The sequence below is a fragment of the Muscardinus avellanarius genome (genome assembly GCF_963383645.1).
Source record: "Muscardinus avellanarius genome assembly, chromosome: 16".
Classification (NCBI taxonomy): domain Eukaryota; kingdom Metazoa; phylum Chordata; class Mammalia; order Rodentia; family Gliridae; genus Muscardinus; species Muscardinus avellanarius.
In genome coordinates, this window is record NC_137802.1 from 5705463 (window position 1) to 5845203 (window position 139741).

The 139741-nt window shown below is 53.5% G+C and overlaps 4 protein-coding genes across 6 annotated transcripts in view; all 4 read right to left on the reverse strand.

Moving 5' to 3' along the window:
* Positions 1-429: 429 nt before the first annotated feature.
* ALKBH5 (alkB homolog 5, RNA demethylase) lies at positions 430-29335 on the reverse strand (the record flags this gene model as incomplete). The annotated part of the gene is made up of 4 exons (XM_080712567.1): positions 430-607; positions 1372-1530; positions 14001-14081; positions 28566-29335. The coding sequence occupies 4 exons, from the start codon at positions 29333-29335 to the stop codon at positions 430-432; spliced, it is 1188 nt and encodes a 395-aa protein (XP_080568693.1).
* A 4752-nt stretch (positions 29336-34087) lies between these two features.
* MYO15A (myosin XVA) lies at positions 34088-106286 on the reverse strand (the record flags this gene model as incomplete). Of its 2 annotated transcripts, none has more annotated exons than XM_080713581.1 (64): positions 34088-34189; positions 37056-37196; positions 38904-39037; positions 39277-39410; positions 41501-41634; positions 42044-42204; positions 44054-44150; positions 45370-45447; positions 45660-45754; positions 46978-47108; positions 48565-48647; positions 48887-48960; positions 49804-49876; positions 50100-50172; positions 50378-50493; positions 51588-51766; positions 52703-52777; positions 52858-52969; positions 54592-54733; positions 56752-56870; positions 56951-57066; positions 57304-57379; positions 58791-58850; positions 59016-59137; positions 60483-60555; positions 60715-60820; positions 60950-61082; positions 61187-61367; positions 62253-62330; positions 62406-62473; positions 62667-62781; positions 65991-66088; positions 66207-66367; positions 67113-67304; positions 67408-67480; positions 67727-67908; positions 68912-69147; positions 70406-70501; positions 71044-71174; positions 71248-71329; positions 71430-71483; positions 72196-72280; positions 74797-74972; positions 75289-75406; positions 76909-77033; positions 77219-77264; positions 77370-77518; positions 78649-78726; positions 79293-79418; positions 79659-79790; positions 80106-80201; positions 82679-82802; positions 82888-82946; positions 84737-84850; positions 86962-87123; positions 88021-88134; positions 90267-90330; positions 90452-90555; positions 94679-94775; positions 95714-95788; positions 96081-96190; positions 98349-98412; positions 100323-100405; positions 102675-106286. In XM_080713581.1, 64 exons carry the CDS (start codon positions 106284-106286, stop codon positions 34088-34090), a joined length of 10599 nt encoding a protein of 3532 aa, XP_080569707.1. The 2 variants fall into 2 exon arrangements, with proteins under 2 accessions (XP_080569707.1, XP_080569706.1); XM_080713580.1 differs by having other exon boundaries at positions 62661-62781.
* Positions 106287-114883: 8597 nt separating this feature from the next.
* On the reverse strand, positions 114884-127759 carry DRG2 (developmentally regulated GTP binding protein 2; the record flags this gene model as incomplete). Of its 2 annotated transcripts, none has more annotated exons than XM_080712658.1 (13): positions 114884-114970; positions 115191-115244; positions 116895-116953; positions 117360-117448; positions 117847-117923; positions 118276-118371; positions 118932-119024; positions 119118-119190; positions 119498-119588; positions 120283-120343; positions 120814-120903; positions 123664-123824; positions 127696-127759. In XM_080712658.1, 13 exons carry the CDS (start codon positions 127757-127759, stop codon positions 114884-114886), a joined length of 1095 nt encoding a protein of 364 aa, XP_080568784.1. The 2 variants fall into 2 exon arrangements, with proteins under 2 accessions (XP_080568784.1, XP_080568785.1); XM_080712659.1 differs by having other exon boundaries at positions 114931-114970; positions 115207-115244.
* Positions 127760-134033: 6274 nt separating this feature from the next.
* Positions 134034-139741, reverse strand: part of GID4 (GID complex subunit 4 homolog) — a gene marked incomplete at both ends in the record, with an annotated part of 23446 nt that continues 17738 nt past the window's right edge. The window contains 2 exons of the mRNA XM_080712291.1: positions 134034-134097; positions 137224-137354. Of these exons, the coding sequence (XP_080568417.1) occupies positions 134034-134097; positions 137224-137354 (195 nt within the window). The remainder of the gene's footprint in view (positions 134098-137223; positions 137355-139741) is intronic.

Below are 139741 nucleotides of genomic sequence, written 5' to 3' on the forward strand. Positions count from 1 at the left end.
CCCCCAGCGGGAAGGCTCCAAGAGAACGCAACCAAGTGTGACGCCAGTGGAGGGAAAAGGTGGGTGGGAGACTGAACTGAACTTTGTTCAGAACACCGAAAGATTTACAATGAAAGCAAAAACAAGAATTTCTTAACCCAAACACTCTGCTGCTTTGAACAAACCCAGCCTAACAGCCCACCCGAAGTCGACTGCCCCTCACACCTCCACCGGCCACTGTAGCAAGAGCCGTCCCCACAGGCGCCAACCGCCCGCCATCCAGGAGGCAGGCCAAGGACACGAGAACCCAGGCCTCGCCAATTCTGCTTTTCAGCCTTAATGGGCAACAAACCAAGGAAAAAATATATAGGATCAAAAACAAAAACTCAAAACAAAAGGCGGGACAGCTACATGAAGATGAGCAGAGTCCCGGGAGGGCGGCGGCCGGTCTCAGTGCCGCCGCATCTTCACCTTCCGGCTGGGGCTGCTGGCCGCCTCTGAGCAGTCCTCTGAGGACTCGTAGGACTTGCGCCAGTAGTTCTCGGAGCTGAAGCTGCCCCTCCGCCGGTGGGCAGGAAGCAGCACTGAGCGCCGGTTCTCTTCCTTGTCCATCTCCAGGATTCGGGGCCTGCAGAGGAAGGGGAGGGCGGTCACCAGAGCTGTCAGGAGGCCTGGTCCGAGTCCTCATCCTTGGCACGGCTGCCCCGGCTCAGCGGTCCTCAGTGAAGCGCTAGAACTGGCAGCAGCACTGGCACCGGAGCACCGTCAGCGCCGCTCTGCATCTTCAGGACATCTCAGCCACCCCGCATTGTCTGCCGGCTGAGTCTAGCACCCAGGACCTCCCAGGCCTGCTGGGCGGAGGCGGCCTCGAGACCTCACGCAGTCCTGCTGCGGACCTCTACCTCCCGACACCCCTCCCAACCCTCCCCCTCTTCTTTCACCAACTCCATCAGCCCCTGAAAACACCAAGCTCCTCTCTGCTGCGCCACTGCCCTCCACCAGTCCTTCCTGCTCAGCTCCTCATCCTTCCAGGCTCAAAACCCTCCCTGACCCTTCTCAAACACGCCCCTGGTTTACCTCTAAGTGCCAGGATTCCCTAACACCCAAGCTTAGACCCACAGGAGCAGGTGTCCAGGTAAGGCTGAACAGAACAGGGAAGCCACGGGCAGACGGCGACACACGCCCATTCGTCTCAGACTCTACCTGGCCCCTTCCTTCTGGGGTAATGGGGAGCTGGCCAGGGTCAGGTAGAAACGCCACCACTGCCACAACCCAGTGGCCCCAGGTGGACGGCTCCAGGGGCAGCACCCCCAGCCTCCTAAGCAGCCTGCCCCTAGCTTCTCAAGGCTGCCCCACGCTCTGCTGGCCTGGCCGAGGCCCCAAGTCAAGTACCTGTGGGCGGCATCAGGGTCTGCCTTGCGATGGGACCGTTTGGGCTTCAGAGCAGGGTCCCTGTTGTTTCCCGACAGACGATCTGAAGCATAGCTGGGTGGCAACACAGAGCTGCCGCTCAGAGACTTTGTTTCCAACCGGGGTGCGTCCAGTCTCGTCCTGCAGAGGAAGCACACAGGGGTCACCAGTAGGCCTCTGAAAGCGGAGACCCACTGACACGGCGCGACTCCTCTTTTAGGGTTCTCATACAGGCGGATTCTGATGGATGGAATCCAAGGACTAGCAGAGGGTTTAGAAATATGAAATTTAGCCGGGCGTGGTGGTGCACGCTTGTAATCCCAGCATTCGGGAGGCTGAGACAGGAGGATTATGGTTTGCAGACAGCCTCAGCTACTTAGTGAGGCCCTCTGCAACTCAGTGAGACCTGGTTTTAAAATAAAGAATAAAAATAGGGCAGGGGGTGTAGCTCGGAGGTCAAATGCCCCTGGGTTCCACCCCCAGACCTGCCAAAAAAAAAAAAAGCTTATTTTATTTATGTATTATTTTTGTAGTACGGGGAATTGAACCCAGGGATATTCTACCTCCAAGCTACACCTCCAGACCTAATTTACTTTTTATTTTGAAACAGTCCCACTGTTTCAAAGTAAGGCAGAGGGCCTAAGTTGCTGAGGCTGGCCATGAACCTGGGATCCTTCTGTCTCAGCCTCCCAAGTACTGGGATTATAAGCATGCGCCACCACGCCTGACTTAAAGTTTATTCATTTATATTTTGCAGTACTGAGGATGAAACCCAGGTGCTAGATTCTACCTCCAAGCTACATCCCCAGCCCTATTTTTTATTTATTTATTTTTTTTTTTTTTTTGCGGGTTTGGGGATGGAACCCAGAGGTATTTGACCTCCTAGATACTCCCCCTGCCCTATTTTTTATTCTTTATTTTGAAACAGGGACTCATTGAGTTGCGGAGGGCCTCACTAAGTAGCTGAGGCTGTCCGCGAACTGCGATCCTCCGGTCTCAGCCTCCCAAATGCTGGGATTACAAGCATGCGCCACAATGCCCGGCTTATTCTTTATTTTTGAAATGGGGTCTGAGTTACAAGGGCTTCACTAACCTGAGGCTGGTGGTGAACTGTGATCCTCCTGTCTCAGCCTCTCAAATGCTGGGATTACAAGTGTGCGCCACCATGCCCGGCAGGTGGGAAATTTTAAAGCTTCATCCAAATTTTACAGCCCCCTACCCAACCCCGATTCCAAAGCTGTTCTCCACTGGCCTGCAGTGAGCAGGCAGAGAAAACGGTCAGACAGGCAGAAGCTGTGAGAGACGAGTTTAAGCCTCGGTGAGCCTGACAGGCAGGAGCCACTCTGAACCTGGCGATCTCTGCTCTGCTCTCTGCTCTGGTCTCAGAGGGGAAGCATGACCTAGCCGCAAGACCCCAGCCTGGCACTGCCCCTGGGGTCCTGGCTGGTTGGCAGCCTTCCTTAGATTTCAGTTTCCCCACCTGAGCAAAGAAGGGAGAGAAGTGACTGGCTTCAGGCTCAGTTCACTTCTCAGAGTCCAGTGATCAGACAAGTGGCCTCCCTCAAGGCTCCAGTTCCTTGGGCAGAGGAAGTACTGAGCAACACCCAGACACAACAATGTAGGATCACCTCAGCCCCAAGGCTCTTCCAGACCTCATGCCCTTGAGCTGAGAGGTGGCAGAGATCAGCCCAAAGGAGACATCAGCCATTCAGCCGGAGTCAGGGGACTCCAGGAGCCTATAGCCTTGTGGAAAAAGTTCCTCCTTGGGCACCCACAGGGTTAAGACCCCACAGGTGCCAGGTGTCAGGCCAGGAAGCCCCAGAGCCCCCGTGAAGCCTAATGGGGCACTCTGGAGTTGTTTCCTCAGGGCGAGGGGCAGATGGCAAGAGCCACCAAGACAAGCCCGTGCTTCGCTTAACCCACACAATTCTGGGGCACATCCTGCCACAAACTGAGGCCCGGCAAGCCCTGGCCCTCTGCGCTTACTTCTCGGGGCAACCTGTCTGGGGAGATAGAGGTGAAGTGCCAGAGAGGCTGGAGAGCAGGCGGGACAGCTGAGCCTGGACAGACAGGCCAGGGGCCGGCCAGCCCTCTGCTTCTCCGGCTGCCCAAATTAAGAGAAGGGTTTGGTTTCCCCCAGAACATGACAGCCTTCCTGCCATTAGGAAAGAGCTCTCAAAAAGAGATGATGAGAGGTGGCCCTACCAGAAACCCAGCCTTCTGTGTTCACTCTGGGGGCGAGGCGCTCGGGGCTCCGACACAAACCCTGGACTATCATGGATCTCTTACAGCTGAGGGTCCGCCCTCCTGACACTTCAGGAGACTCACCTGCTGCAAGAAGCCAGGCCAGAGCTGCAGCCCAAGCCCAGAGCCCACTGCAAAGTTAAGCAGATTAACTTAAAAACATGCCTCTAACAAAAGGCAATCAACTCCCACAAAGCAGGCTGGGTCCCTCATAGTCTAACAGCCCCTCACAACTTGGAGTTAGGAGGTACAGTTCTAGTAGTGAGGTCTGGACCAGACCTAAGGAAGACCTGCCTTGCAGATCTGGGCCAGATATGTGCGGGTCAGCCCATGGACCACACCCAGAGGGACCACCCAGGGTGTCAGCACCTAACGGGGGCTGGGTCTAGGTAAAGGTGAAACTAGAACAAAGATAATGTGCCAGGTGCTTGGTGCATGCCTGTAATCCCAATACTTGAGAGGCTGAGACAGGAGGATTGAAGGTTCAAGACCAGCCTCAGCAATTTAGCAAGACCCTGGTTTTTTGTTTTGTTTTGTTTTTGGTACCAGGGATTAAACCCAGGAGCATTCCACCTCTGAACCATACCCCCAGCCCTATTTTACTTTATTATGACTTTTTTTTTTGGTGGTGGTGGTACTGGGGATGGAATGCAGGGGCATTCTACCTCCAAGCTATACCTCCAGCCCTGTATTTTATTCTTTATTTTGAAACAGGGTCTCACTGAATTGGAAAGGGCCTTGCCAAGTAGCTGAGGCTGGCGGCGAACCCAGATCCTCCTGTCTCAGCCTCCCAAATGCGGAGATTACAAGTGTGTGCCATCACGCCCTGCTTAACATTCATAAATTTAGCCACAAACGGCCCAATTTACAGGTGAGAACACATGAGTAGAGAAGGAGGCATCTGGAGAGGCAGCAGCAGAGCCAGGCCAGGAGTCTATGCCCACCGCCGCCCTGGTGGCTCACTGCAGCCCATCCCTCGGGGCAGGGACGCAGACTGATCAGAAGAGCCCGAGCCAGGCATGGGGGTACATGAGTGAAACCCCAGGACCTGGGAGGCTGTGACAGGAGGACCGCAGGTTTGTGGCCAGCCTCAGCTAGTTAGTGAGGCCCTCTGCAACTCAGTGAGACCCTGTTTCAGATGCAGGATGAACTTCCCCACAGGGGAGGAGGAGGCAGGACAGGACCACGCCCCGGAGGTGGCAGGGGTCTCTGTGGTGGCAATGCCCGGTTGAGGGATGAAGCCCCCAGCTCCCCCTCCACGCCCGGCCTCTGCTCATCCACACCAGCCCTACAGGCCAGCTGCTCAGTTTGGGTGGGGATCCTCTATGGCTCTGGTCAGTAAGCCAGGAGCCCAGCCTCCTTCAGACAGTGTCACGTGTGAGCTGCTCACCCCGTACACACGCCTCAGTGGCTCCCCAGCACCTTCCCCATGTCTCCCCCAAGTGTTTCAAGCCTCTCACCCCTTCTCTATTTTACGGTCTGGCTTGAGGACACCCCCAGACTTCCTGGACTCCAAACCTCTGTAAAGAACATTTATTTTTTTTTGGTGCTAGGGATGGAAACCTGGCACATCTCATGGTGGGCAAGCGTTCTGCCGCTGGCTGGCCACACTTCCCACTTCCCAGGCCAAAGAGCATCTCCTCTTCTTTTTTTTTTTTTGGTGGTACTGGGGGGTGGAATCCAGAGGCTTTCTACCTCTGGGCTATACTCCCAGACCTTTTTTATATTTTATTTGGAAACAGGGTCTCCCTAGGTTGCTCAGAGCCTCACTAAGTAGCTGAGGCTGGCTTCGAACCCGTGCGAGCCTCCTGTCTCAGCCTCCCAAGCACAGGGATTACAAGCGTGCGCCACCACGCCCGGCTTCAAAGAGCATCTCTTCTGACAGAACTGCCTCTGCCCCTGAGCACCTTCTGTTTTGGGCTGAGGACCAAGCATCCTCAAGCACCCTCAGGAGTGTTCTCTGGAAAGCCTTCCTTGACCAGTCCCCAGGGAGTTGTTCAATGGCTGACTTCCCCAAAGGCCAAGCAGAAAGGCCCCGCATTAACCACACTCCTGGTGCTGGCACAAAGCCTAGAATACTGGCCAGGCGTGGTGGTGCACACTTGTAATCCCAGCATTCAGGAGGCTGAGACCGGCGGAGGGCGGTTCACGGACAGCCTCAGCTATGTAGTGAGACCCTGTTTCAAAATAAAGGGCAGGGGGTATAGCTTGGAGGTCAAATGCCCCTGGGTTCTATCTCTAGACCCACAAAAACAAACAAAAGACCGACCTCCATTACCATTGGGCAGGTAAATTTCTAGAGGCTTTTCCCAGCTCTAGAGCACTGAGCTGAGTCCCGCTTGACCAAAAGCAAAGAAGTGGGCTGTTCACATTGCCTTGAGAGATCTATCTGCTTAACTGGAGAGTGCTTACCTCAAGAATGAGCCTTTTTCTTTTGGCAGTACTGGGGACTGAATTCAGAAACATTCTATGTCTGTGCTGCAAGCCAGCACTTCTCTATTTTTTATTTTAAAACAGGGTCTAGGTTACTGAGGCTGGGCTCCAACTTGTGATCCCGTCTCAGCATCCCAAGCACTGGGACGACAGGCAGGCACCACTGCACCCATGATGCCTGGCTTCCCAGTCTTTTTTCTTTTTGCGGAACTGGGGATGGAACCCAGGGGCATCCTACATCCAAGCTACAACCCCAGCCCTATTTTTTATTCTTTATATTTTGAAACAGGGTCTCACTGAGTTGCAAAAGGCCTCATTACTTAGTACCTGAGGCTGTCTGCAAACCATGATCCTCCAGTCTCAGCCTCCCAAATGCTGGGATTCCAAGCATGCGCCACCACGCCCAGCCCCGGTCTTCTTTTTGTGTATGGTACTGGGGATGGAATCCAGGGGCGTTCTTCCTCTGAGTTACACTCCTGGCCCTATTTGGATTAAAACAGAGTCTCAGTTGCTGTGGGCCTTGCTAAACTGCTGAGGCTAAGTCCCTCTGTCTCAGCCTTCCAAATACTGGGATTACAGGCATGCCCTGCTTCCCTGTCCTTTTTATTTGTGGGTCTGGGGATGGAACCCAGGGGCATTCGATCTCCGAGCTACATCCCTTGCCCTATTTTTTATCCTTTATTTTGAAATAGGGTTTAAGTTACGGAGGGCCTAAGTAGCTGAGGCTGTCCACAAACCGAGATTCTCTGGTCTCAGCCTCCCCAATGCTGGGATTACAGGCATGCGCCACCACACCCCGCTTTCCCTGTCCTTTTTTTTTAAAAAATCATTTATTTGGAGGCAGGGTCCAAGTTGCCCAGACAGACTCTGTGTTGCAATCCTCCTGCTTTAGCCTCCTGTGTAGCTGGGATTGCAGGTGTGGGGTTGCCCAGAGAAATGTCTGACAGCAGGCACAATGCAGCCTTGGGGGCTTCTGGAGACCAGAAGTCATCCTCTGAGAATCAAATGCTGCTCAAAGACCCCCTTCCTGCTCCCCTTATTCTGCACTGTCCCCTGTTCTCCACTACCCTCTGGCCTTTGCGCTCTCCTTTTTGTCCAGCCCAAACTCAGGAACCCAGTCCATGAGGCCTGCCCTGGTCTCTTAAGGTGGATGTAAGTTTGGGGTTTTATTGGTGGACACTCTCTACTTTGATTTTATTTATTTATTTATTTATTTATTTATTTATTTATTTATTTATTTATTTATTTATTTGCAGTACTGAGGATTGAACCCAGGGGCTTTCTAACTCCAAGCTATATACCTCCAACTTTATTTTTTATTCTTTATTTTAAAACAGGGTCTCATTAAGTTGCAGAGGGCCTCATTAAGTAGCTGAGGCTGGCCTTGAACCTGCAACCCCCTAGCCTCAGCCTCCCAAGCACTGGGATTACAAGCATGTGCCACCATGCCCGGTTTGCTTTGTGTTATAATGGAATGCAAACACAGGAAGAACCAATGGAGCGCCAAGTTTCCACAGTGCATCTTGCCTTGCATACAGTACGTAGGAGATACAAGTCTGAATCCCTGCTCGAAGATCATCCGAAGCAGCTCACTTTCTGTCTGATGCCCTTTCCACACAGAGCTCGTGCCTCCTACTCTCAGGAGCAATGTGTGGACCTTGGTGCTAGCAAGTTTCACCAGGAGAGGACCAGGGAGTAATGCAAGCACTGGAGTGCCCGGGCCCGGGGGTTCTTCACCTTCTAAGTTGATCAGCCTCTTGGTTATCCGACCAGTACATTAAAACTTTAACCACACCTATTAAAAGGTGAGGTCCAGGCCCTCTTCTGGGGGCACCAATGATTATGAAGAAAAGACGGCCAGGCGTGGAGGTTACTTTTGTAAACTCAGGTTCAAGGATAATCTCAGCAATTTAGTGAGAATGTTAAAAAAATAAATAAAACAGGGCTGAGGTAGCTCAGACGTAGAATGTCCCTGGGTTCAATCACAACGATGGATGGATGGATGGATGGATGGATGGATGGATGGATGGATGGACGGATGCACGCACGCACACTGACAGCTTGTTCTGGGTGGGATGCTGAGAAGCCTGCAATTGCTGCCTCACCCGGCCCTCTAGAGTGGTCCTCTTGATACATCACACAGCAATTAGCTCTCTATATTCAGAGGCAATAAAGCCCCTTTACTGAGTTCCAGTTTCTTAATTCAAAGCTTCTACTCCAGTGACACACTGGGAGTAAGGGCAGGCCCGGGGAGCTCCACTGTGCACTAGGGAGCCCAGGTTAAAGGCCTCACTCAGCCGGTTAATGACTGTGACCACAAACACTGTTAACATCAAACTTCAGACTCAAGATTTCACTCCTGGGAAAGCTCTCAAAAGGTCACTTCCAAGCCGGGTGTGGGGCATACAAGTCATCCCAGCATTTGGGAGGCTGAAACCGGAGGAGGATCGTGGTTCAAGGACAGCCTCAGTTAATTAGTGAGGCCCTGTTTCAAAATAAAGAATAAAAAAATAGGGCAGGGGGTATAGTTTGGAGGTTGAATGCCCCTGGGTTCCATCCCCAGACCCGCAAAAAAAAAAGTCACTTCCAACGTTCCAGTGAGAAACAAGGGCACAATGTGCATGAAAACCCAGCATCATTCATGTTCAAAGAAGCTACATTTTGTCCAACCAGAAAGCACTTGGCAGTCATCCTTTTGGATGCCCTTAGAAAGATCTGCCAGTCTGCCTGACAGGAACTAACGTTTAGTCCTCAGATCCTCAGTCTGTGAAAACTTTTTGGGAGAGTAGGGGCAGTGCTGGAGATGGAACCCAGGGCCTCCCCACACGCTAAACATGCCCTCCACCCTGAGCAACATCCCCAGCCCAACTTGTGCCATCTTTGGCTTGGCTGCTTTTTGGTGCTGCGGGTTGAGCCCAGGGACATTCTACCTCCAAGATACACTCCCAGCCATGTTTTATTCTTTATTTTGAAATGGGGTCTCACTAAGTTGCAGAGAGTCTAAGTTGCTGAGGCTGGCCACAAACCTGTGACCCTCCTGTCAGCCTCCCAAGTTCTGGGATTACAAGCGGGTGCCATGCTGCAGATTATTTATTTAATGTATTTATTTGCAGTTCTGGGGATGGAACCCAGGGGCATTCTATCTTCGAGCTACACCCCCCAGCCCTATTTCTTATTCTTTATTTTGAAACAGGGTCTCACTAAGTTGCAAAGAACCTCACTTAGTAGCTGAGGCTGTCCGCGAACCACGTCACCGGCCCAAATGCTGGGATGACAAGCGTGGTCCACCAGGCCCTGCCTGCAGATACTTTAAAGTAGGTGAGGACTGGAAGATGAAGGGAAGAATCTCTCGGGAGACGAGGCTGGATTTATTTTGCAGGCAACAGAGATGCCTGAGCCTGTCTCTGCAGCTGGGCACGCCAGGGAAGCTGGGCTAGCCTCACACCAAAGCTCTGGTTTCTGCTCTCCGGTCCAGTCCCTGGAGAGTTCTTGAGCCCACTCAAGTCAGAAAGTCCAGGAGCCCCAGTTGCCCACAAAGCCACTCCCAAGGTCAGGTTACTGCAGGGCCAACTGGCAAGGAGTTCCTAAGGGAGTCAGTGAAGACGCTGAGGAGCATCTGACTCAGTGTGCCTGGACACCACTCAACAGGAAGGAAGCATCTAGAAGGCTGACTGGATGTTCCGGCTATGGGCAGCTCTAGCAAAGACTTCCCCAAGATAAACTACAGTGAGAGGCTGGAGCACCTGGGAAGTTACTGTTACCATTCTATGCCCAGCTGAGATAGCGACTGTCCAGGGCCGGGCCTGGCAAGCCACCTGCCCCTCCTGCAGCTGGCTGGAAGTAACAGGTACGGCCTGAGAAGAATGACAGGGAAGACAGGCCAACAGGAAGCTACTCTGGATTTTACTACTTTCAGGTTCTGGGTTTTGACTTGTGCTGGAAACCATAGGAAAAGAAAGTAGAAAGATGATAAACACTATTCCTTTGATCAGCTCTGGGAATATTTTTCATGTAGAGGAGAGAGCTTGCCAACCACCAGGATGACCAGCTTCTGGAGTTCGCACACGAGCGTGGATCACATCCACACCACCAAAGGACAAAGTAACAGAGCCCCGCCAAGGAGGCTCCACTACCACCGTATTCTGGAGTTGTGAGCCCTCAGACCCAGGGTGCCAAAGTTACTAACTGAAGTTAAAACGATGGCAAGGTAAGCCGGGCATGGTGGCGCACACCTGTAATCCCAATACACGTCCCAACACACGAGAGGCGGAGACAGGAGGATTTGCAGGGTTGAAGCCAGCCCCAGCAACTTAGACCTATTTACAAATAAATAAAAGCAAGCTGGGGGTGGAGGCTTGGAGGTAAAATGCCTCTAGGTTTAATTCCAGTATTATACACACACACAGGAAAAGATGGCAAGTTGGAAAAACAGACCCATAAACCAACAAACAATGGGGTGTGTGTGGTGTACTAGGGAGGCGAGACAGGATCATGAGTTCAAGGACAGCCTCAGCAAGCAGTGAGATGCTCAGCAATGAGACTTTGTTTCAAAACAAAACCAAAAAAGGGCCCGGAGTGTAGCTCAGAGGTAGACCGCCCCTTGGTCCAATCCTCAGTACCATGAAAATAAAAACTGAATAAACCAACAAACAGCTCGCAAAAGCCAAGGCTGGAACAAAGTGAACGTAGATACTCAAGGGCCCGTAATGATATAAATGAGTAAATAAACGGAGAGCCAAGTTGGCGGCCCACACTTGTAATCCCAGCGCTTGGGAGGCTGAGACCGGAGGATCACAGGTTCAAGGCCAGCCTCAGCTAACTGAGTGAGGCCCTCTGCAACTCAGTGAGACCCTGTTTCCAAATAAAGAATAAAAATTAGGCCGGGCGTGGGGCGGATGCTTGTCATCCCAGCATTCGGGAGGCTGAAACCGGAGGATCAAGGTTCGCGGACTGCCTCAGCTACTTAGTGAGGCCCTCTGCAACTTAGTGAGACCCTGCTTCAAAATAAAGAATAAAAATGGGGAGGGGGTGTGGCTCGGAGGTCAATGCCCTGGGTTCCATCCCCAGACCCGCAAAAAAAAAAAAAAAAAAAAAATTAGGGCTGGGGGTATAGCTTGGAGGGAGAATGCACCTGGGCTCAATCCCCCATACCACAAAAATAAATAAATGCAGGAAGAACAGTGAAACCGCCTATGTAGACGAGATCCTGAAGGAAGCGGAGCTCATTCCTCACTTTTTGGGGTTCCGGATTGTTTTGTCTGCGGTGCTGGAAAATGACCATCGGCACACGTGCTAAGCAGGTGCTCTCCCACTGAGCCACACCTAGCCTTTTTGTTTACAGAGACTGTTTTTTGGTACTGGGAATTGAACCTAGGGGAATTCTACCTCCCAGCTACACCCCCAGTTCTTTTTATTTATTTATTCTGAAACAAGGTCTTGCTAAGTTGCTATGGCTGGCCTTGAACCTGCAATTCTCCTGTCTCAGCCTTCAGGCAAGCGCCACTGTATCCAGCTGCTTGTTTTTTTTCTAAGAGGCAGGGTAGGGTTCAATCTCCAGTATCAAAAAATAAAGGGGGGTGTGTGTGAGAGAGTCTTGTTATGCTAAGCCCGGGCTGGCCTTGAATTCCTGAACTCAGCGATCCTATCTCAAACCAAAGTAGCTAGGAATACAGGTGCACAAGCAGCAATTGGCCTCACTCTGTGTGTGTGTGTGTGTGTGTGTGTGTGTGTGTGTGTGTGTGTGTGTTTTACTGGGAATGAACCCAGGGGTGTTGTACCACTGAGCTATGCCCCCAGCCCTTTTTATTTTCTATTTTAAAAGAGACTAAGTTATTGCACACTGACCTCAAGTCTGCAATTCTCCTGTCTCAGCCTCCCAAGTACTAGAATTGCAAGCATACTCAAGTCTGCAATTCTCCTGTCTCAGCCTCCCAAGTACTAGAATTGCAAGCATAAAGATAAAACCCAGGGCCTCATACATGCTAGGCAAGTGCTCTACTACCAAGCTACATTCCAACTTCCCAATCACTCTGCCTGCCTGTGTGTGTGTGTGTGTGTGTGGGGTCTACCTCTGAGTTATACCCCTAGTTCTATTTTATTTTTATTTATTTTTGCGGGTCTGGGGATGGAAGCCAGGAGCATCTGACCTCTGAGCTACACCCCCAGCCCTATTTTTAATTTTTAATTTTTTTTTTTTTTTTTTTTTTTTTTGCGGTACTGGGGATGAAACCCAGGGGCATTCTACTTCTGAGCTATACCCCCAGCTCTTTTTTTTTTTTTTTTTTTATTCTTTATTTTGAGGCAGTTTCTCACTGAGTTGCAAAGGGCCTCAACTAAGTAGCTGAGGCTGGGCACGAACCAAGATCCTTCAGTCTCAGCCTTCCAAATGCTGGGATTACAATGTGCACCACCATGCCCGGCTCTTTTATTCTTTATTTTGAAACAGGGCCTCACTAAGTAGCTGAGGCTGTCCGCAAACCGCGATCCTCAGGTCTCAGCCTCCTGAATGCTAGGATTACAAGTGTGTGCCACCATGCCCACATATATATATCCCTCTCCCTCTCCCTCTCCCTCTCTCTCTTTGGAAACAGGGTCTTACCAAGTTGCAGAGGGCCTCACTAAATTATAATTTTCATTGGGATTACAGGTCCATACTACCACACCTGGATCCTTTCTTTATGGTGCTAGGAATTGAACATAGGGATGTTCTACCTTTGAGCTACACCCCAACCATATTTTTTATTTTGAAACAGAGTCTGAGTTACGGAGGACCTAAGCTGCTGAGGCTAGTCTTGAACCTGTCTCAGCCTCCCAAGTACTGGGATTACAGGAATGGACCACCACTCATGGGTTTTTTTTTTTTTTTTTGGCACCAGGAATCGAACCCAGATGTATTCTACCTCTGAGCTATACCCAGCCCTATTTTTTATTCTTTATTTGGAAACAGGGTCTCAGTGAATTGCAAAGGGCCTCACTAAGTAGCTGAGGCTGTTCGCGAACCACGATCCTCCTGTCTCAGCCTCCCAATGCTGGGGTTACAAGCGTGCGCCACCACGCCTGGCTTGCTACTTTGATTTCTTCATTATAACAAACATACCATACCAATGTAAGATATTAATAATAGAGGAAATGGAATATTGGACACTCTGTATTATCATCACATTTTCTATATATTTGAACTGCTCCAAAATAAGTTTATTTAAATTTTAAAGAAGACGGCAAGCTTTACATATCCTGATCAAGCCTCAATCTACACCGACCTCCATGGAAACCTGGGCACCACCGCTCTCTGGCCCTTCCCTCCAAAAGGAAGGCTCGTCTTCCTTTGACTCAGTGTGTGGCCGACGCTGCTGACAGACCTGCTGCTCACCCCGTGAGGAGAACGCTGGCGAGCTCAGGTGTACAGATGTCAGTCCAGCCACAAACCCCCTCACCAAAGGGGAACAGCCACCTCTGAGCCAGCGAAACGCTGTGTCTGTGTCCTCACCTCCAGCCTGTGTCCTTCCTCACTCCCTGCTCCTCCCAGAAGTAAAACCCAGGCATTTTAAAGCAGGCTGCTAAGGCACTGTCTAAAAATAATCACTGAGCGCACATGTGACAAGCCAAAACTAAGGCGGCGAGGGATAGGTTGGGGCGGCAGGAAGAGGTTTGGAAAAGTCTCCCCAAATCTTGTCTCAAACTGCCCATAAATACTGGGAGCATGTGCTTTTGCTCAGTCCCGGAAACCTTCAACAGCCAACAAACTTCACTTCCTGTTGAAAAGACAACAGCCGTATGCTTGCCGAGGGTGTATGAAAAGCAGAACCCATGGCCTTCGGCTCTCCAGGCCTCACCCTTCCAGGGGACTGGGGCAAGAGAGTTCTAAAGGGACCCAAACCCCATCTCCAGACAGGCCCAGCAGCAGGACAGAAAAGGCCAGCGGCCAGGGCACTTACTTCCTGAGGATGATGACTGCGCGGCGCTCCTTGATGTCCTGAGGCCGTATGCAGTGAGTGATTTCATCAGCAGCATACCCACTGGAAAGAAACAGAAGGCGCCACCTTGAAGAGCAGAGTCCTGAGGCTCAGGGCTGCAGGGTTATTCACAAGATTTAAGGATCTACATAAAAGGGAAATACACTTGTAATCCTAGTACTTGGGAGGCTGAGGCAGGAGGATCACAGGTTTGTGGCCGGCCTCAGCTACTTGGTGAAGCCCTCTGCAACTTACTGAGACCCTGTTTCAAAATAAAGAATAAAAATAGGACCGGGGGCTCTAGCTCAGAGGTAGAATGTCCCCGGGGCCAGGCGTGGGGGCGCACGCTTGTCATCCCAGCGCTTGGGAGGCAGACACAGGGGGATCGCACAAGTTCGAAGCCAGCCTCAGCTACTTAGTGAAGCTCTCAGCAACTTAGAGAGACCCTGTTTCCAAATAAAATAAAAAATAGGGCTGGGAGGTAGAAAGCCCCTGGGTTCTACCTCCAGTACCAAAAAATAAAAACAGGGCTGGGAGTATAGCTCAGAGATACAATGTATTGGGGTAAAAAAAAAAGAAAAAAAAAAAAAAGAAAGAAAGAAAAAAGAAAAAGAAAGAAAGAAATACTTCTGGGAGCATAAAACCCAGCGACTTAGGAGGCTGAAGCAGGAAAATGGCAAGCTCCAGCCTGGGTAACTTGGCAGACCTTGTTTGAACATAAAAAAATAAAGGGCTGGGGGTGTAACCTGGTGGTAGAGTGCCCCTAGGTTCAATGCCCATTACCACAAAGAACAACAAAACAAAGAGAAATATCACATTAAGCACCAGGAAGATTCTGCCCAGAACCACTCAAGGAAAAAACCTGGCACAAGACAAGCAGAACCACTGGCCTCTTAAGGCAGAGGCCAAAACAGGACTCTCACAGCACAGGCCAGGAGCACTTCTTCTGGAGGGTTTGTGCGGTTCTGGGGACTAAACCCAGGGGGAATTAAACTTTGAGCTTTACTCCCATTCCCATTTTGTTTTATTTTGAAACCGGGTCTCACTGGGTTACTACGTGCTTGTCTCAAACTGAGATCCTCCTCTCTGAGATAACAATATGCAAGACCGTGCCCAACTTCAGAAACCCTTTCTTTCTTTGTGGTAGTGGGGGTTGAACACTTTTTATTTTTCATTCTGAAACAAGATCTCCCTCGGTCACTGAGACTGGCCTTGAACCCGTGACTGATCCTGTCTCAACCTCCCAAGCACTGTGATTATAGTTGTCATCATGCCCATATAGGGGCCCCTCCCCCCCTTTGGGTACTGGGGATTGAACTTAGGGGCATCCTACCTTGAATCTACAACTCCAGACCATATTTTTTATTTTGAAATAGGGTTTTGCTAGATTGTCAAGGCTGTCATCAAAGCTGCAATAGTCCTGTCTCAGCCTCCCAAGTACTGAGATTATAAGCCTGCACCACCATGCCTGGCTAGAACCCTTTTTTTCTTTTTTGTGGTACTGGGGATGGAACCCAGGGGCAGTCTACCTCCAAGCCACATCCCCCAGCCCTATTTTTTATTCTTTGTATTTTGAAACAGGGTCTAAGTTACAAATGGCCTAAGTAGTAGCTAAGGCTGACCTCAAACCATGATCCTCCTGTCTCAGCCTCCCAAATGTTGGGATTACAAGTGTGTGCCACCATGCCCGGCATTAGAACCCCGGCATTTTTTTTGGGTGGTACTAGGGTTCTTGGAAACCCTTCTATCTCCGGGCTACACCCCCAGACCTATTTTTATTTGGAAACAGGGTCTCTTAAGGCGGTGAGGCTGGCTTCAAACCCGCGCGATCCTCCTGTCTCTGCCTCCCAAGCACGGGGATGACAAGCATGTGCCACCACGCCTGACTAGAACCCTTCTTTTAAACAGCCTTTAAGAGAGCTGGGCATGGTGGCGCATGCCTGTAATCTCAGTACTTGAGAGGCTGAGACATGAGGATTGCAGACTCTTGGCCAGCCTCAGCAACTTAGTGAGGCTGCCACAACTTAGACAGTTTCAAAATTAAAAAAATGAAATCGGGCCGGGGATGTAGCTCAAAGGTAGAAAAGCTCTGGTTTCAATCCCCCGTATCACAAAAAAAAAAAAAAAAAAAAAGTGAGACCCTCAGCACTGCAATCTCTAGGCACTGCAAAAGTAAAAATAAAATGAAAAAACAGAGCCCTCGAAGGGGCAGACTTTAGAGGCCCTAGAGGCAGCTGGAGGGACTCAGGGAGACCCTGGTGAGGAGACGGCGATCCCCTCCTCATTCTCCCTCCCTTCCCCTCAGCCTTCGGCAAGCAAGGGAGTCAAGGCAGCTGCTCACAACACTGACTCACCAGGGGAACTAGGGCTGCCTCAGTCCAAGGAGAATTCATTTACTGAGAGGCCTGTGCTTTAAAAGCCGCCTCTGGGGGGCTCCAAAATTTTGAAGACAGCTGTGTTTGGGATATTTTAAGAATTTCCATCACACTCAAATTTCTATTTATTTTCAACAAGTTACATGGTTTTTAAAACTGCTCCCTGGCCAGTGAGTGTGGGTAATGATTGTCCTCTTCTCAGCTAGTGTCTTTCCCACTTGAAACGCGAGAGGCAACTCCATTCTTTTTTTTTTTTTTTTTTTTGTGGCACTGAGTTCCTGGAAGCCCTTCTACCTCAGGGCTACACTCCCAGACCTACTTTATACTTTTTTATTTTTGGAAACAGGGTCTCTTAAGCCAGCGGGGCTGGCTTCGAACCACCGCGATCCTCCTGTCTCCGCCTCCCAAGCGTAGGGATTACAAGCGTGTGCCACCACGCCTGGCGGCAACTCCATTCTTGAGCCCCCCGTGCTCTCAATGAGTGCCTGGCACCTGGCACCCAACAGACACCCCACCGGGCTGTGGCAGATCTGTACAGCCAGAACCTCGCCTGCTGCCAGCTTCGTGGGAAGAGCCGTGTCCTCAGCTTCTTCCATGCACAGGACTCCTGGCTAACTCTGGACCACAAACTTTTTGTCTTGATTGCTTATCAGTTCCATCTCAATAGTGGCTGTACAAAGCCAGGCGTGGTGGCCCACGCTTGTAATACCAGCATTCGGGAGGCCGAGACAAGAGGATCGCGGTTCGCAGACAGCCTCAGCTACTTAGTGAGGCCCTTTACAACTCAGTGAGACCCGGTTTCAAAATAAAACATAAAAAATAAAAAATAGGGCAGGGGGTGTAACTCGGAGGTTGAATGCCCCTGGGTTCCATCCCCAGACCAGGAAAAAAAAAAAAAAAAAAAAGAGTGGCTGTACAGACACATGCTTAACTGTCAGAAACACCACGGGCCTGGGAAGGACTCCTTGAAGTCCAACCAAACTGTGGGTGAGAACTAGATGCTAGAGCCAGTAAGAAATGAAAAGCCAGCCGAGCATGGCGGTGTACACCTGTAATCCCAGTCCTTGAGACTGAGGTAGGAAGATTACAGGTTCAAGGACAGCATCAGCAAGTAGTGAGACTATAATCAATCTAGTGAGACTGTTTCAAAATAAAAAGCCTGGGAGTGTAGCTCAGAGGTAGAATGCCTCTGGGTTCAATCCTCAGTATATAAAAGAAAGAAAGAAAGAAAGAAAGAAAGAAAGAAAGAAAGAAAGAAAGAAAGAAAGAAAGAAAGAAAGAAAAGGCAGGCTGCTTGAGGAGGCTCAGTCCCTACAGGAAGCACCGCTGACCTGGAAACCTGTTTGGAGGCTTCAATGGTGGAAGAACAGACCTTGACTTTATAGACTGCCCTATTCCAAGCGACTCCTAGATCAGGATTCTTCAAGGTTTTCTGTGAACACCAGCCCCACAAGAGACTATGGACAAATGTGCTGTCAAATTGACATGAAGAATATCGATCAGAGTTTCAAAAGCCCAGTATGTTAAAGGATCTGAGAATTACTAAGCAAAAGAACCTGTTGACTTTTTTTTAACTGAAACCAAAGAACCCTCTCTCAAATAACACCTATTAACATCTGTCAGATGGAGCCAGGCATGGTGGTGCACGCCTCTAATCCCAGTATTTGGGAGACTGAGACAGAAGGATCATAGGTTCAAGGCCAGTCTCAGCAACTTAGCAAGACCCTGTTTCAAAATAAAGGCAAACCAAGTATGGTGGTGCATGTTTATAATCCCAGAACTTGGGAAGCTAAAACAGAAGAATCGCAGGTTTGAAGACAACCTCAGCGAGTACTGAGACTCATCAACCTATCCAGAGACCCTGTTTCAAAAATAAGCCAGAGCCAGGAGTGGAGGCACACACTTGAATCCCAGCATTCGGAAGGCGGAGACCGGAGGATCGCGGTTCGCAGACAGCCTCAGCTACTAAGTGAGGCCCTCTTGCAACTCAGTGAGACCTGGTTTCAAAATAAAGAATAAAAAATAAGGCAGGGGCTATAGCTCAGAGGTTGAATGCACCTAGGTTCCATCCCCAGACCTGGAAAAAAAAAAAAAGGAATAAAAAATAGGACTGGGGGTGTAGCTGGGAGGTAGAATGCCCCTGGGCTCAATCTCCAGTACTGTAAAGATAAAAATAAAAAAGGCTGAGGGTGTAGCTCAGAGGGAGAATGTCCCTGGATCCAATCCTCAGTACCAAAAAAGAAAAGAGAAAAACCTGTCAACCCACAGTGAAAATGGCCACATGAAAGTTATGGAATGGAAGAGAGCTGGGTTCGCTCCGCCACCTACGAGCTTTGCGACCTTGTTTGGTCACATGCTGATCCTAAACCTCAGTTTCTTATCTGCAGTAACGAGAGCACTAAGTTTTTAGGTGTTCATTTGGTTATGCTTTATAACTTAAGATAGTCATTGTCATTCAAAGAACTCTAAGATTTCATTTATTCAGTAATGAACCCAGGAATACTTTACCACTGAACTACATCCCTAGCCCTTTTTGAAATTTTATTTTGAGACAAGGTGTCACTAAGTTGCCAAGGCTGGCCTCAAATTTGCAATCCTCCTGCCTGGCCTTCTGAGTCACTGGGATTATAGGTGTGTACCACCACTGTGCCAGGAAAGACTACCAGATTTAAAAAGGCAGACATCCCCTTCCAGACAGAGCTCTATGACTCACCCAGTCGACACCCCTGTAAAAGGCAAGGTAAGAAGCCCACCTACAGGGCATGTGTGAGATTAAGCTCGAGATGCTTCCCGCCATCTGTTAAGCACTTGACACAGCCAGAGGCCCAGAGGCCACCCGGGGCAAGCCAGAAACCTGGGTTCTGCACCTGTTGAGGAGTCATGATCTGGGATCACCCTGCAAAATGTGCCAACAGCAGAGGCTTCCAGGGCCCCATTCCCAGGGCTAGGAGCTCTAGGTCTCATCCCACACCGGCAAATGAAGTCTGGGTTGTCAGGTCGTCCCACATACTCTATACACACAGGCTTCCCAAAAGAGCCAAGTCTAAAGCACATTTCTGTCTGTATCCTCACTGCTAGCCACAGGCAATGCTCCCTGCTGTTAACAAGTGTTACCAACATGTCTGACTTGGCGCCAGGCTTGACCAAGGGCCTGGACTGCTCATCTCCAGCACGGAGCCACTTCTCTTAATGCAGTTCTGGAGCAAATCCAGATGCTCGTCAAAGCTTTCCTGCAACCGTGCTCCCTGCCTCCATCCTCCAAAGGGCTGGACAACAAAAAAGCCACACCAGGTTCCTGCCCTGAGCCTTGGCCTCAAAAGAACCAGTGTGGAGACAGTGTGTCCAGACCCACAGAAATGACCTCGGCACTGACCCTACCTGGAGGGCTCATTCACACTGGTCTTCAAGCACTTCCTGGCAGCTGTGAAACTCTACTGACCACTCCTCAGAGTACTAGGAGCTCCTGTGAACTCAAAGTTCCCACCAAGAGCCGGGGGTGGTGATGCACGCTTGTAATCCCAACATCGGGAGGCTGAGACAGGAAGATCACGGTTTGCAGCCAGCCCCAGCTACTTAGTGAGGCCCTTTGCAACTCAGTGAGACCCTGTTTCAAAATAAGGCTGGGGTGTAGCTCAGAGGCAGAATACCCCTGGGTTAAAAAAAAAAAAAAAAAAAAAAATTCTGACCAAGAGAAGCTCTCTCCTGGCCAAACTTCGGCAGAACGTGCCCAACAGAGACCCCAAAATGTTATTTACTGCTAAGGAACCTACTCACTACAAGAGAAACGGTATGAAAGCCCAGTCTGCCAGTTTGAAACTTAATATGTCCGAGTCCTGCCCTACCTTTGGCATGAAGAACAGTCCCAGTACCTCATGCTCTTTTGTTTTCACAGGGAACCGAGAGGAGGAAATACCTCACGCCGTCCTGCCATGCAGCCTGCCTGCTCCTTGCCTAGCCTGGGCCCCAACCCCCAGCAGCAATGATCAGTGCACCACAAGCCATCACGAGTGGCACAGCCTAGCTCTGTTATCCAACAGTCCTGTGTCTCAGAGACTCTTAAGAAAGCTGACACCTCTCTCCTCCTCTGAGCTCTCCCTGAATTCCCGTGAGCCGTTTCCTCCATGATGACCAACCACTCTCTCCTAGGACTCTACTACATTTGGCTTGTGGAAACTGCGTCTTCCCTACAGGACAAAGCTCTTCAAATCTTCAAAGGCCTTATTCAATTCTGCATACAGTGGACAAAAAAGAAATGTGTATTAAGCCAAACTACTCTACCACTCTGAAACCTCAGTTTGTGTGTGTGTGTGTGTGTGTGTGTGTGTGTGTGTGTGTGTTACCAGGGATTGAACCTAGGGGCATTGTCCCCCCAAGCTATACCCCAGCCCTTTTTATTTTTTGTTTTGAAGTAGGTTATTGATTAGGTTACTGCAAGTCTCAGTAAGTTGCGGAGGCTGGCCTCGAACCTGTGATACTGTCTCAGTCTCCTAAATACTGGGATTACCAGTGTATACCACCATGCCCAGCTGCTTCAGTTTCTGTACCTGCAAAATAGATCACAGCAAGCCCTTCTTCAGAGGATTAGATGCAACTTAGAGGAGGAGTTTGAAAACCTGTAAGGGACTATGTAGACCTATGTATCTCTCCTCTGGGGACAGCTTTGGAAATCGAGTTATTAAAGCACATTATTTGTGTGTGTGTGGGGGGGGGTCTGGGGATGGAACCCAGAGGCGTTTGACCTCCGATCTACACCCCCTGCCCTATTTTTTATTCTTTATTTTGAAACCGGGTCTCACTGAGTTGCAGAGGGCCTAAGTACCTGAGGCTGTCTGCGAACCGCGACCTTCCAGGTCTCAGCCTCCCGAATGATGGGATTAAAGCATGCGCCACCACGCCCAACTTTTTAAAGCACATTTCCAAGATGGCCACCATTTCTCTTCTACTCTGCGCCCTGCCTAGACCAAGACAGATGAGATGAAGGGATTGGCCACGATCACAGCCAGGTGACAGTCTCCCTGCACCTGGGACTTCCTACCCCCGACCCCCGGAGTCCACCTCATCACTGACAAGCCCAGAGGACTGAGAGACTGAGGCTTTGGGGGGCAGCAGGTAGGCCACCTGGACACAGGGGCAGGACAGTGAGCTCAAGTTATTTACGAGACCCATGTGTCCAAGAAGACACATGGCTCAATTTTGAGGAATCCTGGGGCTTTCTGAATTCAGAGAGAAGCCCCACCTGCTGCAGCCCAATTCTACACACCTTAAGTTACAGACAGGTGCTGAGCAGAGAAGGCAGCTCATCTCTCAAGATGCCCTTATCTAAACTTCAAGCATTTAGCAGTGTGGCGAGAGGTCGGTCTTCTGTGATTACTCCAGCACCCCGGCTCCCATTTTGCAAAAGAGGAAAACCGAGGCCCAAAAGGTTAAGTAACTTGCTGAGAGTCAAACAACTACGCTGGAATTGCCAAGTTTGCCACCAAACTTTTTTGGTGGTGGTGGTAGGGCGAGTAGTTTAGGTAGCTAGGGTAGGAAAAAATGCCTGTGTTTCCTGGTAACAGGGTCTACTCCGTCCTGGGGTTTGGCTGGCCTCAAAAGATACATGCACAACCACCAGCACCATGAAAGAGGTCTGCAAAGATGAGCCTCTGCCCTCAGACCATTATCTCAAGGACGGCTGCACACCAACTACACCAACTGCCCAGTCTAAAATGGCCAGTCAAGCCGGGCGTGCGGCGCACGCTTGTCATCCCAGCATTCGGGAGGCTGAGACCGGAGGATCGCGGTTTGCGGCCAGCCTCAGCTCCTTAGTGAGGCTCTGCAACTCAGTGAGACCGGGTTTCAAAATAAAGAATAAAAAATAGGGCAGGGGGTGTAGCTCAGAGGTCGAATGCCCCTGGGTTCCATCCCCAGACCCGCACGCACACACACAAAAAAACCAGTCAGAACTAACATTTTTATGATCTATTTATTCTCTGCTTGCTCTTAGCTTCGTGATTGAGACCATGGCTCACTATTACCTTTCTTTCCTTTGCTGCCCTCTGCCTTTTTAAATTTCATTTATTTTTGCCACAAATGGGATGGAACCCAGGGCCACAGTACAGCCCCCCCCCCTTTGTTTTTTGCTGTACTGGGGATTGAACACAGGAGCATTCTGCCTCCGAGCTACACCCTCAGCCCTATTTTTTATTCTTTTTTTTCTTGTGGTACTGGGGATGGAACCCAGGAGCATTCTACCTCCAAGCTACCACCCCCAGCTCTATTTTTTATTTTGAAACAGGGTCTCACTGAGTTGCAAAGGGCCTAAGTAACCAAGGCTGTTTGCTAACCGAGATCCTCTGGTCTTGGCCTCCCAAATGCTGGAATTACAAGTGTGTGCCTCCACGCCCAGCTTTTTTTTTTTTTTTTTTTTTTTTTTTGGTGGTACTGGGGATGGAACCCAGAGGCTTTCTACCTCCGAGCTATACTCCCAGACCTATTTTATATTTTATTTGGAAACAGGGTCTCACTACGTTGCTGAGAGCCTCACTAAGTAGCTGAGGCTGGCTTTGAACCTGTGCGATCCTCCTGTCTCAGCCTCCCAAGCACGGGGATTACAAGCGTGCGCCACCACGCCCGGCTCCCAGCTTTTTTTTTTATTTTGAGACAAGGTCTCACTAAATTGCTGAGGTTGGTGTCAAACTTTCTATCTTCCTGCCTCAGCCTCTAGAGTGGCTGGGATTACAGATGTATACCACCAAACTCAACACCTTCTTTCTTGCTAGGTCTGGCAACACCAAGGGCAGCCAACCTTGATGGCCAAGAGCCCCTCCTGAAAGGACACAGCCTTGAGTTTATCCCATGGTTCCTCCCCCCCCATGGAAAACACAAGACTGCACACGGATGTGGCCCAGGACGTATCTGTCCTACTTTCCCAACTATTTTAAGCCAAGAAGCTAAATTTTGCTCTGAACCAGCTGAACAAGATTATCTATTAGCCCAAACCGAAAGGGGTGCCCACTCCACTCAATACCAACTGTTAACTGGACAAGTCAAAGGTTGAGCTCACTAGTGCGCACCCCGTGACTGGGCAAAACCACTTTCAGACTGGTGGCCAAGGCCTGGGCCTCTGGGAATGTGGCCACCACACCACAGACCCCGTAGCTGAGATTAAAAACAGCAGCAAGTAAGCAATTAGCCTGAGGTAATTATGCTAATTAACCCCACTGGAGCCTGTTTTAATCTGTCTATTCACGAATGAGTTGAATAAAGAGGTAAGATAGCTGTCGCTAGAGAAGAGCATAAAAAGGAGGCTCACCAGGTCCAACTCAGGAAGGTTACAAAAACACAACAAAACAAACAGCCCCCAGGGCTTGAGAAGGAGGAGAGTAAAGCACTTCCAGAAGGGTCTGCAAGGCCTTCCTCTAAATACCCAGGCTTAGACACTGCTGAGTCAATATTTACCACAATCCAACATCCACACTGACCACAAATATAAAACTAGAGCCGGGTGTGGTGGTGCACACTTGTAATCCCAGTACTTGGGAGGGGACAGGAGTGCAGGTTGAGGGACAGCCTCAGCAAGTGTGAGACTCTTAGCAACCTAGAGACAGTTTCAAAATAAAATAGGGAGCCGGATGTGATGGCGCACATTCCGGAGGCCGAGACCAGAGGATCGCGGTTTGCAGGCACCCTCAGCTACTTAGTGAGGCCCTCCGCAACTTACTGAGACCCTATTTCAAAATAAAGAAAAAAAAAAATAGGGCTGGGAGTGTAGCTCGGAGGTCAAATGCCCCTGGGTTCCATCCCCAGACCCGCAAAATAAATAAATAAAATAAAATAGGGCTGGGGGTGTAGCTCAGAGGTAGAATGCCCCTGGGTTCAATCCCCAGTAAAATACACACACACACAAATATATATGTAAATAAAATTATTTCTGCCATCTTGCCTTGGAGGAAACCACTGCTACTACCAACTCAAGTCTCAGTCACATGACACTGCTGGAATCCCTCCATGCGTGCGGAGCACCACTTTTCTCATCAGTTTCTCCTTTATCTTTTGCAGTACTGGGGATCGAATCCAGGGACGTTCTACCCCCAAGCTATACCCCCAGCCTAATTTTAATGTTATTTATTTTTTACTTTTTGGCAGCACTGGAGATTGAGCCCAGGGGTACTCTATCTCTAAACTACACCACCCACCCTATTTCTTATTCTTTATTTTTGAAACAGGTACTAAGTAGGCCAGGCATGGTGGCGCATGCTTGTGATCCCAGCATTTGAGAGGCTGAAACAGGAGGATCACAGTTCGAGGACAGCCTTAGCTACTTAGTGAGGCTCTTTACAAATCAGTGAGACCCTGTTTCAAAATGAAGAATAAGCCGGGCGTAGTGGCGCACGCTTGTAATCCCCACACTTGGGAGGCGGAGACAAGAGGATCGTGCAGGGAGGCAGAGACAGGAGGATCGCGCAGGTTCGAAGCCAGCCTTGCTGGCTTAAGATACCCTGTTTCCAAATAAAATATAAAATAGGTCTGGGAGCATAGCCTGGAGGTAGAAGGGTTCCATTCCCAGTACCACAAAAAATAAATAAATAAAAATAAAAATACAGGGCTGGGGGTGTAGCTCAGAGGTAGAATGTCCCTCGGTTCCATCCCCAGTACCACAAAGAAGAAAAAAGAAAGAAAGAAGAAAAGAAGGAAAGAAAGAAAGGGCCTAAGTAGCTGAGGCTGACTGCAAACCTGCAATCCTCCAGTCTGTCTCCCAAGTACTGGTATTACAAAAGTGTGCCACCATGCCTGGTATATTTTTTTATTTTGAAATAGGATCTCACTAGGTTGCTGAGAGTTTCACTACATTCCAGAGGCTGTCCTCAAACCTCCTAAGTACTATCGCTAAGCCCCATGTGGCCCCTCCCTTCTCATTTGCAGCTTTACTGCGACCATCTCTGGGCTGGAGTCTCCTAAAAAGTGAGAGAAAGCACCACTTCTCTCACCAGCTTACATGTAGGATTTGATATGAAGCACTATTAACAGGCAGCTGCACATCAAATAAGATGAGCGGGCTCAATGAGCAGGTGCTAGAAGCTTTAAATGAGTAGGAGTGGTCAAAACCCTGAAGTGGCTGGGTTTGGCGTGCTTATAATCCCAGTACTTGGGAGGGTGAGACAGGAGGATTGCAGGTTCAAAGCCAGCCTCAGCTACTTAGTGAAGCGCTCCACAACTTAGTGAGACCCTGTTTCAAAATAAATAAAAAATAGGACTGGTGGTGTATCTTGGTGGTAGAATGCCCTTGTGTTCAATCTCCAGTACTGGAAAAAAAGAAAGAAAACAAAACAAAACAAAAAACAACCCAAGAACAATGGCTCTCAATGGGGATGAATCTGCTCCCCAACCCACACCCCGAGGGACACCTGGCAATGTCTCAGGACATTTTTGGTTATAATACGTGCTACCGGCATCTAGCACAGGCTGGGGGGGGGGGGGCCTCAATTTTCTCCAAGTAATGGACAGCCCACACAAAGAATCAGCAAGCCAAGAATATCAACAGTAGCAATGCTGAGAAACCCTGATCTACAGCTTCCCTTAGCATCCCCACCAGGCTCTAATAATGAGCTCCACTGGCTTCTGGGCAGCACCCACCCTTTCCTTTACTTGTGGCTCGGCTCCACCATTGCCACCAGAGTCTAGGCCGTGGCGTGCCTCCCCACTCTAACTCCTACTACCTCCCTCAAATCTCCAGCACTACAGAGTAAGACCACCCTTCAGAATGCTCCTGCAAACAACTACCTCTGTGGGCTGTAACTACCCACCTGGTCTGAGGCCTCCACTGAGTTTGAACTAAATGAAGGTTAGGGCCATGTTTCAGGGTCAACCAAATACCTCGGCCCTTCTCCACCGAAAGAGCAGGGGCTGATGAAGTAACTACGTGAAAGTGAGTGCCCACTTAGGTGTGTCCAGTTTTATATTAGACATAAATCACCACATTCAATTCTAACAGGCTTCAGAAGTTGGCAACCTCCCCACTGTACGGATGAGAAAGCCAAATGAGCAGAGCTGGATTCAAAGCCTGGGGCAGTACTTTTCAGGACAAGGCTGGGCCTCTCACACTAACTCCGCAGCCAAGTCTGAATCCAGGAAGGGCTTTAGGACTTTGCTATTCTAGGGAAAAGATGAAGAGAATTTTCCTGGTGATGCAATTCTGCGGGTGATCACTAACAGACCTGCATATTAAGAATCTGAAACTTCTGCTCTTCAACGAAGGGGTTGAAGCAATGTGTTGGGGAGAGAGGTCTCTCAAAGACCTTGAAATCTCCCCATTAAGCACCGGATCACTGCTAGATCTAAGGGTATCTGACTACTCAGAAAATTAACATTCCATTAAAAAACCAATTGGTTCTTGGTGGGGTCATTTTAGCACTGATAGCTTTTCAAAGGAGGCCTACCTCCAACCTGCCTTATACTGAAAGTCCCCTGGGAAGGATCGACCCAGGAAATCCCATCTTAAAAGACTGCCAAGATGGAAACACCATGAAGATCAGAGATGCTCGGAAGTCCAAATGACTAGGAGGTATCTGACAAGCAAGTGGTCCTCTAAGAGCTCAAGTACTGTTTCTGCTACCACGGCCTTGCCAGGCTTTCCCATCGGGAAGCTCTGGATGTCTCAAAGCGCTGCTGCCATCCCGGGTGTAGAAGCAGACTCAGAAATTCAGTTCAAATGAGATAGATGACCTGCTCTTGTGATACTGAGAGGGCTCCTGGGACTCGTCTCTCCCCAGGACCATGGTCTACGGCACAGACTGCACTTCAGAGGTTAAGCTGCTCACAACAAATCCCAGTGTGTCCTGATCCGGTACTTGGTGGTGGTCAACCACACTGCTCTGAAGAGCTGTAATCTAGACCTCTAAGAGGTTTCGAGGATTACTAAAGTACATTATTGCTAGGTTTACCTTTTTCAGGGTGGGAAAGGGATAGTTTCCAAATAAGTTTTCACTTCATAGAAAAAGCAAAAATAAGCCGGGTGTGGTGGCGCATGCTAGTAATCCCAGCATTGGGGAGGCTGAGACCAGAGGATCCCGGTTCGCGGACAGCCTCAGCTACTTAGTGAGGCCCTCTGCAACTCAGTGAGACCCGGTTTCAAAATAAATAGAAATAGGGCTGGGGGTGTAGCTCGGAGGTCAAATGCCCCTGGGTTCCATCCCCAGACCTGCCAAAAAAAAAAAGCAAAAATATTCCAGCAGACAATCTTCCCTGGGGACAAAGACACCGTGCTAATTCTCAGCAGGATCTAGGGCCCTCAAAAGGCCAAGTGCCCAAGATCTGCTGTTTACAGAGCTACAAGGGCAGATAACAGGTTGAGAGACCAGCTGTACTTTGTTTTTCTAGTACCAGTAACAGGTAATACGTTGTTAAGAACCAACAGACAGGCTTTTCAGTAACTAAGTGAGGAGAATTTAAAGGGAGGCACATGCCTGTAATCTCAGAACTTGGATGAGACAGGAGGACCCCAGGTTTAAAGACAGCCTCATCAAGTAGTGAGACCCTCAACCACCTAGTGAGACCCTGTTTCAAAACAAGAAATAAAATAGGGCTGGGGGTGTACTTTGAAGTTAAAATGCCCCTTGGCTCAACTCCCAGTACCACACACACACAAAAAAAAGTGTGGTGCGCTTTATTTCTGGCCCACCCACTAAATTGTTTAATTCCAGGGAAGTCATCTCTCCTCCAGGGAATGAAGAATTTCTATCAACTAAATACTCTGGGGTGGGGGGGCTATGCCCGTATTTTCCATACAGTTAAGGAAGAATATGTTCGGGAATTCCTTATTAAAGAAATCAAGAACAGCACAGCAGGAAAGACTCTTGAGATAGTAACTCTGACTTTTTTAAGTACAAATTTGGAAACAGAGACTCCGAACAGAAAGTGACTTCCTTAACCTTATGGAAAGGTCCTTTTGGATTCAAACGGTTAAGCGTGTGGTCATGTGAAACCTGCTTTCAGGTGCAAAATTCCACATTGGCTCCCTAACCTCGTTATAGATGTTCTAAACACAGCGTCCCTAACAACCTACAAACAGAAGGGTGGGTCAGAAGGGTAAAAATGCACGGGCTAAGACCGGTTGCTGCCTCCTGGCCCCCGGGGCGGGTGGTTAAGGCAGCGGTGTGCAGGGCAGTCGGTCCCCTCCTCCCAGGTGTGTTACCTGAGCACAGTTACGCTCCCCCTGCGTACTGGCAGGGAAAGCACAGGTTCGGACACCCGGATAGGCTTGAACTGGAACTTGCAGCCGAAGCACAGCGCGGAGTCGCTAAAGAAGGACACGGACACGATGGGGCGCTCAAAGATGTGGATGGGGTCCACGTGAGAGACGATGCAGCCGCCGGGCTGGTAGTCGTTGATGACGGCGCTGTTGACGAAGCCCTCGGGGATGACGCGGTGCTCCACCAGCTTCTGGATCACCAGCTGGTGCACCCACTCGGGAATCTCGTCCACGTCGCCCGGCGGGTAGAGGCGCTCCTGGCCGGGCCCGCGCTTCTGCAGCTGGGCGCCGTACGTGTAGCCCTCGCCGAAGAAGTACTTGTTGCGCAGCGGGGCCCGGTCCACCGTGTGCTCGTTGTACAGGCCCTTCTCGGCGCGGGACACCACCTCGTCGATGCGGGCCTCGATCTTGGCGCACTCGTCCTGGCTGAAGAGGCGCATCTGGCGGATGCCGCTCTTCACCTTGCGCGCCTCCTCCTCCTTCTGCAGCTGCTGCTCCTCGTAGTCGCTGCGCTCGGGGTCCGAGTCCTCCTGGTACTTGCGCTTGGTCCCGGGCACCGGGTAAGGCTCGGCGGCGGCGGCGGCCGCGGCCGCGGCGGCCACAGCGGCGGCGGCGGCGGCGGCGGCCTCCCGGCTGCCCGCTTTATAGTTGTCCCGGGACGTCATGGACTTGAGCTTCTCCCGCAGGTCCGTGTAGCCGCTGGCGGCCGCCATAGCCCCCGCGACGCTCCTCTAGGGTCCTGCGGGGCTGGCAGGGCGGCCGGGCATGGCTCTCGGGGGACGCGCCCCTCTCGGGGCCCCCGGAGGGAAGGGGGTTCTCAGTGCCGGACCCCCATGCGTGGCCCGAGGGCCCGGCGGGGGGCGTCGAGGGGCCGGGCGCGGGACTCAGGGGTGGCGGGTCATGCAGCGGCGGCGACAACGGGGCTGCTTCCTCCTCCTCCTTCACCGCCTCCACGTCCCGAGAAGCAGGGGCGCCGGCAGCGCCTCATGCCGCGGAGGCCTGCTGCAGAGACTCGGCCCGACTCCCAGCCAGACCCTCGGACGCCCGGCCCGGCCCGCACTTTAAAGCGCTCCTCACGACGTCACGGGCCGCCCGCCCGACGTCTGCCAGCGCCGCTCCTTAGCGGGCTCCTCGGCGCGCATGCGCAGTGCGGCCGGCCACCGCGGCCCGGCGCGCTGTGGGCATGCGCGTGCGTGCGAGCCGGGGCGGCGGAGGCGCCGGCGCATGCGCACAGGGGGCCGCCAGGCGTCTGCCGCCCCTCCCCCTCCCCTCCCCGAGCGCTTCAAGGGAGCGCTCTCAAACAGCGACCTTCCGCCGCGCCGCGCGCCTCCCGGACTTGAAGGGCTCCCTCCGCCGGGATGTGCTCACGCTGACAACGCTGTCGCCATGCCGCGTCATGGCATCGTCCGAATTGCCCCGTAGACGCCTCAGACGCCGGCGCGCAATCACTCGGGAACCGCCACAAACCCGGGCCGTCCCCGTTACCGCCCCCTTTGGCGTTTCCACTTTTTTAATTGGGCCGCCGGCCACGCGCTGGGCGGACCCAGACTGAAGTTTCCCCGAGTTGGTTGGCAGCCGTGCCTGTCAATCAGCCAGTCTCCTTGGCTACTGCGTCCATCACTTCATTAGCCGAGGGAGGGCGGCGAGGACCCCTGGAGGGCGAAGGGGTGGCTAACTGAGTGCCTGAAGGGAGCTCCCACGGGAGGTAAGCCCTAAGGGCGCCTAAGAAAACTTCTCAAACTGGAGGAAAAGTTCTCCAACTGCGGGACTTGGGAGCTTCGGGCCCCAGCTAGGAACGCAGATGGCGACGGCGGGACGCGCGCTGTCAGGGCACCTCCCCCACCCGCCGTCGCCGCTGCCCGGAGCGGACGTTCCCGGAGTCACGTCCCGGTGGAGCGTGCGCGTGCGGGGCCGCGCGTGCGCGTGCGCGTGCGCGGGGGCGCGCCTGGACCACCCCGCGTCGCTACTCCTTGGGGCCAGAGGCGGGGATGGGTCTCTGGCTCCAAGGAGCCCCCAAAGCCTCATCCGACCTGTGAGACCGACTATGGAAAGTTTGGAGCCGAGGGCACGGCGTGCGCAGAGGCGTGGCTGTGCCGACTCGTGCAGGGCGCCTCCAACAAATTGGAGTATCTGCTGGAAAAACTTCCTGGGCACCCCAGGATAAAGTTCAGCCGCTTGGCTTGGCGCTCAAGGCCTTTTTGCCAGACCCTTTGGACCGGCTCTCTTTGCCCACACGCTGCGCCACACCCCCGCCGTTACCCTGCCATGTCTACAAACATGCCCTGTCCCTCCTCCTGGCCTTTGCCCAGGCTGTGTGTCCACTACCTGGAATTCCTTCTGCCCGTGTCCTTTGATTTGATTTACTGAAGCTCAGCTCCCATCTGGCTAGCAGCCTGGCTAGAACTGGAAGGATGTTACTGCCCACCCAGGTGTGTGTGGAGTTAGTGGGGATCGAACCCAGGGGCAATCTACCCCTGATCTACAACCCCAGCCTTTTTTTTTTTTTTTGGTGGTACTGAGGGTGGAACCCAGGGGTTTTCTACCTCCAGGCTATACTCCCAGACCTATTTTCTATTTTTTCTTGGAAACAGGGTCTCACTAAGTTGCTGAGAGCCTGAGTACCTGAGGCTGGCTTCGAACCCATGTGATCCTCCTGTCTCAGTCTCCCAAGCGTGGGAATTACAAGCATGCGCCACCATGCCCGACTCAGATCTATTTTATATTTTATTTAGTAACAGGGTCTCACTAAGATGCCGAGAGCCTCACTAAGTAGCTGAGGCTGGCTTTGAACCTGTGCAATCCTCCTGTCTCAGCCTCCCAAGTACTAGGATTACAAGTGTGTGCCACCAAGCCTAGCTCCAGCTTCGTGTGTGTGTGTGTGTGTGTGTGTGTGTGTGTGTGTGTGTGTGTGTGTACTGGGGATTGAACTCAGGAGCATTCTCCCTCCAAGCTACATCCCCAACCCTTTCTGGAAACAGGGTCTTGCTAAGTTGCTGAGGCTGGCTTCAAACCCATGCTCCTCTTGTCTCAGCCTCCGGAATACTGGGATCACCATGCCCAGCTTAGTGGTTTCAAGGTGGTTTGTGAGGATGAGATGAAGCTATGTATATTAAGGAAAGGGATTGTTGATCAGGAGGCCAGGCCTCAGTTTCCCCATCTGTAAACAGGGTCCCATCTATCTGTGTTAGAAGTGGGTGCCGGAGCCAGGTGTGGCGGTCCACTCTTGTAATGCCAGGAATTGGGAGGCTAAGACAGGAGGATCACAGGTTCGAGGACAGGCTCAGCTACTTAGCGAGACCCTTTGCAACTCAATGAGACCCTGTTTTAAAATAAAGAATAAAAAATAGGGCTGAGGATGTAGCTCGGAGGTAGAAGGCCCCTGGGTTCAATCCCCACTACCACACACACACAAAAAAATCCCCACTACCACACACACAAAAAAAAAGACTAGCTGGGCGTGGTGGCACACGCTTGTCATCCCAGCATTTGGGAGGCTGAGACAGGAGGATCACGGTTTGTGGACAGCTTCAGCTACTACTGTGAGGCCTTTGCAACTCAGTGAGACCCTGTTTGGAAATAAATAATAGAGCTGGGGTGTAGCTCAGAGGTAGAATGCCCCTGGGTTCCATCCCAGTACTGCAAAAAAGTGGGTGTCAGGGGGATTACCACCCACAGCAGGGTGGGCGTGTGGAATGGGAGTCTCCCCGCTGAATCCCTGGCCAGGCTTCCTCCTAGGAAGCAGGGCAGGCATGAGGCCCATAGTAAGTTCAGCTGCTTCCCTTTCCTGGTGCAACCTAGTGGGTGCAGGTGGGGAGGAAAGGAAGGAAGCTCCAGGCGTGAGAAGGTGGCCAGTGGGCAAGGCCAGGTGGCCTGGACTCTGGCCCCAGCCCTGCCTGCTCCATTACTCTGTGAACACTTGGGCAGAGCCCTTTCAGTCATCACAGGCAGTTGAGCTGGGAGGACAGAGGCCCTTCAGAAACCCAGCATCCTCGCTGGGCATGGTGGCGCATACTTGTAATCCCAAGTACTCTTGGGAGGCTGAGACTGGAGGATCCAGGTTCGTGGCCAGCCTCAGCTACTTAGCGAGGCCCTCTGCAACTTACTGAGACCCTTTTTCAAAATAAAGAATAAAAAATCACGCCGGGCGTGGTGGCGCACGCTTTTAATCCCCGCACTTGGGAGGCAGAGACAGGAGGATCATGCAGGTTCGAAGCCAGCCGCCCGCGCTGGTTTAGGAGACCCTGTTTCCAAATAAAAATGTAAAAATAGGTCTGGGAGTGTAGCCCGGAGGTAGAAGGGCTTCCAGGAACCCCAGTACCACCAAAAATAAAAGTAAAAATAAAAAATCGGGCTGGGGTGTAGCTCGGTAGTAGAATGCCCCTGGGTTCAATCCCTAGTACCATACACACACACACACAGAATAAAATTGGGCTGGGGGTATAGCTTGGAGGTAGAATGTCCCTGTGTTCAATCCCCAGTACCACACAAAAATAAATAAACTATGTGCACCCCAGACACCCCTTTGTATCCCATGCTGGGGATCACGACGATCAGTTAGAAGCAGTTACCCTAAAGCCGCTCATCAGATCAGCGCTTCCAGCTCACAAAGAAGGAGCAGAGGACCAGAGAGGGTAAGCCACTCACACAAATCCACACAGCCAATCAGCAGAGCGGAATTCAGTCAAGAACTCTCTGGCGACACACTTGGGACCTTCAGCCGAGGGTCCACAATTCCAAGGACCTCTTTGGGTCTGGATGGAGAGGTAGGCAAGCCCAGGCCGGAGAGCACAGCGTGTGGCTGTGGAGACTGCCTGAGCCTGGCCCCAGTCCCACATGGGGTGGGGGGGAAGCAGTGAGGTCATTTACGTTATTATTTTTCAGTGTCCCCCAGATCAGACTTCCTGAGTTAACTGTCGTTGACTCCCCAGTCACCCAGCCACCCTCCCAGTTGGACAGGGAGCTCACTCTGATCCTCTGGCCTGGAGTTCCTGCCTTCCTGGGTCTGGGTCCAGGCTGGGGCCCAGTGCAGTGTCCTGCGGTGTCCGGGAACACACTCCTGCCGCTGGAGACTCTCCTCATTCTCTGCCTCAGACTCATTTCCCAGTCCCTTAGCAACCACATGGAAGCCAGCACGTCTTTTAATCACAAATCCAGGCCAGGAGGCAGCAGAAGGGGAGAGGGAAGCAGAGGAGGACATGGGGGGCAGGGGGCCTGGGGCAGGTTCGAACAGCCACCCTGAGTAAGGCAAAGGCAGCCTTTGGTGCCTCCAGGCTGCAGGTAGGGCTGGAGCGGGGCTCAAGGCAGAAGACCCCACGGTCCTGCCTCCTGTTCCGTCGCACCACAAGCCAGCCCTTGGACGTCCCTCCGCGGAGGACCCACGTCTGCACGCTGTAGCTCCACCCCAGCTCTGATCCACAGGGGTCCCGAGGCTCCATCGCTGGAGGGCGGGCTGGGGCCCGGTCAGGTCAGAGCAGGGTGATCTCGCTGGGGGGCAGCGTGAGCCGCTTCTCCCGGGCGTTGAGCAGGCTCTCCACGTGCACAGCCACCACGCGACACAGCTCCAGACCCTAGAGGGGACACAGGGAGAGTCCGCGCCCACCCAGCCCTTGCCTGACTTGGCACAGGCATGCAGGGTGGAGACGTGGCTGGGGAAGAGGTGGAGGAACAAGACTGCTGGCCAGAGGCAGGAAATTAACAGCGGACCGGGTAGATCTGAGGATGCCGCAGTACCAGTTCTGTGACCCAGGCAGGGCTGGTCACTTCCCCCCCTGTGAGCCTCAGCGGCCTCATCCGTAGAGCCTCAACTTAGCCAGCCCTGCCTCCCAGGGCTGCAGGAAGGAAATAATATCAGCGATATAAAAAATAAATAATAATCCAGGCGTGGTGGCGCATGCCTGTCACCCCGGGATTTGGGAGGCTGAGGCAGGAGGATTGCAGGTTCACGGCCAGCCTCAGCTACTTAGTGAGGCTCTTTGCAACTTAGTGAGACCCTGTTTCAAAATAAAGAATAAAAGAGCCGGGCGTGGTGACGCACACTTGTAATCCCTGCGCTTGGGAGGCTGAGACAGGAGGATCACATAGGTTCGAAGCCAGCCTCAGCTACTTAGTGAGGCTCTCAGCAACTTAGTGAGACCCTGTTTCCAAATAAAATAGAAAATAGGGCTGGGAGTATAGCCCAGAGGTAGAAAGCCCCTGTTTCCACCCTCAGTACCACACACACAAAAATAAATAAATAAATAATAGGTCTGGTGGTATAGCTCGGAGGTAGAATGTCCCCGGATTCCATTCCCAGTACCCTAAAAATTAAAAAAATATAGCCGAGCGTGGTGGCACACGCTTGTAATCCCAGCATTCGGGAGGCTGAGACTGGAGGATCACAGTTCTCGGACAGCCTCAGCTACATAGTGAGGCCCCGTTTCAAAATAAAAAATAAAAAATAACACAAGGGGTGTAGCTCGAGGTCAAATGCCCCTGGGTTTCAGCTCCCAACCCAAAAAACAAAATAAAAATAATAAACACCAAAATGATTCATAAGCCATCATGAGGGCTAAGAAGACAGCGGTGAGAAAGGAGGGTCGGGGAGCCTTTAGGAAGAGGGGCTCTTTTTTTTTTGGGGTACTGGAGATGGAACCCAGGGGCATTCCATTTTGTTTCTTATTTGGAAACAGGTCTCACTAGGCTGCTGAGAGCCCTGCTAAGTTGCTGAGGATGATCTGAAACCTTTGATCTTCCCGTCTCAGCCTCCCAAGTACTTGAGTCATAGGCCTGTGCTACTGCACGCCAGCTGGAAATAAGGTTTGTTTTGTTTTTGCTTTTCAGTACTGGGGATGGAACCCAGGGGCGTTCTACCTCTAAGCTATACCCCCAGCCCTGTTTTTATTCTTTATTTTGAAACAGGGTCTCACTGAGTTGCAAAGGGCCTAAGTAGCTGAGGCTGGCTGTGAACCGCGATCCTCCTGTCTCAGCCTCCCAGATGCTGGGATGACAAGTGTGCGCCACCAGGCCTTGCTGAAGTGAGGGTTTTGAAGCCTCAGGGGTGGATTGGGTCTCTGGGGTGAGCCCCAGATTCAGCACATGTACAGATGGTGGAGATACCAGAAGAGGAGCTACAGATAGGGTGCTGGCAGGGACGCAGAGGTACGAGAACACAAGATCTTTGGGAATAGGTCTGAGAAGCAGGGCAGGCTAGCGTTCAAAGCTTGCTGAGGGAGGAATGGGGTGACCCCAGGAGCAGATGGGAAACTGTGAGGAGATTTCAGGGTGCTGGGTCACATTCTCTGTGGGGGCTTTGTTCTGGTCCTCTCCCTCAGAGGCAGGGCTGGTGCAATGGAAGCCCCTCTCTCCTTCCTGGGAAATCAGCCTTTCCAAGGCAGGCCCTGTCATGGGTGGGGGTGGGCCCAGAGCTGAAGAGGGGCTGTCACAGGGGGAGCCCTCTTTTTTTGCGCTATGAGGGATGGAACCCAGGGGCATTCAACCTCGGAGCTACACCCCCAGCCTTATTTATTTATTTATTTATTTATTTATTTATTTTTGTGGTATTGAGGTTCCTGGAAGCCCTTCTACCTCCGGGCTACATTCCCAGACCTATTTTTTTTTAATATTTTTTGTTTGGAAACAGGGTCTCTTAAACCAGTGCGGCTGGCTTCGAACCTGCGTGATCCTCCTGTCTCCGCCTCCCAAGCGCAGGGATGACAAGCGTGCGCCACCATGCCTGGCTTTTATTCTTTTTTTTTTTTTTGTGTGTGTGTGTGTGTGGTACTGGGGTTCCTGGAAGCCCTTCTACCTCTGGGCTACACTCCCAGACCTATTTTATATTTTTTAATTTGGAAACAGGGTCTCTTAAGCCAGCGAGGCTGGCTCCGAATCAGCGCGATCCTCCTGTCTCCACCTCCCAAGCACAGAGATTACAAGCGTGCGCCACCACGCCCAGCATTATACTTTATTTTGAAACAGGGTCTCACTGAGTTGCAAAGGGCCTCACTAAGTAGCTGAGGCTGTCCTCGAACCGTGATTCTCCTGTCTCAGCCTCGCAAATGCTGGAAATACAAGCATGTGCCGCCACATCCAGCTATCTTTGTGTGTGTGTGTGTGTGTGTGTGTGTGTGTGTGTGTGTGTGTGTGTGTGTTTTCTAGGGATGGAACCCATGGGCCTTCAACCTCCAGGCTACACTCCCAGACCTATTTTATATTTTATTTGGGCCACAGTACACCTGGCTCTTCTACCCACTATTCTACAAACAATCCCAGGCCCTTTCCCACAGTCCCGCCACCGCGTACTTTCCTGGAAGACCATTATCTCGGCCTGTACTTCTTTCCCCTGACCTGGGCCGATGCTCCTCGGGCAGGGCCAGAACCTGCCCTCTCATGGAGCAGACCCAGAAAAGAGCTAGAGAGTAGAACGAGAAGCCAGGCTATGACCACGGGCTGGCCCACCTGTTCCAGCTGCAGCTGCATGGTGCGCTGGGCCGCCACGTCCCCCAGCGCGATCTCCACATACGGGTAGCTGGAGTTGGCTGTGGGCCGCTGGGTCCGTGTGGACTGGATCTCCTTCAAGGGGAACTTCACCATCAGCTCCTGGGAAGTGTGGGGGAGAGAAGGGAACGGTCTCAACCTTGGTTATATCCCTCCCCTACAAATCAGACAACCAGCGGGCAAGGAGGACCCCAGTTCAGGTACCATTTCCCCAGTGACTTGCTGTGCGACCTCGAGCAGGTCACTCTACCTCTCTGGACCTTATCTGTGAAACTGATTCAACACACAGAGATGGTGCAGGTATAGTGTGCCGGGCACTGCTCAAGATGCTGGGGAGAAGGGACCTGGTGGATTGGTGGATGCTGCTGCTGCCCTGGGACTTCCTTGAAGCTACTGCTTCAGTGGACATCTGGACCCCTTAGTCTGGGGCTTTTTTTTTTTTTTTTTTTTTTCAGACCCTTGGCTGGGATGACCTCCAGTTACCTGCTCTGGTAACTCTACTGGCCTTTGCTGTCTGCAAACCCCAGCATGCCCCGGTTCCTCACTCCAATGTCCTCAGAACTTCCCCAGAGCCGGGCGTGGTGGCGCATGCTTATCATCCCAGCATTTGGGAGGCTGAGACAGGAGGATCGCGGTTCGCAGACAGCCTCATCTACTGAGGCCCTCTGCAACCCAGTGAGACCCTGTTTCAAAATAAGGAATAAAAGCCAGGCGTGGTGGTGCACGCTTGTAATCCCCGCGCTTGGGAGGCAGAGACAGGAGGATCGCGTAGGTTCGAAGCCAGCCACGCTGGCTTAGGAGACCCTGTTTCCAAATAAAAATATAAAATAGGTCTGGGAGTGTAGCCCGGAGGTTCAAGGGCTTCCAGGAACCCCAATACCACCAAAATAATAATAATAATAATAATAATAATAATAATAATAATAAAAATAAGGAATAAAAAATAGGGCTGGAGGTGTAGCTCAGAGGTAGAATGCCCCCCCAGAACTGCCCCAGAGAATTCACCTGCCTGGAATCTTGTCTCAGGCTCCAGCTCTGAAAGCAGAAACTAAGAACAGGACTGACAGGCCTTAATGCAATGGACAATGGGGTGCCTATGGCCCCCGCAAATTCCTACGGAAACCCCAAGAACCCGGAACTTTGAACGTGACTGTATTTGGGGACAGGCCCTTTGTGTGTGTCTGGCACTAAGCAGTAAACCCAGTGAGAGTCTACCATTGAACTACACCGCCTGCCCTTTTTTTTGGTGGTACTGGGAGTGGAACCCAGGGACTTTCTACCTCCGGGCCATACTCCCAGACCTATTTTCTATTTTATTTGGAAACAGGGTCTCACTAAGTTGCTGAGAGCCTCACTAAGTAGCTGAGGCTGGCTTCGAACCTGTGCGATCCTCCTGTCTCAGCCTCCCAAGCGCTGGGATGACAAGCGTGCGCCACCACACCCGGCTCTCTCAAACTTTTTTTTTTTTTTTTGCGGTACTGGGAATGGAACCCAGGGGCATTCTACCTCTGAGCAACATCCTCAGCCCTATTTTTATTCTTTATTTGGAAACCGGGTCTCACTGAGTTGCAGAGGGCCTCACTAAGTAGCTGAGGCTGCCCATGAACTGCGATCCTCCTGTCTCAGCCTCCCCAATGCTGGGATGACAAGCGTGCGCCACCACTCCCGGCTCTCTCTGTGTCTCTTACCACTCTTACCCTTCACATCTGCCCTATGGGGTGGCGGCTTCTGCCATTATCCCTATCTTCTAGGGGCCACAGGACCTCGGGGACAGGGACACATAGGCAGGACCGAGCCGCGGCCGCTCACGTGGGTCTCGGTGCTGAGGAAGTTGAGGCCGTTGTGGTTGACGGCAAGGATGCAGGGGGCTGGCACAGCCGCGTTGCTGCAGCTCTGGACGAAGAAGAAGGAGGAGCCAAACACAGGGAAGGCACTGAGCAGGCCTGCAGTGGGGAGAGGGGAGACAGCACGGGATCCCTGAGCCACATGGGGGTGGCCCAGAACCCGGCCCTCCCTCCGGCTTGGGTCCCTTCCTCCACCCCTCCTTACCTCAGCCCAGGTGGTGCCTTTAAGAAAACATTAGCAAGTCTTCTCTCCAGGCAGGTGGGCGGCTCCCCTGCCACTGAGGCCCCCCCTCCCAGGACCCCACAGTGATCTTCCCCAAGCTCGCACCCACCCTTACCCAGGAACTGGGCGCGGGCCTGGTGCGGGCTGAGCACCTGAGTCTGCGGCCGGTGCTGGCTGATGAGGCTGAGCCAGGTCGCGCTGGCCACCATGCGGTACAGCTGGGCCGGGATGTACTCCTGGACCTCCCGCCTGTGGTGGAGGGGAAAGGGGTCCTGAGACCACGCTCGCCCCACTGGGGGGCAGGAGCGATGCCAGGCGCACCTCGACACGCTGGAGACTGAGCAGGAGGTAGGACCCCTCTTTGAAGAGGGAACTGGGGCTCAGAGAAGTTTACTGAGGAGTCCTGGGTCACACAGCCACTGAGAGACCGAGTGTGTGTGTGTGTGTGTGTGTGTGTGTGTGTGTGTGTAGGTGAGACTCAAACTCAAGGCACGTTTGTCCTTTGTAAACTGTGGGCTGGAAGAAGTTCAAGCCAGAGGGTTGTTTTTTGTTTGTTTGTTTGTTTTGGTGGTCCTGGGGGTGGAACCCAGAGGCTTTCTACCTCCGGGCTACACTCCCAGATCTATTTTTACATTTTACTTGGAAACAGGGTCTCCTAAGCCAGAGCACGCGGCTGGCTTCAAACCTGCGCGATCCTCCTGTCTCAGCCTCCCAAGCGCAGGGATTACAAGTGTGCGCCACCACGCCTGGCTCCCAGACCTATTTTTATATTTTATTTGGAAACAGGGTCTCACTAAGTTGCTGAGAGCCCTCACTAAGTAGCAGAGGCTGGCTTCGAACCTGCGCGATCCTCCTGTCTCAGTCTCCCAAGCGCAGGGATTACAAGTGTGCGCCACCACGCCTGGCTCCCAGACCTATTTTTATATTTTATTTGGAAACAGGGTCTCACTAAGTTGCTGAGAGCCCTCACTAAGTAGCAGAGGCTGGCTTCGAACCTGCGCGATCCTCCTGTCTCAGCCTCCCAAGCGCTGGGATTACAAGCGTGCACCACCACATCCGGCTTAGCCACTAACTTTAAGTAAAGGTATTTTCCATAAAATGTCACTTGTAGAGACAGGCGTGGTGGCACACACTTATCAACCCAGCATTTGAGAAGCTGAGACCGGAGGATCACGGTTTGAGGACAGCCTCAGCTACTTAGTGAGACCTTTTGCAACTCAGTGAGACCGTTTCAAAATAAAGAATAAAATATAGGGTTGGAAGTGTAGCTTGGAGGTAGAATGCCCCTGGGTTCCACCCCCAGTACAGCAAAAAAGTCACTTGTAGCCAAGCAGTGATGCGTGCCTATAATCCCAGTACTTGTGAGGCCGAGACAAGGGGAACCTCAGGTTCAAGACCAGCCTCAGCAACTTCACAAGACCCTGTTTCAAAATAAAACAAAGAGCCAAGGGTGATGGTGCATACCTGTAATCCCAGCATTCAGGAGGCTGAGACAGGAGTATCCAGGTTCATTGATAGCCTCAGCTACTTAGTGAGGCCCTTTGCAATTCAGTGAGACCCTGTTTCCAAATAAAGAATAAAAAATAGGGCTGGGGCCGGGCGTGGTGGTGCAAACTTGTAATCCCCGCGCTTGGGAGGCAGAGACAGGAGGATCGCGCAGGTTCGAAGCCAGCCGTGCGCGCTGGCTTAGGAGACCCTGTTTCCAAATAAAAATGTAAAAATAGGTCTGGGAGTGTAGCCCGGAGGTAGAAGGGCTTCCAGGAACCCCAGTACCACCAAAAAAAAAAAAATAGGGCTGGGGGTGTAACTCAGAGGTAGAATGCCCCTGGATTCCAGCCCTAGTATTGCAAACAAAATAAATAAATAAATACATAAATAAAATGTAAAATTGAGCATTGTGGGGCAAGCCTATAATTCCAGTACTTGGGAAGTTGAGACAGGAGGATCACGAATTTGAGGCCAGCTTCAGCAACTTACTGAAACCCTCCACAACTTAGTGAGATCCTGTTTCAAAATAAAGAATAAAAAAAATAGGGCCGGGGGTGTAGCTCAGAGGTAGAATGCCCCCTGGTTTCAATCCTCAATACCAAAAAATAAAATAAATTAATTAATTAAAAACTGCTGCTTTATAATTAGCAGCCGGCAGCAGCTTGTTATGGACGGGAAACTGAGTCCCAGCTCTTATGGGGAGCAGGAGAACTTCAGCCCAAGACAAAAATAACACCCTGGCTGGTGCATGGGCGGGGCTTCGGGGCCTGGGATGCTCTGAAGAAGGCAGCCTGGCTTAGAGGACCGGGGAGACTTTTGGCTGCAACCGAGACAGACGGGCAGATGCTTACACACTGGGCAGGTAGAAGTGGTCCTTGGCACGGTGCTGCAGTGACGCCAGCTTGCACACCTGCTGCAGCTGCTGCTCGCTGGGCTGGCTGGCCGGCACGTGGCTGAAGAGGCCCTTTAGGTAGTCGGGGAGGACCTGTGGGGAGCGGGTGCATGGGGGAATAATGACACCAGGGGGCGCTCGAGTCCTCACATCCTGGGTGTGGGCAAGCAGGACCGTCAACATTGAGGGTTGCGCAAGTGTTCCTCAAAACTAAGTCTTGGAGAACCGTGAAAGCGCATGGCAGGGCTTTGACAGGGCAGATACTGCAGGTTTTGGGGATCCATCTGGCTTCTGCCAGCCCCACCTGGAGCTGCGCTGCACCAAGCTGTGCAGGGCCCGCTTCAACAGCGACACCTAGTGGCTGCAAAAGCGAAGGCCGTGGGTCGGGGCAATGGCTGCAGTTTTTGCACCAGCGATGGCGTCTGAGCTCACAGGTTTCCTCCCTCCACCCCGGTCCCCCGTAGTCCACACCTGAGCCACAGAGGGGCCCACAGGGGCTGACCTGGTTGTAGTGCATGGTCACATACAGCTCATTCTCGAACTTAAGAGGCTGATCCCAGAGCACACGCCGGAACCAAAGCTTGTAGCCGCCATCCACCTGCTCCATCTCCGAGGCCACATCCAGGATGTAGGCACGGCGGCTAAGTGGGCACACGTGCTGGCCTGCGGAGATTAGAGGGCAGGGCTGGGGGCAGGGCACGCTCGTGCACGCATGCGCACCTGTATGGGCGACCCTCAATGGGCCACGTGATCATCAGGTGAGTTGTCTCCCCCAAGCCATATCCCCGCTATGGGACACACCTTCCTCAGTAAAAGAGAACATATTTATGCAATAGGTTGCCCAGGTTTTACTGCCACGTTGATGACTGTGGAAGGGAGTAACTCCAATTCAAAGGTACAAATGAGAAGCCAGGTGTGGTGGCTAACGCTTGCACTCCCAGCTTTTGGGAGGCTGAGACAGGAGGATTGCTGTTCGCGGACAGCCTCAGCTACTTAGTGAGGCCCTTTGCAACTCAGTGAGACCCTGTATCAAAATAAAGAATAAAAAATAGGGCTGGGGGGTGTAACTCAGAGGTAGAATGCCATTAGGTTCCATCCCCAGTACTGCAAAATAAATAATAAATAATAAATAATAAAATAGGGCTGGGAGTGTCGCTTGGAGGTAGAATGCCCCTGGGTTTCATCCCTAGTACCTAAATAAAAATAAATAAATAAATAAATAAAACGGCTGAGGCAAAAGGATCACAAGTTTGAGGCCAGCTTCAGCACTTAGTGAGACCCTGTCTCACTACAAAAATTAAATTAAATTAAAAGGAGCCAGGTGTGGCGGCCCAAACTTGTCATCCCAGTACTTGGAAAGCTAAGAAAGAAGGAGGATTACAGGTTTGCGGCGAGTCTTAACACCTTAGGCCCTCCCCAACTTAGTGAGACCCTGTTTCAAAATAAAATAGGGCTGGAGGTGTAGCTCAGAGGTAGGATGCCCCTGAGTTCAGTTGCCAGTACCACAATAAATAAATATATAAATAAATATAGGGCTAGAAATGCAGCTCAGTGGTAGGGCACCTCTGTGTTCAAGCTCTAATACTAGGAGAGGAAAAAAAGAGTTTATAGCCGGGTACGTGGCTCACACCTGTAAACCCAGTACTTGGGAGGCAGAGACTGGAGGATCACAGGTTCAAGGACAACCTCAGCAAAGTATCCAGATTATTAGAAACCTAGTGAGAACTTCTTTCAGAACAAATAAATTTCAAAAGACCTGGAGATGTGGCTCAGAGGTGGAATGCCATTAGAGCCAATCCCCAGTAGTGGCACAGGCGTGCACACACAAAGAATGCTTGCACCTCTGGGTCTCAGAAGTTGGGGCCAATGAAAGGAAACCTTCCCAGTTTCCCAGAATGTGAGTTCCTTGAGGAAGGGCTCTTCCTACTTTGAAGGCCCCCTGGGCAAAGGGAAGATGGAGGGCCCTGTCCATCCACAACACCCCTGTCTGAAACACCTGACAAATTTATACAAAACAAAGCACAGCAGGACAGACAGAGGGCTGGGGGCACTCAGTATACACAGAGGTGCTTCCGTCCAGTGGCCAAGGGGCTTCCTGGAGAAGGTGGCTCCTGACCTGGGCTTCCAAGCCTGGAGGGCAGAGCCCCACACAGCCAAAGGCCCAGGGATGGGAAAGAGCCCAGCCTGGCCGGGCATGATGGTGCACACTTGTAATCCCAGCATTTGGGAGGATCGTGACTCGAAGCCAGCCTCAGCTATTTAGTGAGGCCCTTTGCAACTCAGTGAGACCCTGTTTCAAAATAAAGAATAAAAAATAGGGCTGGGGGTGTAGCTTGGAGGTAGAATATCCCTGGGTTCCATGCCCAGTGCCACAAAAGAGAAAAAAAGGAAGAAAAGAAAGAGAAAGAAAGAAAGGAAAGAAAAAAGAAAAAGAAAGGAAGGAAGGAAGGAAAGAAAGAAAGAAAGAAAAGAACGAACTAGCCCAGCCTGCTGGGCTTTCTTGGCCACTGACCTCTGTTGGTGACCACGAAGATCACGTATTCATCAAAGGCCTCCGGGCGCGTCAGGGCCATCTCAGCACAGATCTCCTCGACCACGTCTAGCGCCACCTGCGAGCGGGTGAGGTGGTGCCAGCTGGGCCTGACCTGTCTTCCTAGCCCCATCCAGACCCCAGAGCTCTCTGCACAGCCGCCTGGGATCCTCTGGGCTCTCACAATCGGCCTCAGGAACAGAGAGAGCAAGGCTTTTGGCATCTGAGACTTAGGTTCAACTTCTGCCTTTGTCTCTTATTTACAGCAAGACCCAGAGTGGAGGCTTAACACTGAAATCCCAGGCTGCTCAAATCCCTTATAAAAGAAGCCGGAGTTGCCGGGCGTGGTGGCGCACGCTTGTAATCCCAGCATTCGGGAGGCTTAGACAGGAGGATCGTGGTTCGCAGACAGCCTCAGGTACTTAGTGAGGCTCTTTGCAACTCAGTGAGACCCTGTTTCAAAATAAAGAATAAAAATATAGGGCTGGGGGTGTAGCTCAAAGATAGAATGCCCCTGGGTTCCATCCCCAGTATGGCAAAAAAAAAAAAAAAAAAAAAAAGACAGCTGTAAGATTTGTGATTTGCATATAAACTACTCATGTCCTTCTGTTTAATTAATTTTTATTTATTTATTTTTATTTGTTTCCTTGTGGTACTGGGTATTGAACCCAGGGGTATTTTACCTCTAAGCTACACCCCCAGTCCTATTTTTTATTCTTTATTTTGAAACAGGGTCTCACTAAGTTGCAGAAGTCCTCAATAAGTAGCTGAGGCTGGCCCCAAACAGTGATTCTCCTGTCTCAGCCTCTCAAATACTGGGATGACAGGCACACACCACCATGCCCGGGTCCCTTCAAATTTTTATTTTTTTATTTTTATTTTTTGGTGGTACTGGGGATGGAACCCAGGGGCATTCTACCTCCGAGCTACACCCCCAGTCCTGTTTTTATATTCTTTATTTGGAAACAGGGTCTCACTGAGTTGCAAAGGGCCTCACTAAGTAGCTGAGGCTGGCTGCGAACCCGCATCTTCTTGTCTCAGCCTCCCGAATGCTGGGATGACAAGCCGGCAGCACACACCCGGCTCCCTTCAAATATTTTCAATCTGCAATTGGTTGAATCTGCGGATACAGAGCCAGGATATGGGGAGGGTTAACTCTAAGTCGTGCCTTGTGGGGCTGTGGAAGACTTGTGAGGATCTTGGCACCCTCAGGGGCTCGCTCCACCCAGCACCCCCAGAGACTAGGGTGTCCCTGCCCGAAAGCACCTGCCTGTTGGAGACATTCCTCCCTCACTTACGGTGCAGGTTTTGATTTTTAGATGGCGTTCAAGGCCTCCAGGAAGAAGAAAGAGCTGCCTCTTGGAACTGCGGCCTGCCTGGTGTGAGATAAGGACGGATGAGAAGCTGACCCTGAGGTCTGCCCAGGAGACCCCACGCCCCCGGGCTTGCACGTAAAAGAAGCTGGGTGCCCCTGGACTTAATGGGCCCATTTGCACGCCCCAGGCAGTGCATGTGCACCCATCACAGGGGTCTCTGTGAAGGGCTCAAGTTTCCCGCTCCCCTTGACGCCCCCTCTCCCCAGGCTCACCAACATGGCCCGAAGTTCCATGCTGCTGGGGAGCTCCAGACGGCCCCCGAAGCGTGAGGTTTTCTGCAGGTTCTGCTCGCAGGCCTTGGCGATCCCTGCAGAGGCAGGAAACTGAGGCTTACCCAAGGTCAGCAGCGGGTGAGAGAGGGATCCCTCCACGCCAGATTTTTTTTTTTTTTCAGCACTGGGGATGGAACTCAGGGGCATTCTACTTCCAAACTACACCCCCTAGTTTTATTTTTTTTACTTTTTATTTTGGTGGTCCTGGGGATAGAACCCAGGGGCTTTTCTACCTCTGGGCTATACTCCCAGACTTTTTTTTTTTAATATACTTTATTTGAAAACAGGGTCTCTTACTAAGTTGCCGAGGGCCTCACTAAGTAGCTGAGGCTGGCTTCGAACCTGTGTGATCCTCCTGTCCCTGCCTACTAAGCGCTAGGATTACAAGCATGCGCCACCATGCTTGGCTTTTTTCTTTTTTTTTTTCTTTTGTGGTACTGGGGATGGAACCCAGGGGCATTCTACCTTCGAGCTGCACCCCCTGCCCTATTTTTTATTCTTTATTTTGAAACCGGGTCTCACTGAGTTGCGGAGGGCCTCACTAAGTACCTGAGGCTGTCTGTGAACCGCGATCCTCCAGGTCTCAGCCTCCTGAATGCTGGGTTTACAAGCGTGCGCCACCACGCCTGGCTGTCTTTTTTACTTTTTATTTTGAAACAGGGTCTCACTGAGTTGCAGAGGGCCTGACTAAGTAGCTGAGGCTGGCCACAAATCAAGATCCTCTTGTCTCAGCCTCCCAAGTACTGAGATTACAAGCGTGAGCCACCACACCTGGCCTGGGCCATGCATTTAATTCCCCCATTTTGGAAGCTGGTGAAACTGAGCCCTGAGATGGGGTCTTGCTAAATTGCTGAAGCTGGAAGCCGGGCGTGGTGGCTCACGCTTGTCATCTCAGAATTCGGAAGGCTGAGACAGGAGGATCATGGTTCGCAGACAGCCTCAGCTACTTAGTGAGGCCCTTTGCAACTCAGTGAGACCCTGTTTCCAAATGAAAAATAAAAGATAGGGTTGAAGGTGTAGCTTGAAGGTAAAATGCCCTAGGTTCCATCCCCAGTACAGCAAAAACAAAAACAAACAAACAAACAAAAACCCCAAAAGGTCCAAGGAGTAAAATCAATCATCGATCTCAGCAAACATTTCCAGAGCCTAGGCGAAGGGTCAGACCCTCTGGGCTGCCTTCCTTCCTCTCCTGCAGGCTGCCCACTCTGTCCCCATGGAAGAGACCTGCATCCTTGGGTCCCGTAAGTTGATTCCTCACCCTGGAAGGGCAGGCCCGGGGTCCGGCTGACGTGCTGGAGGAAGCGGATGAGGTGCGGGGAGAGCACATCCGAGCAGCTGTGGTAGGCAGCCACGATGTACAGCAGCCTCCAGCCCCGCTGGCAGCTGTCCCTGCAAAGACGCGCACACACGGGCCACATCTCAGATGGCACAGCACGGGAGGTGTGTGCCGGGAGTCCCCTGGATTGGGCCTGAGGTTTCCGGCTCTCGGGAAGTTCTGGGATGCCCCTCTGGCCCAGTGAGAACCGGGCAGGTGACCCCGAAGCATATCCTGTCTGGACATCAGGGTGGGAGACAGAGAAGGGATGGGGCCTTGGATAGTTTCCCAGTAGAGCATCTCCCTGGAGAAGATCCTGGGTAAAGGGAAGCCTGCTGGGACTGTGCAGAGGTAGCGACAGGTAAAGCTTGGGGACAGGCAGGTGAGTCCAAGCGTCGTAAGAGCAGCAGGGACGTCAGGCACCCAGGGTGTGCTGGCCCACCCTGCCCTGGCCCAGGTGCTTTCAACTGCGGGGCTCTGGTGTCTGGGAACAGCACTGGAGCCACAGTGGGCTCAGGTGAGAAGTGATCAACTTGGGCGAAGAAGGCTGTGTTTGGAGATTTCTACACACACACTGCTGGGTAATCTCTTTTCTTTTTTTTTGGTGGTACTAGGGGTGGAACCCAGGGGCTTTCTACCTCCAGGCTATACTCCCAGACCTATTTTTTAAAAATATATTTTATTTGAAAGCCGGGCGTGGTGGCGCACACTTGTAATCCTCGCGCTTGGGAGGCTGAGACAGGAGGATCGTACAGGTTCGAAGCCAGCCTCAGCTACTAGGTGAGGCTCTCAGCAACCTAGTGAGACCCTGTTTCCAAATAAAATAGAAAATAGGTCTGGGAGTATAGCCCGAAGGTAGAAAGCCTCTGGGTTTCACCCCCAGTACCACCAAAATAATAATAATAATAATAATAAAATAAAATATATCTTATTTGGAAACAGGGTCTCACAAAGTAGTTGAGACTGGCTTCAAACCTGTGCGATCCTCCTGTCTCAGCCTCCCAAGCGCGAGGATTACAAGCGTGCGCCACCACACCTGGGTTATTTTTTTTTAATTTTTATTATTATTATTTTTTTTTGGTGGTACCAGGGGTGGAACCCAGAGCCTTTCTGCCTCCGGGCTATACTCCCAGACCCATTTTATATTTTATTTGGAAACAGGGTCTCACTAATTAGCTGAGACTGGCTTCGAACCCGTGCGATCCTCCTGTCTCAGCCTCCCAAGCACGGGGATTACAAGCGTGCGCCACCACGCCCGGCTCTGGGTTATTTTTTTAAATAAATAAATAAAATTAACCCACTTGAGTTGGTTTTTTTTCCACTTGCATCCAAGAACCTAGGCTTGCGTGTTGTTGCTGTCAGTTTACAGAGAAGAACCCTGCAGCTCTGAGAGGAGTTTCAGTTTGGCCTGTCCTGGACCAAGCAATCCCCACGCGCATGGGGAAGAAGGCGAGGGGGTGGGCTCCCGCCTGGACAATGGACACAGAGTGGGGGCTGGGGGATGAAGGTGGGAAGGCCCAGGAGACTCACTGCTTGGAGCTGGTGTTGTCTGTGATCTGCTTCACAATTTGACAGTAACACTCGTCCCTCATGACTTCATGGTCCTCGCAAAGCTGAAAGCGGGCAGGCCGGGTCACGCATGCACGTCGTGGCAAGGGTACCACATACCAGGTGCAAAAGAACTGGGCGGGCCTCGAGTCCCTTCCCCAGCTCCCTCCCCACCAGCGGGCTGCAGTCCTCTTTGGGCTGTAGGAGGAGTTTCCCACCCCGCTGTCCTTCAACTCAGGTTGACGGGTGGGGAAACTGAGTCACGAGCAGGAAAGGGATCGTGGGGAAAGTTGTGTGGACTGACCTTCAGGAGTGTGCAGAGCACGTCCAGCTCACTCTGGCCCTTCAGCGGGGCATCCCCCATGAACCTCATCACAGCTGTGGGGAGACCTGCCAGGCTCAGGCTCCTCACCCCTCCCAGCTGCCCATCCCCAAGGGGACCCAGGGTCCAGCCCCTCCCTGGGAGGCTGCGGCCACAGGTCCTGGGGCGTCCATTCTCACTCTCTCCCTCTTTTTTTATTTTTATTTTTTATGGTATTGGGGATGGAACCCAGGGGCATTCTACCTCCCAGAGGCACCCCCAGCCCGATTTTTTACTCCATTTATTTATAGTTATTTATTTAGTGTGTGGTACTGGGGGTGGAATTCAGGGGCTTTTCTACCTCTGGACTATACTCCCAGACCTATTTTATACTTTATTTGGGAACAGGGTCTCACTAAGTTGCTGAGAACCTCACTAAGTAGCTGAGGCTGGCTTTTAACCTATGCAATCCTCCTGTTCAGCCTCTCAAGCGCTGGAATTACAAGCATGCGCCACCACGCCCGGCTAGTCCTTTTAATTTTGAAACGGTCTCACTGAGTTGCAAAGGGCCTTGCTAAGTAGCTGAGGCTGTCTGCGAACTGTGATTCTCCCGTCTCAGCCTCCCAGATGCTGGGATTACAAGCGTGCGCCACCACGCCCGGCTCCTATTTTTTTTTTTTTAATTCTTTATTTTGAAACAGGGTCTCATTGAGTTGCGGGAGGCCTCACTAAGTAGCTGAGGCTGGCCCCCAACCTGGATCCTTCTGTCTCAGCCTTCCCAATGCTGGGATTACAAGTGTGCACCACCACCCTGGACCCTTCCATTCTCTTCAAGGGGGCCCAAGTCTGGGTGGAGGGGAAGAATCGGAGGACTCAAGCAGGCCCACACAGTGCTGCACTCCACCGTCCTGCCCCCACACCTAGGAACATGTCCACGGCCAACTTGTTGAGGCTGGTGTCGCTGAGTTCAATGAGGGATTCTTGGAGCGGAGTCTGTGAGGGGAGAGGGGCCATGTCAGGATGGAGGAGGGGTGGGTCCGATCCACATGGTACTCCCAGGTCCTAAGTTGAGAGGAGGGACCTAGGACAGAAGCCGCCCCTGGGAGGAATCCTGGCCCCCGAGGGTTTCACTAACGATAAGGTCTATCAGTCCCAGGCCAGGAAGGGGCCCTCTGCCTCCCCCACCCCCGATTTTATAGATGGACACACTGGGCACCTTGGTGAAGCAGAGAAGGTCCTCCAGCGTTCTGGACTCCCGGCCCTCCTTGGATTTCAGCCGGGGGGCATCCCTGCAAGAGGAGGTGGGCGCTACAGACCACGCCCCTTCCCCCAGTTGGACTGTTCTCAACCTACCTCTCTTAACAGTCTACCAGACAGGAAGCCCCCAGAGGCTGAGAGTGGAGGTGGCCCCCCGTCCCACCCGCCGAAAGCCTGGAGCCCGGAGAGAAGCCGCCCTCCCCAGCCCCCTAGTATGGGGAAGGGGGTGGGACTCACTGAGTTCGCCTCTGAGGGTCTCGGAAATACTTCTGAGCAAACTCCAGTATGGAGTATGGTGGGAGCGCCAGGGCGTCCTCCCCGTGGTCCGCAGAGCGGGCCCTGACCGGGGGACCCTGCGGGAGAGGTGCAGCTAGCGGGACATGTCTGTCCACACCCCACTTTGCCCCCCTGTCAAAGCTGATTCAAGGGCCCTCGCCAGACCTCTGGAGCAGCCCGCCCATCCACCCATCAGTACCCACCCAGTCCAGGTGGCCACGCCTTTCCCACTAGGCCACGCCCATCAGACAGTCCTTGAATGGGATTGGCTCTCTCCTCGTGGATGGCCCCGCCCCTCAATTTACCTGCCTCACTAGCTCCACCCACAAGGCCGCCCTGCCCCTCATCTGGCCCCGCCCCATCCCGTGTGGACTTCACACCTACAGGCCAGCCCAGGCTGGTTCTGCTCAGTTCCTGGCTCTCCCCCACCCACCCTACCCTTTTTTTTTTTTTTTTTTTTTTTTTTTTGCAGTACTGGGGATGGAACCCAGGGGTGTTCTACCTTCGAGCTATATCCCCAGCCCTATTTTTTATTCTTTTTTTCTTGTGGTACTGGGGGGTTGAACCCAGGAGTGGTGTGGCTACTAGCCACACCTCCCAGCTATTTTTTTTTTTTTTTTGGTGGTACTGGGGGTGGAACCCAGAGGCTTTCTACCTCCAGGCTATACTCCCAGACCTATTTTATACTGTATTTGGAAACAGGGTCTCACTAAGTTGCTGAGAGCCTCACTCAGTAGCTGAGGCTGGCTTCAAACCCGTGCGATCCTCCTGTCTCAGCCTCCCAAGCGTGGGGATTACAAGCGTGCGCCACCACGCCGGGTTCTCCCAGGCCTATTTTTAATTTTTATTTTGAAATAAGGTCTCAGTGAGTTGCAGAAAGCCCCACTAAGTAGCTGAGGCTGTCCGCGAACCTCAATCCTCCTGTTTTAGCCTCCCGAATGCTGGGATTACAAGTGTGCGCCACCACGCCCGGCTCCTACCCCACTGATTACAATTCCATCTCTGGTCACCTTCCTAACCCCCCAACTTACACAGCCGGTGCGCCCTATTCCAAGACCCAAGGGCGGGGTGGCTGACCTTCCTGGACTCCTCTACAGCAGGGGCTGACCCTGCCTTATCTCTCTACCCCTGTCTCCGCCTTATTGGCCTGGCCTCGCCCCACCGCTCTCACCTCTCTGCGGCGGCCCACCTCCCGAGCCGCGGCTGTGGAGGCCACTGCAGCGGCCACTGCGGCCGCCCGGCCCCTGCCCGGCTCGGCTGGCAGCTGCAGGAAGTCCGGGGCGGCAGCAGGCTGCACCAGCTCGGAAGGGAAGCGGCCCACACGCCCGTGGATGGTCCCGAACCGCCAGCCTAGGGGGCACGGTTAAGGATCTGAGCCAACCGGGAAGGGGGAATTTTTTTTTTTTTTTTTTGCAGTACTGGGGATGAAACCCAGGGGCATTCTACCTCTGAGCTACACCTCCAGCCCTATAAGTAGCTGAGGCTGTCCTCGAACCACGATCCTCCTGTTTCAGCCTCCCAAATGCTGGGATTACAAGTGTGCACCACCACGCCCAGCTCAAGGAAGGGGAATCTTTGGGGGATACTTGGGTACCTCCTTGACCCTTCCCTAGAGCTCTGTGAGGGAGGCCAAACCATCAAACCTTCCTCCCATCTCCTTTTTTTTTTCAATGTTGGGGATGGAGTCCACGGTGGTTCCCATAGTAGGCAAGCGCTAACCACTGGTCAACCCTAGGTTGTTTTACCTAGGAAGACATAGGATCAGGGCTACAAGGTCACCGTGGCAGGTGGAAAGCAGCCTTTGTGGACTCTCAGGTCATGCAGAGACACAAAGCGTGACCATAAATGTGGACAAATAAAATGTCCACAGACACAAGCCATCCATCCAGGCAGAGGAGCTGAGCTACAGGGCCACGGGCAGGCAGGGACTTTTTGTGTGTGTGTGGTACTGAGGTGGAACCCAGGGGCTTTCTACCTCCGGGCTATACTACCAGACCTTTTTTATATTTTATTTGGAAACAGGGTCTCACTAAGTTGCTGAGAGCCTCACTAAGTAGCTGAAGCTGGCTTCGAACTTATGCGATCCTCCTGTCTCAGCCTCCCAAGCGCGGGGATTACAGCGTTCCCCACCACGCCTGGCTGGGCAGGGACTTTTTAAGACCTGGTCAGACCAATCCGCTTTGGGGTTCCAAGAAGCCCTCATCGTGCATCCGTAGTGTGAGCACAGAAGACGAGGATGAGCCCGGTTTGGGGTTCCCAGGTTCCGGGTGTCCCTGGGGTACTCACCGAAGTCGGGGCTCCTGCGCCGCAGCTCCTCTAGGTATACCACCTTCTTGCGGACCACACAGCCGGCACTGTAGCCTGCGGGCCAAGTGCCTGTCAGCGTCTGCCAGGGATGCCCAGGATGCCCTTCTGCAGCCCACCCAGCCCTTGGCACGGACCCACTCGAGGGGGCTCCAGGGGCTGCAGGTGGATGATGTCACCCTTGTGGAAGGCCAGCAGTGCCGGATCCTCGGGCAGAAAGTTCCTCACGGCGACCACGTAGTCAGAGTCCTGGGTTGGCCAGGAGTAGAGTGAGGGATGGGGTCACCTGGCCCTGCTCCCAGAGGCCTGGGGCTCCTCCCATCCTCCCCCTCCTCCACACACAAAGAAAAAGAAGGCGTTCCCTAGGTGTAGGGGGAGGTCATCCCAGGTGGAAGGCAAAGCCTCGGAGGGGCAGAAGCCTGAATCTGGGGAGCACAGACAAACCTTCACATCTTTTTAAATTGGTGTTGGGAATTAACCCAGGGGCATTTTACCTCTGAACTACTTCCTCAGCTCTTTAAAAGAAAAAAAAAATTTTTTTTTTTTAAATTTTGAAACAGGAGCCTGGCGTGATGGCACACGTTTTTGATCCCAGTACCTGAGAGACTGAGACAGGAGGATCGCAGGTTCAAAGCCAGCCTCAAGCTACTTAGTGAGGCCCTCCGTAACTTAGTGAGACCCTGTGTCCAAATAAAGAATAAAATTTCGGGCTGGGGGTGGAGCTCAGAGGTAGAATGCCCCTGGGTTCCATCCCCAGTACTGAAGAAAAAAAAAAATTAAATAACTAAAAATAAAAATAAGCCCGGCATAGTGGTGCACGCTTGTAATCCCCATGTTTGGGAGGCGGAGATAGGAAGATCACACAGGTTTGAAGCCAGCCTCAGCTACTTAGTGAGGTTCTCAGCAACTTAGTGAGACCCTGTTTCCAAATAAAATATAAAATAGGTCTGGGAGTATAGCCCGGAGGTAGAAAGACCTTGGGTTCTACTCCCAGTACCACCAAAAATAAATAAATAATAAATAAAAATAAAATAAAGAGCCAAGCGTGGTGGCACACGCTTGTAATCCCAGCATTCAGGAGGCTGAGACCAGAGGATCACGGTTCGTGGACAGCCTCAGCTACTTAGCGAGGCCCTTCGTAACTTAGTGAGACCCTGTTTCAAAATAAAAAATCAAAAACAGGGCAGGGGGTGTAGCTCGGAGGTCGATTGCCCCTGGGTTCCATTCCTAGACCCTCAAAAAATAAAATAAAATAAGCCCTCTGCAACTCAGTGAGACTGTGTTTCAAAATGAATAAAAAGCCGGTCGTGGTGGGGCACGCTTGTAATCCCAGCATTTGGGAGGCTGAGACTGGAGGATCGTGGTTCGCAGACAGCCTCAGCTACTTAATGAAGCCCTCTGCAACTCAGTGAGACCCGCTTTCAAAATAAAGAATAAGCCGGGTGTGGTGGCGCATGCTTGTCATCCCTGCGTTTGGGAGGCTGAGACAGGAGGATCACGCAGGTTAAAAAATAAAAGAGGGCTGGGGATGTAGCTCAGAGGTAGAATACTCCTGAGTTTAATCCCCAGTACCAAAAAGAAGGAGGAGGAGGAGGAGGAGGAGGAGGAGGAGGAGAAGAAGAAGAAGAAGAAAAAGAAGGAGGAAAAGAAAAATAAAATAAAATAAAATAAAATAAAACGAATGCGGAATGCGGAACCTGGCATTGCGAGTAGCACACAGGCCTATAGAAACACAGGGCACAGCCCCCGGCTCCCTGGCCGATGCACTTGCAGTCACACTTCCGACACAGACAGGGCTGGCGTCAGTCTGGGGTAAGAGAGCCCAGATCCCGAGCCCTTGGCCCTGGCAGCATCTGTGGGAGGCTCCTGACCTTCTTCAGCTCCAGAATGAAGTCGTCCACCAGGGTCTTGACCTGATGAGCTCGGGCTGAGAAGAGAATGACCTTCTCGCTGGCCAGGTTGAACTCCAGCATGTTCGGGGAGGGCGTGGTCACAAAGAGGATGTCTGCAAAGCTGAAGGACAAGACCCCGGGCCAGAAGAATGACCTCCCCCAGCCTTTTATATTCTGCTGTCCTGCCCTGTGCCACCCCGAAGCCCAGGCCCACACCAGATCCGTGGGGCCCAGGGACTTCTCATCTCCTACCACCCTTTGAACCAATGCTCCACCCCACAGAAATCAACTCCACCACTGACCCAAATTTATTTTATTTTATTTTTTATTTTTTTGGTGGTACTGGGGATGGAACCCTTCTACCTCCGGGCTACACTCCCAGACTTTTGTGTGTGTGTGTGTGTGTGTGTGTGTGTGTGTGTGTGTGGTGGTATTGGGGGTGGAACCCAGAGGCTTTATACCTCCGGGCTATACTCCCAGACCCATTTTATATTTTATTTGGAAACAGGGTCTAATTGAGTTGCTGAGAGCCTCACTAAGTAGCTGAGGCTGGCTTTGAACCCGTGTGATCCTCCTGTCTCAGCCTCCCAAGCACGGGGATTACAAGCGTGCGCCACCACGCCTGGCTTCCAGACATATTTTTTATATTTTATTATTATTATTATTATTATTATTATTATTATTATTATTATTTGGTGGTACTGGGGATGGAACCCTTCTACCTCTGGGCTACACTCCCAGACCTATTTTTTATATTTTTATTTGGAAACAGGGTCTCTTAAGCCAGCGCGGCTGGCTTCGAACCTGTGCGATCCTCCTGTCTCCGCCTCCCAAGCACGGGGATTACAAGCGTGCGCCACCACGCCCAGCCCAAAGTTATGTGTGTGTGTGTGTGTGTGTGTGTGTGTGTGTGTGTTACTAAGGAGGGAACCCAGGAGCAGTCTACCTCTGAGATACACCCCCAGCATGATTTTATTTCCTATTTGGAAACAGGGTCTTGCTAGGTGGACAAGTCTCACTATTGGCTGAGGCTGTCCTTGAACCTGTGTTCCTCCTGTCTCAGCCTCCTAAATCCTGGGATTACAGGCATGTGCCGCCATGCCCGGCACTATTTTATTTTTTTATTTGGAAACAAAATCTCATTAAATTGCTGAGGTTTATCTTAAATCTGTGATCCTCTTATCTCAGCCTCCCAAGTATAGGGATTCCAGGCATGTGCCACTATGCCCTGCTAGCCCTGGCCAATCTTTTTTTTTATTGTTGTTGGTGTGTGTGTGGTACTAGGGATTGAACCCAGGGACATTCTACCTCTGAGATTCAGCGCTATTTTATTTTTATTTTGAAACGGTCTAAGTTACTGAGAGTCTCACTAAATTCCTGAGGCTGCTCTCAAACCTGCAATCCTCCCGTCTCGTCTCCCAGATGCTGCACTTACAAGCATGTGCCGCCATGCCAGGCTTCCATATTTATTATTATTCCCTTTTAGGTGTGCTGGGATTGAACTAGGAGGTGTTCTACCTCTGAGCTACACCCCAAGCCCTACTTATTTATTTATCGTTGTACTGGGGATTGAACCCAATACCATAATTCTACCTCCAAGCTACACCCCAGCCCTATTTTATTTTTGGTTTTGAAACAGGGTCTTGCTAAGTTGCTGAAAGTTCTGCTATGTTGCTGAGACTGTCCTCTAACCTGTGATCCTCCTGTCTCAGCCTCCAAAATCCTGGGATTACAAGCGTGCGCCACCATGCCCAGCTTCCCCATCTTTTATTTATTTATTTATTTTTATTTTTTTGGTGGTACTGGGGGTGGAACCCAGAGGCTTTCTACCTCCGGGCTATACTCTCAGACCCATTTTACATTTTATTTGGAAACAGGGTCTCACTTAAGTTGCTGAGAGCCTCACTAAGTAGCTGAGGCTGGCTTCGAACCTGCGCGATCCTCCTGTCTCAGCCTCCCAAGCGCGGGGATGACAAGCGTGCGCCACCACGCCCGGCTTCCCCATCTTTTAAATGGGTTTAGCACAGAAACTTGTGGTGTATAAGGATGAGGTACGCATCTCTGCACAGAGTGGAGAGCCACTGATGCCAGTGTGGTCCAGTTTCAGACTGGCCTCTCTCCCGCCCACCCATCAACCACCTGTATGCACGCAGGACCCGCAGCTGCCCGCTGGCCTCCCGGCTGCCCTTGACCATCCGCAGGAGTTTGATGCCCGTGTGGGATACAGCTAGGATCTGTACACCGGTGCCCACGCTGCCCTGGGGTGAGGATAAGGGGCATGTGAGCATCTTCCAGCCTTAGCCCTGAGCTGAGCTGGGGGGCAGGCAGGAATTCTCACCGTGGCGGGGAAGAGGCGGGAGAAGTAGACCTCCCAGCTGTCCCGAGCGGTGCTGACCACCGCCCGCTTCACGCTCTCGGTTACCAGAGGCCGCTGCGTGTCCAGCTGGTTCTGGGCTGAGGGAGGCGAGGGCTGGTTAGGAAACCTCCACCCCCTTCCGTGTCCCTTGCCAGCCCACACCTCAGGGAGATCAGAAAGAGAGGCTGATGGTCAGCAAGAAGACAGCTGACCCAGGGCAGCCAAGAAGGGGCGTGTCTTGGAGACGCACGGGCGTGGCTTGATGGGCCCCGCCCCCTGGGAGGAGCCTGGCACTGCGTTTCCATTGCATTTCCCTTCCCCGCCCCCTGAAGTACCAAACAACGCCTTCATTCTCAGCCGCTCCTGGTCGGAGATGCGCAGGCAGGCCTCAGAAAGCGTGTCGTGCAGGATCTGTGGGAACGAACCACGATGCAGGGTGGCCCGCGGGGCTCGCCCAGCCGGGGACCCAGGCTGAGCTGGGGGAATGAGGGGGCCGCATTTTGTAGTACTGGGGTCTTTGATAAACTGCATCATCATTGAAAACCAGGTCCCAGCTACAGAGGGCCTCTCCTTTCTCCTCCTCTTCTTAATCTGTTCCACCTTTCCCGGGCCTCAGTTTCCCTATCTATGGAGGGCTGCTCGGATTTGATCTCTGAGCCCTGCCTAGCTCAGGTAGACTGTAATTCTAATTAGATCAAATTGCGGGCTCATGGACCTTATCCATGGGAGTGGGGGAATTCAGTAGGATAGCTTCCCAACCCCAAGGACCCCACATCCCAGAGCGCAAAAAATAATTTGTTTTGTTTTGATTGGTTTGGTGGAACTGGAGATTGAACCCAAAGGCATTCAACCTCTGAGCCACACCCTCAGCCAATATATGCATATTCTCTCTATATATAAGTTGCTGCAGGTTTTGCTAAGTTGCTGAGGCTGGCCTTGAACCTGAGATCATCCTGTCTCAGCTCCTAAATGCTGGGATTACAGGTGTGCGCCATTGCACCTTCCTCTTTTTAAAACCTTTCTTTAAATTTGTTTATTTACTTTTTTTTTTTTTTTTGGTGGTACTGGGGTTCCTGGAAGCCCTTCTACCTCCGGGCTACACTCCCAGACCTATTTTTACATTTTTAATTGGAAACAGGGTCTCCTAAGCCAGCGCGCGCGGCTAGCTTCGAACCTGCGCGATCCTCCTGTCTCTGCCTCCCAAGCGCGGGGATTACAAGCGTGCGCCACCACGCCCGGCTGTTTATTTACTTTTGAGGCACTGGAAATTGAACCCTGGGTCATTAAACCACTAAGCTCCACCCCCAGCCCTATTTTATTTTATTTATTAACAGGGTCTTGCTACATTGCTGAGGCTGGCTTTGAACCTGTGATCCTATCTCTGCCTCCCAAGTACTGGGATTTTTTTTTCCCCAGTACTGGGATGGAACCCAGGGGCATTCTACCTCTGAGCTACACCCCCAGCCCTATTTTTTATTCTTTATTTTGAAACAAAAGTCTCACTGAGTTGCAGAGGGCCTCACTAAAGAGCTGAGGCTGTCCGTGAACCATAATCCTTCAGTCTCAGCCTCCCGAATGCTGGGGTTACAGGTGTGCGCCACCACGCCCAGCCTTGGCAGCTTAAGTTTTTAATTGTGAAACTGAGTCTCTCTAAATTGCCAAGGCTGGCCTTGGACCTGTGATTCTCCTGTCTCATTCTCCCAAGTACCGGAATTACAGGCATGCGCCACGGCCCCCTGCTCAGAGAATTTGCAGGCGGCTAATCTCTGTACCCACTGCCCTGCGGGGTACATTAAAGCAGAAAGAGAAGCGGGCACGTCACCTGGCGAAACAGCAGGTCTAGATGCACAGGGTGGTTGTAGCTGTCTTTGGGGTAAAACACCTGCAGAGGGCGGGGCTCCAGTGAGCACTTCTGGCTCACATCAAGCCCCGCCCCCAGCCGAAGCCCCGCCCACATCAGCCGGCTGGCTCCGCCCCCAACAACTCAGCCCTGTCCAGCTGATTCTCCCACCTCCTGAATCCCAGAACTGCGCTGCCCGGCAGGTACCTCTTTGCGCAGAAAGATCTGCCAGGGGGCGTCCTGGTAGCCGTAGAAGCTGGGGTTGACAAGGCGGTGCAGTCGCGTCTGCACGGGCTCCTCCGGGGGCTCCAGCGACCTTGAAGACAGGGCTAAAAAGGCAGGGGAGGGGAAAGCAGGGTGGGGAACACCTGTCAGGACCAGGTGAGAGCGGCAGGGGCAGGGCGACCTCGAGTGGAGAATGGGGCTGTGCAGGTGCACGGGGTCGTGGGGGTCACACTCCTCCAACCAAGCCCTTGCGTGGACGCAGAGATAGCGCTTAGCAGCCAGCGCTGAGGGCTGCGGATACCCCAGGGAATAAAAGCCTGGGCCCCTGCAGAAGACAGTCGAGTCTCATATAACCCCCAGACCCTTTTATATTTTATTTTTATTTTTTGCGGTACTAGGGATGGAACCCAGATGGCATTCTACCTCCGAGCTACACCTCCAGCCCTATTTATTTATTTACTTGTGTGTGTGTGCGGTGCTGGGGATGGAATCCAGGGGCATTCCACCTCCGAGCTATACACCCCTAGCCCAATATTTTTTTATTCTTTATTTTATTTATTTTGTTGTGGTACTGGGGTTCCTGGAAGCCCTTCTATCTCCGGGCTACACTCCCAGACCTATTTTTACATTTTTATTTGGAAACAGGGTCTCCTAAGCCAGCGCACGTGGCTGGCTTCGAACCTGCGCGATCCTCCTGTCTCTGCCTCCCAAGGCGGGGATTACAAGCGTGCACCACCACCCCCAGCCTATTTTTTATTATTTATTTTGAAACTGGGTCTGAGTTGCAGAGGGCCTCACTAAGGAGCTGAGACTGGCTTCTAAGCTGCTCGATCCTCCTGTCTCAGTCTCCCAAGTACTGGGATTACAAGCATGCGCCACCTCGCCCGGCCCTTTTTATTTTTTATTTTTATTTTTTGTGGTACTAGGGATGGAACCCAGGTGGGATTCTACCTCCAAGCTATACCCCTAGCCCGATTTTTTAATCTTTATTTTGAAACAGGGTCTTGCTGAGTTGCAAAGGGCCTCACTAAATAGCTGAGGCTGCTCATGAACTGCAATCCTCCAGTTTCAGACTCCCAAATGCTAGGATTACAAGCGTGCGCCACCACGCCCGCCTTTATTTTTATTTTGAAGCAATGTCTCATGTAGCTGCGGAAGGCCTCATGAAGCTGCTGAGGGCCTCATTCGGTTAGCTGAGACCTTGGGTCTCAGCTAAATTACTTACAAGCTATTTTGCTGAGGCTGGCCCTCAACCTGCAATCCTCCTGTCTCAGCCTAAGATACCAGGCATAGGCCATGATGCCCACTTGACTGTTAATATTCTAATTTCCATGGGCTCAGGAACATACACACAGGGGCCACCCACATGCAGCAGACCAGGTGCTCAGAGACTTGTTCATGTACCTGGACACCCTGCCGGCTTCCCTCCCTCCTTCCTGGCCCTCTCACCTTGAGTGGGTCCCACGGGTGGCCTCGGTGTGCTGGCAACCGGCTTCACCAGCGCCACGGTCTCTCTGGGCACCTGTCCCACACCAAACAGAGAGCTCAGGGTGCAGCAGGCAGGCCCTGTTGAAGGGGTGATGGCAGGGCCCGGCTTCTGGGGGTAGCTGGTTTTGCGTTCTCTCTGTAAGCCCCCCTTTGACTTCTGTACCATCTGGGCCCAGCCCCACCCTCCCCTTACCTGGGCGCCAGGTGCTGCCACCAGGTGGGACATCTGGCCTTTCAGCAGCATTAGGGCCTCTTCGTGGGGGTCCGGCCGCTTCACGAACACCCTCCCTCTGTCCTTCCTGCTAGGGCATTGACTTATTGAGGAGGGGGTGACATGGAGCCCGGTTGAGGGGGGCAGGTGTGCAGAGGGTAGGCACTGGGGTTGCAGCGAGGGAGGGTGGTTGGAGGGCGGGGAGGGGCGTGCTGACCTCAGGGCCTCGGGGCGGCCTCCCCGGGGCGGTTGCTGGTACTGCCGCACGATGCTCCTGATCTGCTGTGTGGGCTGAGGGAAGTGCTCCGAGTTGAGCGTGGAGTACCGGACCAGCTCCGGGGTGGGCAGGGCTGTGGGCCAGGGGAGGCGGGAAAAGGTGAATCTATGGGGGACACAGCTGTACCCCCATCCTGCCCCCTGCAGCCCTCCACCCCAGGCTGGGCAGGATACTCACCGAGCTGTGGAGAAGCCTGGTCCTGGGCTAGAACCGGGACCGCCACGGGCTTGGTGGGGGGCTTCGGGGGCCTGGCCAGGGGCGCTGGGGATGAAGGCTTCGGAGCAGAGCGGAGGAGCACGGGTTTGGCTGGGGGACCCGTGCCTACAGACTTGGGCTGTGCCTCTGGCGCTAAGGGTTTCTGTGGGCAGCAGGGCACAAGGGAGATGGCCTTGGGGTACACCAGCCTGCTTTCGGGGACCCTTCCTGCCCTAGATGGCCTGTAGGGCTCTTGGGTGTGTGTGTGCGTGTGTGTGTGTATTACTGGGGATGGAACCCAGGGGCTTTCTACCTTCAGACTATACCCCCAGACTTTTTTTGTGTGTATATGTGTATGGTACTGGGGATGGAACCCAGGGACTTTCTACCTCCAGGCTACACTCCCTGACCTATTTATATATTTTATTTGGAAACATGATCTCACTGTGTTGCTGAAAGCAACGCCCCTTCATCACTCACTAAGTAGCTGAGGCTGGCTCTGAAACTGCGTGATCTTCTGTCTCAAGCTCCCAAGTACTGGGATTACAAGCACGTGCCACCATGCCTGGCTCCCCAAGACTTTTCTTTGTGTGGTAGTGGAGATTGAATCCAGGGGTGTTCTATCTTCAAGCTCCACCCCCAGGCCTATTTTTTTTCTGGTACTGGGGATGGAACCCAGGGGCGTTCTACCTCCAAGCTGTACCCCCAGCCCTCTTTTATTCTTTATTTTGAAGCAAGGTCTCACTGAGTTGCAAAGGGCTTCACTAAGTAGCCACTGAACCACGATCCTCCTGTCTCAGTCTCCCAAATGTGTACCCCACCATGCCTGTTTCTATTTCTTATTCTCTATCTTGAAACAAGGACTCATTAAGGTGCAGAGGGCCTCACTAAGTAGCTAAGGCGGGCCACGACCCTGTGATCCTCCTGTCTCAGCCTCCCAAGTACTGAGATTACAAGCGTGCACTACCACACCCAGCTAGCACAGGCCCTTGTGCAAGGCTGTCCCTAAGCACCGCCCCCATACTGGGGAAGGGAGTCCCGGGCTCACCTCTGGGGGCAAGGGTCTCTGGGCAGGACTCAGGGGCTGCTGCTGGAGTGCCATGGCTTGTAGTGTCATCTCCCGGGCCTGGGGAGGGGTGGCCATGGTGACCAGAGGGGCCCCTCACCTGCCACCTGCCCCAAATGTCCCTCCATCACTCACCAGGAGCACCGCTTGTTTATGGATGAAGGCTTGCTGCAGGGCCAGCGTGGAGGCATCCAGGCCTGGGACTGAGGAGCCAGGCAGAAGGACCAGGTGGGTACCGTAAGATGGAGAGAGAGGAATTCCCCACCACGCCCCTAACCGGCCACCCCTCCTACCACACCAGTCTAGCATGTGAAGGTGTCTGAGCATTGACAAATGCCCCCCATCCTCATCCAACCCTGGGGCCCCCGCCCCCCGGAGTAAAGCACTGACTTGGACTGGGCTTTGGCTTTGGGGGTCTCCTGAGGGGGTCTTCGGAGCTGGTCTCACCACCTCCGCCAGGCTGACCGCCCCCTTTCATGCGGTAAGCGATGGCCGTTGGTTTCTCCAGGTCCTGGGGACGGCAGGTAGCTGAGTGACCGCCCGCCCGAATGCTGTGCTCCTGAGGCTCCATGGTAACAGGCACCTGACACCGGCCACCTCTCCACCCGCCCCCAGGGGACCTTCCAGCGGCCAAGCAGCTGCTGTCTGCCCAGCCTTTACCAATGCAGTCCCCGGTCAGCCCCCTGCCCCCGCCATGGGCCTGGGAGCTCCCAACCCATGGCCTTCCACACAGGAGCAAACGAGGGTCAGGGAGGGGCTGAGATGAGCGGGCGTGGTGGCGCACGCTTGTAATCCCAGCGCTTGGGAGGCTGAGACGGGAGGGTCGCACAGGTTCGAAGCCAGCCTCAGCTACTTAGTGAGGCTCTCCATACCTTTGTGAGACCTTGTTTCAAAGTAAAAAAAAAAAAAAAATAGGGCTGGGACTGTAGCTCAGAGGTAGAATGCCCCTGGGTTGAATCCCCAGTACTGGAATTCAAGGCCAGTCTCAGCAATTTAGGGAGCTTTCTTTTTCTTTTTCTTTTCTTTTCTTTTCTTTTTTTTTTTTTTCAGTACTAAGATTGAATCCAGAGGCATCCTATCCTATTTATTTATTTATTTATTTATTTATTTATTTATTTTGGTGGTACTGGGGATGGAACCCTTCTACCTTTGGGCTATACTCCCAGACCTATTTTATATTTTTATTTTTAGAAACAGGTCTCTTAAGTCAGCAAGGCTGGCTTCAAACCTGTGCGATCCTCCTGCCTCTGCCTCCCACCACGCCTGGCTTTTTTAAAATTTTGAAACAAGCCGGGCATGGTGGCGCACACTTGTAATCCCCGCGCTTGGGAGGCAGAGACAGGAGGATCGCGCAGGTTTGAAGCCAGCTGCGCGCGCTGGCTTAGGAGACCCTGTTTCCAAATAAAAATGTAAAAAAATAGGTCTGGGAGTGTAGCCCAGAGGTAGAAGGGCTTCCAGGAACCCCAGTACCACCAAAAAAAAAAAAAAAAAAAAAAATTTTGAAACAGAGTCTTGCTAGGTTGTTGAGGGTCTCCTTATATTGCTGAAGCTGTCCTCAAACCTGCAATCCTCCTAAGTTCTGGGATAATAGGGATACCACACCTGGGTAAGAAGACCCCCACTTTTTCTTTTTCTTTTTTTTTTTTCGGTATTACAGATTGAACCCAGGGACATTGTACCTCCAAGCTACACCCCAGCCCTATTTTTTAGTCTTTATTTTGAAACAGGGCCTCACTCAGTTCCAGAGGGCCTCACTAAGTAGTAGCTGAGGCTGTCCACGAACCTCAATCCTCCTGTCTTAGCCTCCCAAATGCTTGGGATTACAAGTGTGTGCCACCTTACCTGGTTTAGGGAGATTATTTTTTTTTGGTGGTACTGGGGTTGGAACCCAGGGACATGTACCTCTGAGCTATACCCCAACCCTATTTTTTAGTCTTTTTATTTTTGAAACAGGGTCTCACTGAGTTGTGAAGGACCCTGTTAAGTAGCTGAGGCTGTCCGCGAACCGCGATCCTCCTGACTCAGCCTCCCAAATGCTGGGATTACAAGCGTGCGCCACTACACCCAGTTGGGAGACACTTTTTTTGTGTGTGGTACTGGGGGTGGAACCCAGGGGCTTTTCTACCTCCGGCTACACTCCCAGACCTATTTTATACTTTATGGAAACAGGGTCTCACTAAGTCGCTGAGAGCCTCACTAAGTAGCTGAGGCTGGCTTCGAACCTGTGCGACCCTCCCGTCTCGGCCTCCCAAGCGTGGGGATTACAAGCGTGCGCCACCATGCCGGGCAAGGAGACCCTTTTAAAAAGGAAAAATAATGAAGTCGAGCATGGTCGCGCATACTTGACATCCCAGTTTTTGGGAGACCGAGCCAGGGGGATCACATGTTTAAAGCCAGCTCCTGCAACTTACTGAGATTCTGTTTCCAAATAAAAAGTAAAAAAGGGCTAGAGATCAAGCTTGGGGGTAGAATGCCCCTGGGTTCCATCCCCAGTACCTCAAAATAAATAAATAAATAAATAAATAAATAAATAAATAAATAAATAATAAAGCCGGGCGTGGTGGTGCATGCTTGTAATCCCCGCACTTGAGAGGCCGAGACAGGAGGATTGCACAGGTTCGAAGCCAGCCTCAGCTACTGAGTGAGGCTCTCAGCAACTCAGTGAGACCCTGTTTCCAAATAAAGTATAAAATAGGTCTGGGAGGTAGGCCCAGATGTAGAAAAGCCCCAGGTTCCACCCCCAGTGCCACATACCAAAAAAAAAAAATATATATATATATATATATAATAAGATAAAATATAATATATTATATAAAATAATATATAATATATAATAAAATATATAATAAAATAATATATATTATATAAAATAAGACTGGAGGTATGACTTGGAGACAATCTCAGGTAGTAGTAAGACTCTCATCAATTTAGTGAGACCCTGTCTCCAAATAAAAATAAAATAGGGCTGGGGGTGCTGCTTGGAGGTAGAGAGCTCTGGTTCAATCCCCAGTGCCACCAAAAAAAAAAAAAAAAAAAAGGAAAATGTGCTGGGGGGTGCAGCTTGGAGAAAGAGTGTCCCTGGGTTTAACCTCCAGCAACACACACACACACACACACACACACACACACACACACATACACACACACACACACACACACACACACACACACACAGGGGCTGTGTGCCCTGCCCAGGGCTGAATGTCATCCCAGGTCCATGGGGGCCTCTGAGCACACCCTCAGCGAGGGTGTCCTAAGATCTTAAACACAGTCACCAGTGACCAAGTTTATTTGTGCCCTCAAAAGCTGGATTTTTTTTGTGTGTGTGTGGGTCTGGGGATGGAACCGGGGCATTTGACCTCTGAGCTACACCCCCTGCCCTATTTTTTATTCTTTATTTTGAAACAGGGTCTCAGTAAGTTGCGGAGGGCCTCACTAAGGAGCTGTGGCTGTCTGCCAACCGTGATCCTCCGGTCTCAGCCTCCAGCCTCCGGAATGCTGGGATTGCAACCGTGCGCCACCACGCCCGGCTGGAGGCTGGCTTTGGGCAGAGGTGGTGGCAGGGGCCCGGGGGTCCTTCCAGGGTGGGCCAGGAGCACTCTGCCTGAGAGAACCCGCTCATCCCCTCCCCTCCCGTGGCCCTGGCTACGCTCCTTGGTCACCCGGGGAACGTGTATGACTCGGGCGCACACTCTGAGCCTCCAGTGGCCCGGTCCCTACCGCATCCCCGTACGACAGCACGGGGTCGAAGAGGCTGTCCAGGTAGCAGTCGAGCCCCTTCTGGGGCACAGTGGGCTCTCCGAGGCTGTCAGAATCATCTAGAGGGATGTGCAAAAAAGGGTCAGGGTCATGTCTCCTACCGGCCTCTCCCCGACCCCGCCATGGCCCCCGGAATCCCGCCCTACCAACCCGAGAAAGTCGCCATCGCTGACTGACCTCGCTGGGTCGCTGCCCCTTTCTGGGCCTCAGTCTCCCCGCTGGTGGCATCCTCATTATGGCCGTGGTACCCATCAGAGTTAGGCACGCTGGGCATATGGCCCTGGGGCTGGGGCCTAGTGGGCATCTCTTCATCTGAGTCCCAGCTGTTTCCAAACACCCTGAGGGGTAAGAAGAACACAGTGCGGCTGAGTGACCCACAGCTCTCCCAGAAGCATCCCCAAATTCCCTGGGTCTTGGAAGTGGGTGGTTTTCTCCATAGAAAAAATAGGACTAGAGCCAGGCGTGGCAGCGCACGCTTGTAATCCCAGCATTTGGGAGACTGAGACAGAAGGATCATGGTTTGCAGACAGCCTCAGCTACTTAGTGAGGCCTTCAGCAATTTAGTGAGACCCTGTTTCCAAATAAATAATAAAAAATAGGGTTGGGGGTGTAACTCGGAGGTAGAATGCCCCTGGGTTCCATCCCCAGTACCGTAAAATAATAACAATAATAGCCGGGCGTGGTGGCGCACGCTTGTAATCCCCGCGCTTGGGAGGCAGAGACAGGAGGATCGCGCAGGTTCGAAGCCAGCCGTGCGCGCTGGCTTAGGAGATCCTGTTTCCAAATAAAAATGTAAAAATAGGTCTGGGAGTGTAGCCCAGAGGTAGAAGGGCTTCCAGGAACCCCAGTACCACAAAAAAATAATAACAACAATAATAATAAGGGCATGATAGATGGCATACACCCATAATCCAAGCTGCTAGGGAGACTGAGGCAGGAGGATTGCTTGAACCCAGGAGTTCAAATACAAAAACCAAACAACTTTCCTGCCCCCCCCCTCCGAACTTGGTCTCGCCAACAGCCAGGTGCAGAGCCCTCTGCGGGGAAAAGGCCGTCTTTGAGGGCAGCCGGGGAGCTACCTACACTCGGGGGCTGCCCCTGCCGGCCGCAGGCCCCTCTGTGCCCACGATGAAGTAGGACTTCTGTCGGGGGAAGTCCCCAAGCAGCTCCAGGTCCGAAACGAGATCCAGCACATAGCCATGGCCCGCCAGCTCCGTCCACTGGATCCCGTTCTTCATGGCCACCGTCCAGCCCCTCCAGCCTTCGACCAGCCCCCTGGGGTCACATGTGGATGGATGGTGGCACCCAGGAAGCCCCTGGCTCCAACCCCCCAAGCCACGTGGGGAGGCCTCCCACCAGGCAGCTTAGGTGAGCCCACCTGTGCCTCAGAATGTCTCCGGCCACCTCTTCCGCGGTACTCCAAGAGTGCACGGGGCAGGAAAACTGGTCACCTGTGGGGGCAACAGAGGTCAGACCTGGTCTGGGACATCTGCTGTCCAATCCCGCCTCTGACCTCCTTCCAGGCCCTCTGGACCCTTACCGCCACGCAAGTCCAGCCCTTACACAGGGACTTTCCTGCACGGCTGTATCTGAATAGGCCCATTCCCCCTCTACAACCTCCCATGGCTCCTGCTGACCCCAACATCCAGGGCCTGCCGACTCCAGTGGTGGCAGTGGAGAGGGGCAAGACAGCTTACCATTGAAGCAGCTCACGTCCAGCGCCATGTTGGCCTTCTTGTGGGTGGCGAGCCACTCAAGCTGGGTTGGGGGGAAGGTGCGGGCGGCCCCCAGGCCCTGCTGCTGGGCCCGGCCCATGGCCTGCATGAGGCGTTGCTGACACACGGCCTGGAAGCCGTTCCGCCCGTAATCAGACACAAACCTGAGGGGGGGAGAGGGGGTGTGAGGGAGGCCCAGGCTAGCCCGGAGCTCCACGGTGAGGCTAGGAGGGTCCTAGGCTATAATCCAGAGCCCGGGGACTGCATTGAAAGGGTCCCAGGCTAGCCCAGAACTCTATGGTGAGCCTCCCTAAGTTGCTGGGGCTGGCTATGAACCTGCGATCTTCCTGTCTTGGCCTCCCAAGAACTGGGATTACAAGTGTGCACCACCATGTCCAGCCTTTTTTTTTTTTTTTTTGGGTGGGGGGCACTGGGGATTTAACCCAGAGGTAGTCCACCTCAAAGCTACACCTCCAGCCCAATTTTCCTTCCTTCCTTCCTTCCTTCCTTCCTTCCTTCCTTCCTTTTTTTTTTTTTTTTGCATTATTAGGGATTGAACCCAGGATCATTCTACCTCTGAGACACACCCCCAGCCCTATTTTATTTTGAAACAGGGCCTAAGTTGCAGAAGGCCTCACTAAGTAGCTGAGGCTGGCTGCAAACCTGTGATCCTCCTGCTGTAGCCTTCCAAGTACTGGGATTACAAACATGTAACACCACACCTGTCTTCTGATTTTATTTCTTATTTGTTTTTTTGTTTGTTTGTTTGTTTTTGCAGGTCTGGGGATGAAACCCAGGGGCATCTGACCTCCGAGCTACACCCCCTGCCCTATTTTTTATTCTTTATTTTGAAAATGGGTTTCACTGAGTTGCAAAGGGCCTCACTAAGTAGCTGAGGCTGTCTGCGAACTGTGATCCTCCTGTCTCAGCCTCCCGAATGCTGGGATGACAAGCGTGCGCCACCACGCCTGGCCTCAGTACTCTTTTCCCCCCCACACCCCGGTCTTGTTCTGCCTGGAGGTCCTTCATCCGGTCAGACCTGCTTCTTACTCGCGGTCTGCGGTGAAGGCCTAGCCTCCCTTCTCCCTGGGCCGGTGAAGACACAGCACGGGCCCTGGCTGGCTGGCGCCCCAGCCCCACACTCAGGCGCCGCTGAGTCCCACTCACTTGAGGAGGAATCTGTCCAGGCGGGAGGACGGCGCAAAGCCGCTGAGGCAGGCTGCCATCAGTAGCCAGCCCCGCTCGGCGTTGTAGGTGTTGTGATTGTGCCACACCTGGTTGGCCAGCTGCGCCAGGATCTCGTCACGCAGCTCGGGCACCACCAGCCCCTTCTGTACCACGTAGTTTCCGAGCAGGCTCTCCTGGGCACCGTGCAGGTGGGGGTCACCCATGAAACGCAGGATCTGCGCCACAGACAGACGCGCCTGGGCCTCCAGGAAAATGGTTCCTGCCAAGTCTCCCCTCCCGCCGACGTGGACCCGGGTCCTCCCGTCCCTCCTTGGGTCCCCTTGCCCACACACAGGTGCCTTACGTTACAAGATCTCTGCCATAGTCTATGCCAGGTGACCAGGCAGTTTACCTCACTGATGGGAAAAGTTAGGATCCAAAGTACTTGTTGACTTAGTCTTTGGCTAGGGAACCTTCTTTTTCTTTTAATTTTTTTTTTTTTAAGAACTGAGGATTGAACCCAAGGACCTTCTACCTCTAAACTTCACCCCCAGCCCTAATTTTTTTTTTTTTTTTTGGTGGTACTTGGGTTCCTGGAAGCCCTTCTATCTCCGGGCTACACTCCCAGACCTATTTTTTATATTTTTATTTGGAAACAGGGTCTCTTAAGCCAGTGCGGCTGGCTTCGAACCTGCGGGAACCTCCTGTCTCTGCCTCCCAAGCGCAGGGATTACAAGCGTGCGCCACCACGCCTGGCCCAGCCCTATTTTCCTTCCTTCCTTCCTTCCTTCCTTCCTTCCTTCCTTCCTTCCTTCCTTCCTTCCTTTTCTCTCTGTCTCTTGTCTGTCTGTCTGTCTGTCTGTCTCTCTCTCTCTCTCGTGGTACTGGGGATGGAACCCAGGAGCATTCTATCTCCCAGCCCTATTTTTTATTCTTTCTTGGGTCTCACTGAGTTGCAAAGGGCCTCACTAAGTAGCTGAAGCTGTCTGCAAACCGTGATCCTCCTGTCTCAGCCTCCCAAGTGTTAGGATGACAAACATGTGCCATCATGCCCAGCTCCCGCTAGCCTTTTTGACAAGCCTTTTTGACAAGCCTTTTTGACAAGCCTTTTTGATATGACCTGGGAAAGATAGAAGGCCAGATCTCCCCAATGACATAAAAGTCTCTCCTCCAGGGAGGAGACCAGGGCTTATGAATTGGGATTAGAGGGCCAAGAACAGTCCTGGGGCCTCACACCCTGGCCTCATGGACGGAGGCTACAGTTTTTTGTTTTTTTTTTTAATGTGTGTGCTGGAGATTGGACCCAGGGGGGTTCTCCCTCTGAGCTCCACCCCCAGCCCTTTTTATTTTTTATCCTGAAACAGGGTCTCGCTAAGTTGCTTCCAACCTGTGATCCTCCTGTACCAGCCTCCCAAGTGCTGGAATTCCAGGCGTCCACCAACGCACCCAGCGAGAGGCTATGAATTTGAAGGTGGGCTGGGACAGACGCCGTACCAGCTTAAAGATGCTCACGGCTGCCGCGTGGTGCTCTGCTGGCAGCTGTGTGAGGGGCGTCTTCAGGGGCTCAGTCAGCATCCCAAAGGCAGGTTCCTGGGGGCACAGGGAGGGAGGAGGTGAGGCTGGGGCTGGTGCCACCTTTGGCTTCTGTTTTTTGTTTTTTTTGTATTTTTTTTCAGGACTGGGGATGGAACCCAGGAGTATTCTACCTCTGACCTATTTTATACTTTATTTGGGAACAATGTCTCACTAAGTTACTTAGAGCCTCACTAAGTAGCTGAGGCTGGCTTCTAACCTGTGAGATCCTCCTGTCTCAGCCTCCCAAGTGCTGGGATTACAAGCGTGCTAGGCTAATTATTTTGAAACAGGGTCTCACTAAGTTTCAGAAGGCAACGCCTAACTAGCTGAGGCTGGCCGTGAACCGTGATCCTCCTGTCTCAGCCTCCCAAATGCTGGGATTACAAGCTTAAGCCACCACTCTCCATTTTAAAACAGGGTTTCACTAAGTTTTGGAGGACCTACTAGCCCGTAAACCTGTGATCCTCCTGTCTTTGCTTTGCAAATACTGGGATTACATTGTTTCCCCCGCCTGGCTGACAAGTCAGCTGGGATTGGTCGAATGACCAGGCCTTTACCTTGAAGTGGCACCGGACGAACTTGGCCATGGGGTAGTTGTTGATATCTAGGGGCAGTGTGACTCGGGGCTCAGCCTGGAGCCTGGGGGTCCTCACGGGAGCCACTCGGGGTGCCTTGGCCGGTCTGAGGCCTGCGGAGAGCAGAGGGCATGAGGCGGCTGCCTTCCTGTCCCTCCCTCCCCACTCTGGCCTGCACAGACGCACCTGCTATGGCTTGCATGAGCCCGGCCAGCTCGGCGGGTACCTCCAGGTGTCCCACGGCCACCACCTCCCGCTTGCGCAGCTCCTGGCAGTTCGGCCCGTGGTGAGGAGCAGCCCGCCGCACCCCCACCTGCCAGCCTCCCTCCCCTGTCCCCGTCCCCATCACCCCCAGACCCCACACCCACCTCCTGTTCCCACAGCCTGGCCTCCTCCACCCGGCGCCTCCGCTCAGCCCTTAGCTGAGAGACAGCAGACGGTCAGGCGAGGAACAGCGGGCAGAGGTGACGCAGGCCCAGGCCCGGGCCCAGGCCAGCTCGCGCAAGGCGGCCGGCATGAGAAGTGGAGGGCAGCTTCCTGTGGCCCTGAGGCCCCTGCCCACTTGCAGAGGGGAAGGAAGGGAGGCACCGGAGCAGCCAGAGAAGAAAAGGCAAAGGAGAAAGATGGAGAGAGAGACAGGCGGGGCGAAGGGCCGCGGGACAGAAACTTGAAGGAAAGGGATGCCTAGAGGAGGATTTCTGGAAGTTGCTGAGAGACGTGTTGGGGAAATCCTCCCTGTGTGGGGCCACAAAACCTTCAGCAAAAGCTGCACCACTGTGGGGTTCTCCCATGTTTGGGGATCTTTCTGGCTGGTTTATGCAAAGTAGGTATCAAGGCAAAACAGCCCGTAGGCGGGGACATTCAGAGGTCCCTGTTCAATGCCAAGAGATTCTGCTGAGAGCTCAGCACTGGGCCGCGCCCTCCACATACATCTTATTTAACCCTCAGCACAGCCCCAGGGGCTAGATGGGGAAGTTGAGTCCGCACAGCGGCGAGGGTCTCAAGCCCATGACACAGGGATTATTGGGCAGGGATTCGAGCCCAAGAATGCCCGAGGTCAATAGTCGCCTTTCAGTGCTAAGTGCCTCCCTGCTCCCCGCTGTTGCCTGGACCCGGCCAGGCAGGGGCCCGCACCTGGAGGTAACGTCGGTGGTTCATGTACGTGTACACCAGGGCGCGGAACCTCATCAGACTCCTCTTCATCTGCTCGTAGCGTTGTCTGGGGAAGGGGGGTTGGGGCGACAGGGTGAACGCATGGTAGAGAGGCCCCTGCCCCTCTCTCAGCCAGTGTCCACGCTTCAATCTGGGATCCTTTGGCAGAAAGGGGCACACTGGAGCTCAGGGAGGGGTGGCGACTTGGCTAAACTCAAAGAGCAAATGAAATGGCGGGGTCTATATTCAGCCTGTGTGGATCGTGTTCTTTCTTTCTTTCTTTCTTTCTTTCTTTCTTTCTTTCTTTCTTTCTTTCTTTTTTGCGGTACTGGGGATGGAACTTTGGGGCATTCTACCTCTGAGCTACACCCCCAGCCCTATTTTTTATACTTTATTTATTTATTTTTATTTTATTTATTTATTTATTTATTTTTCGGGTCTGGGGATGGAACCCAGGGGCATTCGACCTGTGAGCTACACCCCCTGCCCTATTTTTTATTCTTTATTTTGAAACCGGGTCTCACTGAGTTGCAGAGGGCCTCACTAAGTAGCTGAGGCTGTCCGCGAACCGCAATCCTCCAGGTCTCAGCCTCCCGAATGCTGGGATTACAAGTGTGCGCCACCACGCCCGGCTTTATACTTTATTTTGAAATAGGGTCTCACTGAGTTGCAGAGGGCCTCACTAAGTAGCAGAGGCTGTCTGCAAACCATGATCCTCCAGTCTCAGCTTCTCAAATACTAGGATTACAAGCATGAGCCACCATGCTTGGCTGGATCATGTACTTTCTTTCTTTCTTTTTTTTCTTTTTTTGTATGGGGATGGAACCCAGGGGCATTCTACCTCTGAGCTACACCTCCAGCCCTATTTTTTATTCTCTATTTTGAAACAGGGTCTCACTGAGTTGCAAACGGCCTCACTAAGTAGCTGAGGCTGTCCGCGAACCACAATTCCCCAGTCTCAGCCTCTCAAATGCTGGGATTACAAGCGTGCACCACCACACCCGGCTTCATGTAGTTTCTATTAGGTTTTAGTCCCAGGGTCCTTGAGACATGGGGTGGGACCCTTCTCTGCTGTATGAATTTCCACCTACTAATTAAGAAGGCCTGGGAAGCCAAATACCATGGGTGCAGGTCTATGATCCCGATACTTGGGAGGCTGGGACAGGAGGATTACAGGTTCAAGGCCAGTCTCAGCAACTTAGTGGGCCCGTTTCAAAATAAAAAATAATAATTGTCGGGTGTGGTGGCGCACGCTTGTAATCCCCGCGCTTGGGAGGCGGAGACAGGAGGATCACACAGGTTCGAAGCCAGCCACGCGCACTGGCTTAGGAGACCCTATTTCCAAAAATAAAAAAATAGGTCTGGGAGTGTAGCCCGGAGGTAGAAGGGTTTCCAGGAACCCCAGTACCACCAATAAAATAAAATAAAATAAATAATAAAGGCAAGTTGGACGTGGTGGCACATGCTTGTAATCCCAGCAATAAAAAATGGGTTGGGGGTGTAGCTCAGAGGTAGAGTAGAAGAATGCCCCGGGTTCCATCCTCAGTAAAGAAGAAGAAGAAGAAGAAGAAGAAGAAGAAGAAGAAGAAGAAGAAGAAGAAGAAGAAGAAGAAGAAGGGGAGGAGGAGGAGGAGGAGGAGGAGGAGGAGGAGGAGGAGGGCATGGTGTGGTGGTACACGCTTGCAATCCCAGAAATTGGGAGGTTGAGACATGAGGATTGCACAGGTTCAAAGCCAGCCTCAAAGCCGGGCGTGGTGGCACACTCTTGTAATCCCAGCATTCTGGAGGTTGAGACCAGAGGATCGCGGTTCGCGGACAGCCTCAGCTACTTAGTGAGGCCTTCTGCAACTCAGTGAGACCCAGGTTTTTTTGTTTTTGTTTTTGTTTTTGTTGGTACTGGGGTTCCTGGAAGCCCTTCTACCTCCGGGCTACACTCCCAGACCTATTTTAACTTTTTTTTTTTTTTTGGAAACAGGGTCTCCTAAGCCAGCGCACGTGGCTGGCTTCGAACTTGCTAGATCCTCCTGTCTCTGCCTCCCAAGCGCGGGGATTGCAAGCGTGCGCCACCACGCCCGGCGAGACCCAGTTTTAAAATAAAGAATAAAAAATAGGGCAGTGGTTGTAGCTCGGAGGTCGAATGTCCCTGGGTCCCATCCCCAGACCCACAAAAAAAAAAAAAAAAAGGAAAAAAAGAAAGAAAGCCAGCCTCAGCTACTTAGTGAGGCTCTCAGCAACTTGGTGAGACCCTGTTTCCAAATAAAATATAAAATAGGTTGGGGGTGTAGCCTGGAGGTAGAAAGCCCCTGGGTTTCACCTGCCCCCCAATACCACAAAGAGAGAGAGAGAGAGAGAGAGAGAGGAAGAGAGAGAGCGTGCGCACCTAGGGGTGGGTGTAAAGAGCATCCCAAGCAGAGACACAGAGGATCTGATCCTTCTTCCTGCACAACCTTTAGGCCCCTGTGCGCCATCTTGCATGCCTCCGGAGACAGGGAGCTCACTACCTGAGTCGGGGCGCAGCCTCCCTCCAGCCTGACCACAGCCCCCCCCCCCGGGGGTGGGCGTCCTGCTTGCCCAGCGCCGCACCTGGCAAGGTAGCCTCGGGCCCGGCTTTGCAGCAGGACGATCTTGCGGCGCAGGGAGCGGAAGCGGCGCTGGATGAGGAAGCCGCGGAAGCAGCGCTGCAGCGTGAGGGCGGCCAGGTTCAAGACGTGCTCTCGCATGCTTTCCAGCAGCTGGTGGAGGTGCTCCTTGAGGAACAGCTGGGGACAGGAGGCAGGTGAGGGCCGGAGGCCGCGCCGCCCGCCCTGCAGAAGCCCACATCGCTAGAGGGGACTAGGAAGCTCAGGGCCCAAAGGGTACCTTGAGGGTAGGGAGGTAAAAGGGAGGCTGGTGGTGAACGAGAGCTTTGCCCCCGCAGAGGAATGAAGGTGGCACTTGTAACCCCTGCACCGTGGCGGATGGGTTGCCTCTGGGACAGGCATCTCCAGCTGGGACGGTTCTGATGTGGTGGCCCATGGTTCTAGAGCCCCTGAATTTGGGGTCCCCAAGCAATGAAAAGCTAAGCAGGAGACTCACCTTGCTGACCCCCACGCGGTACATGCTTGGCATGACTGTGCACAGGCGGCTGAGCACCAGTACACACATGTCCCCGTCCGCCGGCAGCTCGTGCTGGAGGGCCACCAGGCAGCGGTATCTGCAGGGGCCACACCCGCCTGAGCCCAGGGGATGGGCCCGGGCGCCTGGCAGACCCCAGAGCCCTGTGTCCAGGAGGCCCGGTGCCCTGTGTGTGTGTGGAGGGGGAGAGGGGAAGAATGGCACTCTGTCCTCAAGACAAAACTGCAGATCTAAGTAGTGGAAAAGGAGGATTGCAGTCAAACAAGACTCTTTGCTGCCATCTGCTGGATGTTGGTCTTAATAGCTGTTAAAAATCAAGCCGGAGCCGGGTGTGGTGGCGCAGGTTTGTAATCCCAGTATTTGGGAGGCTGAGACAGGAGGATCACGCAGGTTTGAAACCAGCCACAGCTACTTTATGAGGCTCTCAGCAACTTAATGAGACACTGTTTCCAAATTAAATATAAAAATAGGTCTAGGGCTGTAGCCTGCAGGTAGAAAGCTCCTGTGTTCCAGCCCCAGTACTACCAAAAAAAAAAAAAAAAAAAAAAAAAAAAAAAAAAAAAAAAAGGACAGCCCTGCACGCTTGTAATCCCTGTGCTTGGGTGCTTGGGAGGCAGAGACAGGAGGATTGTGCAGGTTCGAAGCCAACCTTGCTGGCTTAAGACACCCTGATTCCAAATAAAATATAAAATAGGTCTGGGAGTATACCCTGGAGGTAGAAGGGTTCCATCCCCAGTACCACCAAAAAACCAACCCCCCCCCAAAAAAAGAAAAACAAACAAACAAACAAAAACAATGCCAGCATAGTGGCACACACTTGTAATCCCAGTACTTGGGATGCTGAGACAGGAGGATTGCAGACTCTAGGCCAGCCCCAGCTACTTAGTGAAGCCCTCCACAATGTAGTGAGACCCTTTTTCAAAAAAGAAGAAAAGAAAAGAAAGAAAGAAAGAAAGAAAGAAAGAAAAGAAAAGAAAAAGAAGAGAAAAGAAAAGAAAAAACCAGGCGTGGTGGCACAGGCTTGCAATCCCAGCACTCGGAAGGCTGAGACAGGATAACTGCCGTTCGTGGACAGCCTCAGCTACTTAGCGAGGCCCTTTGCAACTCAGTGAGACCCTGTTTCAAAATAAAGAATAAAAAAAAAAAAAATAGGGCCGAGGCTGTTGCTCAGAGGTAGAATGCTCCTGGATTCCATCCATCCCCAGTACTGTAAATGATGAAGATAATAATAATAATAATAATGAATAATCAATAGGGCTGGGGGTGTAGCTCAGAGGTAGAATGCCTCTGGGTTCCATCCCCACTACTGCAAAATAAGTAAATAAAATAATTAATTAATTAAATATAGAATAAAAAATAGGTCTGAGGGCATAGCTCAGAGATAGATGCCCCAGTACCACACACACAAAAAAAATCACACCACTGCGGAATCAACACATATAATAATATTGACCATGTGACAGCGAGCGCAATTCTCGTGCAGCAGCAGCCTGGGCAACCACGCTGCCTGGGTTGGGTCCTTCGGGCCAGGGGGCCCGCGCAGGGGTCTGGGGAGCGCAGAAGCTCCCCGGGTGGCGGTACCTGTCCACGAACGCCTGGAAGGGCAGTCGCACCGGAAAGCCCTCTTTGCGGATGCGCACGGTCTCCAGCACCCCCGAATAGCGCAACTGCGCCATCACCACGTCTGGCTCAAAGAGACCCGGCTCCTGCAGAGAGGCCCAGGGATGGGGGGGGGGTCTGCACCTTGGCATCCCCGTGCGCAAAGGCGCTGCTGGCGCTGCACAGTCCCTGGGGGAGGCTGGGCGCGGTCCGGCGAGGCCAAGCCACTTGCCCAGGATGCTGAGCACCGGGAGGAGGGTTTGGTTCTCCCGGAGCCTCAGCCCCTTCTTACCTTCTTATGGTTGGGTTTCAGGCAGCGCACGAACAAGGGGTTACACCTGGGCAGGGCAGGAGGCGGGCAGTGTAAGGCCTCAGGGAGGCTGGGGGGGGGTCAGTAAAGGAGGGGCCGGGTGCTCTGCTCCCCCGCCCCCGCCCCCGCCCACCTCTCCATTTTCTCCACCAGATCCAAGAGCGACTGCTGGAACTTGGCAGCCACGGTGTGCGCCTTGTGGAGTCTGGTGACCGAGCTGCTCTTGCCCAGGCGCTGGGGGGCGGCCTGGGGGGCGTGGCTGGAGAAGAGGTGTGCCACCACCTGGCCGGCAGGAGAGACGGTGAGGGGAGAGATACGGGGTGAGGGGGGCGAGGGGAGAGATGGAAATCAGAAAGCAAGCGGCGCACGCTGGCCATCCCCGCGCTCGGGAGGCGGAGACAGGAGGATCGCGCAGGTTCGAAGCCAGCCGCGCGCGCTGGCTTAGGAGACCCTGTTTCCAAATAAAAATGTAAAAATAGGTCTGGGAGTGTAGCCCGGAGGTAGAAGGGCTTCCAGGAACCCCAGTACCACCAAAAGAAAAAAAAAAAAAAAAAGAAAAAAAAGAAAGCAAGCTCGCAGACGGAAGGCACCCTAACCACAACGGGACCCCGCCTCCTCCGGGACCCCCGGCCCGCATGCATCTGCAGCCGGGGCTCCGCGGCTTCCCAGGGACCCCTCCACAGCCGGGCTGGCGTTTCCCCTGCGCTGTGGGGGCGCAGTCACCGCGCCTGGCCCTGGGAGGGTGACTCTGGAGGAGGACGCACGCGGGGGCAGCACAGGCCCCCGGGGGAGGGGGCAGTCAGTCCCGTGCTCTGTCCCCAGGCTATCTGGGATGGGGGCCTGCCCTAGCCTCCAGGACACCCAGGTCAGGGCCCCAGTGCACCCCAGGGTGCAAGGCAGGCGGCGTGCTAGCTGGCAGTGGCAAGTGTCGGGTCTGGGGGACGGCCCATCGCGGCTGGAGAGAATGGGGGACTGAGGGACAGGGGGGAGTAGCAGTCGACCCTGCGGTCTTTGGCAGGGATTGTGGGGTTTGTGAGCCCGACGGGGGCCGGGCCATGCCAGGGTGGGGGCAGAGCCCGCTAGGGTGCGCCTGCCTGTGGGCGGGGCCGTGTCAAAGGCGGGGCCAGGTCCTGGAGGGTGCACCTGCGTGTGGGCGGGGCCATGTAGGGGCGGGGCCACGGTCTGGCAGGGCGTCTGCTTGTGGGCGGGGCCGTGTCAGGGACCTGACCAGTGAAAGCCTGCCTGTGGGCGGGGCCGTGTCAAAGGCGGGGCCATGTCGGGGGCGGGGCCACGGGCTGGCAGGGTGCCTGCTTGTGGGCGGGGCCAGGTCCTGGAGGGTGAGCCTTCCCGTGGGCGTGGCCATGCCAGGGGCGGGGCCCGAGCGGCCAAGCTGGAAGCCCGGGCTCACTCACCCGCGTCCGGCTCCGCACAAACAGATCCAGCACGTCCTGGCGCACCTGATCATGATTCTTATCCAGAAACTTGTGGACCTGGAAAGGGGGTCCAGTGGGTGGCAGAAGACTGTTCCCGACCCCTCCTCCGCGGCTTCTCCCTCAGGGTCAGACGCTCGCGTCCCCTGGGTGACCCTGGCCCCGCCAGGCCTCTGTCTGCCTGTCCATCCTCTGCTGTGGTCCTCTTCCATCCAGACCCCACCACCCCTCACTCCTGGGGGAGGGGGACTAGCCAGGGCTCCACGTGAGCGGGCTGGGGCTGGCCCCACCAACAGGCGGGATGGAGACAATGGAGGTTTGGAATTTTCTGTCTCCACCTCCCTAGCAGGACGGCATCTCAGGTAACAGTGAAGAGGGTGGCCTCGGTGAAATGACTGCTGGCGATAGCTGCTCTGTCCATCCTACCCTAGGCTTCTCGCACCACCATTATCCCCATCTTCCAGCTGAGCCAACTGAGGCTCAGAGAGGTCAAGCAGTTGGCCCGAGGCCACACAGCTGGGGAGCTGCAGGACCAGAATTGCAAAGAGGGCCAGGGGGCTGGCCCCGCTGGGTGCTTCTGTCTGTCTCTGAGAAGAACTGCGGCCGCGCTGGCTGTCCCGCCTCACCTGGTAGGTGACCTTGCCTGCGTAGTGCTTGATGGTGAACTCGGGCAGCGGCATCTTGGGTTTGCAGTAGAGCGGATTGGCGCCATGGTGATAATGACACTTCTGCAGGAAGGTGTGGTCGGTGGCCTGGGGGCAGGCAGGGAGAGTGGGTGGGCGGGGCCTGGTGTTAAATTCTCCAGCCCCGACTGCTACAAGTCCTCTGGAACTTCCCAGGTTGGTGAGGTCCCCCCTCTGGACAGTCACAGTCCCCTGTCCAGCCTCAATCGCCCCGGGTCGTGGACGGCAGGTTGGAGTGTCACGATGCTCCCAGCTCGCAGGTCAGAGAGGGGGGGAAGACAGCTCGCACAGCGTCCCCACGTGGCTCACCTGGGGAAAGCAGCACTGGTCGTCCAGGATGCGGAGGATCCCATAGGGCTTCAGAGAGATGAGGTTGATGCAGGGCTGATTGTCGGCAAAAGTGATCTCCTGCCAGTCGATCTGCTCACGGATATACTCCTCCTGCGGGGATCAGGGGCTCGGCCTCCTAGCCCTGCCCGGCACATACTCTCTCTACCTCCCCCTGGCTCTACCTCCCCCTGGCTGCATCTGTCTGAAGGAGGCTGGTGGGGCACCTCTGCTTCTGTACCTCCTGGAACAGGGGGCTCATCCATTAGCAGGGCAACGTGAGCTAGCTCAGGACCCTGTTATTCCTTCTGCCTGGGACAGGTGCCCCCAAGCGGACTCTTGTCTGGGCCCAGCACACCCGGCACCTTCCCCTTGGGGACACAGGCTTTCACAGGTACTGGAGCAGGAGTGTCCGTGGAGCCCGCACACCTGCTCTTCCTGAAAGACGATCTTGTTGAAGAGGTACTGGAGGTTCTCGTTGGCGTAGTTGATACACAGCTGCTCGAAGCTGTTGAAACTCAGATCCTGCGGGGGGAGGTGGGGAGGGGGAGGCTAGGCTGGCCCCTTGCCGGCCAGTGGCTCATCTGTTCCAGCTGTGGGTCCCACCCACCTCCCCAGCCCAGGCCCAAGCCCCTCCCTGACTGCCAGGGCAGCAGCTTTGAAAAACTGGAGCCTTGCCGGGCGTGGTGGCGCACGCTTGTAATCCCCGCGCTTGGGAGGCTGAGACAGGAGGATCGCGCAGGTTCGAAGCCAGCCTCAGCTACTTAGTGAGGCTCTCAGCAACTTAGTGAGACCCTGTTTCCAAATAAAATATAAAAATAGGTCTGGGAGTATAGCTCGGAGGTAGAAAGCCTCTAGGTCCCACCCCCAGTACCCAAAACAAAACAAAACAAAACAAAAAAACTGGAGCCTGACCACAGACCCGCTGCTCAGAACCTTCTAGGGCTCCCAGTGCTACCAGGCACTTCAGGTCTGACAGCTCTGGGAGAGGCTAAAGCCCAGCAGCAGGGCCTTCTGCCCAGGTCTGAATCCTGGCCTCTTTGCAGCTGTGTGACCCAGGGCGATCACCTGGAGCCTTCATTTTCCCTATCTCTAAAGTGGGGACAGCCGGGCGTGGTGGCGCACGCTTGTCATCCCCGCGCTTGGGAGGCAGAGACAGGAGGATCGCGCAGGTTTGAAGCCAGCCGCGCGCGCTGGCTTAGGAGTCCCTGTTTCCAAATAAAAATGTAAAAGTAGGTCTGGGAGTGTAGCCCGGAGGTACTGTAGCTTCCAGGAACCCCAGTACCACCAAAAAATAAAAAAAATAAAAAAAATAAAGTGGAGACATGGACAATGCCTGCCTGACAGGGCTGTCAAAATGCTGGAGTAAGCCAGGCGTGGTGGCGCACACTTGTAATCCCCGCGCTTCGGAGGCGGAGACAGGAGGATCACGCAGGTTTGAAGCCAGCCTCGCTGGCTTAAGAGACCCTGTTTCCAAATTTAAAAAAATACAAAATAGGGCTGGGAGTGTAGCCTGAAGGTAGAAGGGTTTCCATGAACCCCAGTACCACCAAAAATAAAAAAATACTGGAGTAAGCCAGGTGTGGTGGCGCACGCTTGTAATCCCAGCATTTGGGAGGTTGAGACTGGAGGATCGCGGTTCGTGGACAGCCTCAGCTACTTAGCGATTCCTTTTGCAATTCAGTGAGACCCTGCTTCAAAATAAAGAATAAAAAATAGGGCTGGGGGTGTAGCTCAAGGTAAAATACCCCTGGGTTCTATCCCCAGTACTTCAAAAAAGAAAAAACAAAAACAAAAAATGTTGGAGTAAATAAAGTACCTGGCACCCAGTTTGTGACACATGTGTGTTCTCTGTTGCCTGCCTTTCTTTCTTTCTTTCTCTCTCTCTCTCTTTCTTTCTTTCTTTCTTTCTTTCTTTCTTTCTTGTACTAGAGGTCAAACTCAGGGGCATTCTATCTCTGAGCTTCACCCCAGCCCTATCATTTTATTTATTTACTTTTATGAAACTGGAGATTTAACCCAGGGGAATTCTCCCTCTGAGCATTCTCCCCCAGACCTATTTTATTATCTTTATTTTGCAACAGGGTCTGGCTAGATTGATAAGCATCTCACTACTTGCTAGGGCTGTCCTTGAACCTGAGATCCTCCTGTCTCAGCTTCCGGAGTACTGGATTACAAGCATGCTCCACTACTCATATTTTCAATTTTTTTTTTTTACAGTACTGGAGATGAAACCCAGGGGCATTCTGCCTCCAAGCTACACCCCCAGTCCTATTTTTTATTCTTTATTTGGAAACAGTGTCTCACTGAGTTGCAAAGGGCCTCACTAAGTAGCTGAGGCTGGCTGCAAACCTGGATCCTCCTGTCTCAACCTCCCAAATGCTGGGATTACAAGCGTGCGCCACCATGCCCAGCGATATTTTCAATTTTTTTTTTTTTTTTTTTTGGTGGTACTGGGGTTCCTGGAAGCCCTTCTACCTCCGGGCTACACTCCCAGACCTATTTTAACATTTTTTAAAATTTGGAAACAGGGTCTCCTAAGCCAGCGCGTGTGGCTGGCTTCGAACCTGCGCGATCCTCCTGTCTCTGCCTCCCAAGAGCGGGGATAACAAGCGTGCGCCACCACGCCCGGCTAATATTTTCAATTTTAATTAAATTAATTGATTGATTTTGGCACTTAAGATTGAATATATATATATATATATATATATATATATATATATATTCTTTTTTTTAACAGGGTCTTGCTAAATTGCTGAGGCTGGCTGTAAACCTGCAATCCTCCTATCTTTGCCTCTTGAGTATTGGGATGTCAGGCCTGCGCCAATGCGCCCCACTATGGGTCTGTCTGGACCCTTCTGGAGTCCCTGGAGCTGTCCAGCACAGAGCCTGGTCCCCAAAGGCCTCTGGGAACACAGGTAGCTCCCTGACCAAGACCGGCCAGCGGTGCCTCAGGGAGGTGACACCCCACCGCTCGTCCCCGCTTCCCCACACAGCCCCACCTCGAAGCCATAGATGTCCAGGATGGCAATGGACAGCGTGTCCTGCCGCGGGGACACCAGCGCGTTGACCCTGGTGATAAGCCAGCCGAAAAGCAGTGCATACAGGACTTTGGCGATGGCATCCCTGGAACGGAGGCAGAGCCGCGGTGGGCGGCACAGGGCCAGGCCCGGGCCTGGGGGTCAGGCAGCGGGGCGGGGGGCAGCCTCACCTGGCATCCACAGCGCTCTCCACCGTCAGGGGCGTGAAGATCTTCTCTCTCATCGTCTCCTGGGGAGGGATGTGGACTTGGATTGACACCGGGATGGCCCCCCCAGGACAGCGTGGGGAAGGGAGACTGGACACACGGCGTGACTGGTATCAGGTATGTAAGTAGCCAGAGGGGGGACAGAATGGCCTCGTCCCTCCTCTGCGAGGAGATGCTGCAGGGTTGGGCACTACTGGTCTAATCGGGCGGGGGGACAGGGACAAGCTGACCCAGCAGGATGATGGGATGAGCTCTGGGAAGTGGGCAGGGCTTGAGTCATGAAGAGAAAGCACTGATTCAGCTAGGGGTCGGGGAAGTCTTCCTGCAGGAGGGGAACCCGAGTGGGTCTTTTTTCTTTTGGTATGGGGGATGGAAGCCTGGGGCATTCTACTTCCAAGCTACACCCCCAGCCCTTTTTTCTGTGTGTGTGTGGTACTGGGGGTGGAACCCAGAGGCTTTTTACGTCTGGGCTATACTCCCAGACCTATTTTATATTTTATTTGGAAACAGGGTCTCACTAAGTTGCTGAGAGCCTCACTAAGTAGCTGAGGCTGGCTTCGAACCTGCGTGAGCCTCCTGTCTCAGCCTCCCAAGCGCCAGGATTACAAGCGTGTGCCACCACGCCCGGCTCACCCCCAGCCCTTTTGATTTTTTTTTATTTTGAAACAGTCTTGCTAGGTTGCTGAGGGTCTTGGTAAATGGCTAAAGCTGGCCTCGAGCCTGTGATCCTCCTTCTCACTCAGCCTCCCAAGTACTGGGATTACAGATATAAGCCACCACACCAGGCTTTTTTTTTTTTTTTTTTTTTTTTTGCAGTACTAGGGATGGAACTCAGGAGCATTCTACTTCTGAGCTACACCCCAGCTCTATTTTTTATTCTTTATTTGGAAACAGGATCTCACTGAGCTGCATAGGGCCTCACTAAGTAACTGAGGCTGTCCGCGAACTGCAATCCTCCTGTCTCAGCCTCCCGAATGCTGGGATTACAAGCGTGCGCCACCACGCCTGGCTTTCCTTCTTCTTTGTTAATGGCACCAGGGAATGGAACTCAGGAGCATTCTTCCTCAAAGCCACATCTCCAGCCCTATTTTACTTTTATTTTGAAACAGGGTCTTGCTAGGTTGATGAGAGTCTATTTGCTGAGGCTGTCCTTGAACCTGCATTTCTTCCATCTCAGCCTCCCAAATTCTGAAATTAAAAGTGTCCACCACCACACCTGGCTTGCAATTTGGGTCTCGAAGGATGAGCAGGTATCAAAAAAGGAAGAGCCGGGCGTGGTGGCGCACACTTGTAATCCCAGCATTCGGGAGGCTGAGACCTGAAGGATCACGGTACGCGGACAGCCGCAGCTACTTAGTGAGGCCCTCTGCAAGTCAGTGAGACCCTGTTTCAAAATAAAGAATAAAAAATAGGGCAGGGAGTGTGGCTTGGAGTCAAATGCTCCTGGGTTCCATCCCCACACCCTCAAAAAAAAAAAAAAAGAATAAAAAATAGGGCTGGAGGTGTAGCTTGGAGGTAGAATGCCCCTGGGTTCCGTCTCCAGTACTGAAAAAAGGAAGAAAGAAAGAAAGAAAGAAAGAAAGAAAGAAAGAAAGAAAGAAAGGGCATCCCAGGCAGAGATAACAGTCTGTAAAGGCCTGGAGAAGGGGAGCTGGATCCCTCAAGGGTCTAAAATCATCCCACTCCCCACCTGACCCTGGGACAAGGAGAGGTGGCGGGGAGGTGGTTCACAAAGGAAGCAGCGGGGCAGCTCCATCCGGGTCACAGCAGATACTTTATCAGGTTGTCAGACCCTGGGTGCCCAGCAACTCACCGTCACTTTGAAGGTGATGGCCTTCTGCAGGCCCTCGGGGGAGATCTGCAGCAGCTCAGCCACGGCCTGGATCTCCCGGGCACTCACCACCGACGCCACCTCCTGGGCATCGGTCTGTGAAAGACACCAAAAGCCGGGGAAGCTGAGTTTAAGGTTTGCGTGAAAAACAGAAGCAGGCCACAATGGATCACTGGGAAAGTTCTTTATTTTATTTTATTTTTTTCAGTACTGTGGATGGAACCCAGGGGCATTCTACCTCCGAACTACACCCCCTGCCCTATTTTTTATTATTTTATTTTTATTATTTCTATATTATTATTATTATTATTATTATTATTATTATTATTATTAATTAGTGGTGGTGGTACTGGGGTTCCTGGAAGCCCTTCTACCTCCAGGCTACACTCCCAGACCTATTTTATACTTTCTTATTTTTGGAAACAGGGTCCCTTAAGCCAGCGCAGCTGGCTTTGAACCTGCGTGATCCTCCTGTCTCATGCGCGGGGATTACAAGCGTGCGCCACCACGGCCTGGATATTCTTTTATTTTGAGTCAGGGTCTCACTGAGTTGCAAAGGGCCTTACTAAGTAGCTGAGACTGGCCACAAGCCGTGATCCTTTTGTCTCAGCCTCCCAAAATGCTGGGATTACAAGCGTGCGCCACCATGCCCGGCTACCAGGAAAGTTCTAAAAGAGAAAGAAGAGAAAAAAGAAAAAGAAAGGCCAGGCATGGTGGCACACGCTTGTAATCCCAGCATTCGGGAGGTGGAGACCCGAGGATTGCGGTTCGAGAACAGCCTCAGCTACTTAGTGAGGCCCTTTGTAACTCATTAAGACCCTGTTTCATAAATAAAAAGGACTAGCTGGGCGTGGTGGCGCACGCTTGTCATCCCCGCGCTTGGGAGGCGGAGACAGGAGGATCGAGCAGGTTTGAAGCCAGCCGCGCACGCTGGCTTAGGAGACCCTGTTTCCAAATAAAAATGTAAAAATAGGTCTGGGAGTGTAGCCCGGAGGTAGAAGGGCTTCCAGGAACCCCAGTACCACCAAATAAATAAATAAATAAATAAATAAATAAATAAATAAATAATTAAAATAATAATAAAATAATAATAAAATAAAATAAAAAGGACTAAAACATGGGGCTAAGGGTGTAGCTTGGAGGTAGGATGCTCCTGGGTTGCATCCCCAGTACCACCAAAAAAAAAAGTGGTAATTTGTTATATGATACAAATCTATTTTTCAAATGAGGATATTAAGATAATGGAGTAATTATCTGGAAAACAAGTAATTGGATCCCTACCTCACACCTTACTAGGATAAATTCTTGATGATTCAAAGATTTAAATGATAAAAAAAAAAAACAGAAGCTGGGCCATGGTGGCACACACTTGTAATCCCTTTGCAACTCAGTGAGACCATGTTTTAAAATAAAGAATAAAAGCAGTCATGGTGGCGCACGCTTGTAATCCCCGTGCTTGGGAGGCGGAGACAGGAGGATCGCGCAGGTTCAAAGCCAGCCACGCTGGCTTAAGAGACCCCGTTTCCAAGTAAAATATAAAAAATAGGCCTGGGAGTGTAGCCTGGAGGTAGAAGGGTTCCATCCCCAGTACCACCAAAAATAAAAATAAAAATAAAATAAAAATAAAAATAAAAAATAGGGCTGGGAGTGTGGTTCGGAGGTTGAATGCCCCTGAGTTCCATTCCCAATACCACAAAAATAAATAAATAAATAAACAAATAAATAAATAACCTGGTGCAGGTGCAGTGGTACATGTCTGTCTGTTCCTCATCCCAGTATTTGGGAGGCTGAGACAGTAGGCTCACAGGTTCAAGGCCAGCCTCAGCAACTTAGTGAGGCCTTCAGCAACTTAGTGAGACCCTGTTTTCAAGTAAAATGAAAGAAAAAATAGAGGCAGGCATGCTGGCGCATACCTATAAACCCAGAATTTGGGAGTCTGAGACAGGAGGGTCACAGGTTCAAGGACAGCCTCAGCAAGTCGTGAGATTCTCATATAGGGAGAACCTGTTTCAAAATAAAAATAAAATAGGGCTGGAGGTTGTAGCTCAGAGATAGAATGTCCCTGGGTTCAATCCCCAGTAACACACACACACACCCCAAGCCCAAAGGGGTGAATAAATAAAATAGAAAAGACCCTGTAGTCCTTGTAAAGATGGCCGGTGTCCCCAGGGCGCTGGGCATTACAGCAGGCCGTGGTGCCCTCTCACCTCATACTTCTCGAAGTAGACGTTGCCCAGGTGCAGGATGGAGGCCAAGATGCGGAAGATGCTGTCCTGGTCCTCGCCACTGAAGCCGAGCACTTCCATGGCCGCCAGGAGCCGGCGGAAGTCATCCGCGTCGCTCTTGCCTGTGAGCTCGCAATTCCCACCCTGGGTGAGGACGGGCCGGGGTCAGGGAGCCTGGGTGGGGGCTGGGAGCCCTCAAAGTCCTGGCTCTGCCCTGAGTGGTTTTAGCTGGTCCCTCGACTCTCATTCTGTTCTCAGGATGGCTTTTGTAGACTTCATCTTATTTTTAGTACTGAAAATTGAATCCGGGGCACTCTACCTTGGAGCTAGACCCCCAGCTCCCTCTTTCTTTCTTTCTTTCTTTCTTTCTTTCTTTCTTTCTTTCTTTCTTTCTATTATTATTATTTTGGTGGTACTGGGGTTCCTGAAAATCCTTCTACCTCTGGGCTACACTCCCAGACCTATTCTATATTTTTTATTTGGAAACAGGGTCTCTTAAGCCAGCGCGGCTGGCTTCGAACCTGTGCGATCCTCCTGTCTCCGCCTCCCAAGCGCAGGGATTACAAGCCTGCGCCACCACGCCCGGCTTATTTATTTATTTATCTGTGGTACTGGGGGTGGAACCCAGGGGCTTTCTACCTCTGAGCTATACTCCCAGACCTATTTTATATTTTATTTGGAAACAGGGTCTCACCAAGTTGCTGGGAGCCTCACTCAGTAGCTGAGGCTGGCTTCAAACCTGTGTGATCCTCCTGTCTCAGCCTCCCAAGCGCTGGGATTACAAGTGTGCGCCACCATGCCTGGCTTTTATTCTTTATTTGGAAACAGGGTCTAAGTAGCTGAGGCTCGCTTCAAACCTGCATGAACCTCCTGTCTCAGCCTCCCAAGTACTGGGATTACAAGTGTATAATCCACCATGCCCAGTTTACAACCTGGTGATTCTGATAATAAAACCAGTAGCCAATAGCTGGGCTCCTCAGGCCACCCAGGGGAGATGAGGGGTGGAAGGAACTGAAGGACTTAGGACCCGCGGGTGCTCACCTGGTTCAGGTAGTAGTAGGTTTCCGCCTCCTGTAGACTAAAGGCCTGCCGGAGCTGGGCAGGCAGTCCCGCCAGCAGCTCGTAGAAAATGTGGTAATTCCTCTCATTTTTGGCCTGAGGAATGGATGGGTAGATACAGACCAGGGAGCCACCTTCCTCGGTGGCCCTCAGTCACATAGACGGAGTAGACACACACACACACACACACACACACACACACACACACACACAGCCTGCAGATGGGCTTGCCTCTCCGTCAGGAGCAAGGCCCTAGTCTGGCCCCACTTTGGGAGGGTGCAGGAGCAGAGAAACCCTGGGATGAGTGGTGGTGGCATTTTATTTTATTTATTTTTTTATTTTGGAGGTACTGGAGATGGGATCCAGGGGCCTTCTACCTCCAAGCTACACCCCCAGCCCTATTTTTTTATTCTTTATTTTTATTCTTTATTTTTATTTTTTGGTGGTACTGGGGATGGAACCCAGAGGCTTTCTACCTCTGGGCTATACTCCCAGACCTATTTTATAATTTATTTGGAAACAGGGTCTCACTAAGTTGCTGAGAGCCTCACTCAGTAGCTGAGGCTGGCTTCGAACCTGCGATCCTCCTGTCTCAGCCTCCCAAGCGCAGGGATTACGAGTGTGTGCCATCACACCCGGCCTTATTCTTTATTTTGAAACCAGGTCTCACTGAGTTGTGGAGGGCCTCACTAAGTAGCTGAGGCTGGCCACGAACTGCGATCCTCCGGTCTTAGCCTCCTGAATGCTGGGATTACCAGTGTGTGTCACCACACCCAGCTGGCATTTTATTTTATTTAGAGAAATAAGAAAAACGCAGTCTGTCTCCCCTCGTGTGCACCAGCCAGGCAGGCACAGGCCTGTGTAGTCGCATGTTCATAGCCCAGACTATCGAACGCAGGGAATTCTGGTAGCCCGTGGCTGGCCTGGCAGAGTGTTTCTTGTGCCCCAGGCCCTGTCCTGGACCCTTGGGACATATTGGGGTACAAAGAAATGGAATCCCCTGACCTCACCCAGCCCCTCTGCTAGCTGGGGATGGGGGCGGTCACTCAGTATATCACCGTTAAAACATAAAACAAGCCGGGCGTGGTGGCGCACGCTCGTAATCCCCGCGCTTGGGAGGCTGAGACAGGAGGATCGCACAGGTTCAAAGCCAGCCTCAGCTACTTAGTGAGGCTCTCAGCAACTCAGTGAGACCCTGTTTCCAAATAAAAGTATAAAATAGGTCTGGGAGTGTAGCCTGGAGGTAGAAAAGCCCCTGGGTTCCACCCCTAGTACCACACACACAAAATAAATAAATAAATAAATAAATAAATAAATAAATAAATAAATAAATAAAAAGCTGGGCATGGTGGCGCACACTTGTAATCACAGTACTTGGGAGGCTGAGACAGGACGATCACAGGTTTGCAGCCAACCTCAGCTACTTAGTGAGGTTCTCCAAAACTTAGTAAGACCCTATTTCAAAATAAAGAATATTTTGGGCGTGGTGGCGCATGCTTGTAATCCCAGCATTTGGAAGGCTGAGACAGGAGGATCCCGGTTCGTGGACAGCCTCAGCTACTTAGTGAGGCCCTTTACAACACTGTTTTGAAATAAAGAATAAAAAATTGGGCTTGGGGGGAGTGTAGCTCAGAGGTAGAATGCCCCTGGGTTCAACCCCCAGTACTGCAAAAAAAAAAAAAAAAAAAAAAGGCTGGGGGTGTAACTCAGAGATAGAATGCCCCAGTACCACGAAGAAAAAAATATTATTTATTTTTTGGCACTAGAGATTGAACCCAGAGCTTCAATCCAAACTATACTCCCAGCACTTTTTTCTTATTTTCATTTTGAAGCAGGGTCTAAATTGCCAAGGGTCTCGCTAAGTTGCCGAGGCTGGCCTCAGTCCTCCACTGCTCCTGTCTCAGCCTCCCAGGTACTGGGGTCACAGGCGGGAGCCACCGTGCTCAGCAGGCACCACATTTTTAAGTGGGTTGCACCCCTGAGCAGGGAGAGGTGGAGGAAATAGGGGTTCGGCCATGCAGCCATCCTGGGTAGAGGATCCGCAGGGGCTGCAGCCTGAAGCAGCCAGTGTGGCTGTCGGGGTGGGGCAGCCGAGTGCACAAGGCCACTGGCTCACACACGCGCACACACGTTTGCACGCCTAACTGGACGTCTCCCCAGTAACCCCCCATCCTCCAGTAGCACCAGGCTCTAGGCCCCTGCCCCACCTAGGTGGGGGTCTGGCTCACCTGAAACACAATCCGAGATTTCTCCAGCAGGTACTGAGAGGTTATGGCACCAGAGATCACGCCCCTGCGGGTGAGGAGCGGAGTTAGTTCACGGGGGGGGGGGGGGGGGGACAGGGAGGCAGGAAGGGGAGTGGTGGCTGGGGACCCTGGGCCTTTGGGAACCCCTCCCACCCTGTCCTACTCACCCTTCTAGAAAGATCTCCACGAACTTCCCGAAGCGGCTGGAGTTATCGTTCCTGACAGTTTTGGCATTACCGAAGGACTCCAAGAGGGGTGTCGCCTCCAGGATCTGAATCCCAGAAAGAGAGGTGGGAACTGGGGTCCCTGGGAGAGGAGCCTGGCTGGGGACACCCAGAAGCAAGCCTCCCCCAACAACACCCCTTTTGTGTGGGGGGTGACCAGAGACAGATTCCTAGTAGTCTCAGGGTCTCCCTCTAGGTGCCCCCAACTCCAGGCTGTTGACCCCCACACAGCAGCCCCTGACCAAAAGCCCCCACCGTAGCCCAGGACAGGCCTCTGGACTCCCCTTCCTGCCCATTTTGCCTGCTGTGCATACGGGAGTATGTACACACACACACACACACACACACACACACACACACACACACACGATGGGGATTGATGGGGCTTGAGCCTGTATTGGTTGTTAATGAGAGTTGTATTAGCTGAGCGTGGTGGTGCACACTTGTAATCCCAGCACTTGGGAGGCTGAGACAGGAGGATTGTGGTTCATTGACAGCCCCGGCTACTTAGCGAGGCCCCTTGCAACTCAGTGAGATCCTGTATTCAAAAAAAAAAAAAAAATAGGGTCAGGGGTGTAGCTTGGAGGTAGAATGCCCCTGGGTTCCATCCCCAATACCCCCCAAAAAAGAATGTATTAATTAAATGTATTAATTAAACATTTCTCTCTCTCTCTTAGCTGTCAGGCAAGAGCTGCAGCTAGGATTGACTTTCTTGGTCAGCTAAAAGTTGGCTGTTAACCCAGCTGAACATGTAATGTTAAAACATAAACACCTATACTTAGGAAAAATTATATAGATTCTCATGATAGTTTAGACTAACGTTAAAAGATAAAAAAGCAAGCTGGGCGTGGTGGCACACGCTTGCAATCCCTGCATGTGGGAGGCTGAGACAGGAGGATCGCGGTCAGCTATTTAGTAAGATCCTTTGCAACTTGGTTGGACCCTGTTTCAAAATAAAGAATAAAAAAATCAGGCTGGGCCGGGCGTGGTGGCACACACTTGTAATCCCTGTGCTTGAGAGGCTGAGACAGGAGGATTGCACGGGTTCTAAGCCAGCCTCAGCTACTTAGTGAGGCTCTTCAGCAACTTAGTGAGACCCTGTTTCCAAATAAAAGTATAAAATGGGTCTGGGAGTATAGCCCGGAGGTAGAAAGCCCCTGGGTTCCACCCCCAGTACTACCAAAAAAAAAAAAAAAAAAAGAAAATCAGGCTGGGGGTGTAGCTCGGAGGTAGAATGCTCCTGGGTTCCGTCCCCAGTACTGCAAATAAGTAAATAAATAAATAAAAATAAAAAATAAAACCAAAGACAAAGTAGGCATGTACCCTGCAGCCCCCTGACCTGGCTAACCAAGTAACACAGTTTGATCAGGGATGTCAGACCTGTCTGTCCCTGTAAGGATGAACAAAGAGGCCTAACAGAAAAGGTTTACACAGCAGATGACCAGCAGGGAAAAAAGGGGACTACTGACTCAGCAGGATGGGAGGAAGGAGATAATGACTTCTTATAAAAAATGTTACGAGAGCCGGGCGTGGTGAGGCACGCTTGTAATCCCAGCATTCGGGAGGCTGAGACCGGAAGATCGTGGTTTGCGGACAGACCGGGCTACTTAGTGAGGCCCTTTGCGACTTAGTGAGACCTGGTTTCAAAATAAAGAATAAAAAATGGGGCAGGGGGTGTAGCTCAGAGGTCGAATGCCCCTGAGTTCCATCCCCAAACCCACACACACAGAAAAATGTTGTGCGTGCGTGCGTGCGTGCGTGTGTGTGTGTGTGTGTGTGTGTGTTTGCGGTACTAAGGATGGAACCCAGGGGCGTTCAACCTCTGAGTTACACCCCCAGCTCTATTTTTTTGTCTCACTGAATCGCAAAGGGCCTCACTAAGTAGCTGAGGCTGTCTGTGAACCACGATCCTCTGGTCTCCGCCTCCCAAATGTGGAGCCACCACGCTCAGCTCAAAATGTTATGTTTAGAGACCTCAGTGTCTTACTTTCAAGGCACTCCACCGTGTCCCTCTGATGCAGTGCTTTGATTACACTGTCCCTTCTTTCTATCTTGGTAATAAAACTTTGCTGAGGCTTGCAGCAGTATAGTTCTGGCTATTTTTTCTAAGCTAGCTAAGAATAAGAACCCACGGCGACATCTCAAAAAGTGCTACACACACACACACACACACACACACACACACACACACAGGCGTGCACGCTTTTCACGTACCTTTATCTTCAGGAGTGCCCGTGAAGGAGGAGCGGGAGGAACAAGAAATAAGAACAGAAATGATAACTGACAGGACTGGCCAGGAGCACGGGACCACAGAGTGACTGGCAGACCCTCTGGGTCCCCTGTGACACAAACCTGTGAGCCTCAGGGACCCCAGGAATGAGATTTGGGGGCTGCAGCCCACCCCAAGGGTATGGAGATTGCTGGGCGCGCCTGCCATGAGGTCTGGGGATGCCTTCTCTTCTCTACTCCCAACATGGGCCAACCTCCCCTGGGCCCCCGGGGCCTCCTCCAGCTGTTCTCCAGATGCAACCACCAGAGGGGACCTTGGACAACCTATTTTAGGGCGTGTCCCCCCCCCCCCCCGCTCCCACTTTACTCGGGCTCAAAAGCCAGGCCTCATCGAAGCCTCCAGCTGGCCTGGTGGGCTCCCCGCATGGTCCAGCTCTCCTCTGGACACCTGCACCTGCTGGTCCCTCTAACTGGAGGCTGCTGCTCCCACGCCTGCAGGACCCCCTCACATCCCTCGGGGGGGGTGGCCTGGGATGGCCTGCCCTGCCTGACCACCTGGATCCTCTCCCTCTAAGTCCCTCAGCCTCCCCTGGCCGGTCCTCATGTCCTGGTCTGCCTTCCTCCACCTCATCTGTCTCCTTGCTAGAACAGGAATCTGTGCATCTCTGAGTCCCAGTACAAGATCGGTACATAGGAGGCCTTAAAAAAAAATCAGATGAATGCATTAAAAAAAAAAAAAAAAAAAGGACAGCCGGGTGTGGTGGCGCACGCTTGTAATCCCAGCATTTGGGAGGCTGAGACAGGAGGATCGCGGTTCATGTATAGCCTCAGCTACTTAGTGAGGTCTTTGCAACCCAGTAAGACCCTGCTTCAAAATAAAGAATAAAAACAAACAGGGCTGGGGGTGTAGCTTGGAGGTAGAATGCCAGTAATTGGGGGTAGAACCCAGGGGCTTTTCTTTTTCTTTTTGGTGGTACTGGGGTTTCTGGAAGCCCTTCAACCTCCGGGCTACACTCCCAAACCTATTTTATACTTTTTTATTTTTGGAAACAGGGTCTCCTAAGCCAGCGCGTGCAGCTGGCTTCGAACCTGCACGACCCTCCTGTCTCCGCCTCCCAAGCGCAGGGATTACCAGGGTGCACCACCACGCCCGGCTGAACCCAGGGTCTTTTCTACCTCTGGGCTACACTCTCAGACCTACTTTATACTTTATTTGGAAACAGGGTCTCACTAAATTGCCGAGAGCCTCACTAAGTAGCTGAGGCTGGCTTCGAACCTGCGCGATCCTCCTGTCTCAGTCTCCCAAGCGCGGGGATTACAAGCGTGCGCCACCACGCCCGGCTCTTATTCTTTATTTTGAAACCTGGTCTCACTGAGTTGCAGAGGGCCTCACTAAGTAGCTGAGGCTGTCCACGAACCTCGATCCTCCTGTCTCAGCCTCCCAAATGCTGGGATGACAAGCGTGCGCCACCGCGCCCGGTGTTCAAGTGAACTTTTCAATGAAGAAAAGAGAGATCTAAATTCCTAAGGCTCAGCGGACTTGATGTTCTTAGTGTCACCTAGTATCACATACTGATAATCTGATACTGCACGGAGCCTGGCCTGGTGTCCTCTGGCAGTCTTTGCTGACGACATCGATCACCCCACTGCCCGCCCGGAGCTAACCTAGTGTGTGGACCACGGCTTCTACAATGTGAGAATACGGTGGCCCCGGGGCCATAACCAGGCAGGCGGGGCCAGCCGGAAGCGGATGACTCCTTTGGCAAGCCTGGAGCCCAAGCCATCATGGAAACACTGAGGGTTGGGAGCTACCCCAGCGGCTTCCCTGGGAGGGAAGGGAGGCTTGGGGAAGGGAGAACCTTGCGCCTCAACCTCCCCGCCATCCCACAGGGGCAGCCGAGGTTCTTGGGGAGCTGGCCCAACTACGCCCTGGACAGACAGCCTCACCTGCTGCATGACGGCCCGTTTCTGGTTCATGGCGGCCAAGTAGCGCAGTATCAGCTTGGTGGCCTCGGTTTTGCCGGAGCCGCTCTCTCCACTGGCGGAGCAAAGAGGCGCAGCTAGTTTATTCATTCCTTTATATTTTAGTTTATTTTACTTTATCTTTCGGTGCTGGGGATGGAACCCCGGGGGCATTCTACCTCCGAGCTATACCCCTAGCCCTATTTTTTAATTTTTTATTTTTTGGTGGTACTGGGGTTCCTGGAAGCCCTTCTACCTCCAGGCTACATTCCCAGACCTATTTTTATACTTTTTTAAAATTTGGAAACAGGGTCTCTTAAGCCAGTGCGGCTGGCCTCAAACCTGCGCGATCCTCCGTGTGCCACCAAGCCGGCTATTTTTTTAATTTTTATTTTGCTTAATTAGGGGTTGAACCCAGGGGTATTCTGCCTCTGAGCTATAACCCTAGCCCTATTTTATTTTTATTTTTATTTTGTGTTATTAGGGATTGAACCCAGGTGTATTCTACCTTTGAGCTACATCCCCAGCCCTATTTTTTATTCTTTATTTTGAAACAGGGTCTCACTAAGTTGCAGAGGGCCTCACTAAGTAGCTGAGGCTGCCTGCAAACTTCGATCCTCCTGTCTCAGTCTCCCAAGTACACTAGGATTACAAGCATGCGCCACCATGCCCAGCTTATTTATTTACTTATTTACTTATTTATTTATTTATTCATCCATTCATAAACAGGGTCTCACTAAGTTGCCGAGAGCCTCACTAAGTAGCTGAGGCTGGCTTCGAACCTGCGCCATCCTCCTGTCTCAGCCTCCCAAGCGCGGGGATGACAAGCGTGCGCCACCACGCCCGGCCTAGCTTCAACATTTTGCTGTCCCCTTTGGGTCCGTCCTCACCGTGCCCCGAGGGATATGGTCAGTGGGGGGCTCGGAGGTGCCCACTGATCTTCCTAGATCTGACAGGGGTCAGGCCTGGGGCTCTCCATTGCCCCCCACCCCCCGCAGCCGCAGCCTGGCTCACCTGATGATTATGCACTGGTTCTGTTTGGCATCGAGCATTTTGGCAAAGGCGAAATTTGCAACCGCAAAGAGGTGCCTGGGGAGACGGGCCACTAGGAGTCACTGGGGCTCGCTCCTGCCCGGGCTCCCTGACAGGGTGGTGGCGGTGGGGCGGGGGCGTCTGTGTCTAAGCAAGCGGTCAATTCTGTCCACCTCTCACCCATCCCCACCCTGAGCCACCGTGGCTTCCGGACAGAGCTGTGGCCGGGCCCGAGGAGGGACAGGGCTGAGCTGCCCCTGGCCTAGGGGCAGCCAAGAACTTGCCGAGCTCAGAGAGGGACACAGAAAACCCCAGGGCAGCCCCTGTCACCCAGGCCCGGGATACTCACGGGGGATTCTCTCGCAGAGCCCGCCCGCTGTATTGCCGGACTTGCTCTGGACCGTAGATCCCAAACATTCGGTATGGATTCACCGACACCAAGATGCTGCCGATATATGTCTGCTGGCGGACAGTGGCCTTAGCACCAGGACTCCTCAGGGACCTTCCCTCCCCTGCTCTGGGAGCCCGGGACCCCTTCCCAACAGGACAGATGTCTAGCTGCCTGGCTTCCGTGTTCCCATCTAGAACTTTTCAACAGCCTGGCTCGAGGGGGTCCTGTGTCCTAGGGTGGAAGCTTGGGCCTCACACAGGCCGAGGCTGGCCACTACCACCGTCCTGCCCAGGTGACCGTGCGGGCCACTGCCTGCTTCCTTTATTCAAGGTGCGGCCCAGGCTCCGGGAGTTGCTGGGTCACGGTGAAGAGTCGGGAGGAAGCCGGGAGCCCAGAGGATCAGAGTGGCCAGACTGGAAGGGTGTCCTGGCCCGCTGCTCTGTGGTTTCAGGCCTCTGGCCTTGTGTTTCTGGGGCCAGGCGTTCTTTTCTCTCACCGGAACAACCCCGCTCTGGGATCCAGGTCCTTGGATTTTAGGACTCTGTAAGTTTTTCCATCGGGTGCTTGGTTGGGGTAGGGCCGTAAGTTTCTGGATTCCCTATCTCCAGGTCTCTGTCTTTTGGGTTTACTGTGTGTGTGTGTGTGTGTGTGTGTGTGTGTGTGTGTGTGTGTGTGTGTGAGAGAGAGAGAGAGAGAGAGAGAGAGAGAGAGAGAGAGAGAGAGAGAGAGAGACTGGGGGTTGAATTAAGGTGCATTCTGCTGTGAGATACACCACAAACCCTTTTATTTATTTATATTTATTCAATTGTGTGTGTGTGTGTGTTACTGGGAACTGAAACCAGGGAGGGGCATTCTACATCTGAGCTATACCCCTATCAAAAAAAAAAAAAAAAAATATATATATATATATATATATATACACTGGGGGTGGAACCCAAGGGCTTTCTACCTCCAGTCTATCCTCCCAGACCTATTTTATACTTTATTTGGAAACAGGGTCTCACTAAGTTGCTGAGAGCCTCACTCAGTAGCTGAGGCTGGCTTCAAACCTGCGCGATCCTCCTGCCTCAGCCTCCCAAGCGCGGGGATTGCAAGTGTGCACCACCACGCCCAGCTATCTATCTATCTATCATCATCTATCTATCTATTTTTTTAAAACAAGGTCTTGATGGGTGTGGTGGTGCACACCTGTAATCTCAGTGCTTGGGAGGCTGGGACAGGAGGGTCACAGGTTCGAAGCCAGCCTCAAGAGCAGTGAGACTCTTGTCAACCTAGTTGGTCCCTGTTTCCAAATAAAATATAAAACAGGGCTGGGATGTAGCCTGGAGGTAGAATGGGTTCCGTCCCCAGTACCACATAAAAACAAAAAACAACAACAACAAAAAAAACAGGGTCTCACTAAGTTGCTGAAGGTTAAATTGTTGAGGCTGACCTCAAATTTATGATCCTTCTGTCTCGGCATCCCAAGTATTAGGATTACAGGTGTATACCAGCCGGCTTATCCTTCCTTTTTTTTTTTTTTTTTGTGGGATTAAACCCAGCAGTGCTCTCCCTCCAAGCTACACCGCTAGCCCTATTTTATTTTTTATTTGGAAACAAGGTCTCTCTAAGTTGCTGAGAGCCTCACTAAATTGCTGAGGCTGGCCTGAAACCTGTGATCCTCCTGCCTCAGCCTCAAAAGTCCTGGGATTATAAACATGTGCTACCACACCCATTTTACTATTTTATTTATTTATTTGATACTGGTGATTGAACCCAGGGGTATTCTACCTCTGAGTTACACCCCTGGCCCTATTTTTTCTCTGCCTCCCTCCCTCCCTTCCTTCTTTCCTTTCTTCCCGCTTTCCTTTCTCTTTCTTTTTTGCTTTGTACTAGGAACTTAATCCAGAGGCATTCTACCTCTGAGCTATAGCCTACATCCCCAGACCAATTTTATTTCTTATTTGCGAATGTTCTCAACTGAGTTGCAGAGAGCGTCACTAAGTCCCTGAGGCTGGCCACGAACCTGCGATCCTCCCTTCTCAGCCTCCCATACTGGAATGACAAGCGTGTGCTATTCTAACACTGTATTTTTGGATTTCTGATTTCAGAGTTAGCATTCTATGCTGAAAATGAGTAGAACCCCAGAGTTCAAACCAGAGGCCACAGGTCTGGGGCCTAGGAGGAGAAAGAAACTTACGCTTCCTGCCAAACCGAGCCCAGGGCGAGGCCAGCCCCAGTACTTACGTAGATGAGGTTCCGTTCAAACCTGGTCTTGAGGTTGGACAACACGGTGGCTTCCTGGAGGTCTCTGGAAGAGCACAGAGAGGGCTTGTCAGTGACCCTGGGCCGGGAGTGGCCAAGGCGTCCGGTGGGTACGCTGATCACAAAAATAAAAATAAAATAAAATAAAATAAAATAAAATAAACCTATTGCCTGCTTTGGGGCTTAGAGGCACCCTAAGGCAGCAGATAGGAGATCACCATGGCCCCATGGCCCTCACGGTTTTGGCATCTCCAACATAACAATCTTTTTTTTTGGGGGGGGTACTGAGGATGGAACCCAGGGGTATTCTACCTCTGAGCTACACCCCCAGCCCTATTTTATTTTATTTTATTTATTTATGTTTTTGGGTGGTACTGGGGTTCCTGGAAGCCCTTCTACCTCCGGGCTACCCTCCCAGACCTATTTTTACATTTTTATTTGGAAACAGGGTCTCCTAAGCCAGCGCGTGCGGCTGGCTTCAAACCTGCGTGATCCTCCTGTCTCTGCCTCCCAAGCGCGGGGATTACAAGCGTGCGCCACCACGCCCGGCTCTATTTTTTATTTTATATTATTTATTTTGCGGGTCTGGGGATGGAACCCATGGGCATTTGACCTCTGAGCTACACCCCCAGTCCAATTTTTTATTCTTTATTTTGAAACAGGGTCTCACTGAGTTGCAAAGGGCCTCACTAGCTGAGGCTGTCTGCGAACCGCGATCCTCCTGTCTCAGCCTCCCAAATGCCGGGATTACAAGCTGGGGGCACCACGCCCAGAACTCTTGACAGACACCCATCATCCTCTTCTTGTGGAAGAGAAACTAAAGCATATTTGGGCGTGGTGGTGCACACCTGTAATCCCAGCTGCTTGGGAGGCTGAAACAGGAGTTTGAGTTTGAGGTCAGCCTGCGTAACTGTAGCAAGAACCAGTCTGAAAAATAAAAAGGGCTGGCTGGGTTGTAGCTTAGAGGTAGAACGCACCTGGGTTCAATTCCCAGTTTTGCACACTTGTCATCCCAGTATTTGGGAGGCTGAGTCAGGAGGTTCAAAGCCAGCCTCAGCAACTTAGCGAGGCCCTCTGCAACTTACTGGGAACCTGTTTCCAAATAAGAAATAAAATCGGGCTAGGGGTATAACTTGGAGGTAGAATGCCTCTGGGTTCAATCCCTAGTACAACCAACAAACCAAACAAATAAATAACAAATAAATGGGTTGGGTTTTTAGCTAGGAAGAAAAACACCCCTGGGTTTAATCCCCAGTACCCCACAAAATATATTAAATAAAATAGAGAGCTGGGAGTGTAGCTCAGAGGGTGAACGCCCCTGGGTTCCATCCCCAGTACTGCAAAAATAAAATAAAATAAAATAAAATAAAATAAAATAAAAATAATGAATAAAAAATAGGGCATTCTACTCGGAGGTAGAATTCCCCTGCGTTCCATCCCCAATACCGTAAATAAATAAATAAATAGAATAAAAAAAAGGGTTGGGGGTGTAGCTTGGAGGTAGAATGACCCTGGGTTCCATCCCCAGTACCGTAAATAAATAAATAAAATTTAAAAATAGGGTGGGAGGGTGTAGCTTGGGGGTGGAATGCCCCTGGGTTCCATCCCCAGTATCACAATAAATAAATAAATAAATAAATAAATAAATAAATAAAATAGGGCAGGGGGTGTAGAATGACAGAATGATCCTGGGTTCCATCCCCAGTACTGCAAAAAAAAAAAAAAAAAAGAAAAGAAAAAAGAAACTGAGGGTCAGAGAGGAAAAGCGCCTTGCCCAGGGTGCGCCAGCTGGTAAGAGGTGGCCCTGGGATTTGAACTGAGGCCCGTCTGTCTGCCTCACAGAACCTTGACTTGCACGCATTTGGCTTTTCGTGGCATTTCATGACACCTCTTTTTTTTCAGATGGGGAAACTGAGGCCCTGAACCTGTTCTGGGAGGTAGACGGTGGACACTCACTCCAGCTGCGTCATGTCCTCCACGCCGTCCTCCCTGCGCTGCTCGCCCGTCTGCACGGAAGGCAGGTTGCGGATGGAGTGCATCTGTGAGAGAGAGGGGCGGTGGTGGCCGACTGAGGGTCCCGGTGGGCGGCCCCTGGCTCGGCAGCACCTGGGACCTGCTCCCTCTGCCCCAGAGGGAGTGTCAAGGCCTCGCCCAGTGGCTCCTGCAGGCCCGGGGGCCATGGCGCCCGCATCTGACCCTCACACGCAGAGACACGCGTCCATCCTTAGTGCCGGCGAGTCCCTTGGGTGGGAGCTCCCCGTGTCCTGCCCCACGGAGTGAGCCCACACCTGTATTCCCACACACACGTGTATCTGCTCCTCTGGTCCTCCCCCACCCAACCTCGCATCTGCGGGTGCTGATGCCCTTGTGGCTTGCAAAGCCCACGTGCTGGCTTGTGTGACAACTCGAAGCAGTCTGTGTTCTGTTACACGTGGGGTCTCCTGGAGGGCTGAGATACCCGGTCTCAGGACCCACCCTGAGGTTGATGTTGGGACTCCTCTGTATGGGACCCCCATAGGGGCAACTGGGGCCCCGTGAACACCTGCGATCTTTTTTTTTTTTTTTTTTTTTTTGCAGTACTAGGGATGGAACCTAGGAGCTCCAAGCTACCCCACCCCCAGCCCTATTTTTTATTCTTTCTTTCTTTCTTTCTTTCTTTCTTTCTTTCTTTTTTTTTTTTTTTTGCGGGTCTGGGGATGGAACCCAGGGGCATTTGATCTCCGAGCTACACCCCTGCCCTATTTTATATTTTTTATTTTGAAACAGGGTCTCACTAAGTTGCAGAGGGCCGCACTAAGTAGCTGAGGCTGTCAGCAAACCGCGATCCTCCGGTCTCAGCCTCCCAAATGCGGGTGCTTGGCTGGGGCACGCACGTGCAGGCACAGCTCTCAGCATCTGCTGGGCTGATGTCCACGTGGGTGGACAGCTGGGACCGTCCGCTCTCCCACAACTTGAAGGAAAGTCTGTCTTTCAAGACAGCCGGTCCCAGCTGTCCATCCCCCTGCCTGGGTGTCTTGAGACTGGAAGTCCCAAGGCTACCCATGGGCCACAGGATCTCGGAGGTGCCCGTTTACATGCACACGTGTTTGTGCACACAGGCGGAGCAATCCAATAACCCAGAGGCCCATGGATGCCAGTCTTCTCAGACCTGGGCACCCGCTTGCTCTCCTCTGAGTGACTTGGAACTCACACGTGTGCACCCGCCACGTTGGCTAGCACAGCACACCCACCCCCTCCCCAGGCAGTCAAGGAAAGCAGACACCAGGGAGGGGGGGTCCTGCTTTGCTCTGTGCCATGGCGGGCCGCTAAGTAGGGCGCAGGGTATCGCCCTTCCAGCCCTGGCCTTCAGCCCACCCCCTGCCCACGTGCTCGCCTACAGCCACAGACTCTGAATAATTCAACCACTCACGTATTCCAGGGTGAGGAGGGCCCAGGCATCCTTGCCCCTCACCCCCGGGCGCCCTGCGCCCCGCTCCCGCAACGCTGCAGCCCACACCGCACGGGGCACCCGCCGCCGAGGCCAGGGCCCCCCCAGCAGCCAGGCCGCCCCCGTCGCCATTGCCCGGCCCGGCCGGCTGCCCGCTGCGCCGGGCGGGCACCGTCTGTGGATGCTGAGAAGTGCCCGCCGCCTGCCCCAATTGCCCCGCCTACCCTGGCTGTCCCCGGGGAGGCTCCAGTGGCCACCCGCCTCCCCCGAGGGCGACCAGCCTCGGGATTGTGTTCTGCTGTGAGCGTGGCAGCGGGCACCAGCCGGGTACCCTTCCCACGGGCTGCCCGTCTTGGCAGCCCCAGCCTGGGCCGCCATGCACGGCGAGGTCTCCGGGCCTCAGTGTCCCAACTCTGCTGTGAGGAGGCTGCACTGGGGAGGTTGGGTCCTGAGCCCCCCACCCTTGCCTCCTCCAGAATCCTTTGGCCCAGGGGACCATAAAGGGGAGCAGGAGCCCTGAGGAGGATCAGCAGGGACAGAAGGGTATAGAGTCCTGTGGTTTCACCCTGGGTTCCACCCAAAACTCCAAAGGTTGTCTGGGAGCCAGATGTGCCATCCAGATTGGCCCAAGGGCCCAGGCCGGAACTGACAGAACAAATCCTTTCCCAGAAACCCCCGGGAACAGGCTGCAGTGTCTCCATCCAATGTCTTCCCCTGCTGGACGGCCTCTCCTTCCATCCTGCCGAGGCTCGGGGAGGCCCAGCCTGTCCTCCCATCCTATAGATGGGGAGACAGGCCCAAGAAGGCAGCAGCTGGCCATGGTGGTGCTGGGCTCTCCATGCCAGGAGTGTCACGCTCCCCCTCTGACCCTAACCCCGTACCTTGTTCGGCCAGCGTTGGGGGCCAACATCTTTCCGGGGATCTCTGAAGGACAAGCAGGCAGCTCCAGGGCCTGGGCGGCGGGTCGGGGGGTGGGACTGCACCCGTGGCCAGGGCCAGTGGGCGTCTGTGGGTGGCCGGAGGCGGGACCAGCACAGGCTCCGGGCTCGGGGCTCTGGCCCACGCTGGGGGCCCTGGCCCAGCTGTTCGGGGGGCAGCAAGGCGGCGGGCCCAGCTTGTTGGAAACAGCTCAACTTCCGCACCTGAGGCAAGACTACGGCAAAACGTCCAGGGCCAGCCCGAGGATGCTCACCCGCCTTGGGCAGGGGGCCTGGGGCCCTGATGGGCGCCAAGGGGACCGGGGCCTTGGGGACCGTCCTCCAGCGGCGCCATGGTGGCCACGTGGCCCTGGTCTGGTCGTGGGTGGCCAGCGGGAATGAGAGGCTGAGCCTCAGTGCCTTCTGCTCTGGGTGAGGACCCTTCTGAGCTGTTAGAGTTGGGGTCTTGGGTTTTGCTGGTGGCTGGGGGTCCTCAGGGGTGGCCTCTTCTTTTAGACTCTCAGGGCGAGGCCCAGCTGATTCAGTGAGCCGTCCAGGCCCAGGGTCCTGGTGCCTGCCCAGGAAGACACCAGTTGCATCTGAAGCTGGGCTCTCAGGCCGGGCAGCGGGGTTCAGCACAGGGCCCACGTGCTGGAGGAAGGGGTTTTCAGGTATGGGAGGTGGTCTAGAGAAACCTCGAAGACTACCCACGCCTCCTGGCCAGGGCGAGGGTGGGTGCCTGGTTGCAGGCACGTCCGCATCCCAGCTGGGGGCCAGCAGGGGCACTGTCCAGGGTGTCTCTGAGTCCTCAGCTTCCTGCTGACCATCTGGGGGCTCCGGGGCTCCGGCAGTGGCGGCTGCTCTCCAGCGCCTGGCGCTGGGCTGCGGGTAGAAAGGCCGGCGCACATGGGGCTTCACGGCCCGGGTGGGCGGCTCGCTGAGGCGCCGCCAGGTATGTGGCAGGCGTGCCGGCAGGTGGAGAGACTGGTGCCGAGGGCCAGGGCCCAGCAGAGGGGGCAATGAGGGCCGGCGTGGCGAGCCTAGCACCGGTGAGTGCGGTGGGCCCAGGCGCCCAGAGGCTCGGCGCACTGGCGGTGGGGGCTCTCGCAGTGATCGAGGCCGGTGGGGCGGGGGTGGGAAGGGCGGCTGGAAGGGGCCCCTGCGCAGGGACAGCAGAGGAGACAAGGGCCCCAGGGGCGAGTGGTAGCCAGGGCTCTGCAGACTCCTCAGAGAGGGCTGGGGTGAGGGCAGGGGCCCCCAGGCCTGTCTCCTAGATGCCAGCGGGGAAGCCCCGGGGAAGCCAAAGGCTGCCCCTCGTCGACGGGAGCCCCTGAACGAGGGCCGGGGTCCAGGGAAGGCTAGCAGGTTGGGGGGCACCTCTGGGCTCACAGGTGGGGGCTCCACAAAGGCCCACCAGTTAGCTTGGGGTGCAAGCGGCACATGAGCCGGGGCTGCCCAGGGCGGCGGGTGCCGTCGGAGGGAGCTGTAGGGTGAGGTGGGCCGAGGCAGGCCCGAGAGGGGAGGTGAGAGGGGTGGGGCGGGCGGGGGCCCCACGGGGCTGGGGGGCCTCCGGGGCACGGGAGGGGAGACCAGCCGGCTCCAGTGGGACAGGGCGCGGGGCACGGGACTGGGCGAGGGCGTGCGGTGGGAGTTGTTGTTGTTCCGGGCCTGGGGCTGGGCCCGCCTCAGCATGATGGGCGTGTTGGGCCGGTCAGGGTCCATGCCGGCCAGCTTGTAGCCGAAGCGCTTGTAGGCGGCCTCCCTGACCGCGGGGCCCCCTCGGGCCTTCCGGCTGCTCCTGAGCCGCGGAATGGGCTTCTTTTCTGACAGTGTGTTTTTGAGGAACCGCGCCAGCGAGGTGGCCGGTCGGGGCGTGGGGCGGCCATACTGGGGGCCGAAGCCCAGGCCGCGGTGGGCGCCAAAGGCCGACAGGGCGCGCTGTATGTTGCGTTGGCGCGGCGTGAGGAAGCCCCAGTAGGGGTGGGCGTAAGGCATGGCGGGCACCGTGGGCATCTCCTCCTCCTCCTCTTCTTCGTCCGCGTCCCCCAGGGGGATGTCCAGGGAGGGGGGCAGTGGCACCTCCAGCTTCTCCTTCCCGAACAGCTTGACCTGTGGCCGCGGGAAGAGGCGGAACTTGCGGATGAGGGACAGCTTAGACCTGGCCTGCTTGTCCATACCCTGCTGCTCGAAGAAGGCGGCGCTGGGCAGGCGGAAGGAAGTGCTCTGCCGCTCCGTGCCCACTTCCTCTGGCTCCTCCAGCTCGGCGATGTTATCCATGGGGTGGGCATACGGATTGTGGGGCGACAGAATGGGCGGCGGCACCCAGGGGTACGCAAAGGCCGGCTCCTCCGGGTAAACGTAGGGCACTTCGGGCGGGTAGATGGCCTGATCCCCGCTGCTGTAGACATCTTCCGCATAGGGGCCCGTGTAGGGCACCCCGTAGGGATCCAGGTAGGGCGCGACGTAGGGGGCGTCGTAGGAGAGGTCGTAGGGCAGGTAGGGTGGGTATGGCGAGTCGTAGGGTGCGTAGGGAGCGTAGGGGTCCAGGTAGTGGCTGTAGGGATACGCTTCGCCCTCCTGGTAGCTGTACGGAGCCCCGTACCCCGACGGGGCAGCGTATGGGGGCTCATAGTCGTCGTAGCCGTAGCCATAGCCGTAGCCTGGGTAGAAGGCGCTGCCGGGGTAGTCAGGCTGGTAGTAGTAATCGTAGGGGACCTCGGGCGGGTACCCGTAGTAGTGGTCGCTGTAAGGCGGCCAGGCGGGGCCGTAGGGGCCGTAGGGGCCGTAGCCGGACAGGTAGGGCTCCTGCTCTTCGTACCGATGGAGCGACTGCTGGTCGTAGTAGTCATCGCCCTCGCGGTGATAATCGTAGTACTCGCCCAGGTCCTGGAAGCCCTCGAGCCCGTACAGTGACCTGCGGGAGCCCGAGTGCCGGAACGGGGCCTCGTCCTCGGAGGGCAGGAAGCCCACGGGCTCCCCGGACGAGTAGATGCTGTGGCTGCGGGGAAACCTGCGGAGCCGGCCCCCGGGCCGCAGGATCTCGGCGCCCGACGGGAAGGGCAGCTTGCGGGACCCCACGCGGGAGTCGGAGCGCTGCAGCCAGGCGTCCACCGTGGCCCGCTCGCTGCCCGACTCCTCGGCCTTCTTGAGGAGGAACTTCTTGGTGAGCCAGTTGATGGCCGTGGACGCCTTGCTGAGCGAGCGAGCCCGCGGCCGGAGGCGGCCGTAGCCTCGGCGGCCGGGGAAGCGGATGACCATAAAGGACGGCTTCTTGCCCTTCATGGCCCGCTTCTTCTTGCCCATGCGCATCTGGGTCATGAGCTTCGACGTGGACTTGAGCACGGTGCGGGCCTTCTTCTTGCGTTTGGTCTTCTGGGGGCCGGTGTGGAGGCCCCAGAAGAAGGCCGAGGCGCTGCGGAACTGGCCCTTCTTGGAGATCTTGGGCGTGCGGTCCCGGAAGCCCATAAAGAGCCGGGACGTGCCCTTCAGGCTCCGTTTGGGCTTCTCCGGCTCCGGGGCCTTCTTCCCTTTCTTCCCTTTCTTCCCTTTCTTGTCTTCATCCTCTTCCTTTGGCATGGTGGCTTCCTGATCTGACCGGGCCTGCCTGGGGCTAGCGTCAGGGGTTCAGGGGACTCGGAGACACAGGGACCCGCTTGGTCGCCTGCCTGCGCTGGACACGCGGCCTCCTCGGTCTCTGGGCGGCCGGCACTGGCCGGGTGGTTTGGGGAGGGATGGGGCCGGCGTTCCAGGAGGGCGGATCCGTAATCCATCTCTAGAACCGCCTTGGGTTTCAGCCTCCGGAGGCAGTGGAAAGTGCGTGGGTGTTGTTTACTAGCCGGGGAAGCCCAGGGAGGCCCGTGCCGGGGACATCCCAGCTTTAGAGTCGCCATGACAGCAACAGGGCTGACCCCGCTAGGGCCCTCGCCTGGCTCACGCCCCCAGAGAGAAGGCTGGGGTCTCTGAGCCCAAAAGAGAGCATGGCACCTGCCCTGAACCACCAGCACATCCGCCTGGCTGGAAATGGAGCCAGGTCTCCTGAGCCCAGAGTGGGATGTTCAAGTCCCCCTGATCCCCCTTGGGGCTTGGACCCTCCAGGTCTTGTGCGGGAGAGGCGGGGAGTGGGGAAGGGGGGTGCCCGAGGCGGCTGTCAGTGTAACGGGAGCTGGCCGGCTCTCAGGAGCTGAATAATGCATCATGAGGGCCAGGCTGCAGCCTCAGGGAGCAGGGCAAGGTGGGGCGACCCAGAGGAGGAGAAAGGGGGGACGGGGCCGGCCTGACTCTGACCCCCAGCTCTGCCGCAGGTGGGCTGTGTGGCCTCAGGAGAGCCCTTTGGCCTCTCTGGGCCTTGGTTTCCTCATCTGTAGAACGGGAATGATAACTGTGTCTCATCTCCCTTGCCAGGAGAAAACGGGACCCCGCGAAGCTGCTGGGTAGGTCATGAGGTGGGAGAGGCCTCTGGGGGGCCCTTCGCTGGGGTCCCTGCCTGGCCCTGTCCTCGCCTCTTCTGCACCCCCCGCCCTCTCTGGCTGCACCCACCCACTGGTGGCGACCTTGAGCTGGGTGGGGCTGGGGCTCCGTGATGGCGCCTGTGCTTAGCACCGGGTCTGAGGCCTGGGGTCCCCAGCATGGAAAAGCACAGGGGAATTAGGGGAAGGGGTGGGGTGCAGCTCTGGGACCTGAAGCCTCGGAACCGACCTCTCCCTGTTCCCTTGCCTTCCACTTCTGCTTCCGCTTCCTCTTCCTCCTCCCCTCTTCCTTCCTTCCTCTTCCTCTTCTCCCTACTCCTCCTCTTCCTTTTTTTTTTTTTTAATTTTTGTGTCTGTGGTAATGGGGATATTGAGCCCAGGGGCATTCTTACCTCCAAGCTACACCCCCAAAACTATTTTATGTTTTTACTTATTTATTTACTTATTTCTTTATTGATTTTGCAGTGCTGGAGATGGAACCCAGGGGCATTCTACCTCCGAGCTACACCCCCAGTCCTATTTTTTATTTTTTTAATCAGGGTCTCACCGATTTGCAAAAGGCCTCACTAAGTAGCTGAATCCTCCTGTCTCCTCTGAATCCTCCTGTCTCAGCCTCTGTTTTATGTTTTTTATTCTTAAACAGGGTCTCACTAAGTAGCTGAAGCTGGCCATGAACCTGCGATCCTCCTGTCTCAGCCTCCCAAATCCTGGGATGACAAGCGTGCGCCACAGAGTCCAGCTTTCCCTACTCTTTCTATTCTCCTTCTTCCCCATCCTCTTCCTCCTCCCCTTCCTCATTTTCCTTTCTTTCTCTCCCTTCTCTCCCTCCTCCCTCCGTTCTCCTCCTTTTCCTCTTCCCCTGTTCCCTCTCCATCCGCCTTCTCCTCCTCCCTTCTCTGCCCAAGGATAATGGCCTCCAGGGTGCAGGGCAGCTACAGACATGCAGGGCAGCTACAGGGTGCAGGGAGCGTGACTTCAGAGAGAAGCAAGGGTGACCTCTCCTCTCTCCCAGCCTACCACCACCCTGGCCTCCTCTCCTTCCCGCTCCTCCTCCCTGAGAATCACAAGAGCCCCCCAGCCCCGGGTGGCAACCCCTGGCAGAGAGGGGCACAGGACGGAACCATACTTTCTCTGGGCTGCAGCCGCTGCCTGCTCCAGAAAAACCAAGAGTAAGACAGTTGTGGTCTCCCTGAGCCCAAAGGTGCTACCACGGCCCCTGCCCTCGGGACCGAGCTTCCTCATCTCGCGAGACCTGCAAGGCTGAAGCCTTTAGGGTCTCCACTGTCCAGAGGAGGAAACTCAGGTTCAGAGAGGTGCTCGAGGGCATCCGATGTGGGAGGGCGGAAGCCATGCCCAAGGGGCCCAGAGCCGCCCTCCTGCCTCGGCCCGCCGGGCTTCTGGGTGCTTGGGCCGTCTTGCAGGAAGGAAGAAGCTTTGGAGCCTGCTCTGGCCTGGAAGGTGGCTGGTCCTGAGGAGCCGCGAGGCCAGCCAGGGAGCAGCCGGGCCCAGGGGAACCGAGACCTGGACGGTACCCAGGCTGTTCCCTCAAGTGCAGGAGGAGGTCGCCTAAGTTAAGTCCCTGCTGGGGCTCCGCCCAGATTGCTCAGGAAGCCGGGCTTGTCCCTGAGGGTCCTGTGGCTCCTCCCTTTGCCGATTCATGCATGCATTCAAGGGCTTGTGGTGTGTATCTGGTACTAGCTAAGCTCTGAAATACAGCTATGGGTCAAATGGTACTGGAGCCGAGCACGGTGGCGTGCACCTGGAATCCCAGTACTCGGGAGGCCAAGACGGGAGGATCGCAGGTTCTTGGCCAGCCTCAGCCATTTAGCAAGACCCTCTGCAACTTAGTGAGACCCTGTTTCAAAACAAAAAAATAAAAAGAGCCGGGGAGGGGGGTGTGTGGCTTGGAGGTAGAGCACCCCTGGGTTAGGCGTGTGCCTGTGTACACACACACACACACACGAAAAAATAAGCCAGATATAGTGGTGCATGCCTATAATTCCAGCACTTGGGAGGCTGAGACAAAAGGATTGCAGGTTCGAAGCCTCAGAAATTTAATGAGGCTGTCAGACCTTATTTCAAAATAAGGTAGGCAGGGATTGGCCCCATGAGGTGGTGGAGGCTGGGACGGGATTTTGGTCTTTGTCCCCAAAGTACTGGGGAGCCATGGCAGGGCTTTTGTCTTGGGAGCAATAATAAAAAATAATCAAAGCCGGGCATGGTAGCACGTGCTTGTAATCCCAGTACTTGGGAGGCTTAGACAGGAGGATCCAGGTTCGAGGCCAGCTCAGCTGCTTAGTGAGGCCCTCTGCAATTTAGTGAGATCTTGTTTCAAAATAAAGAACAATAACAATAAAAAAAAATGGGGCTGGGGATATAGCTCAGTGGTAGAATACCCCTGGGTTCAATCCCCAGTACTACAAATGAACAAATAAATAAACAAACACTAATATTTGGGTGTGGAGGCATCCAGTACTGGGTAGGCTGAGATAGGAGGAGGATGGATTCAAAGCAGGGTGTGGACATTTGGTGAGACCCTGTTTCAAAACGACAACAACAAAAATAAGGCCCAAGCCGGGCGTGTAATCCCTGCTCTTGGGAGGCAGAGACAAGAGGATCACAGGTTCGAAGCCAGCCTCTTGCTCTGGCTTAAGAGACCCTGTTTCCAAATAAAAATAGGTCTGGGAGTATAGCCTGGAGGTAGAAGGGCTTCCAGGAACCCCAGTACCACACACACAAAAAAAGGCCCAGGCGTGATGACACTTACCTGTGATCCAGGAGGATTGGATTGCAGGTTCAAGGCCAGCCTCAGCAACTTAGGCCCTCTACAACTTAGTGAGACTGTGTTTCAAAATAAAAGTAGAAAGTAAGGCTAGGGGTGTAGCTCAGATGTAGACTGTCCTTGGGTTCAATCCTCAGTATCCCCCCCCCTAAAAAAAAGAGCCGAGGAGCTGGGCGTGGTGGCGCATGTTTGTAATCCCAGCATCTGGGAGGCTGAGACAGGAGGATCGCAGTTCGGAGACATCCTCAGCTACTTAGGGAGGCCCTCTGCAACTCAGTGAGACTTGGATAAAGCCGGCCGTGGTGGCACACACTTGTGATCCCAGCATTCGGGAGGCTGAGACAGGAGGATCGTGGTTCGCAGCCAGCCTCAGCTACTTAGTGAGGCCCTCTGCAACTTAGTGAGACCCTGTTTCAAAATAAATAATAATAAAAAATAGGGCAGGGGGTGTAGCTTGGAGGTGGAATGCGTCTGGGTTCCAGCCCCAGACCTGAAAAAAAAAAAAAAATAGGGCTGGGGGTGTAGCTCGGAGATAGAATGCCCTTGGGTTACAAACCTAGTACCAAAAAAAAAAAAAAAAAAAGCTGAGGTTGAACTCGCCTGAGTTCCTGTGGGCACTGGGAGGTTTGGCTGGTGAAGACAGAACAAAGAAATTCAAAGAAATGGCACATAGGCAGGGAGAAATGCCCCTAACCATCCCTTTCCCTGAACCTAAATTTACCAACTCTAGCCTCGTGTCAAGTTGACCAATCAGAGGAAAACAGACTGCCTCTGCCCCAGGCATCCCCTTCCTAATCTCCATAAAAAGCCCAAGCCTGTAAGAAAGGGGACTTCTGACTTTCATGGGGCCTTTCCCCAGCCAGTGGCTCCCTCCCGAGTTTTAGCCCTGAATAAAGCCTTGCTGTCCAGCCCTGTCTGTTCAATCCTTGGTCACACACACGCACACGCGCGCGCGCGCGCACACACACACACACACACACGTTTGCTGCTTAGCAATGCTGGCTTCAGAAACCGTCTCGGTGGCTTGTTGGAGAGGCTGATGCGTGGGGAAAGGACACTGGGGGCGCAAGGGGAAGCGAGGCCACACAGAAAGGAAGTGGCCTGCTGTGCGTGAGGGCGCAAGCTTGTCATCCAGTACTTAGGAGACTGAGACAGGAGGATCGCAGGTTCGCAGCCAGCCTCGGCTACTTAGCGAGGCCCTCCGCAACTCAGTGAGACTCTGTTTCCAAATAAAGACCAAAAAAGTTGGCCTAGGTAAAGACGTACCATCCAGGGTTCGATGGGATAGGGCTTACGGGCCGTTAGGCCTGCCCACACCTGCACCTCCAGCTTCAGAGAAGTGACTGTCTGTTGTTCAAACCCCGGCAGCTTTGGCTAACTAACGTGAATAAAAGTTTTCTTTCTTTTCTTTTTTTTTTTCTTTCTTTCTCTCTTTCTTTCTTTCTTTCTTTTCTTTTTTTTGTGGTACTGGGGATGGGACCCAGGAACATTCTACCTCCAAGCTACACCCCCAGCCCTATTTTTATTCTTTATTTTAAAACAGAGTCTCACTAAGTTGCAGAGGGCCTCACTAAGTAGCTGAGGCTGTCCTCGAACTGTAATCCTCCAGTCTCAGTCTCCCGAATGCTGGGATTACAAGCCTGTGCCATCATGCCCGGCTTTTCTCTTTCTTTCTTTTTTTCTTTTGTTCTTTGTTGTTGTTATTATTATTATTATTATTATTATTATTATTATTATTATTATTTTTTGCGGTACTGGGGATGGAACCCAGGAGCATTCTACCTTCAAGCTACACCCTCAGCCCTATTTTATTCTTTTATTTTGAAACAGGGTCTCACTGAGTTGCAGAGGTCCTCACTAAGTAACTGAGGCTGGCTTACAGCATGCGCCATCACACCTGGCTAGGATAAGATTCCCAAGCAGGGCCTCTACAGCAAGCCAGAGAGGAGTGGACGGCAGGTTTTGAGGGCTGCCGGGGCCGGAGGTAGTCAGCACTTGGGTGGCTGCGGGGTGAGGCCTAGTCTTTGAGGACAGATGAGCTAAAGTTTCTTTATTCTTTTATCTTTTTCTTCTTTTTTTTTTTTTTTTTGTTCTAGGAATTGAACACAGGGGCATCCCACCTCAGAGCTACACTATTCCTGTTTTATTTTTTATTTTGAAATAGGATCTTGCTAAGTTGCCGAGGCTGGCCTTGAACTGGGATCCTCCTGTCTCAATCTCCCAAGTATTGGGATTACAAGTGTGTGCCACCACGCCCGACCTTTTTTTCTTTTAGAAGAACACTGTCGCGCTAAATTCCTAAGGGTCTTACTGAGTTGCCAAAGCTGGCCTTCAACCTGCCATTTTCCAGTCTCAGTTTCTCAAGTAGTGGGATCACAGGTGTGTACCACCGTACTAGCCAGACCAGAGGAGCTGAAGTTTCTTTTTCTTCTTTTTTTCTCTTTCTTTGGTACTGGAGATTGAACCTAGATCCTCCAGGCTACACTCGCAGACCTATTTTATATTTTTATTTGGAAACAGGGTCTCTTAAGCCAGCGAGGCTGGTTTCGAACCTGCGGGATCCTCCTGTCTCTGCCTCCCAAGCGCGGGGATTACAAGCGCGCCACCACGCCCGGCTTTCCCCCGGCTTTCCGTCCCTTTTTTTAAATTTGTTTTGAAACCGGGTCTTGCTAGGTCACTGAGAGTCTCACTTAAGTTGTTGAGGCTGGCCTTGAACCTGCCCTCCTCAGCCTCCCTGAGTACTGTGATCACAGGCCTGGGCCAACAGGCCCCGCCAGACAGCTGGGGTTTCTTGTTGAAGGGGAGTTTTGAAATGAGGGACTGTGGAAGGTAAAGTAGAGAAGAAAGGTCACAGAGAATGAAGTACAGACGTCAGACAGACAGACAGATGGACATTCTTTGCCGGACTCCTCAGCACCTGATTCTTCTAAAGCTGCAGGCCAGGCCACCCCCGGGCTGCCAATCTGATGAGACCGCAAGCCACCCGTGGCCACCAGGGGCTACGAGGTGGGCACAGGGTGGTTAACACACAGGGATGCCCAACCCTGGAGTTGCCCCTGGAGTTTTAGGGCTGCGGACCTTGGGGGGCTCTTGGGGCCTCCCCATCCCTGAGGGTACCTTGAGCTGCCATGTCCCAGTGACCTGGTCACCATGCCCATCCGTGTCTACCGCACAGACTCAGATGGTGCAACCATGCTGATGACGCATCCAGAAAGCCCAGTCTGCACCCCGAATCCACAGCAGGGCCAGCTGGGAAATGAGCCGTCCAGGGTACGCGGGCACATATGCAGGCACGCACGGCCAGAGCCTGGACCCCAGTCCCCGACCGCGTCTCCCGCTCTCTCCCAGACAGTGCAGAGGGCAGAAAGGCCCTGGACGGGGCCCGAGGCCTGAGCTCAGGGCCTTCCTGACTCTCCCTGGGTGAGATGTAGGAATGTACCCCCTCCTCCGGGCAGGAGCCAGCTCTTGGGCCCTGACGGCCCGGCTGGGGACACTGGGAAAGGAGCCAGCTAATCCAGCAAGCATTTACCTGCTTTGGGGCACCGCCATCGCCGAGGGACCGCGTGAGCCTTGTGCCCGTCTTGTGGAGAAGGCACCAAGGCGCAGAGAAGGCCCTGTGCTGGGTTAGCTCTTGCTGCGCCGTCCCACCTCTCCCCTGGCGCCTGGGGGCCCGCAGCAGACCCCGAGGACCCAGGGCCCATCCCCTTACCTGGGTCCCACGGACTGCTCCCCGCCTGCATGCCTCCTAGCAGGGGGCCTGTGTCTGGCCCTAGGAGCGGCACCCGGCAGACCCAGCGGGCAGCTCTCCTGGGGAAGGGAGGGGAGGCCCAGCCCACCACGCTGGCCGCCTGGGGCCCCATGTATATTTAATGATGTCTATTATTCCTGTTTTGTCTCTGGAAAGGAGCAAGCAGCTGATAGGGCTGGGAACAGCCTGGAGGGCCAGGCAGCAGCCCTGCTTCCCCAGCCTGGCCCGAGGCCCCTGGGGGGTCTGTACCCCAGCTGTGCCGGGGACCCTCCTCCTCCTGTGGGAAGCCGTCCCCATGACTCACTCTTCCCTTGACTGCCCTCGGCAGGAGGCCCCCACTAGCACCCCATTCCAGGCTCAAGGTGACCTCGCACTCGCAGAGAAGCCCCCCACCCACCTGCAACCTCGCCACAGATGCAAGGGCCTCCTGGACATGCCACCTGCCTTGGCTGCGCTGGGAGCCTGCAGCCCTGGCAGCCCTCCCGTGCCAGGCCAGGGAGGACCAGCCTCCCCCCTGCCAGCCCAAGCTTGGCTGGGTTCCCAGCAGCCCCTGCTGTGCCAGGTTCATGGCTGGCCTGTGTACCCCCACCCATCCTCCTCACACACAAGTTCCAAAGAGTTTACTGACTTTCCCGCAGTCTGGACAGAAATCACGTCCAATCCTTTATTTTAGAATGGAAAGCAGAGACCAGAGGCTGAGCGAGAAATATGGCACCCAAGCGCACGACCCCAGGGTGTGGGCCAGGTCCTGGGCTGTGCTGGGTGGGGCCGACAGGGGAGGCACTTTGGGCCCATCTGGACTGAGACCTGGTTCCCACCATGGGCCAGCCCTGCGCAGGAGGGGCCTCCTGCGGCTGCTGTCTGGGGTCCTTCCCGAGCCCAGAGAAGACGGCAGGAGCTGGGGACCCGGCTCCCGCCAGCTTGGAGTCCACCACGGGCGTCAGGCCTGGCTGTGAGCAGGTGGGGAGCGAGGACCGGAGATGGGGCACAGGCCGGGGCTCCCGACCTGGAGCCCCTAGGAGGGATCGGGCTCCAGGGCAAGGCTCCAGCAGAGCCCAGGTCCCAGTTAATCCTCATCTGCTGAAGCAGCTTCTGGAAGCAGCAGGCGCGAGGGCCGTCTCCTGGGGTGTGGGTGTTTCCTGCCTGGGTTTGGCTGGGGCGGCTCCTGGCGCACTCACTACTTCTTCACTATCTGGATGACGTCTTCGTGCTCCATGGTGTGGGTCAAGCCCACGCGCTGCGGGCTGTACTTGGTGCTGGTTCCCTGGGGCGGGGCGGTGGGGAGGGGCCGCGTCAGCTCAGGCCGGGTGGGGGAAGCGGGGACCCGGCCCCCAGACGCCCGTCCGTTCCTGGCCTGCCTGGGTGGACCCACACTCTGAGAGGCAGAAGACAGACACGAGGCTCCACCCCGCAGGGCGGCAAGATGCTGCAGACCCCTGCTCGGTCCCCACCGCCCGGCCACGCCACTTCCCACTACAACTCACCCACACCAGGGCGTACTTGAACTGGCTGGCGAGCGACCGGTGGATTCGGTGGCACTAGAGGACACAAGTCAGACAGGAAGATGAAGCCCCCGGCAGCAGCACCCCGGGCCAGGTGCTCCCACGGTCCAGGCCTTGGGGTGAGGGCTCCGTGCACCCCATCTAAAACAGCCCTGTGCGGCTCCGAGTGGGCCCGATGCCCCCAGGCCTGCCCCGGAGCCTGGTCAGAACAAGCTGGCAGTTCAGCGGCCTCTGCCCACCTCTCCTGAACGCGGCCTAAAAGATGCTTGGCCCCTGGCTCTTGCCCGTGTCCCCAACCTCTGCCCCACTCCTGGGCAGAGATGAAGGTCACCAGAATCCCAGTGCCACCAGGAAGCTGGAAGGAGACCCTGGAGGGCTGGCCAGTGCCGCCTGGGGTGTGGGCTGCTGGTTGCCATGGTGACGGTGGCAGGGAACAGACTGTGCGAGGCCCATGGCTCTCACAGGTCCAGGCCTGCAAGAGCGTTTCCTGAGCAAATGCGAGACGCCAGCGGATCTTGGTTTTCTTTGGGTGACCAAGCCACAGCCACAAAGGGGCTCTACGTCCGGTGACAGGGGCGCCCGCCCACCACGATCACTTCCAGCACGCGGGGCCTCCTCCCCCTCCCTGGGCCAGAGAGGACGCCGAGGCTGGAGGCCACCCCTGGCCGTGCACAGGCTGTAGGTGCCCCAGCTCGCCCGTCACTGAAGGAGGCGCCACCACTGGGAAGATTAAACGAGCAGGGCCACGTATCGCTTGGGCTCTTTTGAAACCCCGAAGACTCTGCGCTGAGCTGGAGACAGGAGCTGTGGGTCCACCACAGGCCCACCATGACCACTGCTGTCCCCCCCTTTTTTAGTGGTACTAGAGATTGAACTCAGGGACAGTCTACCTCTGAGCTATTCCCCCCAGCCCTATTTTTCATTTTTATTTTGAAACAGGGTCTCATTAGGGTGATGAGAGTATCACTACTTGCTTAGGCTGACCTCAAACCTGCAATTCTCCTGTCTCAGCCCCCCAAGTATGGGTATTACAAGTGCTCGCCACCACGCCTGACAAAAGCCCGTATTTTTAACAAAAACAAAGTGTGCCGGGCGTGGTGGCGCACGCTTGTAATCCCCGCACTTGGGAGGCGGAAACAGGAAGCCAGCCTCCCTGGCTTAAGAGACCCTGTTTCCAAATAAAAATATATTAAAAAATAGGTGTCTGGGAGTGTAGCCCGGAGGTAGAAGGGTTTCCAGGAACCTCAGTACCACCAAAAAAACAAAAAAAACCCCCCCAAAACCCCAATAAAACAAAGTGTGCCGGAGCAGAAAGACCCTTCCTCCTTGGAGCCTACCATGCCTCGCTCCTGTGCAGGCGGCTGTGCGCGTGCTGAGGGAGGGGGCTGCTGAGGGGCGGCCCCTGAGGCGCGGTGCGGCCCCCCGTGCCCTGGCTTCTCTTCTCTCCACCTCTGCCCTGGGGCCTTAGCACCTGCTTGCCCGGCTGCCTGGCACTTCCCGCTCCTCTCCGGCCTGACTGAAGCCCACACCCCCCTTGCAAGCGGCCGGGCTCAGAGGGCAGAGGAAGCTTCCCCAGCGGCGCGGACTCCAAGAAGGGCTGGCACGGTGTCCACAGCCTGCCGGCGGCCTGAAACCTCCGAGGTGCAGCTCCTTCTGAGTGATGAGGGTGAGGGAGCCTCTACTCACCACGTGCTCCACAGAGGCCCCTTTCCGGAGAATGATGGCGTCGGAGAAGTCTGGCCTCTCTGCGGGAAGAGGGGAGAGCGTCGCCAGGCACGGCCTGTGTGGCTTCAGGGTTCCTCCCCGGGCCCCCGCTATCCCTCACACCCTCGGTGTGATCCTCGCGCTGCCTTCCATGACTCTGACCTTAACGCGGAAGGCCAAGACAGAGTCCAGGACTCACCTGCCCACCGCCCACCGCCCACCGCAGTGGCCCCTGGGAGGAGCCCTCAGGACATGCGGACTGGGCAGAGAGATGGGCGTCTGATGCTGCGGCTTAGGCAGCAAGGTGGCCTCTTGCCACTTGTCAGCAAGGTCAGGTTTGACACAGACGGTCATAACGAGGGTTCCGGGAGGCTCCGGGGCAGCACTGAGCCCCTCCCCTGCAGAGGGGGCGGGGCAGGGGCTCCACTCGGGGCGGCCCCAACTCACGCCCTCTCTTCTTGGTGTAGATGCAGGTCAGGGCCAGGTATTCCCAGAGCATCTCCAGCAGGTAGTCCAGGTTCAGCTTCATGCCGCAGCTGCAGGAGGAGGGCGGCTACTGAGGCGGAGGCCCCAGGCTCAGAGGCCTGCGCCATCATCAGGGAGGGCGAGCCCTGCTGGCTAGGCACAGGCACCCGCCAACCGAAGAGCAATGGTGCTCCCGCCAGGGGTGCTCACAATGGCCGCACCCTCAGCTCAGCGCCCGCCCTCGATGGAGGCACCCAGGACTGCCTGGGGCTGCAGCGGGCCCTGGGGAGCCCACAGGGACCTTACGGGGACCGAGGTGCTGCGGGCCTCACAAGAGAGCTCTCCCCAGGAGGAGAAGCTGGCCTTGGCCAGGTGCCTGGCTTTCCCGCTCCCACACAGTGGAGGTGGCCAGGCCCATCGTCTGGATCGGCACGCAGGGACAGGGCAGCCCAGAGGCCCAGCGCCTCACCTGATGACCACGCTGTTGGGCTTCCGGGCCAGGCGGTCTACTTCCTCCATGGAGATCTGGTCGATTTTGTTATACACCTGAAATTGAAAAGGCATGGTGGATGGCGGGGCAGAGAGCAGTGCAGGGGCAGGAAAGGGCCTCCCAGGCCACACAGCCGCTTAGCTCACCCGGGTGCCCCCACATCGCCACTCGCAGCCAGGGAAGGCTGAAGGGGCCTGAGGATGGCCACTACCCCTGCAAGGAGAGGCCGGGCTGGGGCCCCGGATTCAAGCTCTCCAGGTCTGCAAGGCTGGACAGCCACGGAGGCTCAGGGACGGAGGGAGGGGAGGGAACAGTCCAGCTGGGGCAGGACCCAAGGCTTCATTCCGAGGAGAGGTTGGGTGGGCCCACGGGGCTCCCTGCAGGCATCTGGGTGCGGGCGCCACTTACATACAGGCAGGGCATGTACACCCGGTTGCCGACGATCACGTCGATGAACTCGTCCGGGGAACAGTCCTCTCGGAACAGCACCTCCGCGTTGAAGATCTCTGAGGGGCTCAGGTTAAGGGGAACTTGTGTGCAGTGGCCCCCTCCAAATGGCCCCCAAGAGCAGAGCAGGGAGTGTGCTGGCTTGAGAGGGCCTTAGCTACGATCTGCTTGACAGGTTTTACAAGACTTTTTTTTAGTGGTATTGGGATGAAATCCAGGGACATTTGACCTCTGAGCTACGCCCCCAGTCCTATTTTTGATTCTTTATTTTGAAACAGGGTCTCACTGAGTTGCGGAGGGCCTAAGTAGCTGAGGCTGTCCTTGAACCGTGATCCTCCTGCCTCAGCCTCCCCAATGCTGGGATTGCAGGGCTGCGCCACCACGCCCAGCTTTTACGAGATTTTAGAGCTGGAGGTGCCCTCTCCGTTTATCTACCTCCAAACCACACTATGAAAATTTCCCCCAGCCCGTGGGTCTTCCCCAGGGGCCCCCTGGGTGGGACCCCGTTTCCCAGGACATCTTGTCTTCTTCCCAGCATGTCAGCTGACCCCCGGAGCGGGGAGAAGTCACTGCGGTGCGGGCCGGGCAGCCCCCGGCGGCCGCCCTCCGGGAAGGATGCTGTACTCATGTAAGATGAGCTGCGCCAGCTTCTCCGAGCACTGCGTCAGCGTGACCGTCGAGTTGAAGGAGATGCCGCCGCCTTTCTTGGGCTGGGGCAGGAGACAGGGACAAGAGGGCTGGTGACGACGGGGCGACGGCCGGAGCGCCCGCGCAGGCTGCCCCGAGACGCCAGAGGAGCCTACCTTGAAGTAGATGTTGGGTTTGTGCTTGTTGAGGCGGATGCCCACCGACTCCAGCTCCTTCTCCAGCAGAGCCCTGGGCAGAGCGTGGTGGGAGCCCCTCCCATCAGCCACCGGGAGCCCCTCCCATCAGCCCCCGGGGAGCCCCTCCCATCAGCCCCCCCCCGGAGCCCCTCCCCAGCAATCCCGAGCCAGCAGCCTCCAAGCCCCTCCGCAGCCAGAGGGGAGCAGACCCCGTCCATACAAGGTGCGCACGGGCCGGCCGTGGGGGCCCCTGCGAGGTAACCAGGGCACCCAGACCTCCACAGACGGGCCACCCGCACAAGCCCAGGCACGCATGGGCCCGCCCAGACACTCAGCCCGCCCCTGCCCACCGCGCAGACCTCTGCACCTCTCCCTTGGTGGCGTCCAACATCATGATGACCACGTCTGCTGTGCGTGCTACCGCGATCACCTGCCGGCCACGGCCTTTCCCTGGATGGGTAGAGGGAGCGGTTACAGGGGAACACCACCCAGGTGACGTCCACCCAGCCCAGGACACCCTGGGCTCCCATCTTCTTCTCTGTGTGTAGTACCGGGGATAGACCAGGGGCTTTCTACCTCTGAGCTACACCCTGGCCTGTTTTATTTTTTTATTTCAAAACAGGGTCTCCCTAGGTTGTTGAGGCAGTAACCTCGAACCCGTGATCCTCCCGTCTCAGCCTCCCAAGGCTGGGATCACAGGCACGTGCCCCTGCACCCGCTCGGACTCCTGCCCGTGGTCTTGCCGCGTGCCACCCGCCCCGAGGCCTCCGGGCACCGTTCTTTGATCCAGAAGAGCGGACGTGCTTTGGACGTCGCTGTCCCCGGGGAGGGACGGAGTAGCAATGGCGGTGTTCTCCCACTCCTACTGTGCTAGCCTGGGCTAGATGCTTCCAGAACATTTTCTCACTTGGTTCTTGGAGCTGCGCCGTAATCCTGGGGTAACCAGGCTCGTGACAGATAGGGAAACTGAGGCTCTGCCTAGAGACGCCCCAAACACAAAGCTGGTGCGTGCCAGCATCTGGACCGGAGCCTGTCCTTTCCAGCACACGGGGTAAGGGAGCCGGGGGTCGGGGTGGTCCCCGCCACCACCACACACACTTCCACCAACCAGGGGCCGCGCTCCACCCAGCCGGCCCGTCCCTACCTTGTGCTGCGCCCTCGATGATTCCGGGAAGGTCCAGGAGCTGGATGTTGGCGCCTTTGTACTGGGGGCAGATGAGAACAAGGGTAGGGAGAGGCCGGGAAGCGCTGGCCAAGGGACTGCTTGGACCAGGTCACCTCCGCTGGCCCTGCAGCTCAGGGACAACCGTGGCCGCGTCCCGGCCTCATCAGCACCTGGCCGGGCACAGGCCGCAGCCCAGGAGCTTTCTGGGAGGCTCTTGAGAGTGTCTGTGCCACAGAACCCATCGCTGGTGGCAATGGCCCCGCACAAAGCCATTGTTGCACCGCGGTAACTCAATGCCCAAGGCTCTGAAGCTTTACAGCCAGGCATCCCTGGGGGCCCGAGAAGAAGCGCCAGCATTCAAGGGTAAAGCAGCTCAGCTTGGAGTCACCCCCACGCAGGGACCCCACTCTCAGACCTTTCTCTGCCCCCCCCTGCACACACGCGCAGGTGCAGACCAGCAGGTGGTGAACGAGCCCACGCCCTCCCCCCGGGCCACGGGCACCCACTTACTTCAACGACCCCAGGGATACAGGTGAGGGTGGTGAACTCGTAGGACGCGGCTTCGCTGGCCGTGGAGGTCATCAGACTCAGGAAGGTGGACTAGGAGGGGAGAAGGCCGCTGCACTGAGGAGTCTTGGCCCTGGAAGAGCCCAGGCTGGGCCCGCTGCAGCGGCGGCAGGAAGAGCCTTCCTGCCCTTGCCCGGGGGCCCTGGGTGGGTGTGCAGGGAGTCACCTCTGGCCCTGGGAGGGCGGGCCCAGTACCGGAGGCCTCAGGCCGGTCTCTGGTGCACGGAGGCACCTGGCTTCCTTCTTTCTACCTTTTTCTTTTGTGGTACTGGGGACTGACCCAGGAGTGCTCTTCTGAGCCACACCCCAAATCTACTTGATTTTTTATATTTATTTATTTATTTATTTTATATTTTGGGGGTACTGGGGTATCTGGAAACCCTTCTACCTCCGGGCTACACTCCCCAGACCTATTTTTTTTTAAATATTTTTATTTGGAAACCGGGTCTCCTAAGCCAGCACGGCTGGCTTCGAACCTGCGCGATCCTCCTGTCTCCGCCTCCCCGGCTATTGTTTATTTTGAAACAGGGTCTTGCTCGGATTCCACATGCTGGTCCTATCTCAGCCTCCCAAGTAGTAAGATTACAGGGCTGCTCCAACAGGTCTGGCTTCCTTTTTATTTATTTATTTTGTTGTGGTATGGGGAATTGAACCCCCAGCCCTATTTTTAATTCTTTATTTTTTCAACAGGGCTTCACTAAGTTATGGAGGGCCTCACTAAGGAGCTGAGGCTGGCTGAAAACCTGCGATCCTCCCATCTCCGCCTCCCAAGCACGGGGATTATAAGCGTGCTCCAACAAGCCCGGCATTTTAAAATTTAAAATTTTAAATTTTAAAACTGGTCTGTTACCTGGGCATGGTGGCACAGGCCAGCCTTCGCAACTTAGCGAGACTACGTTTCCAAGTAAAAAACCAGGCCTAGGGTGTAGCTCAGAGGTAGAAGGCCCTTGGGTTCCAGACACAGAAAGAAAGAAACTGGGTCCTGCTAAGTTACCACTTGGCCTTGAAGCTGGGAGCCTCCTGCCCGGACCTCCCAAGGACTGGGTTCACAGGAGTGCACCACGGTGCCTGGCTAGGTCTCTGGTTTCTAAGGGGCTCCCCACAGGAACCAGGAGCTCTTCGTGTTTCTAGCTGGCCCTCCAGGCCCTTGCGGGCCCACAGCATTTGTGAGTCCTGGTCCCTGCGTTTGCTGCTGCCCAGGGAGGAAGCGGGACGTGTCTTGATGGATGGGTCGGCAGAGCAGTGTCTGCCGGGCACCTGGCGACACCGCGGGAGGCGACAGTGGGGACTCTACGGTGCTGTCCGACAGGTGCTGTCCGACACCGTGGGTGAGGCCGGGCCCTCCCGCAGAGGGAGAGCTCGTACTCGGCCCGCTTGTAACCCCAGCATTCGGGAGGCTGAGACAGGAGGATCGCGGTTCACAGACAGCCTCAGCTACTTAGTGAGGCCCTTTGCAACTCAGTGAGACTGTTTCAAAAAATAAAGAAGCTGGGCGTGGTGGTGCACACTTGTAATCCCAGCATTTGGGAGGCTGAGACAGGAGGATCGCGGTTCGCGGACAGCCTCAGCTACTTAGTGAGGCCCTTTGCAACTCAGTGAGACCCTGTTTCAGAAAAAAAAAATATATAGGGCAAGGGGTGTAGTTCAGAGGTCAAATTCCCCTGGGTTCCATTCCCAGACTCACACACACACACACACACAAAAATTAATATATTAAAAAATAAAGAATAGCCGGGCGTGGTGGCGCACGCTTGTAATCCCCGCACTTGGGAGGCAGAGACAGGAGGACCGCGCAGGTTCGACCCCGTGCGCTGGCTTAGGAGACCCTGTTTCCAAATAAAAATGTAAAAATAGGTCTGGGAGTGTAGCCCGGAGGTAGAAGGGCTTCCAGGAACCCCAGTACCACCAAAAAAATAAATAAATAAATAAATAAATAAAGAATAAAAAAATAGGGCTGGGATGTACCTCGGAGGTAGAATGCCCCTGGGTTCCATCCCAGTACTGCAATAAATAAATAAATAAATAAATAAATAAATAAATAATAGGGCTGGGGATAGTAAAAAAAAGAAAACAAAAACCAAAAATACCCTTGGGTTTCATTCCTAGTAACTCTTCAGTTTAGTTTTTTGTTTTGTTTTGTTTGTTTGTTTGTTTTGCCTTACTGGGGATGGAACCCAGGACCATCCGATCTCCATCATTTTAGCTTTAAAATCTTTTTTTTTTTGTTTGTTTGTGGCCCTGGGGATAAAGTCAAGCGCACTCTACCGCTTAGTGTAGAGTCGCTCAGGGTTTTCCTATTTTATTTAATTTTATTTATTTTTTTGGTGGTACTGGGGGTGGAACCCAGAGGCTTTCTACCTCCGGGCTATACTCCCAGACCCATTTTATATTTTATTTGGAAACAGGGTCTCACTAAGTTGCTGAGAGCCTCACTAAGTAGCTGAGGCTGGCTTCGAACCTGCGCGATCGTCCAGTCTCAGCCTCCCAAGCGCGGGGATGACAAGCGTGCGCCACCACGCCCGGCTTCCTATTTTATTTTGAAACATCAAGTTACTGAAGCTAGCTTGGAATCTGCCATTACGGGCAAGAGCTACCAAGCCCAGCTACTGAGCAGCTCCTCGGAAGAAACTTTATTATTATTATTATTTTTTTGCAGTATTGGGAATTGAACCCAGAGGCAGTCTACTTCTGAGCCTCACCCCCAACCCTATTTTCTCCTTTCTCAGGCCCTTTCCCACAGCAGTGAAAGGCCGACCAGCACAGTCCCCGGGGCCCGCACTGACCGTCACTGACCTTACCCACAGAGGGAAATCCAATGAGCGCCACTCGGGCGTCCCCGGACTTCATGACGTCGAAGCCCTCCCCTTTGGACGAGGCGGATTTGGACGGCTCCAGCAGCTGGGCCCGATACTTGGCAAGTTTTGCTTTCAGCAGGCCCAGGTGATACTCGGTGGCTACAGGATGGAAGGCAAGACAGAAGCTAAGTGTCCAGGCCGGGCGTGGCGGCGCACGCTTGTCATCCCAGGACTTGGGAGGCTGAGGCAGGAGGATCGCGGTTCGCGGACAGCCTCAGCTACTTAGTGAGGCCCTCTGCAACTCAGTGAGTCCCTGTTTCCAAAGAGAGAATAAAAATAGGGCTGGGGGTGTAGCTCAGAAGTAGAATGCCCTGGGTTCCATCCCCAGTACCAAAAAAAAAGGAAAAGAGCCGGGCGTGGTGGCGCATGCTTATAATCCCGGCACTTGGGAGGCTGAGACAGGAGGCTCACGGTTTGAGGACAGCCTCAGCTACTTAGTGAGGCTCTTTGCAACTCAGTGAGACCCTGTTTCAAAATAAAGAATCAAAAAAACAGGGCTAGGGGTGGAGCTCAGAGATAGACTGCCCCTGGGTTTCATTCCCAGTGCCAAAAAAAAAAAAAAAGAAAAAAAAGAAAAGAAAAGAAGGTAAGTGCCTCTAAGCTTGGCGGGCGGGTGCAGCCCACTCAGGGGCCAAGGGCTCGCCGGGAGCACCAGAACTGGACTGCAATTGCCACAGAGAGATCAGGAAAAAAAAAAAAAATACCCATCTCCTTAAAGCGTACCTTGGCTTCTCCCCTCATTTATTTGATACTAGAGGTTGAGCCTAGAAGCATTCTAGCGGAGGTATGCCCCCAAGGCCTATTTTATTTTTTTGAGACAGGGTCTGCTTCGTTGCTGAGGCTGGCCTTGAACCTGTAATCCTCTTGTCTGAGCCTCCCAAGTACTGGGATGTGCGCCCCCAGGCCTGGCTTCCCTTCATTTACGGTAAGATCTTGTCCTCTGGATGGGGATCCTCAGGGCCTAGAACCTAACTCTGCTGACAGGTAAACACAAGGCCTTCTTGGCAGTGTTAATATGCATTAAAATTCACAGGGATGGCGGGCGGGTGTGGTGGCGCATACCTGTAACCCCCCATACTAGGGAGGGTGAGATGGAAGGATCACAAGTTCAAGGCCAGCCTCAGCAATTTGGGGAGGCCCCCACAACTTGGTGAGACCCTCTTTCAAAAATAAAATAAAATAGCCGGGCGTGGTGGCGCAGGCTTGTAATCCCAGCGCTTGGGAGGCTGAGACGAGGATCGCACGGGTTCCAAGCCAGCCTCGCTGGCTTAAGAGACCCTGTTTCCAAATAAAAATATAAAATAGGTTTGGGAGTGTAGCCCGGAGGTAGAAGGGTTTCCAGGAACCCCAGTACCACCACTAATAATAATAATAATAATGATAATGATAATAATAATAATAACAAGGCTAAGACAGGAGGATCACGGTTCGCGGACAGCCTCAGCTACTTAGGCCCTCTGCAACTCATGAGACCCGGTTTCAAGATAAAGAATAAAAAATAGGGCTGGGGGTGCAGCTCGGAGGTCGAATGCCCCTGGGTTCCATCCCTAGTACCGCAATTCCCAGGGATGTAACTGCTGTGCTCAGTAAGGGAAGGCCGGAGCGTTACCATCTGGGGATGCCCTGTTGCTATGGCAACACGCGGGCAGGCTACCTGAACCCCCCCCCCCCCCCCGCCTGCCCTCCACTGCCAGGCCCTGCTGCGCGGAGGTGTGCGGCGCATACCGCTGTTATCACGACATCGGTCTTGGTGGCGTCCAGCATTCAAACAGTGACATAAACATTATTCCCACTATAAATTACTTTCCCATTTCTTCTCCTTTATATCACTGTCAAGACATTACATGGGTATTTTTTCAAATGCTGTGGGTATATAAGTTATGTGATTGACGAGGAATTAAATTTCAAGGATTAACAAATTTTTCCTTTTTTTGAGGGGGGGGGGTTATTGGAGGTGGAACTCAGGGGCATTCGATCTGAGCTTATGCCCCCAGCCTCCCTGTTTGTGGTACTGGGGGTAGAACTCGGGGACTTTCTTTCTACCGCTGGGCTCTACTCCCAGACCTATTTTTTATTTTTTATTTTATTTGGAAACACGGTCTCACTAAGTTGCTGAGAGCCTCACTCAGTAGCTGAGGCTGGCTTCGAACCCGTGCAATACTCCTGTCTCAGCCTCCCAAGCTCTAGGATTACAAGCGTGCGCCCCCACGCCCGGCTATTCGTTATTTTATTTTTCTTTCTTTATTTTTGTGGGTCTGGGGATGGAAACCAGGGACATTCAAACTCCAAGCTACACCCCCTGCCCTATTTTTTTATTCTTTATTTTGAAACCGGGTCTCACTGAGTTGCAGAGGGCCTCACTAAGGAGCTGAGGCTGTCCGCGAACTGTGATCTTCTGGTCTCAGCCTCTCGAATGAATGCTACGGCACCACGCCCGGCTATTCTTTATTTTTGAAACAGGGTCTCATTAAGTTGCAGAGGGCCTCACTAAGCAGCTGATGGTGGCTTTGAACCTGTAACCCTCCTGTCTCAGCCTCCCAAATACTGGGATTACAGGCGTTAGAGGCCTGCGCCACAGGCCCAGCTCTGCTCTGCCTTTTGATACCTGAATATCCCAAGTTCACTCCTGCCTCTAGGCCTTTATAATAGTTGTTCCTTCTGTCAGAAACAAACTTCTCCTTTCTCTCTCTCTCTCTTCTGTTTTTTTTTTTTTTTACGGGTCTGGAATCCAGGGGCATTCTACTGCCGAGCTACACCCTCAGCCCTATTTTTTATTCTTATTTTTTATTCTTTATTTTGAAACCGGGTCTCACTGAGCTACATATGGCCTCATTGAGTAGCTGAGGCTGTCCGCGAACCATGATCCTCTGGTCTCAGCCTCCCGAATGCTGGGATTACAAGTGTGCGCCACCACGCCCGGCTTATTCTTTATTTTGAAACAGGGTCTCATTGAATCACAAGGGCCTCACTAAGTAGCTGAGGCTGTCCTCGAACCACGATCCTCCTGTCTCAGCCTCTCTAATGCTGGGATTACAAGCGTGTGCTACCGTGGCTGGCTAGATGCTTACTTCATTTATTTATGTTTGAGGTACTGGGGATGGAACCCAGGAGTGTTCTACCTCTGAGCCATCTCCCTAGCCCTATTTTTTTTTTTTTTTATTCTTTATTTTGAAACAGGGTCTCACTGGGGCCTCACTAAGTAGCTGAGGCTGGCCGTGAACCCAGATCCTCCCAAATACTGGGATTACAAGCATGCGCCACCAGGCCCGGCTTTAGATGCTTACTTTAAATATTGAGTTCTCGAGCCAGGCTTAGTGGTGCACACATGTAAACCCAGTGCTTGGGAGGCTGAGAAAGGAGGATCGCAGGTTCGTGGTCAGCCTCAGCTACTTAGTGAGGTCCCCGCAACTTAGTGACACCCTGGTTCAAAATCAAGAATAACAGCTGGGCGTGGTGGCGCACACTTGTAATCCCAGCGCTTGGGAGGCTGAGACAGGAGGATGGCGCAGGTTCGCAGCCAGCCTCAGCTATTTAGTGAGGCTCTCAGCAACTTAGTGAGACCTGTCTCCAAATAAAATATAAAAAATAGGTCTGGCAGTGTGGCCTGGAGGTAGAATGCCCCTGGGCTCCATCCCCAGCACCACAAAACATAATTTAAAAATAGAGCCGGGCATGAACGCCCCGGGCCACCGAAGACCGGGGTTCGAACCCCGGCCCCGTCTCTCTCTGGGTGAGATGCCGGCTCTGTCAGCTAGGATTTCTTTGCCCGGTGACCGGGTCTAGCACCGATCGGATCTCTTGGCGACTCTGCCGTCAAACAGGGGAGTTGGGCCGCATGTGTCTGGCCCTGCCTCGGGCGCGCCGGGCGGCCTCGGAGCCGGCTCCAGCTGTGGCTGCAGCTGTTCCCCCATTTTACAGACAGGAAAACTGAGGCGGGCAGAAACGAAGGCCACCCCGGGCCGGCCCTCACCCTTGTTCTTCTGCGTCCGCGCGATCTCCTTCTCGATCTCCGAGATCTTCTCCAAGATCCCCATGGCTGCGGCAGAGATCTGCGCACCGACAGCGACCGCGGGGCGCCGGGAATTCCGGTCTGACGGCGGCCGCCGCGTGCGCCCGGAAGCCCACGGCGAACAGCGTCCTCCAGCGCGCTCGGTGCTCCAGGATTTAGAGTCCGGACAGGCGACGTGGAGCGGAGGGCCAGACACTATCTGTTCCGCCCGCCTGGGACCGCTGGCGTGGGCCGGGGCGGAGCCAGATGGGCCGGGGCGTGGCCAGAGGGTAGGGCGTGGCCATACTAGCAGGGGCGGGGCCAAGACGGACTAGGACCTGCGGTGTGTAGGCGGGAAGGAAATTCCAGTGATGAATCCATGAACTGGGGTATAGCAGTGGGCTTTGAAGGAAGGCACAGCCCTGCAATCTCAGTATTTGGGAGGTTGAGACAAGAGAATCGCAGGTTCGAAGCCCGCCTCAGCAACTTAGGGAAGCTCTAAGCAACTTAGTGAGACCCTGTATCCAAACTAAAAAATAAAACAGGCCTGGGAGTGTAGCTCAGAAGTAGAACAACCCTGGGTTCAGTTCACCAGTACCACAAATAGGTAAATAAATAAAATAGGGCTGGGGGTGTAGCTCAGAAGTAGAACTTCACCCTGGGTCCAATCAGCAGTGAGGGCCTGTTTTAGATAAAACACTAGAAGTCGGGCGTGGCGGCACACCCTTGTAATCCCAGTACTTGGGAGGCTGAGACAGGAGGATCGCGCAGGTTCGAAGCCAGCCTCAGCTACTGAGTGAGGCTCTCAGCAACTTAGTGAGACCCTGTTTCCAAATAAAATATAAAATAGGTCTGGGAGTATAGCCCAGGGGTAGAAAGCCCCTGGGTTCCATCCCCAGTAACACACACACACACACACACACACACACGCACGCACGCACGCACGCACGCACGCACGCACGCTGTAATTCCTGGGCTCATTCCCTAAAACCACCCAGACACGAATGCACGCCGCCTGTCTTCACTGAGCCATCTCAAGCTTTCAGCGCTTTTCTGTGCAGGTGCGGTCAGGCCAGTGAAGAAAACTTACGTGCTCATGACTTTTGCCCTGTCTTGCAGGTAGTTTTGCACTTAAGGAAATCTAACACGTTTCCTGTTGTTTCTACTGCTCCTATGCATGGTCCAAACCCAAAACAAAGTTTAAAAATCAGCCATTTCAGTTGGCAGGGTGGCTCACACCTGTAGTCCCAGCCACTTGGGAGGCTGAGGCGGGGGGATTACAAATTTGAGGCCAATCTGGGCAACTTGGGGAGGCGGTTTCAAAATAAAGCTGGGGGGTGCACGCCTGCAACATGGGAGGTTGAGAGAGAAGGATCACAGGTTCAAGTCCAGCCTCAGCAATTTTTTTTTTTTTTTTTTTTTGCGGTACTGGGGATGGAACCCACAGGCATTTTACCTCTGAGCTACACCCCCAGTCCTATTTTTTATTCTCTTTCTTTCTTTTTGGTGGTACTGGGGTTCCTGGAAGCCCTTCTACCTCCAGGCTACACTCCCAGACCTACTTTTACATTTTTATTTGGAAACAGGGTCTCCTAAGCCAGCGCGCGCGGCTGGCTTTGAACCTGCGCGATCCTCCTGTCTCCACCTCCCAAGCGCGGGGATGACAAGCGTGCGCCACCGCGCCCGGCTTATTCTTTATTTTGAACCAGGGTCTCACTGAGTTGCAAAGTGCTTTCACTAAGTAGCTGAGGCTGTCCGGGAATGACAATCCTCTGGTCTCAGCCTCCTAAATGCTGGGATTATAGGTGTGTGCCACCACACCCAGCTCTGATTTTTTTATTCTTTTATTTTTGAAACAGGGTCTCACAAAGTGGTGGAGGGCCTTGCTAAGTAACTGAGGCTGGCTGAGAACCTGCGATCCTCCTGTCTCAGCCCCCTAAGTACTGGGATTAAAGCTGTGTGCTACCATGCCTGGATTCAGCATCAGCAATTTAGTAAAAATTTTTTTCAAAATAAAAAGAATGCCTTTGGGTTCAATCCCCAGCAGCCCCTCCCAACACATACAACAAGCAAGCCCATAAAAATGGCCAGGAGCATAGCTCAGTAGTAGGGCATTTGCTCACTATGCATGGATGCCCTGGGTTTAATCTACACACACACACACACACACACACACACACACACACACACACAAATTGGGCATTAAAAATTTTGAGATTGCCGGGCGTGGTGGCGCACGCTTGTAATCCCTGCGCTTGGGAGGCGGAGACAGGAGGATCGTGCAGGTTCGAAGCCAGCTGCACTGGCTTAAGAGACTCTGTTTCAAAAATATAGGTCTGGGAGTGTAGCCCGGAGGTAGAAGGGCTTCTAGGAACCCCAGTATCACCAAAAAAAAAAAAAAAAAAAATTGAGATAGCCGGGCGTGGTGGCGCATGCTTGTAATCCCAGCATTTGGGAGGCTGAGCCTGCAGGATCACGGTTCTAAGTAGCTGAGGCAGGATCAGCCTCAGCTACTTAGGCACTCTGCCAACTAGTAAGACCCGGTTTCAAATTAAAGCTCAAAGGTTGAATGCCCCTGGGTTTCATCCCCAGACCTGAAAAAACATTTTTTTTTTTTTTGAGATATAGCCAGGCACAGTGGCACGCACTCGTAGCCCCAGCTACTGGGGAGACTGAGGCTGAGGGATCATTTGAGCCTCAGAGTTCAAGGCCAGCCTCATCAACATAGAGCCCCCACTAAGAGACCCCTCACTAAGTAGAGACCCCTACTTAGTGAGACCCTCGGGAACTTAGTGAGACTCTGTTTCAAAATAAAGAAAAAAAATTGGGCTGGTGGTGTAGCTCAGAGGTAAAATGATCCTGGATTCCATCCCCAGTATCACAAAAACAAAACCAACCAACCAACCAAACAAAACAAAAAAAACCCTGCACAAATGCCTCTTTCCACATCCTTTTTTTTTTTTTTTAAACAGGGCCTCACTACATAGCTGAGGCTGGCCACAAACCTGCGATCCTCCCGTCTCAGCCTCCCAAATATTGGGCTAACAAACGTGCACCACCAGGCCCGGCTCGCTTCCAGATTTCTAAAGAAATATAAAAACGAACAAAGCGTGGAGTGGCTGGCTAGAAACTTCTAGAATAAAAGGAAAACCAGACCAGTGCGACAGTTCCCCAGAGGACCTCGGCCTGTCCCTGGCCACGTAGCCTTGACGTGCGCTGCGGCCACGGGGCCGTGAAGGACCGGCTTCTGCTGACGGCACTCTTCTGCTTGAGAGAGAGGACGCACACTGCTTAAATACCTTTATTATTTTTTAAAAAGTATTTGGACATTGATAGCTCTGCAAAATACTTTTCCCATCCCAAACCCTCTCCACACGCCTTCTGTAAAGAAACAAAATCTTCGTACTCTGCGCCCGTTCAAATCTACTTTTTAAAAACATGTAAGATTCAAAATCAAATATTATTTTGTTTTTCCCAAGAACTCGTTAGTAATTTTAAACCACAATACAACAGCCTTAATGGCATTTCTTCTTTAAAAATTAGCTTATCAGACTATTTTATGAGGGAAAAAAATCAATTCAAGGCTTTAAAGAGGAAATATAAATTCCCTGTTTCTGAAAGCAAAAGATATTGGGGGGGGGGGAAACAAAACCCTTTGCTCCCCTGGAGTTAGTGATTTCAACATCGCCAAAAGAACAGCACAGATGACTTTCTTATTATCAGGCTTTGTCTCGTTACTTTTGGACTGCAGCTGCGACCTAGCAAACTCTAAAAGGGTGGGTGGGCGAGAGGGCTGGGTCCAAAAGGGTGGGTAGGCGAGAGGGCTGGGTCCGGGGCCTCGGGTGTGGACGGTAGAGCTTGGAAGCTTCTGGAGCAGAGGGGTGAGGAGAGCCACGTCCCTAGGACCCCACCTCGCGGCGGGCTTGTTTGGGGTGGAGGAAGACTGGGAAATCTGCGGGCCGCGCTGATCTCTTAACGATGTACGACATACCAACGTCAACCCCAAATATTGCACATAGTATCAGAGGCGTGTAAACCGCTGAGAAGGTTCGGGAAAGAGCAGGTACAGGTGGAGACGATATCCCCGAGGTCCTTCGGGGACAGAGCGGAGGAAGAGGGGCTGATGGCCGTCAGCTGAGCGTTACTAAGGGAGGTGGCGGATGCTCAGCCCCACCCCGTGCGGCTGGGCACACTTAGGCGAACAGGTCTTCACCGCAGACACATCTATCTGAAGGATCTCGCAAAGGTCTCCGATCTCCATTTTTCCCAGCACAACTGGCGCATTTCTTTACCAACCTAACATGGGGGAAAGGGACGCATCCCCATCGCAGGCTCTGGAAGAACACCAGCGGTGTCCGCGGGCCCTCCCTGGCCGGGCCGCTCGGAGCCATGCCCGGCCCTGGCTCTGGGGACGTCCCCCGTGGCAGGGGCGGGTGAATGCAGGCGCTAAGGCCCAAGGCGGGAGAGGAGGGCGAGGCAGGCTGAGGGGAATGGCGTGCGCCCGCGAGGGAAGCCGGGGCACCGCAGCTTAGCCAAAGCCACGGTGTGCGGCGCAGGGGCGTGACCAGAGCCAGCCGCTCGATGCCGTGCCGAAATGTGGCAGGTTTTTGTTTGTTTTGAGACAGAGTCACACTGCGTTGCCCAGGCTGGCCTCAAACTCCTAGGCTCATGCCACCCCCTGCCTGCCTCGGCCTCCCTGGCAGCTGCAGCCGCAGCTGGTCCCACTGCCTCTGGCTCGGGTCCTCCGGTCCAGGAAGCTCGTCCCACTCGTCTCTGGGAAGGGATGTGGACAATTTCCACCAACGTCAGCGGGGAGCTTCTTAGGGTTCCCAGGCCCACTGCGCGGGGCCAGCTCTGTGCCCGTCTCGGGACCACACGTTGTAGACGCCACAAGTGCCCACTGGCTACTTTCCCCAAATCTGCTTAAGGCTTCCCCTAACATTCAGTCTCAGTAACATACAGTACATGCCATCAAAAGGAAAGCCACTTCTTAGAATACACAACGTCCCTGCCTCTCCTACTGCCGAAGGGCTTCGCCTTCTTACACCACCCACGGGCTGTGGCGCAACTTGCAGGCGGCTCTGCTCCGTGGGTTACACTGCTTTTTTTTTTTTTTGCAAGGCTGGGGACGGAACCCAGGGCCTCGCGCAGGCACCCTAACGCTGAGCTCGGTGCCCAGCCCCCACGCCACTTCGTTTCTAAAGCTTTCCCTTCTGTGTTCAGACTACGTCTTATAAACCCCCTGAAAACGCCAATTCCTCAAAGCCCTGTCTGTACTTGTGGGCTACAACTGACGCCAACCTGTTACGCTTTTTAAACACTTAGAAAAACAAAAATGAAACACACACACACACACACACACACACACACACACTTTGGCACATGAGCCGCGCGTGACTCGAGCGTGTTCATGTCCCGCCCCCCACCCTGTTCCCGCCGCTCTGGAGGACGAGGGCCTGGGAAGGCCCCTGCCCCGGGGCCAGGGCGCCGGAGCACTGTGGTCGTGAGTAGCAAAAGGGGGAGGTACAAATGCTAAACTGGCCCCCAAAACAGTTTCTGTTTAGCACTGTAATTTATGCGATGCTGCAAAACTTTTGTACCAGGATGACTCGTTTCAAAACTGCTGGTTGATTAAATATACTTACACATAGAGATATAGATATAAAAATTACTAAGTCAACATTTGCTGTTTTCAATGTGAAAACGATAAAATGTAATTCTGAATAATTGTGCATTTGCCATAGGGTCCTCAGTAAAGGGACCATAAAAATAATTTTGTCATAAAAAAAACTCTTCTCTGTAAGTTTAGTATTGCCCTCGAGTTCAAAGGTGTGGAGCAAACATGCTGAGTAAGCAGGCTGGAAATCTGTCCCTGCCGGGGTCTGGAAGCCTTAAGTTTAGTGAGCCCTGACGGCAGGCCCAGGAAACCCGACGGCCGCGCCCGGGCTCGGTGGCTCCCCTCGACCCACAGGCGTGGAACCCAGAGCCACGCTGCACTCGGCCGCGAGCACCAAGGCCGAGGACGGCTGGCGAGGAGGGTGGGCACTGCAGTGCTGCGCAAGTTAGCTGTGCAGGAAGGAAAAGTGCGTTTAAGTAGCTCAGAAACACAAGCCGACCAAACTGCCACGGAGAGGCCCAGGAGGGAGCCGGCTCCCTCCACCTGCCCGCCGCCGGGCGCCTCGGACTCTGGGCCGGCGTTCATGCTTTCTGCTCGTGAAGAAACAGGAACACAGCTCCCCTGGTTCTGGCAGGTACGGTTTTCTTGGCAAAGCTCTTTGCTGCCAAGTTCAGTTTTATTTGCTTGCCGCTCGGAGCCGCTGTCACCGGAACTCATAGATGGGTGCACTGTGTTCGGGGACGTGGGTCAGGTTGAGGGACTGGTACCTGTAATGGGGGAAGAGACAGAACAGGGAGTAGTCGCCTCGTGCTCCCCGAGCAAAGGCTAGCAGAGACCCCCAAACCGGAGCGCAGGCAGTTCAGCCGGCCTCAAAGCCAATCCACGGTGTGCACGTGTGGGGAGAGGTGCTGGGGATGGAATCCAGAACATTCTATCCCTATTTTTTTTAATGGGGGTGTTGTCACTAAATTGCTGAGGTTGGCTGTGAACCGGTGGCCCTCCTGTCTCAGTATGCCAAGTACCGAGATCGCAGGTGTGGCGCCTGCCTGGCGCTGATCCCTGTTTGGAGATAGGCCCCCTGCTGTGGTCCCGCCTGGCCTCGAGCTGGGCTCGAGCGATCCCTCCTGCCTCGGCCTCTTGAGGAGCGGGGGCTACGGTGCGTGCCCCGTGTCCGGGCTGGGTTAATCCATGTCATTCTTCTCAAGTTGAATCCAGCTGATTTCTTTTTGGTTGATTCTTCTGAAGCACGCAGAGAGTGACTCATTTTTTAGACATTCTGCTCGAATCATGAAGGGACCAGAGAACCTAGTGGGCCTGGTGGTGCACACAGGTCGTGGTACACAGGTCACCTGAGAATCTGAAACAGATTCTCAATCCCAGCACTTAAGAAGCTGAAACAGGAGGCCCGCGGGGTGGAGGCCAGCCTCAACAAAGCAGCAAGATCCTGTTTCAAAATAAAAATGGGCTAAACTGGCATGGTCATACACACCTGTAATCCCAGTACTTGGGAAGCTGAGACAAGAGGACCGACTGCATGTTCAAGGCCAGTCTCAGCAACTTAGCGAAGCTCTCATCTAGCAAGACTTTGTTTCAAAATAAAACTTAAATAGGGCTGTAGGTGTAGCTCAGAGGTAGAATGCCCTTAAGTTTAATCTGCAGTACCAAGGGGAGAAAAAAAAAAAAAAGGCTGGGAGTGTGGCTGGGAGGTAGAGCACTCTTGGTAAGCTCCAGAGAAAATGCCGCCGGAGTCTGGCGGTTCTTCAGAAAGTTAAATATAGAGTGAAGGTGCGACCAGCAGTCTCACACCCAGGGAGAAGCCCAGAGGAGCTCCCAGCAGGGACGCGGCAACCTGTGTACCCATGACCTGTGTACCTATGACCTGTGTACCCACAACCTGTGTACCTATGACCTGTGTACCTATGACCTGTGCACCTATGACTTGTGTACCCACGACCTGTGTACCTATGACTTGTGTACCCATGACCTGTGTACCTATGACCTGTGTACCCACGACTGACCTGTGTACCCATGACCTGTGTACCTATGACCTGTGTACCCACGACTGACCTGTGTACCTATGACTTGTGTACCCCTGACCTGTGTACCTATGACCTGTGTACCCATGACCTGTGTACCCATGACCTGTGTACCTATGACCTATGGCCAGCAGGTGATGGGCAGGTAAATGAAATGTGGTGTATACACATGATGGAAAATTATTTGGTAATAAAAAGGAAGTTCTGATACATGCCCCATCAAGGATGAACCCTCAGAGAAAGGGCTACATGTCGTAGGGTTGTATTTATACAAAACACCCAGAACAGGCAGACCTACACATAGGCAAAGACAGTGCCTAAAGCTGGGAGGGGATGAGGGTGGTGGCTAAGGGGGATGGGTTCCCCTAATGGGGATGAAGATGCTCCAGGCTGGGGTGCGACTCAGTGACACGGCACTTGCCTAGCATGCATGATGCACATCAGAAGAAGAAAAGGAAAGAAAGAAAAGTGTAGCTGGTTACACAACTCAGTATTCTAAAACCACTGACTTGTATACTTCAAATGAATGAATTGTTTGGAGTATAAAAGTAACTTAATGAAGCTGTTATTTAATAAAAAGAATTATAGAGCCAAGCATGGTAGCACACACTTGTAATCCCAGTACTTGGGAGGCTGAGACAGGAGGCTCACCTGTTTGAGGCCAGCCTCAGCAATTTAATAAGATCCTGTTTCAAAATAAAAAATAAAGCCGGGCGTGGTGGCTCACGCTTGTAATCCCAGCACTTGGGAGGCTGAGACAGGAGGATCGCACAGGTTCGAAGCCAGCCTCAGCTACTTAGTGAGGCTCTCAGCAACTTAGTGAGACCCTGTTTCTAAATAAAGTATAAAATAGGTCTGGGAATATAGCCCGGAGGTAGAAAAAGCCCCTGGATTCCATCTCCAGTATCACCAAAACAAAACAAAAAGATAAAGGGCCCAAGGTGTAGCTTGGAGGAGAATGCCCCTGAGTTCAAGCTCTAGTCACACACACACACACACACACACACACACACACACACACACACACACGACAGAGGTCTGGGAGTGTAGCTCAGAGGAAGGATGATTTGGGCTCATCTTCCAATACAATACAATAACATAAAAAGAACTAGGAAAAGGTTCAAAACCTCATTTGAGAAGAGTTGCTGAGAGCCTCGTCCTCGTGGCTAAGGGCTGGCCACTGAGCAAGGCGTCTGGGCCCACGAGCCCTCTAGGCCGAGCAGTGCACTCAATAAGCAGCCGGGGCCGGGGCCCCTGGACGCAACTGAGGCGCTGCCGGGGCCGTGGGCAGGGCCGTCGGACCCCGCCAAACACGTGCGGCGTGAGTGTGGCGCCAAGCGCGACATCTACGCCACCCACAGGGGACGGAATGGCACGCGGCAGGCTGACTGGCGAGTGGTAAATGCAAAGCCAGCCAGGCCGATGCCGGCACTCTCGGTGCCGTGGTGCCAGTGTGTCTAGGAGGTGATGCTCAGGGCCCGAGCCTCGTCCAGCCAGCACGAGGGCCGGGGTTCCATCCCTGCACCACTGGGGAGCGAGTTTAGGAATGAATTCCTTCCCCAAAACTGCCTTTTCTTTTCGTTTGTTCTGTGGATAGAAATGAGCCCCAATTCTGAGCAACCGAGGTCGTCTTTGTGTGTGTTACTGGGATTGAACCCAGGGGAATTCTGCCCTGTTTTATTGTTTTTATTTGGTAAGGTGCGGAGGCCTTGCTCAGCCATCCCAGCCTCCCAAGGACTGGACGGCAGGTGTGCCCATCACGCTTGCTCAGAGGGCACCGAGCGAGCCCAGCCCTCAAGAGCACGAGCTGTGCAGCCAGCTGAGGCTTCCCCAGGAGGCCCTGGCTGTGGGGCTTACCATTCTGAGCTCCGATGGTAGTAGTAGCCCTCTATGGAGGCCGCCGACTTCTGGAAGCAGATGTAATAGAAGCCAGCAAAGGAAGCACCGCTGATGTCTTTGATGGTGTGGTCTGGGACCAGGAACTGCTCCTGTGCAGAAAGGAGGGGCGCGTGGGTGAGCAGCAGAGCTTGCAGACCCCGGGGCTCCCTGCCAAGCACTAGGGGGCTCTAAGAACTTCTTTTTTTCTTTTGCAGTACTGGGGGTGGAACCCAGGGCATTCTACCTCCGAGCAACACCCCCAGCTCTATTTTTTATTCTTTATTTTGAAACAGGGTCTGAGTTGCAAAGGGCCTAAGTAGCTGAGGCTGGTAGTGAACTGTGATCCTCCTGTTTCATTCTCCCAAATGCTGGGGTTACAAGCGTGCGCCACCACGCCCGGCTTTCTAAGAACTCTTTTTGAGTTGTGTGTTGGGGGTTAAGAAGGTACTGGAGATTGAACCCAGGGGCATTTTACTTTTGAGCTATACCCTAAGCCTGTTTTTCAGCATTAATTAATTAATTTATTTATTGAGGGTTTGGGGATGGAACCCAGGGGCATTTGACCTCCAAGCTACACGTCCTGCCCTATTTTTTATTCTTTATTTTGAAACAGGGCCTCACTGAGTTGCAGAGGGCCTCACTAAGTAGCTGAGGCTGTCTGTGAACCGCGATCCTCCGGTCTCAGCCTCCCGAATGCTGGGATGACAAGCGTGCGCCACCATGCCCAGCTTACTTATTGTTTTAAAACACGGTCTCACTAATTTACTGCACACTTGCCCCAAGCCTACAACTCTCCTGTTTCAGCCCCCACATGCTGGGATCACAAGTATGCACTATTGTGCTGGTTAAACTTTTTCTTTTAAGCCAGGCGTGGTGGCGCACACTTGTAATCCCAGCATTCGGGAGGCTGAGACCTGGAGGATCGTGGTTCACGGACAGCCTCAGCTACTTAGTGGGGCCCTCTGCAACTCAGTGAGACCCGGTTTCAAAATAAAGAATAAAAAATAGGGTAGGGGGTGTAGCTTGGAGGTCAAATGCCCCTGGGTTCCACCCCCAGACCCACAAAAAAAAAAAAATAAAAAATAAAATAAAAATTTTTTTTCTTTTAAATTAGGACAACTATGCCGGGTGTGGTGGGCATGCTTCTCATCCCCGCGCTTGGGAGGCGGGTACAGGATCACGCAGGTTCGAAGCCAGCCGCGTTGTCTTAAGAGACCCTGTTTCCAAATAAAAAAGAAGTGTAAAATAGGTCTGGGAGTGTAGCCCGGAGGTAGAAGGGCTTCCAGAAAAAATGAGGGCAACTAAAGCCGGGCGAGGTGGCACATGCCTATAATTCCAGCATTCCGGAGGCTGAGACTGGAGGATCATGGTTCATGGACAGCCTCAGCTACTTACTAGCAAGGCCCTTTGCAACTCAGTGAGACTCTGTTTAAAAAAAAAAGAGAAAAGAAATAGGGCTGGAGGTGTAGCTTGGAGGTACAATGCCCCTGGGTTCCATCTCTAGTACTGCAAAATAAATAAGTTAGAACGACTGAGACAGGAGGATTATAGGTTTGAGGCCAGTCTCAGCAAGGCCCTCACTTAATGACATACTGTTACAAAAAAAAAAAAAAAATAGTGCTAGGGGTATAGCTCAGAGGTAGGATGCCCCTGGGTTTTATCCTCAGCTACACAAAAACAAAACAAAACATAAAAAGCCCCAACAAAATAGATGAGGATGAGATGCTCCCCATTTCGGTGGCACGCTTCCCACAGGCGGCCGGCGGGCGAGGGCAGGCTCCGTGTTGGAACGAGGCCCCCACCCCAGATGCTCCGGTCTACATAGACAAGGTAGCGAACGGCTACACCTGATGATTCGCCCTTACGGAAGCCGGCAAGGGGTCATGACAAGCAGCTTTCTTCATACAGATGGGGCACTCGGGGCGGAAGGTGGTGCACAGGTCCGTTACTCAACAAACCTGCCCCATGATTTCGCTCTCTTGTGACGTGTGTGTGTGTGTGTGTGTGTGTGTGTGTGTGTGTGTGCGCGCGCGCGCGCATGTGTGCGTGCTAGTTACTGAGCGCTGACCCAAGGGGCATTGTACCTCTGATTACAGCCCCAGATCTATTTTATTTTTTAATTTTAAATTTTGTGGTTCTGGGGATTAAACCCAGGGCCATTCTGCCTCGGAGCCACACCCTCAGCCTACTTTATTGTTTATTGCTAAGTTGCAGAGGGCCTCGCTAAGTTGCTGAGGCTGGCTGCAAACCTGCGGCCCCACTGTCAGCCTCCCGGAGCACTGGGACGATAGGCGTGCGCCTCCACGCCACCCTGAAGGGCTCCTGGGGCTGAGGTCAGGGCCTGTCCATCGAGTCACCAGAGGGAGCGCGGTGGGAAAGCCACGGTCCATCCCCGGTCGCTCAGGGCCCCAGGACAAGGATGTGGAGGGAGAGAGCGGTCACTGGCGCGTTCAAGCCGCGGGGGAAGGGCACACGATGACTAAGTGCAGGTGTACCC